Below are 144179 nucleotides of genomic sequence, written 5' to 3'. Positions count from 1 at the left end.
TTGCGAAAACTCAACGTGCGTATAAAAAATTAAATAATGTGAAAAGTGCGCCTTCTAAGAACACCATTAAAGATTTTCTACTGGTGATGCGACCAAGGCGATCGGATGAGAATATTGCTCTTCTACGGGCCAGTGTTGAGACGTCGCCAAGGACATCCCAAAATCGCCGTTCTCAGCAGTTGGGCATTGCTCGGACCACTTCACAACGAATTATCCGCATTGATTTGCATTTATTCCTGTATAAGTTTCAATTGACGCAAACAAAGATTGTTGCCTGCGCACAAGCCTCGTCGATTAGAATAGGCCCAAAAAACACATGGGTCCGTCGAATATGGGCAACCCTGAAGACTAGAACTACGCGTGGAAATTATTAAAACGTATTATGAAAATGATCGATCTTTATACCGCAAAATTAGTAATTTTTTTTTATGGAAATAATTATCCGATTGAGTTGACAATTCAAAGGTTGGGGAAAAAATTGGGGATACCAAATTCAGACATCGGGAAATATAAGCAACTCATTTCGTGCTGTCGAATACTGCTTTAAAATCGGCAAGGCAATGCTTTAAAATCGAGACTTGGCATATGGGAGTATCCAACTGACTGCTTCATTCATAGCGGCCACTTCGGTGGCACAAATATTCCCTAATTTTTATTTATAATTTATTTTCCACAAAAAATGTTTCATTCAGGATATGAGAAAAAATATTCCCCAACTCAATTGCATATTAATCCGTTCTTTTATGAATGAGTTCGCAGTCTCCAGATGATTAGCTTACTTAGAGCGATTGCTGAGGTAGTGTGGCGAGGGAGAAAAGTTCATACAACCCTGTGTTATTATCCTTTTTTATAACGAGATATTTATTTAGAGTTTGATAGTCCACAGTGAATGGGTTAGGAGCTGCTTGACAGCAGTGTGCGGCTGCCTGGTGAGCTAATTAAAGTAAATTTCGGTCCACCACATTCCACCGACCCATCGCACCGTAAGCGCGTTTGTTGCCACATATAAAAAATTGTGTTACTAACTACCATTTAAATAAATAAAAAAATGTTCCGCCCTTCGGCGGCTTAGGGACTCTATGGAAAAGGATTTGCTTTAACGGTAAAGAGGAAATGTTGTAAAAAAATTTACAATGATTGCTTACCATTCACCATTTCACAAGCTATTTGAAAGTTGCAGAGATAAGCGAACAGCACAACTCGTTGCATGTTTACAAGCGCGGAGAATACTAACTCGCTTAAGCCTTCTGGCTCCGCTAGAGCGGTGGCGGCGAAGTACGGCGGAGAGAGAGGGATAGAGGGAGGGAAAGGGAGACGGAGAAAGAGATAAAAGTTTGGATGAACCACAACCCTTTTGTTACGGCATTCGTTATTACATTGGGCGGCTAACTGCCGTTTGTCCCAAAATGTTGAGCCTGCCTGCTTGCGGATGCCATGGGAGGTTTCGTGCACTTTGCCCAAAGTTTAAGTGATGTGGCATACATAGCCTTTGAGTCATGCCAGATGATTCGCTGGTGCACATTCAAGTATTTACTAAGGTTGCTGCATGAGTTTTGAGATGCACATAAAAGTAAAAATAAATATTTATAATCGAAAGTGGCTTTACTTTTTGCAACAATTTTTTTATGAAAATCGTTTTTGAATGCATTTCAATCAAATTTCAAAGCATCTCTTCACACTCGTTTGAGGTAATTCAAAAATTTGCAATTTATGGGATCGACCGCTTCATTAGGAGTCAGAAAAAATAAGCCTCGCTGCGGCTCAACCTCTTTTGTACACAAGGTCACGTCCAAAATAAACAAGACTGGCGTCAGAAAAACGTATTATATGGCGCCATCTCTCTAAGTGCGTTAGAAATTACATCCCTAGATGACTTCCAGTGAAAGCTTGGTGACATTCAGTTCAGTGGAAGCGAAGTTATTGCGTCTAAAGTATCCATGTGTTTGGGTCATCGGTACAAAAATGAGTTTCGAGCAATATCAAATTTTGTTTTAAAATCGGTAAATCGTTTACCGAAACATTTGAATTGATGAAAAAAGTTTGTGCGATAATTGTCTATCTCGTGCCAGAGTTCATGAGTGGTTTACACGTTTCTGAGATGGGTGTGAGGGCATACAAATGTTAATGACAATGAACATACAAGCCACCCAAAATCAGTAATCACCATCGAAATTGTTCATAGATTTATCAAAAATTAACCCAAATCATCATTGCAACTCATGGAATCGGAGTTAAGTGTCTCCAAAACATCGATTTATCGCATTTTAACTGATCATTTAGACTGACGAAAGCTCTGTGCACGTTTCATTCGGCACAACTTAACTGAGGACCAAAAATTGCTCACAATTCAACATTCGAACGACCTCATTAAAGAAGCGAGAAAAAACGAGAACTTTCTTTACAACTTTGTAACTGGTGATGAAATGTGGGGTTTCCAACATGAACCTGAAACTAAACGTCAAAGTGCCGAATGGAAGGCCCCAGCCGAGCCACCACCCAAAAAATTCTGTTTGGAGAAGTCAAAAATCAAGTCGATGCTCATTTGTTTTTACGATTCCAAGGGAATTATCCACAAGGAGTTTGTGCCAACGGGCCAAACCGTGAATGCAATTTTCTATCTTGGCGATTTGAAGCGTTTGTTGCATCGCATTTGTCGAATTTGCCCTGAATACCGCGAAGGAGGAAGCTGGCGCTTATTGCATGTAATGAACCATCTCATCGATCCACTCTTGGGACTGATTTTTTGACTAGAAATCACATTTTAGCCATCAATCACTCACCGTATTCGCCTGATATGGCTCCCTGTGACTTCTACCTATTCGAGAAATTGCATTTGGCCATAAAGGAAAACGTTTTGCGTCCGTAGAGTCCATCCAAAAGGTGTGTACCGACATCCTGAAGGGCAATCCGGACTCCGCTCAATGATCTGAAACACTCTTTCGAAAAGCTCGAAGTTATCAGAACAAAGCTCCTGTCGTTTCTATTTCAGCTTAGTCTTGTTTATTTTGGACTTCACCTTGTAGCAGTCCGAGTCACTGAGGTAAAATTAAACCGACCGATTTGAGAGCAATTTGAGCTAAATCGAAACATAAATAAAATTTTTAGAGACGCCTTTACCCTCGTACAACATACCGGAAAGTTCTGCGATATTCTTCTTATTGATTTGAAGACAAACTTATCCTATAAGTTTAAAGTCAACTACTTTTTTAGTTTACCGGTCACAAGCATAGCAAATATTTTAATGTATACGATTTATTTAAAGATGGAAATTTTTCTTCCATAATAATTTTTTAATAATAATATTTTTTAATAATCAGTTATTATTTTACTTAAAAATTTTAATTTTGAATCCGCTGCAATAAGCAAAAGTCATTGAGTGCCAATCAAGCCTTCTACAGATGAACCGCAAAGCTGATGCTTCGAATGCTCAAGGCTGCAATTGTGTGAGCGGTGTGGGAGAGTTGGCATTAACGGTGTATTGTAACGGAGTATTTTGTCTCTCTGATTCAATACCTGAGTATTTTTTTTTACACCAATCGGTTTTTCAACGAATTCTGATAGATGAAGTTCGAAGTCAATGCCAAAAAGCAGCTCCAGTCTTTGCTTGCTTACGAGCCGTCATATGGCGAAACCAAGTAAGGATTTATAAAATTTCGTTCGACCACTATCGAAATGCAAACTTTTAGAGCTATAACCGGTCATACTCTACGATCTTATGAGGAATGAAAGCATAAGAAAAATGTGCGAAATACTCGGTATAGTAAAATGGACCCGCAAAAGAAGACGAGCTTGGAAGAAAAATGTCCTCAGAATGACCGACGACCGCTTGGCAAAACTGGTGATGACCGGAAAAGCAAAAACTACACGCCCGCGAGGAAGACCACCACCAAGAGATGGATAGAATGCTGGACATCCGTATCAACATCCGAGCATTAATAACACTTCATAACACTTTTTGTATTGCATATTAATAGGCAGTGTCAGGTTTTGTTAGAAATAGGATAATCATCTTAAACAAAGATGTTGAAGTAGAAAACGATTTTTCAATCAATTTTTTAAACGATTTTAAAATTATACAGCATTTAACGGAAGTAATTTCTTTGCGATTTGTCAATACGAAGGGTGCCTTTTGTATGTCGGGATTAGAGAACAAACACAAATTTTAATCATCGAAAATCACTCTATTCATTGCATTGTTTTTCAAAATATTCTCCATGAAGATCTATACACTTTTGCAGGCGTTTGAACCAATTGTCGAAGCACTTTTGCCACTCTGAATGAGGTACCTCCAAAACATGCACGTACGGGAATAAAAAGAAGTCATTCGGTGCCAAGTCAGGGCTATACGGCGGATGATCCATTAATTCGATGTTTCGGGTGCTCAAAAATTCAGTTGTTTCAGCCGATGTGTGAGAGCTCGCCTTGGAAGAGTGATCCTGGTGAAGAGTGATCCGTCTTTGGCGATTGGTTTTCCTAATTTCTTGGAAGACAACTGGCAAACAAATGGTTGTGTACCACTCAGAATTTACTGTTCTGCGCTGATCTAGTGGTACGGTTGCGACATGTCCAGTTTTTCCGAAAAAACAGGCGACTATTTGCTTGGAAGTGTTTCGTGCGCGAACAACTTTTGTTGGATTTGGCTCATCTTGAAACCCCCATACAGTCGACTGCTGTTTACTTTCGGGCTCATACGCGTAAATCCATGATTCATCACCTGTCACGATGTCATAGACGTGTTTCAAAGCCCCGCGATCGTATTTTTTGAGCATTTCCTTCGACCAATCGACACGAGCCTTTTTTTGAGCGATTGACAAATTGTGTGGGATCCAACGCGAACAAATTTTTTTGACAGTCAAATGTTTATGCAATATTGAATGTATGCTGGTCCCACTAATGCCTAAGAGTGTCTCAATCTCACGATAGGTCATGACGATCTTGCAATATCAGTTCGCGCACAGCATCAATGGTTTTCGGAACAACAACTGATTTTGGACGACCTTCACGAAATTCGTCTTGGAGTGAACTACGACCACCATTGAATTCACCATACCATCGATAAACACTGGTTCTTGATGGAGCTTTATCGCCAAAAAATGAATTAAGTTTATCCATGCAATGTTGCTGAGTTAATCCACGTCTAAAGTTGTAAAAAATAATCGCACGAAAATGTTCACGATTTAATTCCGTTTTTGGACCGAGATGAATCTTTTAAGTTACTGTAAACAACACAAATACCGCTGGTATTTCAAAACGTTCTGAGTACGTAAAAGCCAAAAAATGTCAAACTTTGCGATACAGCTGTCAGTTGCCAGATTGCAACACCAGGGTTGCTAAATCCCGAAATATAAAAGGCACCCCTTGTAATATTAAAGGAAGCAATATAAAAAATAAAATATTCCTTGAACAAGCCAAATTTTTCAACACAAATTTTATGACAAGACATTTTGAGTGATTCAAAAACTCAAACTCAGTTTCAGATTTGAACTTTTCACGCTGCTACCCTCACATCCTAAGACTTAAGTAGCAACTCCCGTATATTATATTTATTAATCATTTAATACAACAATAAAGCTAAGCGCCGAAATATGGCATCGAAGCATTTGGCGTTCTCGTGCGAAAATACCATCTTCTGCGCTTTAAAAAAATGGTTTGTGTCTCGAATAAGTCCACACTTCACTCACACTCATAGCTTCAGCGCTGTGTCTTAGTTTAAAACGCAGCAGAAAAGAAAACAAATTCATATTGCTTTGGCGCCTAAAGGGACATACAAAAGTAAACCTAAAGAAATGGCAGCAAAATTTAATGGTCACAAAATGTTGCACGAAGAAATGCTGCGGCAGCGTATGCCCCTAAAATTATTTTAAACTGCATTGTAAGCCAGCCAAATGCGCGCTAGATACTTTATGACCAGCAACATATGTGCTGAATCGTTTTTTGTTTTTGTTTTTTTTTTCTTTTTGTGTTTTTGTTGTTATTAAAAACCGAGAATAAAAGTATTTACTTAAAAACTCTAAGTCCCTTGCCACAACACGTGCATACTATAGCGTGCGCATGTAAGAGCCAAGCCGAGCAGAGTTGAGGGTCATGTCGAAGTTGACGACTCTCGGCAGTCTTCCGGCTCTTGTACGTATATTTGAATGTATGTACAATATTGTTTCCTCTGCTCAGCAAGGCTCCAACGCAGCTCAGCTCAGGTGTTTATAATAAAACGAATTTGCACTTTTTACTAAGTTGATGCACAAAACGAATTCGGGGAAAAGCAAAACAAAAGCAAATGTTGCAAAATAGGTGAAAAGTGAAAAAAGCGAAGAATTACATAAACTCAAATATAATGGGAAGTAAGGTTATGTGAGCTGTAAAATTCAAATGCTACCATCCGAAAATTTACAGCACCAAACTTTATGTTGGCTATTTTCAAGTTGAGCTCATAACTCGGACGCTGTTTTGCTGCAGCACATAAATCCAAATTTTCACATGCGCGTGCATATAAATGTGAGTGTTGTGCGAAAAGTGCATCATAAGAAGAATTTTATGGCTTCTAATAATGGATTGGGAAATTATTTCTCAAAATGTATCAGAATTAATAGAAAAAAAATTAACAGGATTTTTGTGAAGGGATAATAAGATGTGATGGATCGTGGTTTTCTGCAGCCTGCGGTCTTGAAATGAAGCAAGAATCCATGTATAGGAAAAGCCTAACTTAGATTAGATTAGATTAGATTTGTGGGGGTTTGGACCAGTCCAAGCCCTCAGTCAGTAGACCATTGTACTCCACCCTGATAGATATCAGTAGAAAGCATAGAGATAGGAAATATAAAATGTGGATGGTAAGACGGATAAATTAGTTTGAGGTCCCTCTTCCCCAAATCTTTTGGATTCATTGATGAATTTTAGGAGATCCGGAAGAGGAAGAGTATGAACTTTGTCCATACTCAGTGTATCGCAACCCAATATTCTAACTCTGATTCTGGAAAACCCCGGACCGCTACAGAGTAAATGGTCTGCACTGGCGTCATTCTCAAGACAGGATAGACATATCGGGCTGTCTATAACCCCCATACCATAGCCATACTATATGCTGACCACAGACGTTGTGCCCTATGATTACACCCATCTGTACTCTCAGGTCCTTTCTGCTGAGTTTTTAGAGAAAGGCCGCTATTTTCCTGTTTGGTTCGTTCACAAAGCACTTGGTTACTCAAGTCAGACCAACGTCCTCTATAGGTAGACCTCATGAAGTCGTTAATGCATAGTTGAATCGATACGAAATTGACACCTGGAAAGGGTTCAGGGCCTAGTGGCATACTTGCAGAGCTTCCATTAGCCAGTGTATCAGCTAACTCGTTCCCTGTAATACCACAATGTACAGGCACCCAAATAAGACTAACTTTGTTGTGTTTTGCAACACTGTTCAGTTTTTCGAAGAGCAGCGAGGGTTGGCAAGGATTTTCAGTGCAGCTTGACTGTCACTACAAATTCCAATACTGTTGCCCCGCCACTTTTTCTCAATTAGCCAGTACGCCCCATTCAAGATGGCATAGACTTCCGTAAGGAATACCGTGGACATCTGTCCTGTGGTATAGGAGTACTTAGTGTATTCGTCTAAGTACCATCCAAAACCGCTTCCATCACTGGTTTTGGATCCGTCTGTGTAGAAAGTTTGCTAATATCCCGTTAATAAGCTCTCTGGACTTAACCATTAAGCCTAACTACAGTAAGAGCAAAAATATAGAATGAAAAAATTAAAATTCAAATCATTGATGGTTGTATTTCTTTGATTAATCCGGGGATTTTCAAAGTAATAGTTGACCTTACTCCCTATTTAAATATAACTCAACAATTTAATGACCCTACTCCATGATAATTTCAGAGATTACTGAACATAGTCTCTAAAGGATCGAATTTTACAAGAATGTTGTAAAAAAAATTTTCACCAAAAATTTTTTACAAAAAGAGTAAACCAAAAGATGTTAGAATTTGCCCAACATATAATTCTTTAAAAATAAAAAAAAAGTTTATTTTAAAAGTATATACAATTTTTAGGATACATTTAAAAACAAAAATTTATAAAAATGTTAAAAAAATAAAACGAAGATATTTCGTTTCGGCGGCCTCGGTAGTCTAGCAAAAGTGCACTAGCCTGCCATCCGAGAGGTTGTGGGCTCGAATCCCACGTAAAGCACGGTCCTCGCACTTTTCCAAATTTACCTAAATTAAAAAAAAAATTCTCATTCCTCAAACCCATAAACTTATCCTTTCCATCCACAATGATCAGCGTATTATTTGCATTGTGGCTGCTAAAACAAGCTACAAACAAAAAGAAAAAGACACAGCCAGCAATAGGAAGCGGGCACTCGCGGTAATAGCGCAGACACATGAAACTTGGCGAAGTCCTCAACCATTTGTGCAATCCTTCAGCCAGAAAAATGTTAAACACAGATGGCGCTCCAAGCAGTAAGAAGACGTTGTTCCTAAGCAACGACAAGTGGGAATTTCCACAACTTAGAACGGATGGCGGCAGGCTAATCACCTACCCTGTGAGGAATCAAATAGTTTAACGAAACCAACGCAAGACTAAGTCTTGTCGAGGACCTATGCTCCCGAAAGAAGTGAACACGGAAAAAGAAATATTTCGTTTCACTTCAAAAAACTCTACCAAAAAATCTATTTCAACAAAACTGTATCAATTTTCGGGAAAAAATGTTTCTCAAAATCATAAAACATCCTTTGAAGTAAAAAAAACTGAAAAAAATAATGAAAAAAATTAACATACAAAAACCTGAGAGTGGGTGTTTTCTATTTGCGAATACCGCCACTGTTCCGGTATCAATTGCAAAGGGTTAAAACATATTTATCCTAAAAAAACTGTATACAAATGTTGAAAAAAGGAAAATAGTTTATTTCAATTTAAAAGACTCCACCTTCAGCAATTAATGAAAAAAATTAGAAAAGGGGTATTTTTCAGAAATTGTATATTAGAATCAGAAAAAAAAAATACCTTTCGGTAAATGGACTGCATAAATTTTTCTAATATAATTTCCTAAGAAAAAAATTTATAAAAATGTTGGACTGAAAATATTATTTTTTTAATTCATATTCAAATGAAACAAAAATATTCACATTAAAAAATATGACCAAAGACAAAATCGAATTCAGTAATAAATAAAAAAACTAAAACTTCGAACGTGTGGTTATCCATAAATGACAAAAAAAAAATACTCAAAAAAATTTGGTGTAAAAATAGTTTTTTCTTGCATTTATTTTTATTATAAAAAAAATAAACAAATGTTCAAATGAAAAAAAAAATTTAAATATATTTATCCTAAAAAAAAGTTTATGAAAATGTTGAAAAAAAAAATCTATTTTATTTGGCTTTAAAAGACTCTACCAAAAGATCAATTAGTGAAAAAATATGACAATATCTTGAGAGGAGGTGTTTTTCAGAAATGGTATAATCAAAAAAAATATCTTTGTGTATTCAACAAATGTTTGAATTTTTTTTAATAACATTAAAGCAAATTTATGCTAAGAAAAAAATGTATAACAATATTGAGATGAAACGAAAATATTCACCAAAGGAAAAGTTCTACCAAAGGAAAAACCTAATTCCCCAATTAATGAAAACATTAAAAGTTCGTAAATAACAGAAAAAAAATACCCAAAAAACTTTGAATCTAAAAAAAGTTTTTTTTGCATTTATATTTATTGACAAGCAAGCAAATAGAACAAATACAGCAGCAACTGACATTTCTATCAAGAAGCAAATTACTGAGAAACTAACAAAAGAAAACTGAACTTAGCCACAAAAATTCTAAAGGATACTTTAAACAAAAGAAATAACAAAGAAATCGAAAACTCTTCGAAGAACCTGACTCCCAATAAAGATACAAACTACTCTCTATGGAAATGTACTAAAACATTAAAAACCCAAATAAAACATCAACACCCACTAAAGAAAGATGACAATTCATGGGCCGTTACAAAAGAGAAAAAGGCGAAAACTTTAGCAAAATACTTTGAAGAGGTTCTATCAAATGACGAAGAAAAGAAAATTGACAACCAAAATAACTACCATTATGATTTAACAAAAATGAAAAGGACGAATACACCCGAAATAATTGCTTGCTTCAAAAAAGGAATAAAACATAAAAAGCTCCCGGTTATGGCATGGTAACAGGAAAAACATTAGCGGAGCTACCAACCAAGACATATATATTTTTGCGAAACGTTTTTAATGCAATGTTTCGCTTACAATATTTTCCGAAATTCTAGAAAGTGACAGAGATTATTGCATTGCCAAAACCGGGTAAAAATCCAACTAGCGTATCATCTTATAGACCAATAAGCTTACTACCGGTAATATCTAAAATTGCTGAAAAATTACCGTATGATCGACTAAGCCAATTTCTGGAAAATACTCCGAACGGCAGATATTTTTATGAGGAGTTTTTTCATGGCAGAAATACGCTCAGAGGTTTGCCATTACCTGCCGAGATGTTATATATAATACTATACTCAAGTTATATATGATACTTCAGCGATATTGTCCAAAATACTTGGGTCACTTCTCACGGAAACGCTCAAATACAACATGCCTATATTTCACCATGAAACTTTCAGGGATTCCTGATTAAAGCCCCTGAAATGAATCTCAAGAGGAGTGGTTTCGAAAAATGGTATACACAAGTTTTAACAAAAAGAGGTTGTCTGTAAAGTCGGTTTACTGACTATAGTTTAACGTGATAACGTCATAAGAAAATACTGATTGAATGGTTGCATTTTTCAAAAGAAAATTTTAATTTCATTTGTTTGATAGATATTTTGTATGGATATAGAGAATGAGTTAACATTAACATAACATAATATAACATAACATAACACAACACAACACAACACAACACAACACAACACAACACAACACAACACAACACAACACAACACAACACAACACAACACAACACAACACAACACAACACAACACAACACAACACAACACAACACAACACAACACAACACAACACAACACAACACAACACAACACAACACAACACAACACAACACAACACAACACAACACAACACAACACAACACAACACAACACAACACAACACAACACAACACAACATAACATAACATAACATAACATAACATAACATAACATAACATAACATAACATAACATAACATAACATAACATAACATAACATAACATAACATAACATAACATAACATAACATAACATAACATAACATAACATAACATAACATAACATAACATAACATAACATAACATAACATAACATAACATAACATAACATAACATAACATAACATAACATAACATAACATAACATAACATAACATAACATAACATAACATAACATAACATAACATAACATAACATAACATAACATAACATAACATAACATAACATAACATAACATAACATAACATAACATAACATAACATAACATAACATAACATAACATAACATAACATAACATAACATAACATAACATAACATAACATAACATAACATAACATAACATAACATAACATAACATAACATAACATAACATAACATAACATAACATAACATAACATAACATAACATAACATAACATAACATAACATAACATAACATAACATAACATAACATAACATAACATAACATAACATAACATAACATAACATAACATAACATAACATAACATAACATAACATAACATAACATAACATAACATAACATAACATAACATAACATAACATAACATAACATATCATAACATAACATAACATAACATATCATAACATAACATAACATAACATAACATAACATAACATAACATAACATAACATAACATAACATAACATAAAGCATTCACCAACAGCTTCCATTTGATACCCATATTGTACATACACATCCGAAGGTTGCCCGGGTCCACGTTTTGACCTATATCTCGAGCCCTATTTCCAAAATAAAATATAATCCATGTTACTCGTGGATGATGTAGCTTTCGAATGGTGAAAGAATTTTTAAAATCGGTCCAGTAGTTTTGAGCCTATTCATTACAAACAAACAAAGTTTTCCTCTTTATAATATTAGTATAGACAACATATCTTATAAGGTATATGGTAAATATTAAAATACATTTTTTCCTTCATATATAATAAAAAAATTAATAATTATAACATTAAAACAACAGGTATTATTAACAAACTTGGTTTTATTTTAAATTCTTCAAGTGAATCAAATTAATAATAATCAATAAGAAGGCATATACAAATACGTGAATTTATATATGTACATATGCGCAATGAGCAAGGTAACTACATATGAGCAAGGTAACACTAATGAGCAAGGTAACACTAAAGAGCAAGGTAACACTAATGAGCAAGGTAACTACATATGAGCAAGGTAACACTAAAGAGCAAGGTAACACTAATGAGCAAGGTAACGACACATTTTTTCGTGCGTGCAGCCTGTTAAATGGAATTATAAGACGTTATCACGTCAAAAATTTATAAATTTTCCCAAAAAAATTTTTTTGTAATACAAAATACTTTTAAAATTTAAAAACAAATTATAGAAGAAAGAAACGAAGAAATTTCATTAATTAATTTTGCCAAACCCTCAAACCTTCTCTTAATAATCAATGATGTAATATTGTATGGTTATATTATATCAAAAAATAAATTCATAAGATAAGAGCGCTGGTAGAATTTAACAACGTGCATAGTCGCCAATATTTCATGCATTCTGTTTTCATTTCTCTCCAGTTGTTGAAATTATTACTGTTATAATTGTGATTATTTTTTTCAAATTAGCTATACTTAGCTTTTATTTTCTAAACATTTTATTCTATAAAAATAATGGGAAAATAAAATTATAATATAGTTTAAAAATATACCTTTTCAATTTTTTTGCGACATTATTTTAAAAAAATATTGTATTATAATGTACTTAGCCGTCTTTTGCTTATCCGAGAAATGAAAGCTATAAAAAACAAATGACGGCTATAAAATTTTAAATTGTAAGCATGAAATCTTCATTAAACTCCCCAAGAGCTAACTAGTTGGTAAAAAAAAGTGCGTTTTTAGAAGCACCCACTGATTTTCAACTGAGCGTCAACGTGTTAACCAAAAAAATTTAATTCTTTAAAAAAAATGTTTTTATAGTATATTTATTCCAAAACATATTTAAAAAATTTTGAAAACAGCGCATTATATCATATTTGACCTTAAAAACTTCACATCACATTTTCAAAATTAAATAATTCCGAAAATTATTACATTTTTTTCCGAATTTTTCCAGTTAACTACTAAATATACTAAAGTACACAAATACAGCAATTTTTAGAAAACAATTACGATAATTTCCAAAACTTCAAGTACAACCTTCCATTATTACACTACGGTCTTATTGGCGGAATCTTCTGATGGATAAGTACAGGGTGACCCGTATATTGCTTGTCTTTAATCATGTGCTATTTTGACCGGGGTAGCTCTATCCCGCAGGACATCTTTACAGACAGTCAGTACCTTACAGCCGCGGTTTATGGTACTGAATAAAAAAAGATAAACACTATATGTATTAGTGTTTATTAATACTCAAATAAAGAAAATACGAGTAAAAAAATGTCACTTGTCTACTCACAATCTCCTACAAAATTCAGGCAACCCCAACCGCATTCTATCCATGTAGCTGCAACCGTATGTTTCCACACGTTTTTTCTTTCTTTTTTGCATTTCAAAAAATTCATTTTAATTGCTTTCGACAAGCCGCAAGCACGTAGAAATGAGGCACAAAATGAAAACCGAAGTGAGACCGCAAAAATGTGAAAATGCTGGCGCAATGCATTTTGATGTGTATCCCAGGTGCAAAGGAGTGCAAAAACGAAAATAAACAAACAAAATGCGCTGAAATAAAACAAAACATAAACATTTCAGAGTTTCTCCTAGTCAAAAGAGGTAAAAACAGAATAACAAGTAAACTAAAATTTTTGTTTGAATTTGAGGTTTTTTTTGTATTTTTCTTCTTGTTCACTCCTCTCGGAAGCATAGGGCGTCGACAAGACTGTTTCATCGTACACGGTTTTGTGCTGTTGTTTTTGCATCGTTCCATGTGATATTGGCATCTGCTAGTTCGCGCAACATAGACCTTCTCCTAGTGTTTTTTGATCGACCGCGACCTCTGCTCCCTTGCGGGTTCCAGTCCAGTGCCATTCTGGTGATGCTATCTGGCGCCTTTCTAAGCATTTTACCTATGTCACTTTCGGCGTTTGATTTGCCCAAAGATCGGTTCCTCGTTCGTTAATCTCCACAGTGCTGGAGATGATGCGGAGGCATTTTCTGACGAAAGATTGTAGCCTCTGTGTGACGGTGTAAGAGACCAGCCATGTTTCGCTTCCGTACAACAAGACGCACTTTTCCCGGAGATTTGCGAGCTCCTCCATACTGTACACATTCGCCCGAATGTTATCTTCGCTTTGTTGTTGACATCTTCATCTGCTCTACCTTCTGCCGAGGTAGCAGAAGCTTTCGACATATTTCACCGGGCATTCGTCAACCAATATCTTCCTTGCATTTTATGTAGTTAACTCTCATAGACTTGGTCTTGGCGACGTTGACCTCCAGTCCGACAGTGCGTACCAGCCCGACTAGTTCGTCCGAACTCGCTTGCATGTCAGAGAGTTTGTAAGAGAGAAGGCAAATGTCATAGGCGAAGTTCAGGTCCTCAAGATGTTTGGTGGAATTTGTTTCACCAGACAAATTTGAGATTTAGTCAATGCTAAAAATTTTTTTACAGAGTTTCTTGAAAGAAATGTCTTCGGTTTTTTTAAATTTTTGCATATATTTTTTTCTATTTTTTTAATTTTTTTAATTTCCTTGAAAGTTTTTTTAAATTGCGTTTGTTAAGTTTGAAAAGGAATGTAACTGGGCGCGTTTTCCAAAATAACAAAAAACAAAATTCCCAAAAATTTTGTACAAAGAAAAAGGGAGATTTGTCAACAATTATACTTATTTACATCTGCTGTATCTACACACTATCATTTTTTTCTTCTTGGTGTAGAGGACGTACTTTGTTGAATATCTTTCATCGACCGGGGTATTTTCGGCAATGAGCCAGCTAAGTTATTATGGACGGTAGTAAGCATTACGAACCCATTATAAGTCGGCCAAGCTTATAAATATTCATTGGTGTTTTTCAGACGGATTAAGATCAGTTGATTCGCTCGCTAGCGATCGCTCCAATACATTAAAATTGTTGACCTCAATTCAACTTTAAATGCTTTGCCGTATGCTTATGTTCTTCTACGCTCCGTATCACCGTTGCCCATTTGAATTGAAAACGAAATCTGAGAAGAGTATCGACATAAGGCCATTCTTTATAGGATTGGATATTATTGCCTAAACCCATTCTCTGGAGAAATAGTTCTATCAACTTTTTCGGATATTATTAACATTAAAAACATTTTTTTTATTTCTTTATGGTAAAATTAAAACTAAATTTTATTTAAACTATTCAATACCGAAAATTTTATATAGATTTGTTTCAAGTAAAATATTTTGGGTTATTTTAGGCACATGAAAAATGTGTTCTTTTCAATTTTAAAAAATTTAATTTGAAAAAAATAAGATTTAAAAAAAAAAGAAAAAAAAATCTTAAAAAATTTTGGAGATTTTGATTTTTACACATTCAAAAACACTTTTCCTTAGATTTATTTCTCATCATCTTATCGTAGTTAGGACTATACTGCGAGCTTCACAATCTCATAGCGCTACGCAAACCAGTGAAAAATCAGTGTAAAATTCTGCTGTACTGAAGCGGTAGCATACGTAGGTTAGATGGCAAGAGGTACACTTCAAGTAGCGTTTACGTGCCGTTTTGATACAATAATGGGGATCACTACCTGCGATAAACTTTAGGGAAGAGAAAACCATCTACTGCCATTCAGTGCTGTTGATGTAGTGAAGGAGAGAAAAGGGAGCGTTAAGCGTTCTGCTTCTGTCGTATTAAGGCCATAGTGTTTTCGAAATAGCACACGATGAGACAGACCTCCATCTTGCGCTTTTTTTTAGAAAGAAATTGTGCAGTTTCCCTTAAACAATGGTCAAGGGGACCCCAATGTCTGAGAGGGGGACAACTGAAAACGGTTTTGTCGACCCCTTCCTGGCGAGCTCGTCGGCAATTTCATATGCCTCTTTATTCCTGTGCCCAGGAACCCAGATAAGGGAAATGTTTCCTGCACGTTCGAATTTCTCTTACATGAGTTAACCACAACACACGTACTTTCGTACATTAAGTCCGTTAGCAACTCGACAATAGCGCCGCTCCGTACATTAGCTTTACAAGAATTTAGCTTTATTATAAAGATAAGGGTTTGCCATTATGTTTTAAAAATGATTTCGGGCAAGTGGCCGCCGCGGCTGGCTCGAATAAATTCCAGCCGAGAGGCCCAATTTTCGACCACTTTTTGCAGCAATTGGGGCCGTATGTCAGCAATAACGCGCCGAATATTCTCTTCCAAGACGTCAATCGTCTCGGGCTTATCTGCGTAGACAAGCGACTTCACATAGCCCCACAAGAAATAGTCCAGCGGTGTTATATCGCACGATCTTGGAGGCCACGCCACAGGTCCACGGCGCGAGATAATGCGCTCACCAAAAGTTTCCTTCAATAAATCGATTGTTGCGTTGGCTGTATGGCATGTAGCGCCGTCTTGTTGGAACCAAAGGTCGTCCACATCAACATCGTCCAATTCAGGCACGAAAAAGTCATTAATCATGGCTCTATAGCGCTCTCCATTGACTGTAACATTTTGGCCGGCTTCATTTTTAAAGAAATATGGACCAATGATTCCCTCTGCTCATAGAGCACACCAAACAGTGACTTTTTGAGGATGTAACGGCGTCTCAGCAATGGCTTGTGGATTATGTTCACTCCAAATGCAACAATTTTGCTTATTCAACCAAAAGCGAGCTTCATCGCTGAACAAAATTTTCTTGTGAAAATCGGGATCGGTGGCCATCTCGTTTGGGTAATAAATTTGCACGATTTGCAAACGTTGTTCAGGTGTAAGTCTATTCATTATGAAATGGCAAACCAAACTGAGCATAAATCAACTGACAGCTGTCAAAAAGGCCATCTACGAAAAAAGTAGTGCCAACTTGAAAACCTAACCTCTAAAAAACACCCTTTATAACATGGAAAAATTATAGAAATCTTCTTTTTGAAACTCTCAGGGATTACTCAGCATAGTTTCGGTTACGAATACTAATAAAACAAAGAAAAGAAAAGAAATTAATCTTAAAGAAAGTGTTTTTCAAATATCAAAAAAAAATTCTTAAAAATTCTGAAAAAAAAAAATTTCTTAAAGATGTATTTATCATAAACAATTGAAAATAAATTTTTTATGGTGTCCCTGTAAAAGATTCTGTACCAAATTTGAAAATTATCGCTCTTTGGTACAACCTCTTAAACTAATTTTTGACAAATCCTTGGCTGAAGAAATATTTATCGATGATTGGATGTCGACTTCAGTCACTCCTATTTTCAAAAGCGGTAATGAAAGCGATTTCGCGAATTACAGGCCAATTTCCAAATTATCTGCTTTATCAAAACTTGTTGAATCTGTTGTCAAAGACAAGTTATATTTTAGCGTTAAACGTCCAATTAGTCCTACACAGCATGATTTTGTAGTTGCCAGATCTATATTATCTAACTGAACATTTCTGAAGACGCGATATACACGGATTCCTCCAAAGTCTTTGATAAAATCTCCCATACGATTTTAGTAACTTTATTTAAGTTCTGTAGTTATCGATGGAGTTTTTTTCGAAACAGTACATCGCCACCTCTGGTGTACCTCAGGGTAGTATTTTAGGACCTTTATTATTTGTCTTGTTTATTATTGATATTTGTTCGTGTTTTTCCTTTGCTAATTTTCTTCTCTATGCTGATGATCTACAATTGTACGCTGAAATAAGAAACTCTAGTGATTCAGCCGCCCTTCAGTCCAAGTTGAATAATTTGTTTTCCTGTTGTCTTATGAATTGTCTATTTCTTAATATTGCAAAATGTTATAAAATCACATTTTCTAAACTTCAAATCCCCTTAATACCTCTTATCATATCCCGCATCATCCGATGGGATAAACGATTTAAGGGTTTTCTTTGATACAAAGCTTAATTTGTTCACGAATTCCAATTCACTTGCTATGCACACTTTTGTTAGATGCCACTCATCGCACTTCACTGACCCATATACTCTTAAGATATTATACTCTGCTTTTGTTCGGCCTAAATTAGATTACTATATGCTGCTTTTATTTGGGGGCCTTATCATGCAGTCCATATAAATCGAGTGGAGAAGATTCAACAAATTTTTGTGCGTTTCGCACTACATTCACTCAATTTATCACACCCGAAATCATCGTACGAATCCCACTGTCGTTTGATTAGTTTCTTTCCATTAAGTGACAGAGGTACTTTTCAGGCAGCATCATTTATCTTTGATCTCATTAATGGCAAAATTGACTGCCCGGTTCTTCTAGAAAGAATACCGGTTAATATTCCGTTCAGAAATTTTCGCCGTTGCACGATTTTTCGCGTTCGTTTTAGTAGGGCATTATATGGTGCTAATACGCCACTCGTTAAAAGGTTGTCTGACCTTAATGATCTCTTAACATTTTTGGCTTTGGACCTTTCTAGGGTGTCGTTGACGTTTAGGTGTGGTTCACATTCAACATCGGCCTTTGTAATTTAACCACCCTTTATTTAAGAAAACCTATGTTAAAGTTTCAAAATTATTACATTTTTTCACATTGCAGAACATATTTTTGCAATGTCCAAAAAACTGAGATCACTCCATATTCATATATAATGCTCAGTCGCAGAACTTGGGCTATCAAATATTTAGATTGCATTAAAAATGCTTTAGTTAAAATTGAGCAGCTAACTTTATGGGCAAAATTTTACACGTGCATTGGGTTTATTCTTTATGTACTACTTATGCACGTAGGAGCATTATTATAAACACCCTCGCTTGTGTACGTATTTTTTGTTGTTCTTTATTCGGTTGCTTAAGAAAGCGTGAAAGTGTGCGGCAACAATAACACACCAACAACACGAAGCGCTGCCATCATCAGCAACTTGGTCGTATCGAAATGATTACAGCAGACAGGTTTCTACAGCAGAAGCAGCGGTAAAGCTAAGTGTAAAGGAAGTGGTAGCAATAATTTTTACTAAAAACCGCGCTTGCAACACAACACGACACAAAGACAACAGAGGCAACCGAGGCAAGCAAGCAATTTTAAGAGCAAACAAAATGTTGGTGAAATATCAACGCCCACATGGTGAAATTGCCAAACTAACTATTTATTTGGATAAGTACGTGCCCGTGTATGGGTGTACCCTGGGCATGTGGGTAGCTCGGGCGCCAACGGAAGTGGCAGGAAACCAAAAGACAGGTGCAGACAGATTTTGGGAGTAAATTTATTTCTTCATACTCACATACCTAAGAGCTGTTGCACACTACTGGAAGGAATGGCAGTTGGAGCAGAAGGCAACCAATTTTGAGGCATGACTTCATATGCTTGAGCTTTTGAATGTAAGCCACATTTGCATATGTGTGCCGATATGTTTCCCTGTATGTGTGAGATCATCATATATGCACCCTGAATTATTTTATAGTCCCCTTACCGACAACTAAGTCAAATTTTATGTAAATAGTTGCAGTTTGCATGCTAATGCAAAGATATAAAAAGAGGGGAATAAATTTAGGGCAAGCGAGAACTTTGCAAATTTTCTAAGAGAATAAAAATTGTGCTAGTATCTCGAGCCAGAGCAATACAAATATTTTGTTTTTTTAATTTACAAGAAAAGTGAAGCGCCTGGGTGGGAAATTCCCTTCTTATTATACTAAATTAATTCTGAATTCCCAAAATCGGGGCGATTGCACACTACATTAAATAACTGCAGCCCTAGGGCTTATTGATAAGTTCTGATCAATTATTTATGTCTTTATTCAATTTTATTAATTTTTTATGGAAGTATAGCTCATGTTTTTGCAAAAAACAGTATAAATTCAATTTAAAACTGGGTGGAAATTACAAAAAAAAAAACAATAGTAAAACAAAAATTTTCGTCAAAATTTCTAACTTCAGAAAAATTCCGAGTACGCTTTAGGCGTTTTCGTTCGCGAGAGAGAAAAAAGATATAACGTAGAAGAAAACGAGAGAGAGAGAAAGCTATACCTTCTATATATATCTCAGGTACACTTTAGGTATATTTCTCCTGAGTGTTTCCTTGTCTATTTGTATTATCTGCAAATGTTGTGAATTTATTTAGATATATATTATTTCTCTCTCTCTCTCTCTCATTCAGAAGTTTCACTTCTGTTATATGTACTACGCACGACGCACTTTTTATATTGAAGGAAACTCCCTTAGCAAAACAAAATTGTAAAATATGCTAAATTTTTTAACTACTTCAAATAACACTTTTTTAAAACAAAACTGTATGGGAAAAGAACTGCATACTCGAAATTTTCCTCAACAAGTGCGAAATTTTTTAAAAAATTTGCTGATTTTATATTTCTCGAAGTTCCAAAATTTAATTTATATGGTTTTTTGTATAAGAATGAAATATATTTATTATAAAAATATTATTAAAGCTAAAAAAAAACCACCAACTACAATATTATCGCAAAGAAAACTTTCCGAGCCGGAGTGTTTGCATCTATTCCAGCCAGCGGCGCCACTGGATCTTTATTCGCCCCATTGAGTATATATTGCCATAAAGCTTATACTGCTCATTGTTCCATCGCCTAAAATACGTGACGTCGCCAACTTGCTAAGGTCCAAAAATTTGCACAGAATCTTTCTCTCAAAGACTCCAAGTGAAGCCTCATTGGATAGCCACCATCAAATTTGAAAAATCTTTAATCATTTTGAGGGCTTTTATATGTTTAAACTTATGGTCTGGAGTTATTTTAAAGTGAAATACCTTGGAATATTTTCAAAATAGTTGAAAAAATATTTCAGAAAAACCTTTCACTTGTTTGTAAAATTTTCTGGGCCAAATTTTTTTGTGATTTTTGTAAATCAGCTCAGTCCACGAAATAGCAAAATGGTAGAAAAAGTTTTTTTAAATAGTGGTCACCCCTCGTGAGGCAATGGAGAGCCTCCGAGTATGTTTCTGCCATGGATAAGCTCCTCATAAAAAACACACACCACAAATAGGAGGTGGGGCTCGGCCAAACATCTAAGAGAAGTTTTAAGTTATATTCAAATACGTGCAACGAAACAATAAAAAATCAATGAAAAATACTACTACAGCGAATTTTATGATTATTTTCTATTCTATTCTATTCTATTCTATTCTATTCTATTCTATTCTATTCTATTCTATTCTATTCTATTCTATTCTATTCTATTCTATTCTATTCTATTCTATTCTATTCTATTCTATTCTATTCTATTCTATTCTATTCTATTCTATTCTATTCTATTCTATTCTATTCTATTCTATTCTATTCTATTCTATTCTATTCTATTCTATTCTATTCTATTCTATTCTATTCTATTCTATTCTATTCTATTCTATTCTATTCTATTCTATTCTATTCTATTCTATTCTATTCTATTCTATTCTATTCTATTCTATTCTATTCTATTCTATTCTATTCTATTCTATTCTAATTCGATCGAAAAAAAACAGCTACAGTGTCCGAGCAAAAAACTCTTAAAGCATCAAAAATCCTACTTACGATCAGCTGTTAGTTTCACTTACCCTAGCCACGCATGCCTTCAAAGAACTACAGATTTTCCTAATATTTCAAGTTGCCCAAATTGTACGCTTGTCTGTCATACCAATCCCACACAAGCAATTACCACTTTTTACAAATAAAAACAACATAGAATTTCCGAAAATTGTGACCCCAATTTCAAAGAGCCGTGTTTAGCATTAAATTTGAGTGGAATGTCTCTTCCACCTTTTTTCAAATAGGTTTACATACACAAGCGCACACTTTTCTGCAAATATTTTACTTTTTTATGTTAAAGCATTGTTTCCTACACAGGTGGCGGCGCTCACGCGACTTACCAAAGGTGCATCCAAATAATTGCCGGCTGCGCGCTGCAGCTCTCAACTTACAATGAAAATATGGCCTCGGGCGCAATCTGTAATGATAACTGCAACAGCAGTGGGAACAGGGGGGGACTTGCAGACAAAAATGTTTACATGCACACATATACATATGTACATACATAGTGATATATGATCGTTCACGCGGGGAGGGAATACTTTGAAGGAAGGAATTTATATTGTGAAAGCTGATGTGGAAAGACTAAACAGTTCCGACGTTTTTATAAGAAAAACCAAACTAAATTTGCTATCAGAGTTTTTATTAATTTATTTTATATTTGTTTTAAATTTGTTTATTTTGACGATTTTTGTATGTTCGTTAAGTAGATAGCTGGTGTAAATAAAATAAAATTCTACAGCTGAATGATATTTAAGCTTTAGCAGACAAATATTTAAAAAAGGTTTATTATATAAAAAATGGGGGAAAAAACAAATTTTTCGAGTAGTTCCTAGTACAGTTAGCATTTTGAATGGAATTTCAGCAAGCACAAGGAAACCCCTTAGAGTTCATAGGAGGTGGCTTAAAATTTTACAATACTTTTATTAATAATAATTTTTGTATGACACTTTTTTCGCATGTGGGGCATTGGCTATACACATGGGCATGGGCACCTGTGGAAAGCTAACTAGGAACTCGGTATTTGTGACCAGATTTAACTATTTTCTTGACTGCATTTTAATTTTCATAATTTTTTTATAAAAATAGAGTTCACTCTATAGCAAATATCTTATAAAGGGTGGTCAAGTTTTAAGGGCCGGTGTTGATTTTGAATAAAATACAATTCTTTTAGGAAATTATTGTTATTTCTCTTTATTATGATAATATTGGTATGGCTCAATTGCGTACGGAACAAAATATCGGTCAAATGGCACACCTCCATAGTATTTGTACCAAGAATAGAGGGGACTTGATGTCGAGAACAAGTTATGTTATAACAAATACTAAATTGTTATTTTTTTTATTAACGTATTTTACAATTTTTTCTAATTAAAATTTGTGCAATTTTACCACTACTAGTTGAGCCCGCAATGGACCTACGTGAAGAGGAGATTGCATACAAGAATACAACTTAGCTCAAGAGATATGCAGTTATTATCGCTGCAGGGGCACATCCCACCGATTTAGAAATCTTTAGTTTTCTTAAGTTCGTCAGGTCACTGGTTCATAAGGTGCACCGTGAATTGAAAGCGTCAGATGGCGATACAAAAATTTTTGCAAATCGTAAAAAAATACGAGGAACGTTCAATGAGAGCCCTTGCGGAGGAGTTTAAAGCTTTTGAGGGTCTTACCGGTCGAGTTGTCCACGAAGATCTCCGGTATAAATCCTACGTTATGGGCAGATAACAGCTTATGTCAGAGCAAGCACGTAGAGGTCTCCAATCAAAGTACGTGCTAAGCAAAATTAGACATCCTAAGCGTTTGAGATGTTATGACCAAAACCAAAAGACCAACGGCAGAAATGACCAGAATGACAGATTAGCAATGTTCCAGTCCAACAGAAGTTACTGTTGGCACAAACGCGAAGTTTCTAGCCACTGCTATGGTTTTAGGTTTCTGAGCAAAGAAGGACATGCCATGTGACCACACTTTTTTACTCAAGGATTTCAGGGAATTTTGCTACATATATCGAGATTCTAGAGACCGCAGGGAAACCTTTGATTGATAGTGTACGCGGTGGCAGCCCATATGTGTATACTTATATGTACATCTCCAGCGAAACTCTGCTCCTTCACACAAAGTGAAGGATTGCTGCAAATTTCCATAACCACAAACACCGAATTTATGGCCGAGTAACTTCTCAGACCATAATACCCCGTACTACTACGTATAGGGCGTAGGTGAGCATGACATTACAAAACATAACATAACGTAATATAACATAACATAACATAACATAACATAACATAACATAACATAACATAACATAACATAACATAACATAACATAACATAACATAACATAACATAACATAACATAACATAACATAACATAACATAACATAACATAACATAACATAACATAACATAACATAACATAACATAACATAACATAACATAACATAACATAACATAACATAACATAACATAACATAACATAACATAACATAACATAACATAACATAACATAACATAACATAACATAACATAACATAACATAACATAACATAACATAACATAACATAACATAACATAACATAACATAACATAACATAACATAACATAACATAACATAACATAACATAACATAACATAACATAACATAACATAACATAACATAACATAACATAACATAACATAACATAACATAACATAACATAACATAACATAACATAACATAACATAACATACGTACGCACCCTGTATATATATTATATATATATATGTGTGTATATAATAGGATTATAAAGGGTATTTTAAAAGACGCCCCTAGATGTTTTAAAATAAAACTTATGTGAAAAATTACATCATTTACAACAACATTGACAACACACAGCTGCAATATTCTCAACAGGACGTCAAATTTTTGGTTTGCCATTCCTTTTTCTATCCTCAACAGAATCAGCTTCTTGGCATTTTTTCATCAAATTTTGAAGGTCGACTCATGCAGACGATTATTTCAAAGATCGATCATTTTCAAACAAAGATGACTTAAAATAAGGTACAGTCAAGGAGTTATTCACTACTGACATCTAGGCATCACTTTTGAGAGACCCTTTACATATATTTATTGGCTGCTTGGCGGAGTTCCTCCTCCTATTTGTGGTGTGTGTCTTTATGTCTTCCACAAATGTAAGGGCCTACAGTTTATGCCCCTCCGAACGGCGGGCGGCTATTTATGAGGACTTTTCTCATACCAGAATTGCACTCGAGGGCTTGTCATTTTCTACCTAGTGGCGACTATTCTACCACTGCCGAGCGTCAATTTTTGTTTTTATGAAAAGCTTCTTCTTTTTAAAAATACTAGTGTTTCCCATGAGAATCCGAAATACACTCACAGCTTGGACATCATCTAGCAAGTGGCGGCTACTACTAGAGAACTCGTTTTTGTACAATTTTGCTGCTTTGATAAATTGAAGCCAAGCATATATTTCCTTTAATATCCAGTTGCAAGAGGCACACATCTAATTGAATTAAATCATGTGGCAAAAAATTGCAACCTGAAAATTTTAATATGCGCAAACTTCGTCTTCTGAAAATGTCATCATGAGTAATGAATTATTTGCACGGCAGTAAAGTGAATAATGAAATCTGAGGAGGTGCTTGTAGCCTACGTAAAAAGTTAGCAACCCCATATTAAATTTACACAGTGTAAGAGCGCACCAGTGGCTGACACGTGAAGTGGGTGGAATGGCTGAATGCTGCCACAAACTTTCATAGTAACAACCTTTTAATTAATTTCCATCACAAGCATTCTTAGCACCTAAACCGTCTCGAATTTATAGTGAAAGTTGTTAGCTCTTTTATTTTCGCTTTGGATTTCAAACAATATTAATTAAAATTTAAAGCTTCCGCACACACACACACACACATACATTTATAGCTACAGCACGAACATATTCTGATCGGAAATGGTATTGTAGGTGCAAAAATGTTGAAATATGAGCAAATGAAAAAGGTCCAGGTTAGAGGCCAAAAGTTGTATGCGGCATACTGCGAATACCACACACAAACCAGAAGGTGGGCATGCAGACTCCGTCACTTACACGAATAATAGCCAAATGTGGTAGCACGTCCCAACGTCGCTGGCCAACTGTGGCGCGCCAAATGCCAAGGTACAATGGAAGGCTGAAGACCAATATTTAGTAAGTGTGAGCTAAATTGCTTGGCAATGTGCTCATATGAGTTGCCTCGGCATGACTCAATGAAAATGGCGTTAATTAGTGTGAGTTTGCAATGAACTCCAGCGCTGCTCATTTGTTGTGCGAATTCATTTTGAAATTAGTGCGAAAATGAGATGGTTCACGGGCGCCGAAATCTGACTGCGGTGGTGTACAATTTCACAGCTAAGTTTCTATAATACAATACAGTTGATGTTTGAAGTGACTGTGCCACTCAGAGGGATCTGGTTACCGTAGGAGTAGATGTTTGTAATTGTATGTATAAATAAATTTTGGCAAATGCCTCGTCTACACAACGGAGGTGTTGCAGGTTGTACCACTATGAACAAAAAGTTCCCGGAACAACCGCCAGCTGACGCTCTAAGTGAACTGATTTGAGCTCTGATTTTTTTGTTTTTTGTTAGCTCGTCACATCTGTGACTAACATTCCAATTTTTATCGCCATTGCTTGACATTCGTAAAAGTTATGCGGCCCTGAGTAGATCCATTTCTGCGCGTGTTTTCGATATTTTATATTGTTTAGTTTTAGAAATAGATTTAAATTTACAACTACGAGTTCGTATTAAATGTTGCATTTTAAATGGCTATAATTGTGCTAAAACCATTGAAATGTTGCGAACGTGTTTCGGTAAGGATACTGAGCCCATTACAAGAGGCTTTAGAAGAGATCGTGAGTTCTTCAAGGCTGACGCTCGTAGTGGCAGGCAGTCGACATCGAAAAAGGATGAAAGCATCAATAAAGTGTAAGAAAAGTTGATCAATAACCGCAAACCTCAGAGAGCTGGAGAGTTCACAGAGGTTTGAACATTGCTAAGGAGACGTGCAGGATATTGTAGTTAATGATTTGCTAAACGACCTGAGCCCATGTAAAATAGGGGCGGCGTTGATATCACCAAAAACATGATTTCCAAGGCTGAATCTGACCAAAGATTCATCAAACGTATCATTACTGGAGACGAAATTAGTGCTAATAAGTACGACACGCAATCAAGACATCAAGTGAGATGAGCGACTTGGCTATCTGAAAAAAATGTTGATATCTCCCTCACTCCCGCGTTTACTAGGCATTCTGCCTGCTCGCAAAATCGCAAAGACTTTTGCCTGAAAATCATTAGCAGTATTCGCCAGTTTAAAGGAAATAGACAAGTTAGCTGATTTAGAGAAAATCCCTGCTCCGACTTCCGATTCCATCTTTGAGCTGTCAGTGAAGGCAGCGGTAGAAGCTTCTTTGCACATTTTTCCGTCGTTTGAATTCTGCCTACTTGGAAAGATTACCCCGGCTTGACTCTCAAACTCCAGTTTGCGGATAGAGAGATCTGTACGACGCTCAGAGAAATACGGTGTTAACTGCCCCAAAAATGCTACCATGTGCCTTGAGAGATTACCCCCAGAGTCCAACCTCCTTTAATCTGATTGCACTTTGTGCAGCGATGGAAATAACGTAAAAGTCGATGGGAATTAAGTGCAAAACGACATTTAGATCAGCACTGGGGCAAGTTCTACATGCTTCTGTGATGTCAATACTGACAGTTATTTGCCCCTTCCCTGCTTAGTGATATTATAGTCGTTCCGAAGACCTATGTTACTGCATATAAAAAATGAGTTTGAGTGATGAAAATCTTGTTCCATTGCTAGTCTGCTCTATACTACTGTAGTAATACAGATACTTAAAAAAAAAAAAAAATTGATGATTAATTTTGCGCCATCTTGTATAAACGTGAAATATCATAGATTAAGTTAGATTAGATAGTGTTACTTTTCCCAGAAATATAAGAAAAAATATTAGCCAGAAAGCATTACATGTGCGGTCTCTGTCCCAGCTGTCGTTGAGCTGGTCTAAGTTCGATTTGTCCAAGAGTAGCTCAAGTATGGCTCCTATATCGGCAATATCGCTATAATCTAGTTGCTATGGTTACTAGGTTAAGTTATACTGGCTGACCGAAACCACGCAGAGGCCATTTTGGCCCATAGCAATACCAGAGCAGAGTCCTATTTCAGCAAAAATATGCATGACTCAAGATGCGCGTACTGTTCGTTCCAGTGCAGGAATACATTCTAGTCTTTCAAAGCTGAGAGCACACAGGTAGCATAGTCTAGTTTTCGAGAGAGCCGGACAGTAGCATAGATGATGTTCCAGCGCTGCTCTCGTACTCAGCTCATTACATCTCCTATGGTTACTTGTTTGAAACAAAAATATCATATTTAGTAGCGATCGAAAGTGAAATCAAGCATTACGAACTAACTTCACGTAAGAGTACCAGGAGAAAACTGTTGTCTACTTTAAATGATATCGCGCTAGTGTATAGGAGTTCACTGCTGTTTTAATGACCTAGTTCTGCCTGGAACGTATTACCACAGAGGTCTGCATTAATAAAAGTTAAGAGGAAATTTTCATCACAAAACTCCACCTCCATAGCAACCAATCATGAACAAATTCCAATGGTTCTTGCTACCAAGTGTTTGTCCTCTACTGAGGCGATAAAGAGGTTAAGAGATCCGCTTGAAACCTTAAAAACGCGCTGCTCCATTCTATCCAGAATATGTTCGAAGTTTGCAATAACTTTAGAGTGTTCTCAAGTAAAAGCCTACCTAACTCTTGTGCCACTTGAAATAGTCACACCATGGGAAATAACAATTTTAGTGGATATGTCTACGAGTGCATTATTTATCATTATAACCAGAGCAGAATTAGTCTCACCACCTTGAGCGTTAACCTTAAAGTTACCTTAATCTGGGTCTTGGGAAGGCAATATCAAACCCCCAAGCGAGTTTCTGTCATAAAAAACCTTCTGATAATAACCAACTATCAGGCGGAGTGCGCACTTAAGTGCGTCAAATACTCCTCAAGACACACTCCATAAAAATTGGGCACAGTCAAACAGCTGAAACAACTAAAACAGAATTAATGCCCCAATTACCAAACTGCATACATACACACTACATACACATGAAAGTATAGCCAGGAGCAGGGCATTGGTATGCTGCTAAGTGGGAAGAATGGGGAAGTAAATTTTGTAGTACTGATATTTGTATGAGAGTATATATACAGATACGTATGCGCTTAGTTTACACATTCGGGTTTGTGTCGTTCAAAAAGTGGCACATAAAAAGGATAATCTGAATTTAAAGGATAATAAAAGCAAACAAACTGTAAACTGTAATTGCTCTAGTCTTCTTAAAAGTCTTGCTTTGGAACAAAAAAAACGCTCTTTGCACTCCTCTACTTGCTTTCTGTGAACATGTAAATAAGCTTATATGTGGATATGTACAGTGGCGAGCCAATCTGAGTGCATTAAACTTTTTCGTATTAATTTTTATATATTTTTATAATTTTTGTTTTTAAATATTGTTGATTCTTTAACCAAAACTATATAAATCAAGTATTCAAACTTCATTCCAAATTTGATACCTGGTAGTATAGTATGGACCAGCGAGGGACTGAAGGAGATGCAGAAAATCATCTGCGTAAAGCAAGGCCAGCTTTTGAACGATTACAGCCAATTTGGAAAAGTAGTTACATTTCCAGAAAACTAAAACAACTAAAATACTTAACCGCATGTGTTAAGTCTACACTCTTATATGACAGTAAAAGGTGGCTGGTGTCGAAAAGCATTACGCAGAAATTACAATGCCTTCGGATAATATGTAAAGTTTTTTGGCCTAACACAATCCGAAATGCGGACTTGTGGCAGATCACTGAGTAAGAACTAATCCACAAGATGATAAGAGGCCGTAAATGGCGATGGATCGGGCACACTCTCAGAAAGGACAGGGAAAGCAGAACAGTGTTGGAATCGAACCCTCAAGGACACAGATGACCCGGTTGTGTCCTTAAAATACCTGGCGGTGTTCTAACCGTGGGACGTCGCAAAAAAAAATAGAATATAAATGAGCAAATGGAAGGATCAACCAAGGATCGGGGCAAATGGACACATACAAAACGACAAAATCTGTCACAAAAAAAAAAAAAAAAAAAAAAATTAAGAATCGACACAATGATAAACGCTTACAACTTGCTCTTCCTTGTACCAAAATTCAGTGTGCAATAAAACTGCATACTATGAATTTGCTTAGGGACTCTGATTAAAAAGGGGTTAGGGGGTTTAGAGTTTGCCCGCGGTAACGGATGCCTTGTCGTAAGAGGCGACTAAAAACCACGCCTCAGCCTGTTGTTTATGAGTCAACTCAACAATAGGCGGCTGAGCGAAACAGAAACGGTTCGGTGACGATGGGAACACTGTCGTCATTGGAGCGTTCAACCACCTAGCAGTGCATGGTATTACATTTGCTTCTCGTGCTTGTGTGTCATTCCGCAATTAGGGTTGGCCCCAAGTGTAAGTAAGTGTAACATTGCACACACTCAATCTGCTCTTAGGCAGAGCCTCAATCTGCTCTTTTGGAGCCTAACCAAAACAACGCTCTGTTTACCGAGTCAAGGCGGTATAACCTTGGCAGCACTTTAAGCTAAGGAGTTGAGGTACCCGTGCCGAGAGCTGCATGACTGGCAGTGCTTAAATAACCAGTCGTTAACGGTCCCCTCTGATGCCCATGCAAGGTCAATTGTAACAAGTACCTTACCGCGGTACGCGGAGTACGAAACCATGGCCGCTAGGAAAACTTCTGACCTTCAATCACATAAAAATCCTCAGAAGCAACCAGCGCCTAAGCGTAATCGATCACAAGATGTGAGCGGGCAAGCTGCCAAGAAAATAAAAAATTTCCCGACTCAGGGAGTTGAGGGCCCTGCAACAAGAGCGGTGGTTGCGCCTGCGAGGGTTGCTTATAGCGAGGTGGCCAGAAATCACCTCCAAGTTGCCCACGTAGACGCAAAATTCCATAGTGGTAGGGAGGTGCTTGCCAATGGGGGTGCCATTGAGGGGCGGCTGCCAGAAATGATCGTCGAATACCTCATGGAAAACCGAGAACAGGTACCTCTTGTCGACTCGGGAGACATCTGCCGTGGCTGTAGGGTGATAAAGTGTGCCGATGAGTTCTCCATGAGATTTTTGGAGAAATGCGTTGCTGAGGTCAGCAATGCCTGGGAGGGGCTCTCACTTAAGCTCATCCCAGCTTCGGAGATCCCAAAAAGACCCAGAGCCCGCATTTGGCTACCGAAGGTCAATCTGGGGGGTCCGAAGATCCTCCAAGGCCTCAAGCTTCAAAACCCTGAGGTTCCCATGGACAACTGGTCTATGATCAACCTAAGAAAACAGCTCCACGGCCATTGCAGAAGCTGTGGGCACCTTTCAGAGAAGGAGACTGTAGAGCATTTTCTTTGTAAATGTTCGGGTTTCGCAGCTATAAGACTAAGGTCACTGGAAGCTCCTTTCTTCGACAGCCTGGCGCAGTGCGCCAAGTTAAGTCCCATCAATATTCTGCATTATACCAGCAGCTCTGGCTGACTGTAGATATCTGCCTGTTGCAGGTCTCACAATGGTATCAAAACGGCGCTTCAGTGCAACTTGAGGAGTGCCAGACTGGTACTTCAACCATTTCACCTACCTACCTGCCTAGGCCTCAGCTTGGAAGACACTGCAGTGGTCCGTAATAATAGCCTAATTCCGAGTAGACTAGTGCAGCTCCAACACCCTCATCCATTTTGGAACCGTCTGTGTATATGTTAAATGTGTGGCGCTTAGAAAGTTGTCCCTTCCACCATACGTTCTTTTCTAAAACTAGCTTTTCCCTGTTCGCTGTTGAAATTAATGTGTGGAATACTGTAGTCCGAGTTAGCGTTTAAAAGTCTGTATATCCACCTGGGGCCATAAGGCGTTTGAACTAAATTTTTTGAAATTTGAGTAGGTGAAGTCAAGGAGCATCAAGAGATTATTTAGAGCTCTGAAACGAGGGCAGATAGTCAAGGAGGAAAGGAGAAAAGTATCAGAGAAAAAGATAGGAAAGAATAGAGACAGAGACAAAGGTTGTAAGACCTATGAGAGTTTTAGATATTCTTTGGCAAATATGTAAATATCCTCCAGTTTTTGAGACCGAATGTTACTCATTATCACGACATCGTAACCCAAAATTCTTAGACTTGCTTTAGCGAAGGCAGGACACTCTCAGACCTTTGGACTATATAGGTGTACTGTTGTCTAAAGCCTAAGGCTTCTTTGCAGAACTTTTTGCTACTAAGCCTACTGGGTGAAGGTCAAGTATCTTGTCCAATGTAGCTGTAGGAGTGGTGCGCATTCCACCCCTTGAACACAGATCTGCAGCTCTTTGTACTTTCTCCTATTTGATAGCGAACGTCTTTTTTTCAAACTTGTTCACCATACTAGAATGCCATACAGCATTTTAGGTTTTACTACAATTGTGTAAGTCCAATGTGAAAGTCGTGGAGATAAGCTCAATGTCTTACCAACCATTTTTCTGTGGGCGCATAAGGTCTTGATTGCTTTATTCGTTCGTTCTTCTACTTTGAACTTCCGCGATAATTTGCTATCCAACATTACTGCTAGATACTTAAAGTATGTCTGAAAGTGTACAGGGATGTTATCTAGCCCAGGTGGGGTCCTGTTCGGAATCTTGTACTTCCTGGTGAACAGTACTAAGTCCATCTGCTCAGGATTTACTTTCAGTCTTGACTTGACTCATAGTGTTTAGGCATCTTCCTGAGATGATGCCACCCTGGTCATCTACATAAACAGTTGTCTTTGGCCCTTCGTTTCTCATTTTAAGTAAGATCCTGCTTTCTACCAGATCCACAGTAGAGGAGAGAGTACGCCTGCGTGTAGTGTTTAAAAGGTTCAAAATTTAGGTGAAAATTTGTGGAAAGCTTCTAAAATTAGTACATAATTTCATAGTTTGATTTTTATGGCTTTGTTTGAAGAATGAAAAAATATTTAAAAAAATCATAATAATAATAAAATCCTTTAACCAAAAAAAAATGTAGATATTACAAGAAAACAGTCATCATGCACTCAGTTGTGCTCGCCACTGTGCATGCACCCAATCTAAGCGTACATGTAAATGTGAGTTGTGAACCAGTAATTCTTTCGTAACCTGCATTTTCTGCTTTTCCACTGGTGTTTTACACTAGAAGACTAGGCAAAATGAATGAACAATGGCATGCATTTTGTGTAATTCGTGTTTATCTTCTTCCCAAAGTTGGTTGCTTTTTATACATCCTTCTCGAATGCTTGTGTTTGTATTTATTATGCAATTTAAATTTCGTTTTGTGGGCGGTCGACGAATGTGGAAGCCTTTGTACCGGAAGTGTGTGAAAAAGCTGGTAGTTAACAGCGAAAGACTTTCAAATGAAACAGAGCACCAAAAACTATGCTACTCAAACAAGTCAAGCTATGTATGTATGTATAGGTAGAGTGTAGTAGGAATAGGGGAAGTAAAAGGTGTTTGTGGAGCTCGCAAGGATACAATCAAGTAATTTCGAGCATAATTTTTCGCTATTCTTGCTCTCTGCTAGTTTAGATTTACGCCTTCAGGTGGTGCTACAAACTGAGGGCTCGCCGAAAGGCGGAGGAATTTTTTATTTTTTATTTATTATTTACTTATTTATTTGAGTCTATGGTTGGAATGGTAGCCTTACAGGTTAGAGGCACAATCAAGAATACGAATATGCAAGCTACTGGTAATCAGCCATAAGCTTTGAGAAAGAAATGGATATGCGAAGTGTGAGGTCTAGATCAATGCCTCTAGAGATGTTGTTTAGCTCATTAAGACTTTTTGTAATGGGGGCAAAATTGGAATTAGTTGTTTCAGCAATTTTGCATGCAAAGTTAAAGCTTATCTTCTCTAGAAGATCTGAATGATGCCAGAAGGGACTTCCAAAGTGGAGATTTAATATTTATTATCTAATTGTAGGGTGGCTGCCGTGGCAGAAAGAGTTGGCATGGTACTCCCATTCGAAGGTGTACGGGTTCGAAATCTCGGGCACGAAACACCAGTTGATAGAAAAAGCGGACGACTCTCGATGGCTACGCGTGTAATTTGTTAGGAATAGTGGCATAAGAATATCAACACGCAAACCATAAATAGGAGAAAGAGCTCAGACAAATAACCAAAAAGAGTGTAAGTTCCAATTATGCCAATTATATATGTATATATTGGGTGTTTTTTAAGAGTTTGAGAACTTAAGATGATAATACACGAATATTGTTGAACTGAATTTTAAACTTTTCAATCATATATAAAGGGTGGTTAAGTTTTAAGGGCCGGTGTTGATTTTGAATCAAATACAATTTTTTTAGGACATTATTGTCATTTCTCTTTATTATGATAATATTGGGAAGGTTCAACTACGTATGGAACAAAATATTGGCCAAACGGCAGCTGTGGCCTCGGCGGCACACCTCCATCCGATGGTCCAAATTTTCGATGACGCTGAGGTTCTATGCCGTTAATGTAGTCACTCTGTTTGGTGCGGTTTTTAGGGCCGGCGGCATCATTGGGCCGTATTTTTTACAAAATGAATCCGGTCAGTCAGTTACTGTGAATACGTAGTGTTCGCTATAGTGAGTTGATAACGAACTTTTTATGACCCGAATTGGAAGATATGGATGTGGACGATATGTGGTTTCAACAGGGCGGTGCCATTTGGCACACAGCTAACGAAACAATGGCTCTTTTGCGCGAAAAATTTGATGGCCGAATAATCTCACGTCACGGCGATGTTAATTGGCCGCCAAGATCATGTGATTTGGATTTTTTCTTTGGGGTTATTTAAAAAAAAAAGATGTACGTCGATAAGCCAGCAACAATTCAAGAGCTAAAGGATGAGATAATTCGGCGCATTAACGGCATAGAACCTCAATTATGCCTCAGCGGCATTGAAAATTTGGACCATCGGATGGAGGTGTGCCGCCGAGGCCGCGGCTGCAGTTTGGCTAATATTTTTTTGTATACGTAATTTAGCCATACCAATATTATCATAAAATAGAAAAATGACAATTATTTCTTAAAAACATTGTATTTTATTCAAAATCAATACCGGCCCTTCAAACTTAACCACCCTTTATAATCGCTTACATTCGATTACGAATAGCAAATAAAGAAGAAAAAGAGATTTTTTTGATATTTCGAAAGAACAGACTTTTAACATGATGGCAAGAATAAGGAAATAACGCCTATCGTGGTTCTCGTTACTTTGCGCCCAGTGAATTTGACAATCAGTTTCGTGGTTTTAGCTCCAGTATGGCCAGATTACCATTTTCGTAACTTGATTTATCATTTTTTTTGTTCTTTAGTCTCCAAGTTTTAGTTTTTTCTTCATGACATTATTCTAGCCTGTTCTAATTAAAATGTACAATATTATTTATAATTTTGTAAAATAGACATTTTTTGCTTTACTTTGTTTTAACATCTGGTGGCATTGCCCGCGATTGCAGGTGTTGTTGGTGTTCTTCTGCTTTCGGCAATCAAATCTCTCTCTCGCTACTGCAGTGCTGCCTAGCTTTGGATATAAAAACGCTTTAAAATGCCCATTTAAAGAAAATAAAACACCAAATTTGTATTGAAATACTCGAAAACCTTTGTATGCGTGTCAAATTGTCTTTAAAATGTGCGTTTTTTTTTAATTAATGTGTTATGTTTATGTACAATTTAATTTATGAGGTTTTTTTGTTAAGCGAGACTCTTTTGTTAAGGGAACGACTTTTTTGCTATATTTGAGGTTATGTAACTAGATAAGGTCCTCTTTTTGTAAAAATGTCAGTATGGTTTCTTTAGTATTTTCTGGTATTTTGTGGTTTATTTTTACAATGAATACACCTCTTGATGCCCTATGTCCCAATAAGAATTGATGGCCGGAAGAAACGATTACACCTCTATGGTTTTAATTCGCATTCAGTAAGTTCAAACGCTTTTTAAAATGTTTAAAAAGGTTTTCAATCTTAAGAAGAGTTGAGAGAGGGACATTTATTATTCTTGCATTTACTTAAAAGGAGAAAAAAATTAAATTTACACTCTCAAAATATCAAATTTTATAATAACCAACTAATTTTCATTAGCACTACAACCTTCTCAGAGTGGCCTTTTTTAACCTTCTTTTATATAATAATACAGTGTTTTTTAACATAAAGTTTCGGTCGCTTTAAATTAAAAAAAAAAAGAAACAAACACGAAGCTTCTTAATTTTCGCATTTGGGGTATAAAAAAGCACTAAATTTATTGCGAAGACCAAATGGTTGGCAATATTGCACAACTCGGAAAAACGTGACGTCACGCACTCTCTGATGGGCCAAATCTTCGTTCTATCATTCTTGGGCTCCCAGTAGTTTTTATTCTACAGCCGTTTTAGCAGGTAGAGTCAGATTCGTCACGGGGCGGCATCAAAACTTTAATTTAATTATATCAAAACGATTCTTTTCAGCCTGATGTTGTCAAAACAAAAAAAAAAAAAAACCTATTCAACATCAATGTCTAACGCTGGCTCTTATTATTATTTCAATAATAATTATTTCGAATTTTTTTTGTTTTTTATCAACTGATTTTTAGAGTGCCAAATTCAAAAAGGCGCCATTTTGTCAATTTTATTTTTTATTCTAGTAGCAGGACATAGCTACAGTCATACTGATTAATAATTTTTTTTTATTTTCGTGTTTCAGATAAATATAGGGGTTTTCAATAGGTGCGCTTCAACTTTTTTCCGATAGGGAGGGCAAACGACGCAATATTTTTTATTTTTCGCTTGTCATTTGTAAACTTCATTAGTACACATTTCATCATGGAACGCTACACACTTGAGCAACGATTGCAAATTGTGCAAATTTTTTATGAAAATAATCGTTCTGTTGCTGCTACTTTAAGAGCATTACGGCCATTTTACGGTCCATTTAACAAGCCGTCCCGTTTTGGGGTTATGTGAAGTCATTGGCCTACAGTAACAAGCCGGCGACGATTTGTGAGCTCAGAGCCAATATTGAACGCGAAATTGCTGCAATTTCGGCCGATTTATGCAAAAGAGAGGTCGAAAATTGGGTTCAACGATTGGACTTCGTAAAACGTGCACGCGGTGGTCATGCAAAAGAAATCGAATTTCATACTTAAATGTATATGTTCGAACTCGATAATAAAAAAAATTAGTTAAAAAAGTCAAACCGTTTGTGTTTTATTCAAAAAAGTTCAAAAGTTGAAGCGCTCTTACTGAAAAACCCTGTATTTATCTTCTTCAAAGGTATTACACTGGTAGAAAACTGATTGAATTCTTATTTGATGACAGTGATTTTGATGGTAGTATAAACTTCAGTTTAACTCGGAGTTTCTGGCAGCAGAATCCATCTATCGTACCTTCCTTAATAAGGGATCGTATACAGGAGACCATAGCTCATAGAATTTAATTAATTTTCATGTAGACAACAAATTGGAAACTGTGGATTCAAATAGGGAGGAGACTGCCAGCAGCAGAAAATGAAGCAAAAAACTATTTTTGGAGATTTGTTAGATGGAATAATTCACAAATTTTTCCATAAATTACGCAGGCCAACAACCAAAAAACTTTTCCGATAATTTTAACTAATTACTTTGTAATTTGGTGTCCTGATTACGAAAAAAATTATTGAAAAGTTATATCACCCATCAATTTTTCACATTTTACAATTAAGTAAAAATAAAGTTTATGTACCAAAATGTATCGGATATATTTCACAGTCCTGCGAGGTACAGTTTCTAAAACGGCTATGGGTGTTTCTTGAAGGTTTTTTTATGCTGAAAACGAATATGACCTTGAAAATGCTCCAGCACGTCAGGAATTTCGGCAATTTGAGGTTAAATAATCGGATTTTGGCAATTTTTTTAGTTTTTTTTTGAGCAAGGTAAATTTGTTTTTTAATTTTCCACAACGGTATCGCAAAGTACTACTCTTTAGCTTAAAAATCCATTTTTAAAAATATTTTTGTGATTAATATAAAAAAAGTTATACTATTTTGAATTCGCCCTTTACAGGGGCGTTAGAGAGTTAGAAAGGTTGAATTTGCATATCTATGCATATTTTGCCGTTGTGGAAAATTAAAAAAGAAAATTTACCTTGCTCAAAAAAAATTAAAAAAATGGCCAAAATCTGCATTTTTTGACTATTTAACCTCAAATTGCCAAAAGCATTTTCAAGGTCATATTCGTTTTCAGCTTAAAAAAACCTTCAGGAAACACCCATAGCGGTTTTAGAAGCTGTAAAAAAGCGAGATTTTGCAGGCCTGTGTTATTACTACAGGTATTACTTTTTTTTGAAGTGGGATAGAAATTAAATGTAAAACTTTTGGCTTGCCCAACAGAAAAGACTTCCCGGAATTCCCTTCACTTAGTTGAGCATAGCTGGTTGCACCCAATTATATACCCATATATATTATATATATATATGTGTGTGTGAAATAATAATACTACGAAAGTTGTGCTTAATTAAGTTGCTGAGAATTTTTCGTTTCGTTAAACTATATTAATTTTCGACATTTTTATAGCAACCGCAAATAAAAACTTTACTCTGCACTGTAAACTCTTCAACTTTGAAATACTATTTGGGGTTCATAAAAATATTGCCGTATTGTGTGTGGCAGAAATTTAATTCGAACGAGAAGAATGTAAAAGTATAATTGCTGAAATATTCGTACAGACAGCAGCATATTTGCAATTAGTAATTTTATGTTGCAAGCCAACAAACTGAAAATGTGGGAAAATATGTTCATATCTGTACATATTCGTATGTGAGCAAAAGTATTCCTTGCCGCAGGGGGTTGTGTTAAGTTGAAGTTAAATGCTGCATTTTCTTGCTTTGATTTATTTGCACGAGGAGCAATGAAAAGTACAAAAAGGAAAAAAAATAATGTTGCTATACCACCAACATTCAACCATCTTAGACTCCTACACGGATATACCCAGTGACTGTGATGGAGGGTGCTCCCATTCTTTGCCTCGAAAGGAATTTCCTAATGAAAATCGCTTCTAGACTGGAATGGTTTGAGGAAGATCCAACACCCGTTAAGATCTACAAGGACGAATCGAAAATTGGCACCGCTGTAGGATCAGGGTTATATTGTGAAGAGCTTTCTATTAGTGAATTCTTTAAACTGCCGGATCACTGTAGTGTTTTTCAAGCGGAAATAAACTCTATTCATGTAGCCGTAAAATGGTTAAAGATAAACAGGATATCATCAACAGATATCTGCATTCTATCAGACAGCCAAGCTGCCATACGGGCCCTGAATGCATTCCGAATAACATTAAGGAGTGTCTTACATTGTCGCCAATCTCTTAATGAGATGACCAAACAATATCATCTTATGCTGGGTCCAGGCCACAGAGATATACCAGAGAACTGTAGGGCTGACTAACTTACAAGAGAAGGTACCTGTATGGCAGACATAGGTAATTTTATGGAAATACCTCTCGCAACTTGTAAGCTTCTCATTAAGGACGCACTAATCAATTCTGCAAATTAAAGATGGATTGGCGTTAACACCTGTGAAATTGGTAGGCAAACATGGCCAAGGCTAAATTTATGTTTGTCCAAGAGTATTATAAAACTGAGTAGACTTCAAATAAGGGCCTTAATAGGGGCCCTCACAGGACATTGTCTGATAGGAAATCATGCAAAGAGATTAGGCGTTGAGGAGGAGTTGGAAACCATTCAACCTTTTTTGCACATGCCCAGCTCTAGACAGAAGCAAGAACTGATTTTTTTAATCCGTCTTCTTAACGAATATAGAGTGTATAGGCTTTAGGTATCGACAACCTTTTACGCTTTGCCAAAACCTCAGGATGGTTTAATATGGAGAAGGAAATGTAACCCAACCCCCGCGGCTAACCTCGGACCCATTTCGTGGTATAAATGGCATTGTTGTTCCTATGTGCGATGCGGCTGCCAAACCTAACAAACCTACAACCAACATATCTTTATTTATGTCTACATCTATACTAATATTATAAAGAGGAAAACTTTGTTTGTTTGTTTGTTTGTTTGTTTGTTTGTTTGTTTGTTTGTTTGTTTGTAATGAATAGGCTCAAAAACTACTGGACCGATTTTAAAAATTCTTTCACCATTCGAAAGCTACATCATCCACGAGTAACATGGATTATATTTTATTTTGGGAATAGGGCTCGAGATATAGGTCAAAACGTGGACCCGGGTAACCTTCGGACGTGTATGTACAGTATGGGTATCAAATGAAAGCTGTTGATAAGTGCTTTAATACGGGGTAATTTTCATACCTATTGATGACTAGGGTCTCGAAATATATGCCAAAACGTAGACCCGCCGTGTCTTTGCACCGAATTAAACCAAACTTACACACATTGTTAAGTAAGTATTGAAAATAGGTTTCGTAAAGTTTGGTTGTAATTCGGAGCACTGGCAACGGGTACAGCGTTCTTTTGAACCAGCCATAATGTCGCTTACTTTTTAAACGCTTGGGGCAGAACTGAACTGTCAAATTGACAGTGTGAGTTACAATGTGTTAATATTTCTTTCTGATTTGGATGCCATAAGGAAAAAACGTAAGTGCAACATGTAAAAATTGTTTGTGAATTTTTTTGGAGTGGATTTTGGAACAGTGAATAATTTCTTACGAAATTTGAGAATTTAATGTGAAATCCGAATGAAATTATGTGTTCGTGGAAAAAACAATTTTTTTCGTTTTTTTTTTTTTGAAAAATATAAATGGATAATAGTTAGAAAAGCTCCAATGCCTAATAAAACATATAAATTGAAACGAAAAATTCATGGATGATCAGGAAAAAAGACGATTGTTTATTCATATGCGTTGATTTGAAATTTCAAAGCAATCTTCTTTTTCCCTGATTTTCAATTTATATTTTATATTTACTCAAAAACAAATAGAAAAACAGAAAATATTGTTTATGCCAAAGCGCTTGAATAAAGAATAAAGAAATAAATAATATGAAAATCATATATTTTCTGTTCTACACTATATCTATTCTATTTTAGTGTGCCCAGCGAAGGGGGCCGGGTTTGCTAGTCGGAGTATAATTTTATATATAGTTTTCGCAAAGAGTTAAAATTTTAATTTAGTTAGTTTAATAAATTTACAAATTAAGTTTATGCTATTGTCATCTGTGTTGTTGAGTAGATTCGAAAGCTCAAGATTAGGATGAATTGCATTTCTAGTGCATTCCAATCCTGGGCAGGTATCAAGGAGGTGTGTAGTCGTGAAGTCGTCTGAGTTGCAAAAAGGGCAGTCTGGTTTGCCTGTGCCATTTAGGATGTGAACATGGGTGGGTGGCTATAGAGTGACCGATTCGATGTAAATATCTTGAGTTTCTTGGACAACATGTGTGTAGGATAAATGGGCTTGATGCCAGTAGGATTATACTTTTTGTAGTGGTGTTGATAATTAATCCATTGACTATTGTATGTATCCTGAAGAGATTTTAGTATAGTTTTCCGAATATCTTTGATAGTAAAAGGTGCACTGAAGTGTAGGAGTTCTAGGGCAGCTTCTTTGGCTCTACTATCTGCGCACTCGTTGCCCACATGATCCTTGTGGAATTTTTATTTGATACGATATTATTTCGGATTTCGGTGATTATTGGGGTTGCGTCAGAATGATTCATTATAGCGTACATTACGGATTTACTATCGCTACAAATAATGAATTTTCCGACTTTGTTGAAGGCATAAACTACCACTTCAAGCAATGCAACTGCTTCCGCTGTGAATACTGAGCAGTAGGAAGGTAAAGTACTGACTGAGATTGTGACACCAAGCTAGTTTGTAACAGCAAACGATGTACTGGTGTCTGTTTTAGATCCATCGGTATAAACTAGCTCCCATCCGTTTCTTAAAGGAGCAACGATTTCATTGAAATGTTGGACGTTTCCATTAGAGGAGGTGGACTCTTTGGGAAATTTCGGCAAATCCAAATTGTTTTTGGATTCAAGCCTGGTGGGAAAGCTGGAATTAGTTCAACACAACGTTGTATGGTGGACGGTTCGCGGCTATTTTTATATTGTTGCTTCGCTGAGTTTACCAGTTCAAGTAATATTTTATTTCTGCAGTCAAGAAGCTTGGGTAGGAGCAATATTGTGTAACGGTTGACTCGGTGGGATATATCCGGTAATCCGGCTTCTGCAAGAACAGCTTCTGTTTTGTTGCCTCGATAACATTGTTCATCATTTTCTTGACTGAGAGTCTGCTTCCGTTGTTTTTATTTTCCGTTTATTTTTCGAAGAAGAATGATGGGTACTCCAATTTTCAATGTAAGAACGTGCGGCGGCATGCCTGGCAATCAATGCAGGGATTACATGCAAAAAAAAAAATAAAATATTTTTTCTATTCAGTTTTACACAATGAATATATTGTATTATATATTATATGAATATATTATTACAGATACATTATATTTTGCAATGGAAAGTAACTTCCCCGAATCTTTCTGATGCTCGCACACCTTCAAGAAGTGGTTTAGGTCAATATATTTTAATTTCAATCTTATTAAAAACATTATAACATGGTTTCATTCCGCGTTGCACCAGTGCCTTGTAACGATTGTCAAACACATGCCTTTAATATGCAATGTCCCAATGTGCATCATTCTCAAGAAGATTTAGTTCTTGACAAGCTTGGCGATAAGTGGCGCAAAGCTGACCGTCGGGATTAGATGGAAGCAGGTTGTCAATATTATGGCAAATAGCGTGCGTAATTGCTGTAGTCGAGCAGTACTCGATGTCATATTCGTTTCCTCTGTGTAAAAATACAGTGTTATACTGATTTTTATGACAATCGGTTGAACGGGGCAGAAATTGCTACTCTGCAGCGCCACCTGGTGGCGAGTAGTATCAATGAGCATATTCTACAAACCTTCTCCGTGGAAAAATACATACATATACGAATTTTTATAATAATCGGTCCAGTAGTTTTTGAGTTCATCGATGACATACCGACAAACATTCATTTTTATATACAATTTATAGATATTGCTACTTACACCCTTTTTGGATATTAGGTCGAGCTCCTCGTCGTATTTCTGGCATGCGTCTTGATGTTGTTCCACAAATGGAGTAACCTACAGTTTCAAGCCGACTCGGAACGGCAGATATTTTTTATGAGTAGATTTTTTATGAAACAAATACACTCGGAAGTCCGCCATTGCCTGCCGAGGGGCTAACGCTATTAGAAAAAACGTTTTCTTCGTTTTAGTGTTTCACGGAGATTCAGAAAATTTTTTTTTTTGGAAAATTATTCCCATTATTAGAATAAAAGTTATTACAGTGGAAAAACATTGTGGCCCAATTTTTTGTTCCTAAAAAATATACAAATTTTGTCATGCAATTTTTTGCTTTTTCAAAATATTGTTCGCATGTAGAGTTTTCCAATTCCTCCTATGCAGTATCGCCTTCTACTGCTTGATGCTGGCCCGCAGAAAATATATTTTTGTACTTAATTGAAAAGTGATATACACGCGGCAGTTGCAGGCCCACACATTTCTCCAGTGAAAAGCCGAACTATTCACTAAAGATACTAATTAATGGAGCGCTAATGGAACTATGTAGTTTGAGAGTGGTTAGAATTATACTAGTTGCAAAGTGCCGAATTGGGGGTGTATGAAAAATTTATATTCTTCTATTACCAAAAGTAGGATACTATAAACGTTAAGGGTATACCAAATGAGAGATTAGCATGATCAAAATGTTGATGAAGGCAATAATCTGATTGTTTTTTCCATTAGGAACTGGTCGCAGTAGTTAATTAACTGGTGTAAGTAGCTCATTAACTATAACACTATTGGATTGGCTCGTTAGTTCTTTAAATGTTAAAATGCTTTTTTTGTGATGTAGAGGCTGAAAATTAACATTTCGTATAGCATCGCCCATTAAAAATAAAATGGATAGCATTAAAGAGAGATAGAAGACGTGCCGCAGTAGCTGCAAAGCAAACTGATACGAATTTAGTTTAGCGCTGGTAGGTTTGTTTGTGAGATTATTCAACTATTGAATACAATAACGAACACACACACACATAATTACGCGCTCTAAGATGCAAATTTATACAGCCATTGGTGGATAAGCAAGTAAAGGCGCTTTGAAAAAAAAATATACCAACTGTAGTAGGAGTTCAAAGTATTTATGTGCGTGCCATATTTAGTGGCAACATGCCACGATCTACTAGCAAAATTCTCTTGCAGTAGTTCACTGATACAAGCAGGTACTTTAATATGAAAAACGTGTCTTGATTTTATTGCTACTGGTAAATTTCATTTGGTTGCAAAACACAAATAGACATACAAAGTTTTCCTATGCTTATCGCGCTTCCCACCACATCCTCCCGAACATTTTGCTAGAGCCATAATTTCTCGGGCACACTACGTATTGCTAAAACTTTTATTAGCAGCACCCGCTACCATTTGCATAGCTCGGCACTTACCTTACCTAATCAGCAATAAAAGTTGCCGGCATTTTTATCGCTTTCTTCTTTTAATTTTTGAGTTTTTATTTCACCTGCTTTCGTGTTTCTTACAATTCACCGTGTTTGTTGGCACGTTTATATATATGTGTGTGTATGTAAGTACATTTATTGCTGTGTTGCTTTTTAATATGAAATACCTTCGGGGACCCTGTCGGCTGATTTGGGAATGTACTTAGAGTCAAAAACCGCAGCACACTTAGGAATACGCCAAGGGCTGCAAATGTTAAAATGTGAATACAAAGTTGTATTGTCGCAAAATTTGGCAAAGCAACAGCAAAAACAAAAATAGCAATTGTGTTTGTGCTCGAAAAGGGTGCCATATGAAACACTTAATTTTGTTATTACTCATACAATGTAGAGAAAATCTGAATTAGTGCCTCAAATTACGGTTTTGCGAAACGCGAACTATTTCGCTACTTTAACAGCGGCTATGGACATCGGTTTCAAATTGTTGCTCTTGGGCGATTCCATGCCATGTAATACAACAAGTATTTTAGACCTTTTCGTACATTTTTGCGAAAGTTGGTTTATTTATAGGCTTGAGTATAATACGAAATCAACTGAGAAAGAAATTTGGCGTAGAGTTCTGTAAAATGGAATATTTTCGGTTTCATTTTAATTCTTTTTTAATTTTTTTTTAATATAATTTTTAAAAATTCTTTTTTTTTTTTGGAAAAATTTATTTTTTTATAAAATTTTTTTAGAGAAATGAACTAAGAAATACACTTTTTTTTGTTAATTAAATTTTTTTTTAGGTTTTAATAATTTTGAGATTTATTCAATGTTGAAAATTTTGGCTGGAGTTCTTTAAAGTGAAATATTTTCGGTTTCATTTTAAATCTTTTTTAATATAATTCTTACAAATCCTTTTTTGGAAAAAAATAATTAAACACATTTTTTTGTTATTTCAATTTTTTATTTTTTTTATTTTTAATAATTTTGAGATATATTCACCCATAAAAATTTTGGCATGGAGTTTTTTAAAGTGAAATACTTTTGGTTTCATCTTCATTTTTTTTAAATAATTTTTAAAAAGTTTTTTTTGGAAAAAAGTAAATTTTTTTTGAAAAATATTTTTGAAGATGTAAACTAAAAAGAAAATTTTTGTTAATTAAATTTTTTTTTGTTAATTAATTTTATTTATTACTTTAAATAATTATGAGATTTATTCAACGATGAAAATTTTGGCATGGAGTTCTTTAAAGTGAAATACTTTTGGTTTCCTCTTAATTTTTTTTTTAAATAATTTTAAAAAAGGTTTTTTTTTGGAAAAAAGTTAAATTTTTTTGTAAAATATTTTTGAAGAAGTAAACTAAAAAAAAATTGTTAATTAAATTTTTTTTGTTAATTAATTTAATTTTTTAATTTTAATAAATTTGAAATTTATTCGCCGATGAAAATTTTGGCATGGAGCTTTTTAAAGTGAAAACTTTTGGTTTCATCTTAATTTTTTTTAAATAATTTTAAAAAGTGTTTTTTTTGGAAAAAAGTAAAAAATTTTTTTACAATATTTTTGAAGATGTAAACAAAAAATTTTTTGTTATATTAATTAAATTTTTTTTGTTAATTAATTTTTTTTTTTAATTTTAATAATTTTGAGATTTATTCAATGTTGAAAATTTTGGCATGGAGTTCTTTAAAGTGAACTTTTTTGGTTTGATTTTAATTTTCACTAATGTTTAACATAATTAATTTTTAAAAAGTTTTTTTTTTGGACAAAAGTTTAATTTTTTTATAAAAGATTTTTGGAGAAGTAAACTAAAAAAAATTTTTTTTCTTAATTAAATTTTTGTTGTTACTGAAATTTTTTTTTTAATTTTTAATAATTTTGAGATTTATTTAATGATGAAAATTCTGGCATAGAGTTTTTTAAAGAGAAATATTTTAGGTTTCATTTTAACATTTTTTTAATGCTTTTTAATATCATTTTTGAAAAGTTTTTTTTTTTATGTAAAAAAATTAAAGTTTTTCATAAAAAATTTTTGGCAATATTTTTTTCAACTTTTTCAGAAACAACCATCATAAGATTCTATTCTTATTTTTTCTACGATACATTAGCTGAGCCCTACTTATTGGCCATAACAACCCGTTACTGCTGTGGAGGCAAAGTAGTTCGTGGCAAATACTTTATATTTCAACTATGCGTAGTTGAAACCCTGTAAACCATTTCGTATTTTCCTTTTAATCGTTTTCAAAAAAATAAGTCGTTAAGTAGCATTTGAAATCCTCGGTACTTCAGTTACCGAGTTACAGCCTGCTGAAAAACATCTCGCCAGGTGTCTCTGTTTCTCGCAAACCTTTTCCAGTTTTTTAAGCCAAGAGAAGCCAGGTCATCTTCAATTTGATCGTTCCACCGGACATGAGGACGCTCTCTTCGCCGTCGACCGCCAATTACCGTTTCAAGCACCTTCTTCGCCAGAGCAGTTCCTTCCATGCGGACGACATGACCCAGCCACCTTAGTCGCTGCAGGGTGACTCATTCGACTATGTCAATATCTCCGTAAAGCCCGTGCAGCTTGTGGTTCATTCGAATGCAGTAACCTTCATCTATGCAAGCAGGGCCAAAAATGTGGCAAAGTACTTTCCTCTCTAATACTGAGCATATTGTGAAGTGTTGTTTTCGTTCGTCGAGAGAGGGTTTTACTACTCAATTGCGCACTTAGCCCACCTGCTACACCTGTTGCCAAGAGTTATTCTTGACTAAATTATAAAGCTGTCATCGTTGTTTCTGGTAATAGCGGCACCAAGATATATGAAGTCCTTGGCCACATCGAATTTATAGTTATAAACTTCGATCTGTGGTTCAAAACAGCGCGACTGCTTGCAGGACGCCAGCATATACGTGGTTTTGTCCTCGTTTACCCCCAGACCCAATCATGCGTACTCTTTTTCAATAGCCGTTTAAGCGGCGCCGACATTCCGCTTGGTATGTGCGCCCTGCGAACCACACTCTCCACCACAAAGTTGAAGAGATCGCATGACAATGGGTCACCTTGTCTGAAATCTCGAACCGTATGAAAAGGTTCCGAGAAGTCCTTTTCTATCGTGACGAAGCTTTGTGTGCTAGTCAACGTTATTCTGCATAGCCGTGTCAGCTTAGCAGGAATACCGAAAACAGGCATTACGCGATATTGTTTCCGCGATTGGGGCTATCAGAGGCTGCCTTGTAGTCGATGAATAGGTGGTGCGTGTTGACTTGGTGCTCATGGTTCTTCTCCAGGGCCCACAAAAGTGTGAATATTTGGTCGACCATTTTGATAATAAATTGAAGCTTAGTCGCCTGATGTCTCGATTAAGAAATGAGAAATTCAGAAATGAAGTGTTTTATAAATGTTGGGTCATCTAATTAATGTTCAGCCTTGGAAATCATATATTTGGTGATATATTATTTTTTCATGAAATTCGGGTCCTTTAGGCCGATTTTGCCGCAACCCGGAGCAAATGCTAATCATTAACTGCAATTTCCTAAAGGGATCAGTAAGCAAAGTTCAAGTTCTTTGCCAGCTCTCTGATGGTTACTGATTGATTGATTTGCGATTATTAATCAACTTTTCTTTGACTTTATTGGTTTTTCCTTCAGTTTTCCATATCCATGGCCTGCCACTAGGCTCGTCATTCTTCGTCATCCTTGATGGCCTCCCTTTCTCTTTTTGAACGTTTATGTACAGTGGCATATGGCTGTTTTCTTTAGAGTGTCATTACCGACGCAGTTTTCCAAATTTTTTAATGTTTTTACACCATTCAAACCAAATTATTAAATTAGTTGATGTAGAGCAACGCCTGGCGGTTTTTGCGGGAATTTTTTGAACGCTAATGATTTGATGCTTAAATCTCTTTCATTTTACACGGTTCTTAAATCCGGGTAATACTGCAAGAACAATTTGAGCTTGTTTCTTACTAAAAGCATTAGAGTTCTCAAAAACCCAGTATCTACATAGTTTCATTACCGGTCTATCAAAAAACCTTGAAAAATTACAGTGTCTAATTGAATTTGTACTCATCAACCCTCCTCAAAAGTCATAGTAATCAATTATTCCAGTAGCAAAGATGAAGGCAGTTTATTATGAAGAGACGCATCATTTAATTTATTTACCTTGACTTACTACCCAAATGTGATTATTTCCAACAGACGCTGCTATTAGTAAAAACAATCGTGACTAATTCCATTGCATGAAAGTATTAAAAATTTGAGCGCATAGGACTTGTCCTAAAACACGGATGATGATTGAAAATGCCATCACGATTGTGAGAAAATTAAATTTCCTCCTGCTTATTTGCGCGCCTGTTTATCTACTCATCTGACCATTCATCCATCACCTCAACTGCTCACCCGCTCCCCTTCTCACCTGCTCACCTTCTCTCCTGCTCCCCTTCTCACTTACCCACCTACCCACCTATCCACCCAACCCAATTTGCTTACTCTACTCTACCTTTAACACAGCTGCGTACCCAGCCACGGTCTTCCAATTATTTGCTACGAAAAAATTCAATTTAATTACACTTTTATTTAATACTGCACGATTTGCAAAATGAGCGTCAAATTAAATCAAAGCCATTCATTGAGAAAAACTCCATTGAGAAAAGTTCACACAAAGGCACCGGCAAGGAGCGGCGACGTACAAGGCGACTCATTTTGGTAGCCATTGTCAAGGTCATTAGATGTGACTAAAAATGGAATATTTTGTTACTACCGAATACCGTAGCGCCTTAACTTTCGTACACGCAGCTTTGCTATTCAACGGCACACAGGTCCTTTTGTTTCTGCTGCTCAATACAAAGCGTTGTGATGGCACTGATGATGGCATTGGCGCTTAATGGGCTTTTGATGAAGCAATTCGGGCAGCGCATTTGTAGGCTTTGTTTTCCAATCACTGCGAATGAATATGAAAATATACAGAGATGAATAAAAATGTTTGTTTATAAAGTCGAAGACGTTGAGCGAAGAAGCAGCAAGAACATTCGAAATTATGAAGGCGAAATGCTTTCGGTTATTTCCTTGGAGATGTTAGTGAAATAAAATGTGATTAATAAATTTGTGGTAGCTGTTGGCTATGGACGCAGGGTATGGAATAATAATGATAATGTCTGTGTATGCATACATTTATCTTATTGGAAGATAGCATTAAGTTACTAAGCATAAATATTTGTTGATAGCTTAAAGCAAAGCAATGTAAATATGTTGGTACATTAATGAAATGCTCAAAAGAAAGTGCGAATGGTAGGGTGATGATTGTGACGGTTCATAAAAGGGCGAAAAAAATGTGTAGGTATGTAAGTATATTTGCTGGGTTGGTTTATTTAAACATTTGCCAGTAATTTTGGTGATAAAGTTCGGCATAAATTTTAGCTAATTAATGTTTATGTTTTCATCCATGACAGCTTCAAAAGCAATAAAAGGTTCGAAATGCTTTAAGGGTGAATGAACTGCGCAGTAAATAAGAAATATGGGAAGTGGAAATAACAAATATATTGTACATAGATAACGCGAGAGGACAAGTGAAGATTAGGCGGGCATTTAGGCAGCAGTCACCAGTTGCTATTAATGACTATTAGATATGATCAAGAATAATGGCTGTTCTCCGAAATTTTTTGTGAATAATTCTAAGCCATAAATATTTGTGAAAAGGATTATTCAACATTTGAAGCTAAGGAACCGATTTAAGAATTAGCAGTTAGAGTGTTAAAATAAGTACTTTATGAATGATTAATATTTAATATCATTGATTCATAGCTTTTTGTTGTATAAAAAAATTGCTAAAATTAAGACGAACGTAAGCAAAACTGATACAAGTGCATTTATTGTATGAATGACAAATATATATGATTTTATTTGCATATACATATTTTGTAAAATATTTCAATAAAAAGTAAATGGCAATTACACTCAGGAATATATTTGACTTATTGTATATGATATGACTTACGATACATACATGACATATATGTATATACATATGCACATAAAAAATTAAGTGGCAACTACATTCAGGAATATTTTTTATTAAAGTATTTTTAAGCACTTTTGGATTGGTACTTTTGACTTAGGATATATACATGAAATATATATACATACGCACATAAAAAAAATAAAGTGGCTACTACATTCAGGAATATTTGTTTCTTAAAGTATTTTTAAGCACTTTTCGATTCATACTTATAACTTCGTATTTAACTTAACAAATTAAGTGGCAACTCTACTCAGGAACATTTTTTTATTAAAGTATTTTTAAGCACTTTTCAATTAATACTTCTGACTTACGATACATACATGAAGTATATTCACATAAGCACATAAAAAAAATTAAGTGGCAACTACATTCAGGAATATTTATTTCTTAAAGTATTTTTAAGCACTTTTCGATTCATACTTATAACTTCGTATTTAACTTAACAAATTAAGTGGCAACTCTACTCAGGAACATTTTTTTATTAAAGTATTTTTAAGCACTTTTCAATTAATACTTCTGACTTACGATACATACATGAAGTATATTCACATAAGCACATAAAAAAAATTAAGTGGCAACTATATTACATTCAGGAATATTTATTTCTTAAAGTATTTTTAAGCACTTTTCGATTCATACTTATAACTTCGTATTTAACTTAACAAATTAAGTGGCAACTCTACTCAGGAACATTTTTTTATTAAAGTATTTTTAAGCACTTTTCAATTAATACTTCTGACTTACGATACATACATGAAGTATATTCACATAAGCACATAAAAAAAATTAAGTGGCAACTACATTCAGGAATATTTATTTCTTAAAGTATTTTTAAGCACTTTTCGATTCATACTTATAACTTCGTATTTAACTTAACAAATTAAGTGGCAACTCTACTCAGGAACATTTTTTTATTAAAGTATTTTTAAGCACTTTTCAATTAATACTTCTGACTTACGATACATACATGAAGTATATTCACATAAGCACATAAAAAAAATTAAGTGGCAACTACATTCAGGAATATTTGTTTCTTAAAGTATTTTTAAGTACTTTTCTATTCATACTTATAACTTCGTATTTAACTTAAAAAAATTAAGTGGCAACTCTACTCAGGAACATTTTTTTATTAAAGCATTTTTGAGCACTTTTCGATTGATAATTTTGACTAAGGACACATACATGAAATATATATACATACGCACATAAAAAAAATTAAGTGGCAACTACATTCAGGAATATTTGTTTCTTAAAGTATTTTTAAGCACTTTTCTATTCATACTTATAACTTCGTATTTAACTTAAAAAAATTAAGTGGCAACTCTACTCAGGAACATTTTTTTATTAAAGTATTTGTAAGCACTTTTCGATTGATACTTATGACTAAGTATTTAACTTAACTCTGTCATATGCTTTTAGATACACATGCACGTAAAAAATATGTGGTAACGCTTAAGAAATAATTTTTTTTTTTCAACTATCTTTACTTTCATATGCATCGCATACGAGTGATTCGGGAGTCGAAAATAGATTATTTCTAAGCCTCAATTTGATTTTACCATGAAACTTGCTTTCCAAGCTGCAAATGGTTTAGCGGCACTTTCCAGAAAAAAGAAAAGTTCTAGGTGTAAAAATGTCAAATTGAAAGTATCTTTTTAACAGATCATAATTGGATTGACTTTTACGATTGCAGTCATACTAAGTAGCTTCACTTTTCCAAATTGATTGCTTGAAGCTTCAAAGGTGCTTCCCCTAAGCACTTTTGTGTATTGTCAGGTGAAAGTTAACATATTTGGTAACCAAATGAATCCAAAAAGTACTTACTTTTTCTTGCCTGACAGCACCTTAGAGTATGCGTAATGCGAATGTAAATTTAAATATAAAAGAGACATAAAAAAGCAACAGACTTTGAGCGCACCAAAATGATAACTTCATCAATCTCCGCGAGGCGATAATTGTGCAGGAATGCAAAGGCGTTGTGGCATTTGTTTTTGGTTATTTACTCAATTATTAAGAGTTACGCACTATTAAGAGTTTCACCTTTTCCGCGCACTTTTTTCTTACACATAAATAAGCCACCAAGAATTTTTAAAGATTACGGAAATGCAGTTGCGCTCTTCCGAGAAGTTGAACAATACGGCCGCAATTATAACAGAAGCGACGGCGGTGCTTCGGAGACAAGCACATCAGGGGAAAAAGGCAAATACCTCTTCTGGTTTCGGGGTCACTAACATCACGCAGCAATGCACGAACACATTCATTCCTATTATGTATATAAGTACATATGTGTATGGGTTGTATGGGCTAACAAAAATAGCAGCGTAAACTTTGTGAGAAAGCTAAAAACTTTCATCAAAATTTCAAAAAAATTTTAAAAATTATCTGTGTATGTAATTTTGTGCTAGTTGAAAGCACCCCAAAATTCGCGTTGATTATTTTTTTGCGATGATTGGGTGTTTTTTCCATGTATCGAATGCTTAAATTATAGGGTGGGCCATGTAAAATTTGCTTTTTGAATCGGCTATAAAAAAACAAACTAATCAATATTTTTTCAAACTTTTTTTTTCTATTTTGAAGATTGAACATTGTCATTTATGAGTGCAAAATAATATCGTTCAAATGACTGCCACGACTGGCTTTACAGTAGGCCATTCGATCAACCCAATTTTTAAGCACATTTTCGATTGTTTGGGCTCCAATTTCATGAATGGCAACTTCGATTTCGTGTTTTAAAGCATCAATCGTCTCTGGATGGTTCGCATAGTATTTGTCCTTAACGGCTCCCCACACAAAATAGTCCAACGGGCTTAAATCATAGCTCCGAGGCGGCCAATTGATATCGGAATTCGGCTGATTATTCGGTTTTCAAAAACGGTAGCCAAAAGTTTGAGTGTAACTTTGGCAGTGTGACAAGTTGCACCGTCCTATTCAAACCAAATGTCGTTCATGTCATTCTCTTCAATTTTTGGAAACAACTCGTTGGGCATGTCACGGTAACGCTCACCATTTACTGTAACCGCGGCTCCTCGCTCATTTTCGAAAAAAAATGGGCCGATTATACCGCCAGACCAAAAACCGCACCAAACAGTGTCTCGTTGTGGATGCATTTGCTTCTCTACAGAAACGTGTGGATTTTCTGTACCCTAAATCCGACAATTTTGGTTATTGGCGTAGCCAATGATGTGAAAATCAGAAAAGAAGAAGAAGACTCTGCACTTTGCAAATAGGTTTTCAACATTTCCCAATTTTGTTCAAGCGTATAGCGTCCCATTTCGTAAATGTCAAACCTTTAATTTTCTGAATAGCGTTGCCACCTATTTTTTTTAATCGGAAAAGTTGATAACATCTCTGAGTTAAATTTAACGACATGGGTATAACACGAAATATCTTAAGATTTTTATTAGAAAAATTTACCACCTAGTTTTTAATGGAAAAAGTTGATACAAAAATTGACTTAAATTTAACGATATCGGTATAACACCAAATACTACTGCATCCGCAAGGCAACGACTTGAGTTTTCCATTATTTTCTTTTATTTCTCCTGAAAACCGCACGGAACATAAATTTCATTTACAAATATTTATACGCTAATAACAAGATCACGTAAAACTTACGTACAAAAATTTATACGTTAATGCTAAGACCACGTAAAATTTACGTGCACACTTTTTTTAAAGAACGATTAAAGCTAAACGCGAAGTAACAACTGATTTATGATTCACTTGTTAATGCAACAATAAAATAAAGGAAGCACTGCCAAGAGGTCATAGCGATAGCGCCGAACGATAAAGTGTAATTGACTTTTTTTTGCGACATACACGTAAAATTTACGTATATTACGATTCTAGGGATAAAAAAATATTTTTAAAGGTGTTCAAGCAATGGAAAATATAGGCAATTGTAAAACCGCTGGATTCAAAACGTAAATGAAAGTTCGAAAGCAAAATTCTGTCAATTCACCAATAAACTCTCGCAAGGAAAACGTGTAATAATTTCAATACTTCGCTCATTTCCTGCGATTATGCATACATAGATGTGTAAACTTTTAATCAGAATCTCACTTCCTGAGTCTTCCAAAATATAAAAATAAATGTTTAGATATTCTTACCCTCACTATCTTCTGAAGAGCTGGGTTTCGTGTTAACCCCGCGAGCGCTGGGCAAGTACACAAACTTGTAAGGTCCCGAAAAGTTTCTGGCAACGACTGGACTGGATGCGTTCGAGGGATCTCTTGTGGTTAACAAAATCTCAGCTTTCGAATTTCGTGGGGACCCTTACAGGACATTGGCCTTAAGGTATGCATGCTATGAAACTCGGCATTACTTTAAGTTCTTTTTACGTAAGTTGTATGTAGAATTGACGTGGAATCATCTCAGCACCCTTCTCATAGCTGCTCTGCTTTCGCGGGGTTAAAGTTTAAGTATCTTAGCTCTCATGTCTTTGCTATGCTTGCTGATAAAGCTGACCTTGATATTAAAAACTTGATGAATTTCACCAGCAGTACTAAGCGGCTTGCACCACCATAACTCAGTCATCATTCGGCAGTCATCAATAAACTGGCTTTCGTCCAAGGGTGCCCCCTCTCTGGGCAACCATTTTAACCTAATCAAGGGCATGTAGAAACATATCTGGGGACATCTTTTGCCGCTCACCAAATTTATCTCTGAATACCGAGTTAAATAACAATGCATCTACCTTAACCTTGTGGCTGGCGAAAATCCTCCACTGAAACCTCTGCGAGAGTACCGTTTGGTAATAGGTACCACCTTTGTCCTGAATAAGGAGGTAATTAGCTAAGTTAACAATGCAAGCTATGCAAGCTGGCTACTCTTCAATAGTATAGCATCATTCAGAGTATCTGTAATATGGTCGGGGGTAAAAGGCCGGATCAAGGTTTAGTGCGACCCGTGTCGAGCACCAGTCAGGCTAAGGGCCCTTTTCAAAAATAACTCAGTCGCAAACGGAGCTGTCCGATATCTCGATGTAGACCGGTTGCTCCGCTAAAGGACGGGATGGAGCTTCCAGCTCTATAAAAGGGACAGCGTCTTTGATGAGACCCTCTTCAGTCCCTATTGCGATTGAGGTCACGTCAACTGGAAACTGTTAAACACCTTCGCTATCAGTAGACAAACATGACCCGAATGGAACATGTGTCGCACTAAGAGTCTACTCGAATTAAGTGGGAAAGAGTTAAGAATCGTAGTAGGGATCCTATCTGGGTACTATCTAATATGAAGACACGCCAGGAGATTAGGCGCACTATCCCATGACTATTTCAGGTATAAAAGCAGTAGAGACAGTCGAACACCTTCTATGAGGGTGTATGTGCAGAAGACAGTTGAGACTGCTTGGTCTCGCTTTTTGCAGCTTTCCAGCATTGCGGATGTTGCGAGTTTCAAATTAGCGAGTATAGTCAGTTTTTAAAGGCCACATAATGGTTTAAAGACCACCAAGTCGAGGAAGGATAGCTAGTTCCGGTGGTATCACAAGGGGCCTCCATTTGTCCTAGAAGCGGCGAAGGACAGCCATTTCACCTAACTTAACCTACTCTAACCTAAAATAACTCAAAGTAAAAACAGAAATAAATAGTGATAGCTGCGCATGTCAGAGAGAATGTGATGATCCCGATACACGAATCGTTGACGACGCAAGAACAACAAAGCCGCGGGTGCCGGCGGACTGCCGGTTGAGCTATTCAAACATGGCGGCGAGGAGCTGGTAAGGTGCATACATCGGCTTCTATGTAAAATACGCCTTAAGATTAAACGGTATATCTGAACTTAGAAGTGGGGATATGAAAGGATATTTAAAGATATTAGAAGACTTCCTTCATAGTCCCATTCTTCATAGGGATGATATACTATCACCCAAACCAATACTCTTCAGGAACTTCCAAGTTATAATTAATGAACGCACAGACTGGAGAACTAATTCTATCACTTTCAAACCTGGCTCTCAGCTATGGTTTACTGATGGGTCCAAATTGGAAAATGGTTGAACAGGGGCAGGAATCAATGGGCCTAAATTAAAAAAATCGATTCCGATGGGACTCTACCCAACAATATTCCGGGCAGAAATAAATGAAATGGCTGATGACCTTGCAAAACAAGGAGCAAATATGCAACTTACTGGTCCTGAGCCTTTCTGTGGACTTACAAAAAGCCACATTAATAAATTCCTTAGGAAATGGGAAGAAAGGAAATTTGCTGTACACTGGCTAAACTGTGCCGGTCAGCGTCAAGCCAAACTATTCCTAAGTCCCAACAAAGGAATATCTGACAAACTTCTCTCACTAAACAGAGTAGATCTACGTCTTTTAACAGGATACCTTACAGGTCACCGTGGCCTGAGGTATCATCTAAATAATATTGGTCTATGTGCTTTGTGAATGTCCTGCGTTGGGCAGACAGAGACTTCATCACCTTGGTGGTATCGTAGTATCTCTTGTGCTAAAATTTTTAAAAGCGTGAAACTCTAGGGTTCCAAAAATAGGCCTTTCACAATAGATCAGCTCTGGCCGCAGTGCGTAATGGCCTTCTAATAATAATAATAATAACATGCCTGCCGATTGGAATTTAAGTGTGCTCTGCCCAGTCCATAAGAAGGGCGATCCTGCAATCTGTGCCAATTACCGTTGGATTAGTCTTCTAAATATCGCCTATAAGGTTTTAGCGAGCGTATTGTGTGAAAGGCTGAAGCTTACCGTCAACCAACTGATTGAACCTTATCAGTGTGGCTTTAGACCTGGACAGTCTACCATCGACCAAATATTTAGAATACGCCAAATCTTGGAAAAGACCCATGAAAGGAGAATCGACACACATCATCTTTTCGTCGATTTCAAAGCTGAATTCGACAGTACGAAAAGCAGTTCCCGGTATGCCGCGATGTCTGAATTTGGTATCCCCGCAAAACTAATCCGGCTATGCAAGACGACGTTGCTCAACACCAGCAGCGCCGTCAGAATTGGGAAGGATCTCTCCTTATTTTTTAGTGTTTAACGCAACTTAAAAACTTCTTTCGCTAAAGTAGAAGTTAACCTGTAGGCCTCTTTTCGGCACTAGAAAGTTACCAACAAAAAGAGTTTACAAGCCAAGGCTACAAAGACTTTCCGAAATTCTTCACTTTAACAAAGTGGCTGCTAAATACTTTATTTTCAACGTCTGTCGACTGCTTTAGCAGTTTCTTCATTCACTTTCAACTGAGACAAAAAAAAATCCAAGCAAGTTTAATATGAAGAAAAGGGCACATTAAGTAATGGAAGCAGCCGCAAACTTCATTTCTGCTTAATTTGCACTGCATCGACGGAAGTGTAGCTGCTTCACTTCACTTTCCTTTTGGTGAAATAATTTTTCCTGAATTTTTGCTTATTTATGCTTTACTAAAGATTTTCGTGCACCCTTCGTTCGTAATGCCACAAAATGTAGGAATGCTTTATGTTCACACAAATGTGTACATCTGGGTGTGCGAGCAAAGTTTATCATGTGAAGAACGCACGTAGGATGCTGCCCGACCTTTGTTTGCTTCTGGTGCGGAAGTGGAGTCGACAACACGAACCCACTGCGGAACGTCAAAAGCCGCAATTTTCAATGTCACAGACTTCTGCTTCGTTTTGTACTGTTCTCAATGTGGCACAACCACACATACTCGGACCATCATGCAATGCATATAATTCTGCAATACATTTGAAGTTGACTTCTGCCAAATAGTAAACTGCGAATTTTCGGTTCTTTCTTTTCTTTCCTGTATCAAACTTTATGTGCCTTTTCCTTTTTGCTTTTTTCTGTCTTTGATTTTTACTGTTACAAACCGGTTTTAGTGCCCGCTTTAGCATACTTTGCCAATGAAAAGATTTTCTTGAAAAATTGTGCTCTCTAAATGCTGAATTGCCGCCCCCGCAGACACTAACCTTTATCCACATTTTGACCGCTACGCTCAAGGACTCTGTGAAGGAACCTTCGAAAATGCTTCAAAAGGCACTTGATTCTTTAAATTCCGCAATGCAGTAAGAGTGCGTAAGTGCGTGTGCACGTGCACTTGCATGAGCTCAAGTATTCACCCACCCACTAGCGTATACGGTTTTCAAGCTGGTGAAGCATCGCGTGGGAAAATGTGGGCAGTGCCAGACTTGGTAGTACTTGGCATAGCTTTTCGTATGAGCTAAGCTACTTTCACTTTCTTTTAATAAGTTACTTATGTAACTTAAATATTATCACCACAATCCCTCCGATTTGCTTTACCTCAAAAGTTCGCACTCATGCGCTTATCCTACTCTCTTTCAATCGCTTCCTTCTACCTACTTCTGGTTTTTCTTTGGTTTTGCTTTTGCTTTAGCATTGCACAAATGGCAAGTGATTTGAATTTCAAAGTAGATTCTACACAATATTTATGATGTTCGAAGCACAAACAGTTACAAGAACAATAACAACAATAACAATAAAATTATTTTGCTAAGGATACGCATCACAGGTGTTGAAGTTTTCTCAGGTGCTAGGTGAGGAACTCGTGGGCTGTCGTGTATTCAAACACTGAAGGGCATGAATAAACTTTGGTGAGGGTTATTCAGTGTAGGTGCCCTGCAGGGAAATTTATTAATACAGAGCTACCCGGGTACACTTCAAGTAGCACTTACGTGCCGTTTTGATACCATAATGTGGACCACTACCTGTGAAAAGATTCAGGGAAGAGAAAACCCGTCTACAGCCATCCAGTGCTGATGATGTAGTGGAGGAGAGAAAAGGGATCTAGGCTGGAGAATTTCTTCAAGTCATCCCCAAAGGGCACGCTAAGGAATCTCAAGCGCCTAGCCGCCAGAACCTGACATTTGCAGAAAAGGTGTTCCACTGTCTCTTTCTCTGCAGGATCCCCACAGCTTCTGCAATAAGGGTTGTACGGAATTCCAAGCTTCTCCGCATGAGTACCGATCCCCCAGTGACCAGTGAATACCGCAATGAGTTTGGAAATTGAATAGCGGTGCATTCCCATCACCTTAAGCGTTCTGTTTCTATCGTATTGAGGTCAGAGTGTTTTCGAAACCTCCATCTGCTTTTCTTAGAAAGAAATTGTGTAGCTTCCCTTTAACGACGTCCAAGGGGGCACCGATATCTGAGAAGGGGACAGCTGAAACCAGTTCTGCCGACCCCTCCCTGGCAAGCACTTCGGCTATTTCATTTCCCTCTATATTCCAGTGCCCAGGAACCCAGATAAGGGAAATGTGTCCTGCACGTTCGAGACGTTTGAGTTCCGTCTTACAGGAGTCCACCAGAAGAGAGCTGCAATACGGCGAAAACAGGGCCTTGATCACAGCTTGACTATATACAAAAATATTAATGTCTCCCTCCCAACAGCGATCCCAAAGCATTTCGCGTGCCTGCAGGATCGCACAGACCTCTGCGTGAAAAACGCTGCTTGTTTCCGGCAGTTTAAAGGAGACCGAAATGATGGCTGATTCAGAGTAAGCCTCCGCTTCCACTCCAGACTCCATTTTGGATCCGTCAGTGAAACCAGAAGTATCTATATCCGTACCGACTCTCCCCTCTTTCCAATCTTGTATGTTTGAAAAGATAGCCCTAGCACAACCCTCAACCCCAGTTTGCGGATGGAGTGATCAGTGCGAATAACAGAGAAGGAAAAGGAGATCTGCTTCAAGATACTACTATGTCCTAGAGGAAATTGTCTCCAAAGGCCAATCTCCTTCAACTTAATAGCACTCTGAGCAGCAATGCATTTAACCTGCAGATCCACAGGAAGTAAGTGCAGAATAACGTTGAGCGCAGCAGTGGGACATATTCTACAAGCACTAATGATACCCACACATGCAGTTCACTGCACTCTCTCCAGTTTAGTGGTACTGTATCCCTTCTGAAGAGCTACCCACCAAACTAGGCAACCGTATGTCAAAATTGGCAGAACCACCAGAGCGAGCGATGTACACTTTTCACAGAGCATCGATTTTCGTAATACAATTTAAAGATTTGTAAACGTTATTGAGGCGTAAGTTTTTCCGTGATGAAATGTCAATGAATACTGAAAAAAATTATGTATTTACAATAGTTTAACGGTAGTCATGCGAGATCTTTCAAAGAAACCCTATTGGAAAAAGTACCACCAATTTGATCACCTTTTATGTATATATATAGGGTGGGCCATATAAAATTTGCTTTTTGAATCGGCTATAAAAAAAAAAACTAATCAATATTTTTTCAAATTTTTTTTTATTTTGAAGATTGAACATTGTCATTTATGAACGAAAAATAATATTGTTCAAATGACTACCACGACTAGCTTTACAGTAGGCCATTCGATCAACCCAATTTTTAAGCACATTTTCGATTGTTTCGGCTCCAATTTCATGAATGGCAACTTCGATTTCGTGCTTTAAAGCATCAATCGTCTCTAGATGGTTCGCATAGCATTTGTCCTTAACGGCTCCCCACACAAAACAGTCCAACGGGCTTAAATCACAGCTCCGAGGCGGCCAATTGATATCGGAATTTCGGCTGATTATTCGGTTTTTAAAAACGGTAGCCAAAAGTTTGAGTGTAACTTTGGCAGTGCGACAAGTTGCACCGTCCTGTTGAAACCAAATGTCGTCCATGTCATCCTCTTCAATTTTTGGAAACAACTCGTTGAGGATGTCACGGTAACGCTCGCCATTTACTGTAACCGCGGCTCCTCGCTCATTTTCGAAAAAAAAATGGCCCGATGATGCCGCCAGACCAAAAACCGCACCAAACAGGGACTCGTTGTGGATGCATTTGCTTCTCTACAGTATCGTGTGGATTTTCTGAGCCCCAAATCCGACAATTTTGCTTATTGACGTAGTCACCGATGTGAAAATCAGAAAAGAAGAAGAAGACTCACCACTTTGGAAATAATATAGGTTTTCAATATTTCCCAATTTTGTTCAAGCGTATAGCGTCCCATTTCGTAAATGTCAAACCTTTAAGTAAATTATGAACACATTTGACATGTCGTTTATGTTACCATTCTCAAAAAAATAGGTGGTTCCAATAGCAAACGCTATATGGCACACCCTGTATATATGTCGCTTAAATCCCTATGTTAAACATTGAGCCGATCTCATTTTTAATGTGCATCTTGCTGTTTTCCCATACATGGAGGGACTTGCATTTTTATGCCGCATCCAAATTGCAGATGGTTTTTTATGAAGAACTTTTTTGTGGCAAAAATACACTCAGAGATTTGCCATTATCTGCTGAGGTAGAACTTCTATTAGAAAAAAACTTTTGTATCATTTGGTGTCTCCTGCCCTAAGCTGTAAATCCAGATATAACCAAATCTTAGTCAAACACCTACTCATCCGGCTGTGACAGCTGCCGTCGAGAATCATAAAGAATTAACACAATTTATTCAATTTTTAACGAAGTTCAACTCATAAATACTTAGTTTCACTCAGCTTTTGATTCAAAAGATTAAAATTTCCACTTCATTTAAAATAATCGATGGATTTTGAAAGCTTATGATGCTGCGGCACTAAATGGTATGCAATAAATTTTCCTAGCAAGGACTTCCCTTACAACGGTTCGATTGGAAAAATGCCATGCCACATACACACAAATAAATCGACTTTACAATTCTTTAAATCGCGATATAAATATTTCCAATAAATGCAGCTGTTGCATTTCCACTCAACTACAATCGCATACGCCCGCGAATATTCAATTTAAATTCAAAACCGAAACCGTAACCGAAAGATGAGGATTGCAATGCATAAACCATAGCTTCAATCAACGTTTATCGCTCTGCGGCTGAAGCTGAAAATTGTTTGTGAAATTCTTTTTTTTCCCCCCTTAACACTTGTCCGCGTTCTTTCCTGGAATATTTCTATTTTTATCTGTTGGTTGTTGGTCTTACTTATTTATTATTATTTTTGTGGAAATTTCATAAAGTTTGTGTTGATGTTGCATTCAATTGGATAGCCAGAAGCGTGTCAATAAACGTTTTGTGGCTGCGCATACGAGTTTTAGTGGCGAGCAAAAAAAAAAAACTATCGACGAGCTTGTGAAATGTCCGGACACTTGTGGCAGATATATAAATGTAGGAGGCGATGCAACAGATGAGACCTAAGATACTTGCGAACAGCAGCGAACATGGCGTTGAAAATATTATAAATATTTACACTCACATACACGCACACGCTCACACCCATACAAGTGTAGGCGAAGCTCATAACCAATGTAAAAAGTTACTGAGTAATGTTGTGTGGGAAGTTGCTGGTGCTTCAATTTGAATTGTACTTCTGTATTTGTTTCTGTCGCCATTGCCGTTGTTGACAGCGCTGCAAATATGCATGAACGCGTTTCCGCTTCCGGTTGTTGAATTTGTATGCAATTTATTCACATATGCAACGCCAGATGTGTGCACAAGTGCGTGTTTTTGTATAGCTGGCTATGTAAGCATGTATGTGCGTGTGTGTGATACTGCAAATGCTCGCATTTGTTGATGTTCGGGATTTGCATCGACTTATGAGATCACAAATTCAAAACATCCACAAACAGGAAGTTTACAAACACTCACACACACACACACGCACGCTCATTGAAGCATCCACTTCCATGCAAACATAAATAATATTTACTGGTTAAGCAACTGCAACTTTGTGCGCTAACTGACGAAGCCAACGGAAGTTAACTGAACAAAATGAAATTGTAAAATTTTAATCCGAATGACATCTATTTTATGTAGCCAAGCATTTAAAGAGCGTAATAATAATTATGCTGTAGAATAATTATACAAGGTGGCGCAAAATTAATCAATCATATTTGAGACCTTTGAACTAAGCAGCTGCAGGAAACAAACAGACAAGCAATGGAGCGCGTAAAGGTGGGAATACAGATTTTTTTATTTAGTGAAAAAATTACTCAAAACCATATTGAATGATTCATTTTGCGCCACCTTATATGCATATAAAGGGTGATCAGATTGGAGATACTTTTCCCAACAGCATTTTTTGTATTGCGAAAATCGACGCTCTGTGAAAGGTGTTCATCGGACGCTCAAGCCTCAGATGTACACCGATGAGGCCCATTTTTGGCTTAAGAGGGCAGCCTGCTATAGAGGCTTCAAAAAATCGATTTTTTGTTTTGCATAAATGTCATTCCACACTTTTCAGAAGCAAATTCAAAATATTTTCGGAGTTACAGAAGAAATTGTGAGCAAGCGTCGGCCAGATCGCTCGAAGTGCGATTTCTCGGTTTTTTATTTCTACGATTTTTCGTAATTGGCGGGAAAGATAGGGGAAAAGTTAAACGTCCTATCGAAACGAGATAACATTGATTGTATTCGGAATTAAATTATCTTCTAGTTGAACCTAAAAAACCTTAAGAAAGTTATGATTAACCCACTTTTTAAACAATCTAAAGGGAATTTGTTTTTCCAAAAAAATGATTTTTTTTTTAAAAAGCGAAAAATTGTTGAATTCCTCACTTTTTGTTTAATTTCCTTGGTTTAACTAGAAGCTATACTATATTAAAATAAACAATTTTTTGGGTTTTTGGTTTCAGATGAAAATTGCGACCTGCACCTTTCCCGCCGCCCAACACATGCTCACTCGAGGCGCCTCGGAAAAATGCTTGTACCAGGCATAATATGACATATATTTTAATGAAAAAATTTGAGAAGACTGTTGAAATATATAACAATAAAACCTGAAAGTTTCGTTTCAATCGAATATTTCTTTCCTTCCAAAAAAAAAAATCCACGAAAGAATCGATTTTTTGAAGCCTCTAAAGCAGGCTCCCCCCTTAATGGCTACGTCAATAAACAAAATTGCCGCATTTGGGCTCAAGAGCAATCTGCAGCCATGCAAGAAGAGCCATTAGATCCATTGAACACAACCGTTTGGTAGGGCCTATGGGAAGGAGAAATCATCGGCCCATATTTCTTCAAAGACGAGGCTGGTGTTAATATAGCAGTGAATGACGAACGCTATCGCGCCACGATAAACCACGTTTTGATAACGCAAATTCAAGTACGTGGTCTGCACTACATTTGGTTCCAACAAGACGGCGCTATTTGGCATGTAGCCCGTAAAAACTGGATTTACTGCGCCGTCGTTTCGATGCTCAGTTTATTTCTCGTCTCAGACCAGTGGATTGGCTAAGATCGTGCAACTTATATACAACTTATTATATAGCGCCTCGACAAAACTCTTCCATTGTACACGGTACTGTGCTGTTGTTTTTGCATCGTTCCATGTGATGTCGGCATCTGCTAGTTCGCGCAAAATCAACCTTCTCCAAGTGGTTTTTGGTGGACCGAAACCTCTGCTCCTTTGCGGGTTCCAGTCAAGTTCCATTCTCGTGATACTATCTGGTGGTTTCCTCAATGTCTGACCTATCCATCACCACTGTCTGAGTTTGAGTTGCCTATGAATGCGTTCCTCATTCGTTAATCTCCACAGCGCGTCGTTACTGATGGTATTTGGCCAAAATATTCTGCAGATGATGCGGAGGCATTTGTTGATGAAGGATTGTAGCCTCTGTGTGATGGTGTTAGAGACCAGCCATGTTTCGCTTCCGCTTTTACGCATGTACCGAATATTCGTAGTTTAGTGTGACTGGGTAACCAACGCAAGACAAAGCCTCGGATATACGATCTGCTCTTTGAAGACGACAGTTGGCACACGTACCAGGAGACGAATAGCACAATGGAACGTTAGAACTCTCAGGGAAGTATCCACACAATCCCAACTCGAAGTGCAGCTGGGGATCTACAACATCGACATACTCCGCGTAAGCGAAATGAGATGGAACGGCAGCGATGAAAGCACGTCAGCGTATGGCAACACAATACTGCACAGCGGAAAAGAGGACAGAGGTGAAAGCGGCGTTGACCTTATAATTTCTAGGAGAATGCGTAGCACTTTGCATTCTTGGAAGCCAATCTCAGACCGCATAATCCTAGCACACTTCTACAGTAACGCTCATCGACACGTTAGTATCGTACAATGCCACGCGCCGACAGAGGACGCTGTCTGTGCTGCCAAAGATGAGTTCCATGCACGTTAACGGGCACACTTAGCTGCACCCGCAGAGGCGATATAACTTTCCTTATAGGTGACTTTAATGCGAAAATAGGCAACAACAACTCTGGCCTAAAACAAATCATGGGCGCGCATAGCTGCGAATCACGTAACAACAACGACAACAGACTAATTGATGTGTGCCAGACGTTTCAGCTTGTCATTGGCGAGTCAATCTTCCCCCACAAGGAAATCTATAAATACACTTGGACCTCATCCAGGGGGACGACTCGTAACCAGATAGACCATATTTGCGTGACTCGTAAGTGGAGAGGATCGTTACTTGATGTCAGGAACAGATGGGGGCAATAAATCTGCCTATCCAATTTTTGCTTTGAGTTCTAATAAAGCATTTTCGATAAAAATTTTTTAAATTTTTATAAAACTTTTAAAAAGTTTGAAATTTGGATTTATTTGTTTTATAGGGGTAACTATTTTCATATTACTTTTTTACTTAATTCAAACATAAACGAATGAATCGTCAGAACTCGTCAAAATGTTGAGGTGCTGAATTTTCGCGGATCGCGGTTGGGGACCACCATTTTCTGGAATAAATCATTATGAGCGACGAAGCAAAGTATCAACTTGAATGGGGTTATTCATAAATAGAATAGCTAGCCGCTGTTGGTGGATTGAAAGCCATTAACGAATGCAGCAAATAAACTTCCATAGACCAGACTTATGGATCCAATATTTCTTTCAGAATTTTAGCTGTAATGTTGAAAATTTCTAAAGTCTTCTCTCGAGACAACTTATGCCCTACTTGAGTCAAACAATAAGACGTAATAAGAAAGCAAGAATGGTTTTCCACTCGAGCCAATCGCTTTTAATAGATTGAATAAAGCATTTATGACGTCATATTCGTTAAGCAGTCTTTATGGACCTTCCCAATTACTTTAGCAATACGAACAGGTAAGAAATCGAAAATTTTTGGAATGTTAAGGTGTTGAATAATTTGCTTATGTGCAGTTTTTTGCAGCTATTTAATTTGGCGCCTCCTGTTTGCAAATTCAGAAACCCATCCAGACATGATGGCATTCACAAAATATGCCTTCGCGTTTGGTGCGTAACTAAAATTCGAAAGAAGAAATGTTAATATCTCCCTCCCTCCCACGCTCCCTAAGCATTTTGCACGCCTGCAGGATCGCAAATATTTCCGCCTGGAAAACACTAGCAGTATTCGTAAATTTTAAGAAAATAGGTAATTTAGAGAAAACCCCTGCTCCGACTCCCAATTCTATCTTTGAGCCGTCAGTGAAGGCAGAGATAACAGCCTCGGTGCAGGTTTTCACCTCGTTCAAATCCAAAAAACGGCCTATGGCTTGAGTCCACATTTTTTTAAGTACATTGACTTGCAGTATTAGAAATCATTAGTAAACTGGCCTTCTTTACCTGATTTTCAATGTGCAGCTTCCAATGGTGTTTGGAGCCAAGTATCACTCCAAGACTTATAGGGGTCCAGACTTATAGGGATCTCTGAAATCAGTCCACATATCGAATTTGAATGATTTCTCAATTACTGAAGGATATTTTAATTTGTGGCTTAAAAAAATTATAGTGTATGAGAAATAGCTGTGGCTCTTACCTGATTTGGGGCGTCGATGCTTTTCATAAGAGGAATTTATGTAGCGAATTTCGTTAAGGGAATTTTAAGAATTTTAAAACAAATCGATTTTTTGTGTTTCGCTTTTCGCATTGAAGTATAATACTTTAAAAATATTGTTTAAAAATTTTAGGTGAGTCCGACAAATACTTTTCGAGTTATTCAACAATTAACAAAGGGCACTAGGGCGCTCCGGAGCCGATAGCAAAACTTTAATGGTGTTTTTCGCAGAACTATGTTTTTTGAACTAGTGATCACTGTAACTGAAAAACCGCTTGGTACGAGGGGTGCCTTTTATATGTCGGGATTAGAGAATAAAAACAAATTTTATTCATCGAAAATCACTTTATTGTTTTTCAAAATATTCTCCATGAAGATCTATACACTTTTGCATGCGATTGAACCAATTGTCGAAGCACTTTTGCCACTCTGAATGAGATAACTCCAAAACATGTATTCTGAATGCCGCAACCGCTTCTTCAGGTGTCGAAAAACGTGGACCTCTCAGTTTGCTTTTTACGTACGGGAATAAAAAGAAGTCATTCGGTGCCAAGTCAGGACTGTAGGGCGGATGACCCATTAATTCGATGTTTTGGGTGCTCAAAAATGCAGTTGTTTGAGCCGATGTGTGAGAGCTCGCATTGTCCTGGTGAAGAGTGATCCGTCTTTGGCGATTGGTTTTCCTAATTTTTTGGAAGAGAACTGGCAAACAAGTGGTTGTGTACCACTCAGAATTTACTGTTCTGCGTTGTTCTAGTGGTACGGTTGCGACATGTCCAGTTTTTCCGAAAAAACAGGCGACCATTTGCTTGGAAGTGCTTCGTGCGCGAACAACTTTTGTTGGATTTGGCTCATCTTCAAACACCCATATAGTCGACTGCTGTTTACTTTCGGGCTCATACGCGTTATACGCGTCATAGACGTGTTTCGAAACCCCGCCATCGTATTTTTTGAGCATTTCCTTCGACCAATCGACACGAGCCTTTTTTTGAGCGATTGACAAATTGTGTGGGATCCAACGCGAACAAATTTTTTTGGTAGTCAAATGTTTATGCAATATTGAATGTATGCTGGTCCCACTAATGCCTAAGATTGTCTCAATCTCACGATAGGTCACATGACGATCTTACAATATCAGTTCGCGCACAGCATCAATGGTTTTCGGAACAACAACTGATTTTGGACGACCTTCACGAAATTCGTCTTGGAGTGAACTACGACCACGACTGAATTCACCATACCATCGATAAACACTGGTCCTTGATGGAACTTCATCGCCAAAAAATGAATTAAGTTGCTGAGTTAATCCACGTCGAAAGTTGTAAAAAATAATCGCACGAAAATGTTCACGATTTAATTCCATTTTTGGACCGAGATGAATCTTTTAAGTTATTGTAAACAACACAAATAGCGCTGGTATTTCAAAACGTTCTGAGTACGTAAAAGCCAAAAAATGTCAAACTTTGGGATATAGCTGTAAGTTGCCAGATTGCAACACCAGGGTTGCCAAATCCCGAAATATAAAGATTTTAATAAAATTTCTGCTGCTTTTGAAAAACATAAAAAACTCATGCCTCACTCACGATCGATTTTTTTTTTTATTGAATTGTCAGTTTTTTCTCGAAAATCTGAAAAATATTTCCTGAGGCCGCCATATTATTAATTTTGAAAAAAAAAAAGCCTCGATCAGACACAAGATTATCTATTAGGGAAACTAGTTGCTCTCGTCCGATTGATTTTAGATGAATCTTCAAGGACTTGTGATGGCCACCGCAAGGGACTTCTGGAAAAATGGGCTTCACACAAACAGTGATAACTTTTAAAATTATATTATATTATAATTTTTTTTTTTTTGAAATTTTGCTAAAGTCAAGCCGAAATATGATGAATATAAAGTAATTGACTATCCAAAAAAAAATTATTGAAAATCATAATTTTTTCGGGCCTCTGACTGCCCCTAACCCCTTAAATTAAAAAGTGTATTTCAAAATTTTTACTATAGGTCTAAGTGAGGTACCCCTAGTCAGTGACCATTTTCAAACATTTTTGGTATTTTTCTTAACTGGCTAGCAACTAAACTGCATACGAAATTTCATTAACCCTGAACCACTACTTCTATGTTTTTCCCCTAAAAAATGTGGAAGGACGTACCACTATGCGGTGCACCCTGTATATTTTTGTACATATTCGTGTAGACAAATACTTAGATATCAGCTCGGCGTTGCATATTTGTAATTATTTTTATGTTTATAGCTAATAAAATAATGATTTCGGAGCAAAGCTAAAACCATAAGCAGAGGCTTAGCGCCGCATTACGCCTACTTAGGCTGCACGCATTAAAAGTAAGTATATATACATATATTTAAATGTACTTTTATGTATTTATATTGCAATATGACCATGGTAAATTAGCGTAAGTTTTTACGAGCAGCCCATTACTGGCCACCCGAAGTTTTATGGCGCTATACGCGCCGGAGCCGCAGGTGAAATTTTCAAATACATATTCGACATGGTAAATTTACTTGTGGGTATAGAACTAAACTCATTATCGCATAATTATGGTTTGCACATAAAGATTTATATATTTGCCTTAGCTGCCTGAAACAATTAACGCGGCGCTGCTGGTGCTCCTGACGCTGCAGGCTATTTTTGGCTCACCACAAATCACTTGGCCGAATATTAAAGTAAGTGTATAAATATATAATACTCGTATAATGAAATCTGGTGTCTTCGTTTGCGTTTATGCTGTCTATTATTAAGACTTTTTTCACCACTCCCCCCTTGCCCAGCCAGCAAACATCAATCTCTCGCACGGCTGGCTAAATATTTTTGGCAATTAGTCTGCATTTTGCCCTTGCAAGGGTCGTTCTTATGATATGTTACTAAAGCTTTATTCTTTGCTGTTGTTGTTATTGTTTCTATGCTAGTTATTTCTGCGCTTGAAATGTTGTGCGTATGGAAAATTCAATTAATATTTAAATAAATTAGAAAATAGTGCTACGAGCGGCCAACCACTGCGATTTGATTTGCCAAATTCCAAGCGGATATCAGACAAGCTGCTTTGGCTTAACGCTTCATAGCGTGCGCTCATATCCGTTTGCACATTACACTGTGCATACATCAGCCATTAACATATCATACATATATGCATACATTACATTCATATATCAATACCTTGCAGGGAGAAATCGTACTAGAGGCACAAAGTTTGTGGTCTGTGCTGGTGCTAGTTCTGCGGACTAGTTTGAGAGTGAACAGATGTAGCCTATTTCTGAGAGTACCAAAATGGAGTAGGTTAAGCCCTTTATTTTGAAGATGAAATTCCTTTCTCTGCCCTTGAACTAAAATTAAGCCAGCTTAATACAAAAAATCAAAATTTAGCCTTTTCTCCCGATTCCAGTACTTTTGGCTTGCGTAAACAAATCAGTATAGTCATAGGTTCACTTCAAGTTACTGTTAAGAAGAATTTCAAGTGTACAGGGTCCGACACTCGAAGTGTAACCAACTTCAGACAGCTACGCGCACCTGATGCACGGACATCAGCTGACTGTGAGTTGGCTAAATGATAGTCCAGAGTATTGTTTAGAAGCGCGCGGAAGCATTTTGCCGAGAGTAAACGCGAAAATAGAACACCAGTAATGGATTTCAAACTTATTACGGTGATAACATTATATGTGGCTGTAAAATTACAACCAACTCGAGCTGTTTAAAGTACATAAAGTTTTTGTTTATTGTACCATTACTCGTTACAACGATATTGGTAGCATCGCGAAACGTCATGGAGATGGTCATCAAAAGACTGCAACGTCATGTAAAATGGTTCAAAAAGTAAAGAAGCGACCTGAGCCAAATCCCCGAAGAAGTGCCAATCAAATGGCGAAAGAACTGAAAATATCTGACCGTAGCATTCACCGCATACTGAAAAATGATCTTAAAGTCAAGCCTTACAAGCTTCAAAAGGTGCATGATCTCACACCAAAGCAGCAACAAGTCAGACTTCAGAGAGCGAAGGAGTTACTTCGCTTGATCGAAAGCGGTCAATTTCCGAACATTGTGTTTTTTTTTTTTACAGGAAAATTTTTCAAATTGGGCAATTCGTAAACTCCCAAAGCGATTCGGTTTATTTGACCGACCGTTCCTACGAGAATTTTAGTCATCGATTGACCACCAGGAGGCAACACCCGCCACAGGTATTTATTTGGGCCGCTGTAACCGCAGATGGGCGCGCTCCAATCGTTTTCATCGAGCCTGGTGTCAAGGAAAATGCGAAATATTATCGGAAAAGTATTCTGGAGATTGCTTTGAAGCCGTGGGCAGACAGACCATGGACGTTTCAACAGGACTCTGCGCAGTCTCACAAAGCCAGAGTGAACCAAGAATAGGTAAAAAACAACATTCCGAAACGTCCACACAATGGCTCTCAAATTCACCAGACGCGAATCCCATGGATTATTCTCATTTCGTCCGAACTAAAAGATTCACCAGTCTCGAGGCGCTGAAAAAAGCCATTGTCCGCGAGTAGACCAAAATACCTACAAGTCACATTCGGACAGCTTGCGATTCGTTTCTGGACCGTCTCAAGGCCACAGTCAAGGCAAAAGGTGATGATATCGAGCAGAAGTAAATTTAGAATTGTAATAAAAAGGAATTTTCCCCACTAAATTTATGGCCTTTTTAATTGGCTACACTTCGAGTGTCCGAATCTGCAATAAATCAAACTACAAACTAATTCACGTACTTGCTGACTCTTTACAGAGTAAAAAATAAGTATTCAAATTATAAAAACAGAAAAACTAGTTTATTTTCCCACAGGGTTGTTATTCATACATAAGTAAGAACGAGCACATTTACCTGCCTGCTTATGGAGTTGCTAAGTCATGTAGATACAGATGCTCTGCATAAATTGAGTAGGATTTGTCGAGGAAGCAACTTACATAGTACATATCCCCCAGGAGTCCTTCGCTAGCCCCATCACTCTATGTTTCTGACAGGCCTTGAGTAAATAAATGACGAGTATGCAAAGCAGACAGGATTGCAACGCAAAGTGGAAAGAAGACGATGAGTTGGCTGTGAGCGCAAGAAATATAAAGTACAACAAAGTTTAACTGAGTTTAAAATGCATTGAACGGAAGCTTAGGTTGATCTTTTAAAAATTCTATATTATTAAAATTTGTTTGAAAAATCTTTTAAAAATTGTATTAATTTGAATTTGAAAAATGTATTGAAAAATATTAAAATATATGCTCATGGTAACGAATTATTTGCTACTAGCCATAAAGTCGTACCGATAAATATATGAAACCTATCATGTGATTCATCCAAGCAGTTGTGCCCGAGGTGGTAGTGCAATAATAACAAAAAGCTGCATCAAGCACTTCGAAGAAGAAAAAGTTTCTGATGATGACTTCCAAGTTACAGCAGTAACCATTAATGAAGATCAAAACCCCCTTTCGCTTATCGCACTATACAACCCCCCAAGATACCAGATCAAATGTGAACAATATTATAAACTATTAAAAAGATATAAAAATAGATTCATCATGGGTGGAGACTTTAACGTTAAAAACGTATACTGGGGTTCAAGACTAACTACAACGAAAGGAAGATAATTACGTAAGGCAATGCAACTTGCTGGATGTGATGAAGTCACAACATGCAAACCAATGGACTGGCCAACTGATTCCAAAAAAATGCCTGAGCTTATCGATTTCTTCATAGTTAACAAAATATGTCGAAACTTTCTAGAAATTGAAGATAGTGATTATCTAAACTCGGATCACCCACTAATATTTTTGTCTCTCTGCGAGCATATCATTTTTAAAGAACATATGGACAAATTGACTAACCGATTCACAGATTTGCATTACTTCAAGAAAATTCTACAAAATTGCAAAAATAATGCAGTACAAATAGTTAATGAGGAACAATTAGATAGTGAAGATCAAAATTGTACGTCCAACTGCAGCTTGCCGCATGGAAAAGTACTGCAACTATTAAAAAAACCACAGTCATTACTCAATACCGAAAGGACATCAGAGATCTTATTTCACTAAAGAGAAAACTTCGCAGTAAGTGGCATCAAACACGAGCATCAATAGATAAAACTAGGCTAAACAAAATGACCAAAGACCTTAGTCGGAAAATAAAGGAATTTAAAAATGATGGTTTTTCTCGTTACTTGCATTCATTGTCCAACGATCGTCTTATGGATTAATCTTTATGGAAATGCACAAAGTACTTAAAAAGGAAACAAATGCACTGTCCTCCTCTCAAGATAAAAGAAGGAAAATGGGCTAATAACAATTCCCAGAAAGTAGAACTATATGCAGATTATCTAGTTGATATTTTTACACCTCATGAGGCAACATCCGAAAGCCTGTCAATATCCGTGCTCCAAGAGTTTGAAGAAATTCCACGAGTCACGAGCGCCGAACTAAAAAGAGAAATTAAAATGCTAAAAAATAAAAAATACCCTGGTTTCGATATAATCACTGCAGAAATACTCAAGCCCCTTCCACCTAAAAGCATTCTCACTAGCATAACAAATGCATATTTTAAGTTTCATTACGTTCCTATTCTCTGGAAAACTGCGGATGTTATTATGCTCGAAAAACCAGGCAAACCTGGACAAGAAGTTTCATCGTATAGACCTATATCACTCCTACCAGTGATCTCAAAGCTGTTTGAAAAGCTGTTGATTAAAAGACTCGAAAAAATAATAGAAAAAAAATAATTCCAACACATCAGTTTAGTTTTCGAAGTAAACATTCTACAATCGACCAGGTGCACAGCATCACGCACGAAATAGAAAAAGCACTCGAAAATACAAAAGTATGTTCTGGCGTATTCCTCGATGTGGCAAAGACATTCGATAAAGTTTGTCACACAGGTTTGCTTTTTAAACTAAAATTAATAATTCCTAAGCAATACTACGAAATCTTGGAGTCGTACTTATCAGATCGCTATTTTTGAGTCAAGCAAGATGATGCCTATTCAAGTCTACGACAAATTAATGCAGAAGTACCTCAAGGGGCCTCTGCTGTACCTTATCTTTACACATGACCTACCGTCTGATCCTAATTACGTCACAGCAACGTTTGCAGATGACACCGCCTTGATTGCAGTTGGTGAAACTGAAAACGAATCGACAGCCACATTACAAACCGCGTTAAATAAGATCTGCCAGTGGACTAATACATGGAAAATTAAACTTAACCAAACAAAATCTGTACACGTTGTTTTCACAAATAGTAAAATACAACATATACCACTATACATAGATGATCAACAGGTCCCATACTCAAACTATGCGAAGTACCGAGGTATGACACTTCACTGCAAACTTCGATGGAAAGAGCATGTCAAGAAAAAGAGGCAAGAATTGGACATCAAACTCAAAAACATGCAATGGCTCATTGGTAGCAGATCAGAAGCAGATACTAAGGCCAGTATGGAGTTATGATGCGCAGCTATGGGGGTGCGCCAGTCAAAGTACGAAAAACCAAATCCAATACTACCAAAATAAGGTCCTTAGGTGCATTTTCAAATCACCATGGTACTGCAGAAGTTCCGACATTGAGCGCGACCTTAAAATAAACTCCGCAAAGATTGCAGTTGCCCATAAAGAAAGACTACTAAGCCTCGTCAATGAAGAAGCACTTAATTTAATTGAAACCAACGGATTAATACGAAGGCTAAGATGCACTAAACCTAGCGATCTCATACCTCCATAGAAATGCTAGTAGAGTGAAAATTGTGTAATGTTATCATAATTAAGTTACTTGTTAGTCATGTGTAAATATTTATGAACTAGTTGCAATAGCAAAAAAAAAAAAAAAAAATGGTTTTTCCCAAAATCAAGACGTGCTGGCCTCTCAGAGGCATCTACAACTTTTATGTCAAGATGCTGAGAACATAAGACATGTACTCGATCAACGAGTATTCTTAGCTTAGCTTAATGCTAAGTACTCACCATCCTATTCACTACTCACGCCAGGTAGGCTGGTAACTGGCAGCCAAAGCCCAGTCAGTCACAGTTTTGTAGTCGGTCGCCATTCTCCCTCTTCAACAAACAGTAGTAATATGAGTCCCAGTATGAACTTCATACGCCGCTACAAAAAAAAAATACAAAATCCTGCACTTATTTGAATCAACTTAAAATGAACCTAAACTATTTTTCCATTTTGAAATGTAAATAAAGAAAAATAAACTAATTTTAAACTTAGAAGTTGACCGTCCATTCGGTGAAATAGTTAAATGGCACTAAAATGATGAACCCTTTAGGTGATTAGTTCTTATTGAGAGAGAAGAAGGACGCTTCATTCGCTATACTATATCTTGGCCTTTTATTGGCTCTTAAGTCAGTTTAAAGAGCGCTGGATGAGATCTCTGGGTTGAAAATTACTTTTGACCATGGTTAAACCGGAAGCGGTAGTTTGTACAATATTTTCAAGCCTCAGAAAGTCGGAACTCAGAAAGTCGGAACTCTGGTTAGCCATAGGAACCGCAGTTACATATTGATTATCCAATATTGAGCTCCTATGCGGTTGCTATGTGAGGAAGTGGAGCCCTCTCAACACTTCTCCATAGCTGCGATGTTATATGAAGCTTCAGGCTCCCAACTCTAATCAACGTACGTCCGCGATGCCTAAATATATGCTTTTGATGAAGTTCATCAGATTTCTAATATCCAGTCCTGCTATATCAGCAGGCATAACAAAGAAGTAAGGGCCACGATACCTAAATTTGAGCGGGAGCCGGACAGGTAAGGAGAAGGTGCTAAGATGGTGCCCCCTCATCCTCCATAAAGCTGATGCAAAAAGGCTTCGAAGTAATTTTAAATCTCTCAGCATGCATACCTCACCAATAGCACCCTATGAGAACATCCACAAAGTTTGAGAGCTAAGATTTTATCAACCTCGTAAAATCGCTAGAACGCCTCCGATCCACTAGTGGGCAGACGGATTTCGAGACCTTACAAGTTTGTATACTTTCCCAATGCTCGCGGCCTTTCCAATTGCAAAGCACACCTTTCCAGGAGCCGATCGCAGGTGGTCAAAGGGATACCAAAGCTCTCCCTTTACGAGTAAATTACCTGACAGGTCTCTTGTGCGACCAGCTCAAGCACCTCACAGTTCACCGCCATGTCGTTATGACCAGGAACCCAGCTGCGTCGTATGTCAAAGAATTCGTAAGCAATCGAAAGTGAAGTCAAGCATTCTCTACCTAGGTTCGAGTGCACCATCATTGCTGCTATGGCTATTTACTTTCTGGACACAAGTGAGTGGCCAATCAGCTGCTTCTTTGACCGCGCCTACCTCTGCTAGGAACACACTGCAGTTGTTCAGTAATCTGAGTCGGAGTCGGAGTCTAATAGGGAGCTACTCGCAGAATACTGCTAAGCCAACCTTTCCTTCCAACTTCGCTCCATCCGTGAACAGATTCACCCGGCCCTGTTCTCAAGTGTAGTCTCTACGTCCACTCATCCCTTGCTGAAATGTGAATGGAGAATGTTCCGCTTGGACTAAGCGAGGGTGTCCACCGATCTGTCAACGCGGGATGAACCCAAAGTTTCTAAGCATACTTGAGTTTTCATAAATGAAGTCGAGCCCATAGCTCGAACCTCGCAGTCTGATAGCAATGTGTGCAGCAGCACTTTTGCCTGCGATGTTTACAGGTGCCACATTTAGCTTTGCGTTAATCGGAGGAGTAGTAGGAGTAGTTCAAAGTGCCCCACTGATTTCGTTTGGTGTAGTCCCTTGAGCTCTCTCCCGCTTCTTCACCGAAGTCATCCCCTCCAAAGATGTTCCACCAGACTATGACTTCATATAACAAAATTGACTTTATAATGGTATAATAGAGCCAAAATACAACTCTAGGCAAACGGCTCCATCTTTGTCTCGGCCAGAAGGTTTTCCACTATATGTCTTTAGTAAGCCAAAGCTCACGGTATAAGGGTTTTCCAATAAGAGGTGTTATTTTGATGTTCAAAGAAACTTTTCTCGTGAAAGATCAATGGTTTCCTCGCTTGTGTGGCACGTAGCTTCGTCTTATTGAAAATACACGTTGTCCAGATCAATGCCATCCAATTCCGGCCGTAAAAAGTTGTTAATAATCTCTCGATAGCGCAATCTATTCACCGTAACTGTTGCTTCAGCTTTATTTTCGTAAAAGTAAGGTCCAATGACTCCGCCGGACCATAAACCTCACCAAGCAGTCACACGTTGTAGATAGAGAGGCTTTTCAACAATAACCCTTGGATTTTCTGAGCCCCAGATCCGACAATTTTGCTTGTTGACGAAGCCACCGAAGTGGAAATGGGCCTCATCACTCAAGATGATTTTTGAATGGAATTCCGGATCATTTTCATGCATTTCAACGACCCAATTAGCAACGACGTGACGTTGTTGATGATCGGTTGGCTTGAGTTCTTGTGTTAACTGGACTTTAGAAGCCTTAAGACCCAGATCTTTATGCAAAATAGGGGGTAATGACGTTTGTGGAACGCCCAATTCCACATAACGGCGAGTAATGGACAAACCTGGATTTTCTTCAAAACTTTCGGCTACAACAGCAATATTTTCAGCTGTTCTTGAGCGACGTGCAAGGATTTTATTCTTCACATCTCTAGCTGGTCCCAACAGCTCGATTTTTTCACCAATTTCTGTATTGCGGTCCGAGAAGGTGCTTCACGATGACCCAAAAATGTGCGAGTCTGCCAGATTTTCACCATTTTTATAGTGAATTTTAATAATTTCAATGCATCGTTTAAGTGTGTATCGTTCCATTTTTTTAATGGCGTAGTTTCCACTTGTCAAATATCAAAAAATGACAGCTTCAAAAGTGACATCTACCGAAATAGCGGGCTATTCAAAATAACATCTGTTATTGGAAAATCCTCTATATTGTTTAATATCGTCACACCAAATGGCGATTTAAAAATGGCATTACAAGGACGTTCAATATTCACTGAAGGTTACACCCACTATTCATATGCTTTATTAGCTCCTATATTTCCAATGAGACTTTCTGTTCTTGAAATTGAGAGTTGAGAACACTAAGTCCTAAGCTTTCATTGCCACATTCGGAGTACCATAAAATTTACATCTCAAGTTACTTTTACTACTTGGCTTTTATAATTTACACCACTTCACTTAACCTCGACTAAAACGAAACGGGCCAAACTATTTTATTAGTTCGCGCTCTCATTTCTCATAAATACAAAAGTGTCCGGCTTATCAAGTTAGTACTGTATTTTATTTTTACATTGCCTTAGCTTTACAATCTAATAGTTTTGATAAACTTTTTACTTTTTCTATTCCCTTATTTGCCTCTTTGACCTAACCCCAGTAACTTAAATTGACTGCATTTAACCTTTTGAAAATGTTTATTTATTTTAGATTCGTTTATTTACTTTGACGGGTATATTTACACATTTTTGGCTTTGTGTGTATTTGTCGACGTTTTTTACACCTTGCATGAATAAAATATTTTAAAATACAACATTTTGGCTTAGATAGTGATATAAGTTAGAAGTGCTCTCGACTTGAATGGTGTCTGAAAAGTTCAACACTTGTTGGTTAAGGGCAACCTATTTGAGTTCAACTTTCATACATTCGTATTTTTTTCGGTGCATAAATTTTATCTGTATTCGCAGTTTTTCAATGAGAATTCAAAGTTTAAATTGTGCTTACTTATATGCAGACAAAGGTGTATGTGGTCTGTGTTATTGGATAAATATTTCAAATTTCTAGGCAAAATTTTAAATTTCACTTTACCCAAATGCATGTCAGCTAAGGGACCTTTAAATCATTACTAATATAAATGTCATCACATCACTTTACGGGAAAATGTACTACTTAAAAATCTTTCAGCTCATTGTTAATAATATTATTAGCATAAAAATATGTTTTGGCCTAGAAATACTCTAAAGAAATCATACCCGGTGTGTTGGTGCGTATGAGTAACTTTTCGTTCACCCTTGCGGGCACACGCATTAGGCCGTCGGGATAGACTTGGAAAATATTTAGTGAGACCTGAGCTATGAACCAAAAACGTTGATAAAGGGTGATAATTTTAATGTATTGTTTTCTGTTTGACAATAAAATATGGTAATGGATGCTAGTGTAACGATGATTCAAGGGTAGTACAGAATGGTGATGGGAAGGGCCGGTAGTTAATTTGTATTAGTATTCCGGACAGTTCTTAAACGCTGAATGGATCTCATGGGAGCTGATAGTGTAAGTTGATCTGCAGTCAAAGGGTAGACGACATAACGATGCTACTAAAGCATTGAAGCATGCCCATTGTGAAGTTGCTCCTATTCAGTCCAGTTTTCAGAAGTTCAGGAATCAACTTCCACAACCTTCCACGCTGACGAGAAACAGTTGGATGGAAGTAAACGATTTGCTTTCAATTGTGCCTTGATTGGTTGAAGCTTGTATTACAATTAGCAATAAAAACATGAGTATACAGTTTTTTTCAGTAGTCATTCGGCTATGGCGATAAAAGCTGAAAGACTATTTTCTTCTGCTCTTCTTTCTGGCGATCGCCTCTGAAACTAATTGGAAGATTGAGCTCTTCTGCACATCTGGTAATGGTTTTATGAAGGCTCATTTTCACGTTTTTGTATATTGATTTTTATTTCTTGTACATTAACCAATGACTCTTTGAGAGCTTAAGGGGTTGCATACGTCCACCAGCGCCAAAAATTCGCTAACAGCGAAACTGTTTCTAGAAGGGATAACAATAGAAATAAACATAACAAAAATGTATGCATTGTTTATAGGTAGTTACACTTTATACAAAAATTTATTTTAATTTTTCTTTCCAAAAATTAGTATTTAAAAATCACGTGACTCTGCATCATTTCTCTTCGAAATGTTGATGGATCTGTAAAAAGTAAAAAAAATCTTGTAAAATAAATTGGTAGTTATAGTCCATCGAGTCCGGTTTTTGAATTTCGAAAAAGTTTGCAATCTACGGCTTTTAAAAAAAATATGCGTTTTACGTCATAAATGGAACACTTTAATTATTAGAGATTTACACTTTTTATTATTTAATTATGTTTTATTATTTTAATTATGTTTATAAATTTTTTTAATAAAAATATCAAAAATTCGGCTCGATAGATTATAGAGAAAACACTTTCGAATATTAAAAAAAAACCGCATCAAAAAATATTAAAAACTGTATGAGCTGAATGAGCGGTCTGCATGAGACCGTGCCGAAAAAAATTGTTTCGAGAAAAACGAGTTTAAAATTTTAGGTACAGGAGCGCGCGGATCGCTCTATACCTAGTCAATGGGCTGTAGAAGCCGTAATTTTGGGAATTTCCATATGAAAATTTCACAATAAATTTCAAAATATCGAGAAAAATCGATTTTTTGAAAATTCTGGACGTATGTAACCCCTTAATTATTTTTACATTTCATTAAAAATTTCAGTTGAAGGTCTTAGACTTTTTCTTCATCTGTTTATTAATATCTCTTAGAGAATGGTCTCGAATACGGGTCTGACTGAAATCAATATACTTAGTTGATGCCAAAACTTGCAAAACACAAAGCGACCTAGCAGCTTTCGGTAAACCTCCTCCAATGCATCATTAAGTTTTTCCGAACTTTGGTTACATTTCGAAAAGCAAAAAAGTATATTCTATAGTGCAATAAATGTCTACAGCGTAGGGATTTATTGATAAGTTTCCACAATTAATTTGTTTCTTATTTAATTTTAATAATTTTTTCTAAAAGCATAGTTTATTCTTTTAAAGGATCCCATTGGTAACTCGTCTCTCCCACGTATTTTCAAAAAGAAGGGAAGAAGATTTGAGTGCTTAAAGGGGTATTCTAGTCTAGAAATTTGAAAAAATGAAAATTTTTTTTTCAAAATTCGATGGCTTAAGTATTCAAAAATATCTCCCTTAAACGATCTTTCAAAATTCGAATTATTTTCGAAGTTAAAACCTATTTTAGACTGGTTTGAGCGGACGGTGAACTTCAAACGTGTTTTTCTCGAAACTACTTCTTTCGATACGGTCGGCACGATATCTCAAGTTCTAATAAACCGATTTGCTTGAAGTTTATCATAAATATTCTTTAAATATATCTTTATCAGCTGACTTACGAAAAACTGGAAATTTCAATTTTTTAATATGTGTAAACAATTCGAGAAAGCTTAGAAATGAGGGAAAAATCTACAATAAATTTTGAGTAGCCGCCATTTTATAAAAAAAAAAATGTTTTCCCTTTTTTCTGCGTCATATGATAATGACATTAATTAAGAATTTGTCATCTTTTTTTTTTGAAATGACCACAAGGGTAGAAATCGTGATGACGAGGACACTGCCTTTTGCTTTCGCCTTTTACTTCAAGGACGCATAATTAAATGAAATTTTTTTTTTTTTTTTTTAATTCATTTTGCGTGCTCTTAATATATAAATAAATAAATAAATGATAAAAAAATTGATGGTAAAAAATCAATAGTTTTTTTTTATTCACCATCACCAAATGCTCGAAGTTCGGGTCCCTAGACTAGAATACCCCCCTAATTAAATTTCAAAATGAGCTTTTCCAGGCACATAGCCTCTGTAGTCGCCAAATCTAGGTCGATACTAGGATTTTTAATAAGAAATTCAATTGATTTTTTTCAGGAGCTGTTCACGTTTAAAGTGTATACAATTCCTTTGTCAGGACTAACCTGAAATATTGGAAGCGGGGAAAACGCAGAATAGAAAGCGCAGGCAGAAGCTATATACCAGATACGCTACCCTTCGCCTGCGCTGGACAAGTCTACCGCTTACTTGTAAAAGTATACTTTAGAAATGGGTAGACAATTTTGTTCCGTATTGTTTACAGGGGACAAAATCACTCACCATATTAACTGATTAGAGCAATTTCATTCTAATCACCCCACACGCGTTCTACGGCCTTGTAATATATTTCGTATTCCTCTTTTTGGACTAACTACTTCTCAAATAAACTACTCAACCGATATTTGGGGCAAGGTAATGAGTTAGATGGCCAGCAAAAAATATTCGCGGATCGCAGTTACTATTTTAAGGCTATTTATTTTTTTGCCTATAATTCATTAGTCCAGCAATACATACGCGAAGTAAATAAATAAAATTATCGATCATATAAACCTAAGTGTCCTTGAAAAAAATTCAATAAATTTCTTTTAGAATCTCCAACCCTTTATATATATATAATTGGCACGTACACCCTTCTTGTGTTTGGCACGGCTCCTCCTCCTAATTGTGGCATGCGTCGTGATTTTGTTCCACAAATGGAAGGACCTACAGCTTCAAGCCGACTCCGAACGACAGATATTTTTTATGAAGAGCTTCTTTCATGGTAGAAAGACACAGCCGAAGGGCGACCGCTATTAGAAACAACTTTTTCTTCTTTTTGATCTTTCACTGAGATACTCTCTGTGAATTCCGAATGGAAGTCACGCACCAACCCATTCGGCTACGGCGGCCGCCAACCCTTTAATCAAAGATTCAAAAATCCGATCATGCAGTTTTTTAACGTATTGAATTCTGATTCAATAATATGCAAATATTAGCAAGTAGTTCAAAAGTATCGTTGAATTTTGATAATTTTTTGTCTCTGAAATTTCTCCACATATCGTATGCTCGAAATTTTTTTATGCTGTGCATATGCGCATGACTTAGGTTAGGTTAAGTTAGCTATGTTGCTAATCTAAGACAAGACACTTGATTGCCGTAAAATCCATTGTGATAACTGCATTTGATTTCTATCCCTTAACTAATTTGCTTAAACCACTTAGATCTTTGTAAGGAATTGCAAATTTTTCAGGTCTTCAAAGAAACAATCACCGAAATATTTGGCACGGCTTCTTCGAAGTGCAGGACATTCACAGAGGAGATGTTGTACCGAGTCAATTTTTTCTTCATCTCCACAACTGCTGCAGAAGTCATTGCGAGGTACGCCCATTCTACTGGTTAGGGTGCCAATAGTGCAGTAACCCGTTATAACACCTATGGGGATGCGGGTAGTTGATCTGTTGAGTCCAAGCAGACATTTTGTCTTTTTAAGATTCAGTTTTGTATAAAGCGCTTTGCAGACTCGCAGATAGTAGTCAGAGGCCAACTTGTATTGGTTTCCACGATGACGCTCAAGTCAATTAGGCAGTATACAGTTCGTTAAGCGGAATGCTTATGTCCTCTACAACTCGCTGAAGGTCAAGCTCAAAGCCTTTCGTTGCACACTCATCCACTCTTTCATTTCCCTTCACTCCAGATTGACCGGGGACCCAACAACTTGTGGTGTTGTGTCGTTGCATAAGCGAGAGCGACCTCCTACATTCTTTAAGGGGTTATATACCTTGTGGTCCGGTGAAATTAGCGAAAGTTGGGTTTTTTTAAAGATATGTAGCAATAATTTTATTGTATAAAAGTTTTTATTATTGGATATTACAATGTTTAAAGAAAAAAAAAAAGGCTTTGTTTGTGTAAAAATATTTAAAAATGGCGGAGTTATGGCGTTTTCCCCCAAGACCCTTTTTTTGGAAGAGGCTTGCGGTGGACGCGATTCAAGTCCACCAAGTCAACTGAAATCAAAAAATCGAAAAGATTTCATTAGTATAGGGTTATATCTTCTTAGTGAACGATCAATATATTAAATATTTTGATTTTTGTGAAAATAGGAACATGTTTTTAAAAAACTCCACTTCTACAGTCCTAAAATTGGCATTAAAAAATTCATATCTGCAAAATAAAAATTTATACATAAAAAGTTGATCGTTCACTAAGAGGCGACATCAATTACGAACAATTTAAAAAAAAAGTTATAAAAATCGGTTGAATACTTTTTTTGCAACCGCAAAAGCATTTTTGGAAAAACACGTTTTTGAGTTAATCGCGTTTAAAGTTTCAAGCGCCGCATGAGGCCGTACGCTCAGGACGTGACGACGCACAATTTAAAACGCTGTAACTTTCGATCTATTGCTCAGATCTCTATGAAATTTTTGGAAAATGTTCTCAAGGGATTGTACTTTACGATAAAGAAATAAAATTTATTTTGATTTTTTTGAAAAACACAAGGTATATAACCCCTTAAGGCCGGCGGGCCAATTAGATGTCCTAAATTCAGTAGTTTTCGCGAAGCGTTGTAGGATGAGAAAAAAAACAATAGTTTAATATATATTTGAACTAAAAAAAAAAAATTTGTACAATCTCCAACAATATATTGTAAGCCGAGTTATCAATAGATTCCCAGAGCGCCTTGCCACTGAAGTATCCAACTTCTGTACAAGATACAACTTGCAATTTTCATCTGAAAACAAAAAAAAAAAGATTATTAATTTTGATGTAATTATCTTCGATGTGAACTAAGAAAATTGGGAGAAACACGTAAAATTCGAATTTTTGGGGAAGGTAGAAAAAAAAGTGGTTTTTCAAGGAAAAAAAAAACTCTTCAACTGGGTAAAAAAGTCGCTTAAAAAAAGTTTTTGGATGTTTTTTTTAGTTCACATAGAAGAGAAAACAATACTGAAGATAACGCATTTTGAATGAAATGGATAGCTCGTTTAGTTTTTTTGCAATCGTGTACATAAATTATGTAAAATCGTGAAAATGAAAAGCCGAGAAAACGCGCTTCAAACTACAACAATAAGCGCCCGGTTGCTCGACGCCGCACTACGCTCGGCTCTGTAGCTCTGCAAATACTTGGAATTTAACTCTGAAAATTTGTGTCTCATGTTCTTGAATATCTAAGCTATTGATTTCAGGAAAAAAAAAATCGATTTTTTTGACCTTTTAATTGGCCCGCCGGTCTTAACACATTTTGAACTGATGCGCTTTGAAAACCATGCCTTTATCGCTGCTTGACTATCAATAAAAATAGTAGGGTTTGTCTTTTCGGCTTATCGTTTTTGCTGCTTTGTCTAAAGCGTAGACCTCAGCTTGGAAGGCGCTCCGCCGGTGTGGGAGTCTAAAGAAGCAATTTAAGGATAATTGTTCCGAGTAAACTCCTCATCTTAGCTGTGGTGGCCACAACCATCTGATTTGACTCTGGTTTGCCAATCCTTTCTGTTCGGTATTCGTATTTTATAGTCTCTGTACAAATCTATCTTGGGAACCAGATAGTCTATTTTCGATACATTTTGCAAGAAGTAGAACTGAGGCATAAATACTAAAACATACAAAAAACTAGTGAACCATAAAACGTCCTATCCGAAATTTTTCTAAATATTCTGATTAAAAAGTGGCATTTTTCGTATTTTTTTTCATAAAAGTGATAAAAATGCAACAATTGCTGCTGCAGAAATAAATACTGCTCTCGGAGAGGATACCGTGAGTGTAAGGACTGCACAAAAGTGGTTTTCAAAATCCCGAAGTGGCAACTATGATGTGGAGGACGTACCGCGCGCTGGTCGTCCTGAAAGCTTTAACTCCGACACCTTGCTCGAATTCGTGGAAGCTAAACGAAACTTGACAGTCGATATGACAGCTCAGAGGTTAAATTCATCGCATGGAACAGTTCACAGGCACCTGGTTTATTTAGGAAAGGTTTCAAAGCTGGAAAAATCGGTTCCGCGTAGAGTTTCCGTCGCCAACCTCCAGCAGAGAGTGAATGTGACTTCTCAGCTTTTTGAACCGTATCGTTATTGGTGATGAAAAATGGGTCCTTCAGAACCGACCCCTAGAGATGGCCTTCACCCCAAGAAGATTCTCCTATCTATTTGGCGGGATATTGCCGGTATTGCTTATTATGAACTTCTGGAACCAAACCAAACGATAACTCCTTATTATTATTCCCATCAGCTATCAAATCTGAAAGAGGCACTTAAAAAAAATCGACCGTCTTTAGTGAAAAGACGCAAAGTTTTGTTTCACCACGACAACGCTAGACCTCAAGCCGTAAGGCAAACATTAGGCAAGCTGAACGAGCTCGGATGGGAGCTAATGCCGCATCCTCCATACTTTCTGGATATTGCACCTTGTGATTAACACCTTTTCCGTGGACTTCAATCCCATATGAGTAACAAGAACTACTCCTCAAAAGAAGCTATAACAAGGAATATCGAAGCGTATTTTGGCTCCAAGGACAACAAATTTTTTGAGCAGAGAACTAAAAATTTGCCTAAACGTTGAGAAGACATTGTAAATAATGAAAGGAAATACATTATTGATTAATAAATACTTTAAACATCTTTTTTATTAATTTTAAAACCACCTTTAAAAAACGCACGAACTAAAGGTAGTTTGAATGTTGTTGTTTTTGTTATGGTTTTCATGCTTCTGAATTAAATTAGAATTAAACATTCAATTACAACAAAAACTTATGTAGATATGTTGGTCTGGTACAACCAGACTTTCATATTTGATAAGCTTCGTTTTAAACCCAAATTGGGGACAGTAAACAAATACAAATTTTGTTTGGCCGCTGGACTACGCGAAGAAAAATTTAAAATCGTACGCATTATAGGTCTCTCCAAACTAGTGCATGTATGGACTACAGAAAACCATAAGAAAACGTGCACAGTTACCGACTTAAAACTACACTGGGGCTACACTGCGCGGAAAGTAAGAAATAATGAATGTCTTCTCTGTAAAGTAAGTAAAATAGAAGAAATTTTCCTTAATAGAAGCGAACTTAAATTGTGCTCGAACATACGAATAAAGTAGGAGCATAAGCACAAGAAATTTTCGAAATATTTACACACACGCCTACAAATACATATAAATAACACAACACTTCTGGCAGCGCCTACGCATACCCACGCCCCACCTCCCAAGCGCCACGCGCCAAGTGCACTTAGCACACACGAGTTTGGTTTTGGTCATCCGCACATCGTGCACGTGAGTTGCAGCCTGTGTGAAATGGCACTTGGCGGCTTGTGCTCTTCAACCATCAGTTTCCATCAGCTGCCCCTATCGACTCTACACACTGCCTCAAGGGCCTGCCAAATGCCTCGGCATGTGTACGTGGCCGCCTTTTTGTGCTCATCGTGCTTGTGGATCTTGTTTACATTTTCGTCCTTTTCACATTCACGCTTGTGATGGGTTTGCCATGTTGTCTTTTTTCCTTTTTCATCCTTTTCCTTTTTTTGTCTTTCTTTTACTTTGCTCTTTAATCTTCTTGCTTTCTTGCTTTAGCGTGACGTCAGTCAGTGCCCTACAGCACTGTGATTTCCCGTAGCCATCGGTGTCGTGTTCCATTGGCTCGAATTTTCGCTGCTCTTTGACACATTTATACACGTGATGTATGTATGTGCGTACATATTTATGTCTTAAAAAATCTTGGAGACATCATTTCCTCGAAAGTCCTCGAAGCTTTTCTGCATATTTCACCAGCACGTGTCTATGTCTATGTATCTTAGCTGTGTACGCCCTGTCGTCTTGGCTGTTGTCATCCGACATTTAAGTTTTGACTATGACAAATTAGGGTCAACGTCTGACACTGCGCCATAAGTGTGCGATTTTACATACTTACGAAGGCAAAGAAACAGCTTTTTCTTCTGGTATCCTTTGTCCTTAGGCTGTTGCGGTTATTTTTGCGTTTCGGTGGCAGCGGCAGTGTCAGCACCAATGCTTCGTTTATTTATGTACCGCAAGAGGCTGTGTTAACTTTTTTTGCGCTGCATTTAAAATTTATTTTTATTGCCCACACATTTTAATAGGAAAATGAGCTTTTTTGCTTTTTTCCTGGGCATAAAGAACGCGAAAAACGAATAAATATTTTCTATACTTTTTACAAATTTTTTTAGACTCTTCAGTGTTTTTTTATGCACGAATTTTCATTATTTTTTTATATAAAAGCATAGCTCTTTCTCTTCCCGAAACCGTACAAACCCAAGTCTCAAACTTTATACAGAAATAAAACAAAAATACCCCAAATATAAAAAAAAATAGAAAACGCCCCCGATTTATTCGCCCCCATTAAAGGGTATTAATTTGAATTTCTAGAAAAAAAAGTGTTGGCGTGCGGTTTTATAGCTTATGAAATTTTAGTATCATAAGGAGCAAGTTTGAAGCTGCTAAAAAATCCTTTCTTTGCCAATGCTGCGTATTTTTTTCCGCTTAAAAAAAAACAAAGTGCCGTGCATTTGTGCATTAGAGGCTAAAGAAAAACGGATCCAATCATTTTCACTCTATACAAATATGGAGACGTGCAAAGCGGATGAATTCTGTTTTGCCATTGAAATCTACTGCTGATTTGAAAACGTCCAGAGAAACCAAGCTCCAACTCTTTTCCACGAAAAGAGCTCTGCTGTGCTGAACAGCTTTGCTTGCGGGCTCTGACTATAAGTCATTGGCTGTAGTATTCAATGACACTGCCAGTTGGGGCCGCAATGATGTTAACTCAAATCATATTTTTTGCATGGTCTCATCATCATTGTTTCCAAGAATCCCTAGCTAGGCATAGGGCGCCAACAACACCTATGCGCCATCTCGTCCGATTACGGACAACACCTTCAACTGCTTTCAGCTTAACCTGAGCTGACCCGTCTCGCGACGCACAATTCTTTTCCAAATTTTATTTGGCCAGCCAGGCGCTCTGTCAATCGCTGTGAGCAGGTTCCATTCCATATTATGGTCAAATTTTATTGTATGGTCTAATGAATATTTATTACGTGAGGCCTATTTCATTAAATGGGGAAACCAGTTGAAATACTTATTTTAGCGAAATACATAACTTGGTAGAACTTTAAGGGAAAATTCTTGTATAAGATTTTAACACAAACTACTTCGCAGTATTGACGCGACTCCCTACTCCATCTGCAGTGAAAGTTCTGTTACTAATGTAAAAGGTTGTGCATGTGGTGGGATTAGAAAGGTGTCATCTATTATAAACTCCTCAAACCATCTGAAGCACCCACTGACCATCGTTATCGACTGCAGCTATTCCATTTCATATGAGCTCTCAAAGCTCTCAAAGAAAAGCGGCCGGAATGGGACGGTCGACATGACAAACTGATTTTGCTGCATGAAAACGCTAAATTGCTAAATTGGTTCAGAAATATCTATTAGGGCTGAATTGGGAAACGTTGCCCCAACCGCCAGACATTGCACCTCTGTTCTGGTCAAAGCAGTCACCCCTTATTGGATAGAGGTTCACTTCTTACGAGAGCATTGCACACTGGCTCAATGAATGGGTCAAGTCAAAAGAACTCGAATTTTTCGTCCGAGGAACCCATATGCTGCCTGAAAGATGCAGCAAAGTTGTAGCTTCCAATGGCACGTACTTCACAGAATTCATTTATTATTTAGTTGTTTAAATAATTCGTAACTTTAGCTAAGGAAGGACGGAAACTTATTCCCGTACCCAATATTAAAAACAATTATAACTAATCAAATCGTATGGAAATAAATTCTCTTTTTTGGCGGTCCGCATAAAAGATTCATCTCGGTCCAAAAATGGAATTAAATCGTGAACATTTTCGTGCGATTATTTTTTACAACTTTCGACGTGGATTAACTCAGCAACTTAATTCATTTTTTGGCGATGAAGCTCCATCAAGGACCAGTGTTTATCGATGGTATGGTGAATCCAATCGTGGTCGTAGTTCCCTCCAAGACGAATTTCGTGAAGGTCGTCCAAAATCAGTTGTTGTTCCAAAAACCATTGATGCTGTGCGCGAACTGATATTGCAAGGTCGTCATGTGACCTATCGTGAGATTGAGACAATCTTAGGCATTAGTGGGCCCAGCATATGTACATTCAATATTGCATAAACATTTGACTGCCAAAAAAATTTGTTCGCGTTAGATCCCACGCAATTTGTCAATCGCTCAAAAAAAGGCTCGTGTCGATTGGTCGAAGGAAATGCTCAGAAAATACGATGGCGGGGCTTCGAAACACGTCTATGACATCGTGACAGGTGATGAATCATGGATTTACGCGTAAGAGCCCGAAAGTAAACAGGAGTCGACTGTATTGGTGTTTCAAGATGAGCCAAATCCAACAAAAGTTGTTCGCGCACGAAGCACTTCCAAGCAAATGGTCGCCTGTTTTTTCGGAAAAACTGGACATGTCGCAACCGTACCACTAGAACAACGCAGAACAGTAAATTCTGAGTGGTACACAACCATTTGTTTGCCAGTTGTCTTCCAAGAAATTAGGAAAACCAATCGCTAATTCACCAGGACAATGCGAGCACTCACACATCGGCTCAAACAACTGCATTTTTGAGCACCCAAAACATCGAATTAATGGGTCATCCGCCGTATAGTCCTGACTTGGCACCGAATGACTTCTTTTTATTCCCGTACGTAAAAAACAAACTGAGAGGTCAAAGTTTTTCGTCACCTGAAGAAGCGGTTGCGGCATTCAGAATGCATGTTTTGGAGGTACCTCATTCAGAGTGGCAAAAGTGCTTCGACAATTGGTTCAAACGCATGCAAAAGTGTATAGATCTTCATGGAGAATATTTTGAAAAACAATAAAGTGATTTTCGATGATTAAAATTTGTTTTTGTTCTCTAATGCCGACATATAAAAGACACCCCTCGTAGTAACCCCTCTTGCGGAGGACCTCTGCAGTACTTATATCGTTCCATTCCGCTCTTATCTTCCTGCGGGCTAGTAGCTGTTTTATCCATGGACAAATAGTAGGTTCAATATTAAATGTCTCAATACTGTCTAAAATAGCATATTTCGTCACATTGTTAAAAGCTCCTGAAATATCTAAAACTACCCCTAGAGCCTCACTCTTTATATTCTGAAGCCTTTTCTATATTCAGTACGGGCGAGTGAAGTGCAGTCTCAGTAGATCTGCCTTTAGTGTACGAGTCCTGGGCATTGCACAATTTGTTCGACGCAATTGTGCCTCTATTGTAAGCGTCTAGAATTTTCTCTAACGTTTTCAGGAGAAATGAAGTTAGACTAATGAGCGGGTATAGAGGGTTGCTTTTTCCTGCTTTCGGTATGAACACAACCCGCGCTTCTCTCCACGAACAGGAACATAGTTCAACTCCAAACATTCTATGAATATTGTTCTTAACTATGCAACGAGAAGATGGCTTACCTTCTGGAGCATAGCTGTGAAAATTCCATCAAGTTCTGGATATTTAAATGGGTCAAATTTTTGTATTGCCCATTCTATATTATTATGTGTCGTAATTAAATCTTCCGGGTCATCATACTCAATATCTCTTGTTGGTTCGAGGTCTCTAGTGTCTCTACACCTTGGAAAATGTGTATTGACTAGGTTTTCTAGAGAATCTTCACTACAATCAATCCATTCCCCGTGGCTTCGATGTCAACTAACTCACGCAACTTCACTATTCGATCTTTCAAAACGTTTTTTTTTTAGATTTTTTTGATGTGCCTGGTGTTACCTCCTCATTTGGACGTCCCCTGCGTTGTGCACCTGTGGTGTCTCTACCCCCATGCTTGAAGTCAGCAAACCCAATTTTAAGAAATTCGCGATTTATTATTTTTCCATTAGATTTTGGAACTGCCACACTATGCAGACAGTTGCCGGTACTCGCGGCATATTTTATTAGTGAAGTGGTTTTTCACCCTCTTAAAATTACTAGCAACATACAAATAATTTATTTCACTCTATCATTTTTACCTTGCAGGGTAGAACTTTTGCTCTTAACCGAAGGCAACAACACTGTCGATTAAATCATATTGTGTCAGTAGAGGACGAACTACTTGCACACATACATATGCCTGTACATATACACTCACACACTAGTAGAAGCAGACTAAGTCATAAATTATTTAAAGAGAATCCATAGAATTGATGTAGTCGGATTAGTTTTCACCAGCAGCTTCACTTGACAGCCTGAGGGGCTGAACGAAAATGTCCACAGGAAGTGCCGAGACGATGAGCCTCATAATGAAGATGTGAAATAAAGACTTAAGAGGCGGGCAGAAGCATAATAAATAACTCAAATTAGGCACCACAATGTAGGCGTGTATCAAGATTTACTACATATGCTTGGACAAATAACTTTTTGTAGGTATGACACATTTACCTTACAGTTTTCTTGAAAGATTCGATAATTCTGAGCTTTTGTCAACCTAATAAATATAAAACCCCAAATGTGTATATGAAGGGCATATAAATGAACAAATGTACGCTACCAAAAAAAAATTGAATAACTTTTTTTCTTTTTAAGTTATCTGTTCCATTTTTGTTTTAATTTGCAGATTGATCTTTTTAATTTATTAAAATGGATAACTGGGACACGCAAACAAGAATTTGGATAGTCCGCCGCTATCACGCACTGGAGTCCGTAGTTTTGGTACAGAGAGAGTACAGGCGGATGTTTGGCGGCGATCCCCCGAGCAGATGGACCATAATGAGACTGGTGAATAATTTTGCTGAGCAAGGAACAGTCGCAAGAAGGCCTTATCATCGAAACCCACCAGTTCGGACGCAGGAAACGATCGCCGCTGTAGCTGCAGCTATACAAAGCAATCCAAGGGTTTCAACAAGAAGCTTATCTGCTCAACTTGGTGTCAGCCGACAGTCTTTGCAAACAATAATGCACAAAGATTTAGACTTATTTCCCTACAAAATTCAAATGGTTAACAAACTGAATGCAGCAGACTTGCCGATTCGCTTGGAATTTTGCCAGAAGATCCTGCAAATGGTGGAAGAAGACCAAAACATGTTAAACTGCCTTTTCATGTCTGATGAGGCCCATTTCGATTTAAACGGCAATGTGAACAAACAAAATTGTCGAATATGGAGTACTTCTAACCCACAGATACTCCACGAGACGGAATTGCATCCTCTTCGCGTGACAGTGTGGTGTGCGGTTTCTTCACGCTTTATTGTCGGGCCTTATTTTTTTGAAGAAAATGGTCACACCGTTACGGTTACTGGAGACCGTTATTTGAAAATGCTGAAAGAATTTTTCTATCCAGAACTACGCCGAAAGAGAATTCCTTTCAACTCTGTGTGGTTTCAACAAGATGGGGCAACGTCTCACATAGCCCAGACTGTTATGACAGAGTTGCGACGAAAATTTCCCAATAAACTGATTTCAAGAAACTCCGAATTTCGTTGGCCCCCCAGGTCGCCTGACCTTACTGCACCTGACTTTTTCTTGTGGGGTTTATGTAAACAAGAAGTTTATAAAACAAAGCCAACAAATTTGGATGAACTAAAACAATCCATTCGGGCAACAATTGCGGCTATTCCTGTCGCAACTCTCAAAGCAGCAATGAACAACTTTTTACTAAGATGCCGCACTTGTGTCTACGAGCATGGGGGGCATTTAAATTCAATTATTTTTAAAACTAGTTAAGCTACATTTAATAAAATTTAATGACCTTCAACTTGAAAAAAAAATAAATGAATTCCATACACTAAAAAAAAAGTTATTTGAGTTTCTTAATGAAGCCAAATTCATCAGCCACCCTGTATGTGGTAAAATATCTGAATTTATTGTATGTGATGATCCTTTTGTGCATGTACATTTTTGTATTCCCTGCAGGAAAAATACCAGTTCTCTTTTCAGCTCAACCTGTCTGTGTTCTAGTTTCTTTTTTTTATGCTAGCAAAAATGTCGACAGCGATGCCTCACGAAATGCCGTAGTATCTACCACAAATGAAAGATACGCCGCCTCCGAATGGCAGATGGCTTTTTTTTTCATGGCAGAAATAACACACGGGGTCAAAAACCTCCAGCCTAACACGTAGATGGCAATAATTTTTTAACATTCACCTGTTTTTCAGTTGGCACTAACCTTAAAAGGACAGCTGCTCAAACTTCATGATATTATATTTATTAGTTCTTGAGCTATTGTGCTTAGAGTGACGCTACTTTTGTTATTTTCTAACCAATGGATGAAAAATAGTTTCGTGTTTAATTTTACACTGCTTATTGGTAAGGAAAAATGCCTTTTAATTGAAGCAATGGCTTGAAAAGTGTTATGGGGACTCCGATGCATCAGAAACAATAGCAAAACGATGGATTGCTGGCTTCAAATGTGGTCGTGAATATTGATGATGCACAACGCAGTGGACGTCTACATGAAGCGGCAACAGCAGAAAACATGAAAAAATATCAAAACAATCCACAAAATCGTTTTGAAAGGTCGAAACGTGAAGTAGCGTTACTTAGCTGGCATCGTAAAAATATCAAAAGATGGTTTTAGCTTCATATTGCATGAGAATTTTGCTATGAGAAAGCCCTGTTCAAAGTGGGTGCCACGTTTGTTCACTGCTGACCAAAATCAAGACAACTTACCGTGTCACAAGTCAATCAAAAATAATGGCGAAACTACATGAATGCGACTTCGAATAGCTCCCACATCCACCAGAATTTTATTCACCAGATTTGCCTCCCAGCGACTACTGGCTGTTCGCAGACCTAAAAAAAATGCTCGCCGGTAAGAAATTTCGCTCAAATGAAGAGGTTATCGCTGAAGCTGAGGCCTACTTTCGAGGCAAAAGATAAATCGTTCTACAAAAGTGATATTGAAATGTTAGAGCGACGCTGGAATGATTACGTTGTTCTTGATGGAAATTACATTCATGAAGAAAACTAATTTTGAACAAAAAAACATTGTTTTATTTGTTAGACCCCAGACTTTTCAGCCCATGAGTTATATTTTCTAAATAATATGTAAAAAAAAAATTTCATCTGCTCAAAGTTTTTAGGAATTTTGTTTTTGGGAATTTAGAAAAAGACTCCCACTCCAATTTTTTTCTTATTTTCTTTACATATTTACAGCTCAGACTATGCGTAATCCCTGCCAGTTTGATAATGAGATTTCCGAAACCTTTTGAGTTATATTCAAATACGTAGCTTAAACCGTATCGGAAAAAGTTCATCATACACCAATGATCGGAATTTTTTCGGCAACTCTCACTTCAACATGATCGATTGGACCAAATGCGAATTGGCTGAACTGCCATGCTTCTTCGGTAGGAAGTAAGATGTTTTGACCCCAGATAGAGATCAATGGTTAAGTCCAGAGGACCTATTAACGGGAATTGAGCACACTTTCTACACCGATGGATCCAAAACCAGAGATATTAGAAGCTCTAAGTGATACATCGACGAAGACACTGACTACTTCTACGCTACAGGACAGATGGCTACGGTATTCTTAACGGAAGTCTATGCCATCTTGAATGTATCCTACTGGGTAACTGAGCAAAAGTGGCGAGGTAGTAGTATTGGAATTTGTGACAGTCAAGCTGCATAGAAACCCCTTGCTAACCCACGTTGCTCTTCGAGATTAGTCGATGAAAGTAAGACAAAACTGAACAGTGTTGCAAAATACAACAAAGTTCGTCAGGATGCCTGGATATTGGGGTATTACAGGGAACTAGTTGATTGATAAACTGGCTTTGAAGGTTCTGCAAGTATACCACTAAGCCTTGAACCCTTCTAGGTGTCAATTCTGCATCGATTCAACTATGGATTGACGCATTCATGAGGTCTACCCATAGAAGACGTTGGTCTGAGTTGAGTTCTTGCAAAGTAGTCAAGCGCTTTATGAAAGAACGAAACAGGAAACTAGCGATCTATCTCCCAAAACTTAGTAGGAAAGACCTGATAGTACTGGTGGGTGTACTCACAGGACACAAGCCCGGTGGTCAACATTTGGCTACCATGGGAATCTTTGACGACACAACATGCCTCTTCCTGCTCGAAGATTACTTTCTCTGTAGCTGTTCGGCGTTTTCTAGAATCAGACTTACGCTGTTGGGTTGCGATGTACTGAGTATAAAGTTCCTACTCTTCCTCTTCCGATCTCTTAAAATTCATCAGTGAACCCAAAAGATTCGCAAAAGAGTGACCGTCTAACCATCCCTACTGTATCTATCCTGTGCCTCTATTGTTTCTACCGTAATCTATACCCCCCGGCAGGCAATGGCAAACCTCCGAGTGTATTTCTCCCATGAAAAAGCTCCTCATAAAAATATCTGCCGTTCGGAGTCGGCTTGAAACTGTAGGTCCCTCCATTTATGGAACAACATCAAGACGCACTCCACAAATAAGAGGAGGAGCTCGACCAAACACCTAGCAGAAGTGTACGCGTCAATTATTTATTTATTTTATTTTATAGTGCAATGGTCTTCCAGACTGAGTGGGGTATTTCCCAACCTCCCACAAATTTAATCTATCCTACCGCCATGCCTGTAATTCTTCACACAAGATATAATCGGGTTGGTGCCTATACATCAATATGAAGCATAGAAAGGAGTGGGTGGCTTTAGGAAGTACGCCTAAGCCGAGAGTCAAGCCAGATCTTCCTTCAAAGAAGATCATGAAATGTGCTTGGAGGGACTGGGGGGATGGTGTACTGTGAAATGCTTAAAAAGAAAGCCACGGCTATGCGATTGAAAAGACTTGATCGACCTGGTCAAACCATACTCTTTCACGACAACGCCAGGCCCCATGTTACACAAGTCGTTAAAGCCGCACTCCAAGAGCTTGAATGGGAGGTACTTCAGCATTCCGCCGAATTCTCCGGACATTACACCGACCAATAATCATCTTTTTCGCTCCCTGTCAAGCCATATGAAGGGCGTGGCCTTCGATAACAAAGAAGCCCTTAAAACTGTTTCAACAACTTTTTTCACACCAGACTAGGCGATTTTTGCGGGAACGGCTTCAACAAATTGGTTGAGAGGTCGAAAGAGGTTGTAAAAAGCAACGGCGAATATATAAGTCGATTAACTTATTGATATAACTGTTGTTTTTTGTTTAAATAAAAGTCTTCGGTAAAAACGCAACGAACCTGTTCCCCAACCTAATACTTCATACTTTTCCCAGTATGATACCAATCGTATGACGTACAGCACCCTAAGCCATAGAATTTGCCAGCTGCTTATTTAAAAAATAGCGGAAAGTTCGCAAGCAAGGTGAACTGCTCACATTTCTAAATTTGCTTCAAGCGCAGCACATTTTCGGTAGCGGTAGATTTTCCTACAGGGCGCCAGAAGTCATGCTGGTGTGTGCATATTTATGTTTGAATGCTTCAACAATTTGCTACTGTGTGCTTACTTAATGGAAGATGTTAGCTCGAAAGCCATTAATGCAACAAATTTCTTCGAAATGAATATATCTTTAATAAATTAATAGTGTAATAAGTTGAATTATCTATAACAATTGCAATAAATTTCGGAAGTTGTTAAGAGATACGAAAAATGAAATATTTATTACCATACGCTGTGGTATCTGCTAGTTAAGGTCTAATTAACATTCAATTAATTTGAAAACTGTTTTGTCTGAATGATTTGAAAAAGGTATTGACAGACTTGAGCGCAATCAGTGTCCTGTGGATTTGTTGAGTAGATCATATCCGGTGAATAAATGTAAATGCTAAAGAGCTGAAACTGTCACAGAAACTTCTGTTAGCGACAGTGGAATGACAAGGCTGACTTTGACTCTCATTTCATTCCATTTCAAACTCAAATATTAAGGTGTGATATTAGCCATCGGTAAAACATAAATAATAATATTTTGGATACAATAAATCATTAGGAATTTGCTAATTTATATGAAGCTAATGTTACTCGGATGTACAGAGGCTAAATAGTAAGACAGAGTGAGGTGATTCCATTTCAATTTTGAGATGCTACAAGTAGCGTCAACCGTTGAGCAATGCTAGTAATAATACATTCTACAGGTGCACACAATTACATTAGAGAGCTTAAGTACAAGGCTTTTTATAAAAAAAATAATTCTTAAAGCAATTCGATTTTGTAAGAGTATGGAAGAAGTTTACTAAACTCCTGCACAGGCTCATACAAGGTAATTCAGTGCGATTGCCGATGTTACCTTTGATTCGGTTTGGCAGACGACTAACATTCAGTCGACACCAACTATTATCAAGAGTTGAGAGGCAATGAAGTTCACAGTTCTTCTCTATTAAAGCATGAATAACTGGTCTCATAACTAACTTCGTTGCATTTTGAGTATAGAGTGGCAACAAATATTAGTAAGAGTTGAGAGGCGATGAAGTTCATGGTTCTTCTCTTTAAAGCATGAATGGCTGGCCTTACGAAGTTAGTTTCGTTGCATTTTTAGTATAGAGCAAGGTATCGGTTACTACATGAAAATTGCCATATGCAAGCGATTCATCGATTGAACCGTTGCTTGCATTTGTTTTTGTTTTTCTTTTTGATTTTTTTGACGTGATAACGTCTTATAATTCGATTTAGCCGGCTGCACGCACGAAAAAATGTGTCGTTACCTTGCTTAACCGTCGTTACCTTGCTTAATCGTCGTTACCTTGCTCATTCGTCGTTAGCTTGCTCATTCGTCGTTAACTTGCTCATGGTCGTTACCTTGAATGAACTGCAAGCGAAACCGCGAAACGAACGACAAAGAAAACAAAGCAAATGAAAGGCAACGTTCGACATCTTGCTCTCTCCTACTTAAGTGAGCGTATATATGTATGTATATGCGCATTTGTGTATAAATTCACATATTTGTATTTGCATATGCCTTCTTCCTGTGTGCATAGTAATGAACCATTTCTCTGTTGAGAATAGGACGATGATAGAAAAAGTAGGAATTGAAAGGGAGTGTTTCGAGTGTAAAGTGTCTTGAAAAAGGCAAATCGATGATGGTGCCTCTTAGTGTTGTTGACTTATTAACGTCTGATGCACAATCGAAATTGAAGATATCTTTCAAGAATTTGATAAATGTTTCGTCATTTTTCACGTTTGTGTAAATGTAACTTGACCTATTCCATTGCAATTCCATTTACCTCCTCTTCTATATCCATACAAAATATCTATCAAACAAATAAAATTAAAATTTTGTTTTGAAAATTGCAACCATTCCATCAATATTTTCTGATGACGTTGCCACGTTAAACTAACGTCAGTAAACCGACATTACAGACAACCTCTTTTTTTTTTTGCTTTTGAAATAATAGAAAATTAAACCGCATTACAACGGAATATTTGTTTTTAAGTAATATTTTATTTTTAATAATTTAATTTTTACTTTTGAAGTAAAACTTCTTAGGCGTCGATGTACGAGCAAGAATGGAGAGTAAGATTTCAAGGGCATGCAAGATTTTGGGCATTTTCGTTCCGCGAGAGAGAAAAAAGATATAACGTAGAGGAAAAGGAGAGAGAGAGAGCTATACCTTGTATATATCTTAGATACACTTTAGGCTACTTTTCCTGAGTTTTTCCTTGTGGTTGCTAATTTGTAGTGAACTGCCTACTTTTTGGCGCTTGTTTGTTGCTGCAAATTTGTAGGAAATATATATTTGGTGCCTACTTTTTGGCGTTATATTTCCTTGGAGCCTCCTGTGGTGCCTACTTTTTAGCGCTTGTTTGTTGGTGCAAATTAGTAGGAAATATATATTTGGTGCCTACTTTTTGGCGTTATATTTCCTTGGTGCCTACTGTTTGGGGCGTTTTTTGGTCCCAATTTTTTTGGCGTTTTTTTTTCTGGTACCCACGTTTTGGCGCTTATTTCCGCTTCCTGGCTAGTGCTTGTACGTTCTATAAAGTGCTATCTATTCCGGCGTCGGATTTATTGGTATTGCTTTGTGGTAATTTGTGCCGTTGCTGCGGTCCTGGAATCGCTGCGTTTGTGCGGGTGATAAACGCTTGTTACCACGGGTTGTGTCCGGCTTTTACCTACACCGGTCGACCCTACTCCGTTTTATGTAAATTTTGTGTATTTGTATTCCTTGCAAATGTTGTGAATTTATTTAGGTATATAATCTTTATCTCTCTCTCTCTCTCTCTCTCTCTCTCTCTCATTCTCTCAGGTCTTTCCCTCTTTCTTTGTTTGCCTTGAAAGTTTCACTTTTGTTATGTGTACTACGCTACACGCACCTTTTTTGTTTTTTTTTTTTTTGTTTTTTTTTGGTTTTTGCTTTTGAAGTAATAGAAAATTAAACGGCGCTACAATGGAACATTTTTAAGTAATTTTTTTTTAAATAATTTAATTTTTATTTTCTATTTTACAAGATTTATGTATATGTAGTTCATATGAGGCATATTCATTAAATGCGATGGCATTACACCAACAACAATGTTTTGTACATCGGAATGTCACGACTGGAGGCAATAGAAAATAGAAAAATAAAAAAACGAACTACGTTGAACCGACATGCAGTTGAAGTTAAAGTTTTGGCGATCGGAAAAGCATCCAAATATAAATTGTAAAATATTTATTTCTTAACAAAAGAATTTACCATAATTTGTAAGCTTAGTAAAGTAGCAATCGTAGTCATCTCCGACCTGGCCCATTTGAAAAGAATCCCATAACCAATTCTAACCGGATGAAGGTGAACTTCACACTTTATTGCTCTTTCCTGTTAACTGCTATGTTCCCTCTCCCAGAAGTCGACTCACACTTGCATAGCAACTGCGCGCGATGCGTATGATGTTCGCTGTTAACTACACTTGCTCTCACAGCGGCCGGCTCACACTTGCATTGCAATTGCAACTGCATGGGATGCTTTAGAGTCGTATGTGTATGATGTTCGCTAGTTGAACAGCAGAGAGCATGTTCGTTTACATAGGTGACTAGCAGTTATTTCTGCTTAACTTATACACGGCAAAATTCAAAAAAACACTCAGCTGGTCTACTATCTTTGCCAGATTCGCCTTGATTCATATAAAATAGGAAATACTGGAATATTAATCACTAAAATCCAAAAATTTTAAAACTAGCAAAGTAAGAATGAACAAAGTACAATAAAAGTAATAAAAATTATAAAAACTGCAGTCGCATTCATTAGATAGATAAAAAAAAATAAAATAAATGTTTGGCCGAGCTCCTCCTCCTATTTGTGGTGTGCGTCTTGATGTTGTTCCACAAATGGAGGGACCCACAGTTTCAAGCCGACTCCGAACGGCAGATATTTTTATGAGGAGCTTTTTCATGGCAGAAATACACTCGGAGGTATACACGCGAAGCCATTCATTTCATTAAAATCAAAATGGAAGCTGTTCCAAGCGGTATGCAGAGCGATCCAAACCTACGCAGCGCAAGTTTGGGGATATGCCTTATTCGATGAGGTAAATAAACTTCAACGCTACTTTATTAAAAGAATCCTCAAACTACCCGAGTTCACTCCAAATTATGCAATAACATTAGAAACTAATATAGAAGATAGCCACATGTATTCTTTAGAATTACACATGAAGTATATCTGGAAAACTATTTACAAATATAATTGCAACAGACTCCCACACAAACTAACACAAGGCATCTTAAATAAAAATGTATTTTGGCTTAAACATCTGAACGACATGGGAATGGAGTTCGGTCTGAGGTTTGAAGAAAACATCACTTCTATAGACTGGCAAGATCGCTGTGTGCAACTTCTTACCGAAATGAGAGTAAAAGATATCAACATGGCAAGGCAAAAAGCACAGTCAAGCGAGAAGCGAATTTATAAACATTTAGACTACTCAAAAGGGGAATCATATATTAAAGAAGATATGTGGCTAGCTGATATTACGACAATTTTCAAAGCAAGATGTGGTTTGCTGAAGCTAAATGCAACTACGTATGGAAATGCTCAGAAAATATGCACCCTCTGCAATTTAAACGAGGAAGAAAATATGCAGCACTTCTTAGGAAGATGTCCGGTACTGAAGGAGATCAGAATAAAATACCTAAACGCAGCGAAGCTAAATGAAGCAGAAGTAATAGATATACTTAATGGCCACAATTGGAAAATACTAACTTGCTTTATATACTCAGCCTTACGCTATAGAAATTTTCCTATTGCAGAGTTCAATTTTTGATTAATTTTTGAGTTGTGACAGACAACATTGTTATTGCCACAAATTTATTATTTCTTTCTTTATGTATTTATATGCATATTTAAACGAATTATTGTAAAAATTATTGTAATGTAAGATGAAATATTTATAAATAAATAAAGAAGAATTACTACTACTACTTACCCTCGGAGGTTTGCCATTGCCTGCCGAGGGGCGACCGCTATTAGAAAAATGTTTTTATTAATTTTGCTTTCACCGAGATTCGAACCAACGACCTCTCTGTGAATTCCGAATGGTAATCACGCACCAACCAATTCGGCTACGGCGGCCGTAGATTTAGATAGATACAAAGTAGAAATTTGCAGAGCCCTGTAATTTATACACTTAACATTACTTATGCACCCAACTCTCTTTTCGCATAGTAGGTACTTTTTACACGGTTTTGAAAAAATACACGATATTTTCGTTCTTGCACGCATCTCAAAACAAAAAATGTCTTTATAAATAAAACATAATTCGTAAAGGGGGAAAAACGTTTCGTGTAAGAGCAAGAAGTACATTTTAAAACTTAAGAAGTCCCACTGTGCATTAAAATTTCAACATACTCTCTAGGTCGCGCCTAGTTGCATAAAAAAGCGGCTTTGAATTGTAAGAAGTGGCGCCAAATTAATAATTCAATTTTGTTTTTGCATCATTTTTTCACTGAGTAAAAAAAAGATTTTTGAATGATGGAAATCTTTATTTGACCTTTACACGCCCCATTGCTCGTCTCTTTGTATTATGAAGCTGTCTAGTTCAAAATATAAATGACGTGCAACGCCATTTGCAAAAATTATAAATTTTCCCATAGGATGATTAATTTTGTGCCACCTTGTATAAAAGAAACTCGAGAAAGCAAAAACCAGTCGCTAAGAACAGACATTCAAATGAAAGAACTATAGACCCGCTAATAATTTGAATAAAACCCAATAGATTGGTTGGACATATCTGATATCTGATATATCTGATACGATTTTCGGAGCAGTTCGTAATAAACATCCGCCGTAGCCGAATGGTTTGGTGTGTGACTACCAATTGGGAATGCGTAGGTTCGAATTTCCGTGCATGAAATAGCAAAAGGATAGAAAGTTTTCGCCCCTCGGCAGGCAATGTCAAGCCTCCGAGTGTGTTTCTGCCATGAAAAAGCGCCTCATCTCCTCATAAAAATATCTGGCGTTCGGAGTCGGCTTAAAGATGAAGGTCTCTCCTTTTGTGGGACAACATAAAGACGCACGCCACAAATAGCAGGAGGAGCTCAGCCAAACTCCTAACAGAAGTATACGTGCCAATCATTAATTTTTATTTTTCATAGTAAAGGTGCACGCTTGTTGTTAAGTAGCGATGAATAGCTGCAAAATTGACTTTTTTTCCTAACTCCGATTTGAATTTTTATATATACTAATTTCAACCTACATTAATTTCTATGTTTTTTGTGTTTTTGTAAAATGAATGGTTTTTGTTTTATAAATTATGTAATATAAATTTCATGTCCTATGTGGAAGACTTAAGCCGTTTGCCAACACACTGATCGGGCCTTATCAGTGCGGCTTCCGACGTGGTAAGCCCACCATCGACCAGGTTTTCCCATTACGCCAAATCCTGGAAAAGACCTATGAAAAGCAAGTCTACACCCATCATCTCTTTGTTGACTATAAAGCTGCGTTCGATAGCCCGATAAGGGATTGCCTGTACGCCACCATGTCTGAGTTCGGTATACCAGGAAGCTCATACGGCTTTGCAGAATGACGTTGAGCAACACAACCAGCTCCGCCAAGGTAGAAAATAACCTCTCCGAGCCATTCAAAACCGTTCGAGGTTTCAACGACAAGGCGATCCATTGTCATGCAACCTCTTCAACTTCGAGATGGAGGGGTGCTCCGAAAAACAGGTGCTCATCGTAATGGCACTACTTTCTACAAATATGCCCAGCTCCTTGCGTACGCCGATGACATTGACATTATCGGCCATTGTAAGCGAGATGTCACCGCTGCGTTTTCTGTTTTTGAAAAGGAATCATCACGAGTGGGCCTGGCGGTGAACGAGGGTAAAACAAAGTATTTTCTGTCTACAACGCGGAACACACGGCGTGTAGGAACGCACGTCATTGCGGACAACTATACCTTCGAAATTGTGCCAGAACTTATTTATCTTGGCCCCGCCGTTAACAGCAACAACGATATTAACCTGGAGATCAAACGGGGAATCACTTTTGCTAATAGGTGTTAGTATGGGTTAAATAAGCAATTGAGTAGTTGAGACCTCTCTCGCATGACCAAACTGACACTTTACAAGACGCTCAACATACCCGTGTTGCTTTATGGCGCAGAGGCATGGGTAGTAACACAAAGCGATACAGGGCATGTCATGCGTATGGATGAAGAAGCTCCAGCAAAGAAGGTGTTCGAGGGCAAAGTCCAAGGGGGCCGACGCAGAGGAAGACCATTGCTCCGGTGGAAAGACCAGGGTGAGGAAACCCTATGCTCGCTTGGTGTACAGAATTGGAGAAGGCGCACGCGGAGCAGAGGCGTCTGGAGAGAGCTAGTGAGGTCGGCCGTAACTCGGTAACGGGTTGTTATAGCCACCTAAGTAAGTAAGTAATATAAATTTCATTAATACTTCTTTTCCATGGTGTTTTGGGCAAATATTTCCAATACTTTTCCTCTTACACGATTTTTCAAAGCTGTAGAACCTATCCTGAAATTTTCTTTATGTCACGTAGCATATTTTTTATTTATTACTTCATTACACGCTTTTTTCACGCATTTCTAAGGAACGTATAAAAACAGAGCTGGGTGTGTGAATAATAAATACTTTTATTCTACAGAAAATAAAACAAATCTGTAAAAAAGTAAACTCTGCTTCTTTCAGTTACATAGATTATATTTTTAAGTTGTTGTACTCTTCGAATATAAAATTATTGTTGTAATTGATACGATTGCCTTTCACGTTATGAGTGCAATGAACTAGAAAAGCAAACATCTCTCTCTCCTTAGTGCAGTGTAGTGTAGTGCGGTGCGCTCTCGCTCTTTATTTACAAGTATTTTCGCTGAGATGTTGAGTTGCAGTTGTTGTGCAGATTATCTCGTAGAGATGTATGTGAGTGGCTGTATACGCCAAATGAATGAAGTGTTGCCGGAAATGAATGCTTACGCAAAATTCGATCGCTACAATGAACTGAGAAGTTCACAACTACTGTGAATAGTGTGAAATCATGTAACAGGATTATTTTGAAGGGAAGTGTACATTTCAAATTGTTTTTTTTTTCTTTTTGTTACGTTGAAATGTTAACTGAGGTGATTTGTATAGTGTTTTTTTTTTTAGTGGGTGTAAGCACGTACTCTATCTAACATAGCTTCCTCAGAAAAGAGAGCAAATACTCTCCAAAGGTAATTTTATTATGTTAACTATGATAAGTAGTCAATAAAATTGTTGCATACTACAAAGCTATCGAGAAACGCATAAAGTACCTGATTTGTAAATACGAAAATTGTCACAAGAAAGTAGGTGTGCACTACGAAAATGATCCATTTTATTTACTTTTATTTTTTATTTTTTACCTAACGAGCTGAAGAGTCATTGCAAATACAGAGGTTAACATTCAACAGTCGTTGGCGTTTAAAAAAAACAACCAAGAGTAACAATAACAATGCGCACATCCGCAGCTATCAACTCTTTAGTGGCCAGGTGCTGAGGACGCGTTATTGCGGAGCAATCAAAATGGGTAAATTGAATTACGTGCATGAGCTGCATATGGAGGAAGGTACGCGACAAATGCAAAGGGGTTTTTTGCTTCAAGCGAAAAAACAAAAACAAAAAAAAAACGGTAAACAAATAAACGAGAGCAAACAAACAACAAGTGACAGTTGCAAAGGCGTAAATTCAAACAACAACATAAAACACGTTTCACGATATACTCGTATGTATGTATGTATGTATGTGTGATAACAGTGAAGAGATGACAGTGAAAAGTGGGTAGACAGAGCGTATGCGGACTATGTATGAGATGTTCTTTCAAATCGGCAAAGAGTTGACATATGCGCACGTTCAACGACTCATCATCATGGCGGCCTGGCTGGCTGAATGCGGTGTTCGTACTTCCTGCTCAAACGCACAGACGTTTCCCTTCTATTTTTCACGTCCACCCCACATGACTTGCCTTCAAGCAGCTGTCATCACCGTGACTGTCGCCAAAGGCACCACTACCACTTAGCAACAATAACATTTTCTAAATACAAAGTAAATATTGTTGAAATCGTAGGCACACAAAAATAAACAACGCAAAGAAATACATTCTTGTAAGGGCGAATTTACCTTGAAAATGAGGGGAATATACTCGCATATAAAAAGGGGGGTAAATAAAACGAAAGGAGCAGTGGTAACAAGTGAAATAAGTTAAGTAAAGGTAGCAAGTGAAAATAAAAACGAAGACCAAAGCAAAAACGAAAACAAGAACAAAAACAAAAACAAGAACAAAAACAAAAAAAAACAAAAACAAAAACAATTCTTAGAAAAACAAATCGCTAGCGACACAAGCACTGAGGTTGAATAATAAAAAACATCGCGCAGAATTGTACGCCCTGAGCTGTCACGTTGATAGTTGTGGAGGCGCCAAGAACGAAACGCAGCATATATTTAGCTACTAAAATGCTAAATGAGAAAGCTCAACAAACAAACAAAACCTAGAATCGCCCCTTTTAGCATTTTGCTAAATCAGAATTCAGGTGTAACATAAAAATTTGAGCTTGAATGCCGACGAAAAAAGCGCAGCGTTGAGCGGAGGGTTAAAAATAGATATTTTACTGCTCAACATTGAAAGACAATGTCGTGGGAGGGTAGGTTTATGTTACACAGACGGATTTAATTACACAGAAGTTTACTTAGTTGACGCAGGAATAAAATTTTGAGGCAGGTATAAAATTTGTATGAAAAATCAAAATTTTTAATTTATGCAAAAAAAAAAAATAAATATCATAATGGTGATGTGAGCAGAATTTTTTCAACTTTGTGATATTGACTTAAAGTAAAAATTTTCTAATTGCGCGACTATTATTCAAAATTAGTAAATATAAAAAAAAATACTAAACTAGAAATTAGAAACTGCCTTGAAATTGATATTTGAAAAGGTCGAGCCAAGGAGCACCAGGAGATTTGGTGGCTCTTAAAATACTCAGGCTAACAAGCCCATTGTAGTTGAAGCTCTGGAATGGGGGTGGATAGTCAAGTAGGGAAGGAGAAAATTATCAGGGAAAGAGAGAAACTGCCTTACTTGTAACCAAAATATTAACTGGCCAAAAATGACATTTTGATTTTTTCACATTATATTACTAAAAACTCTATTTCTAGATCATTGGTATCATCAAAAATCAAAAATTATGTTTTTTAAAGGAGAAAAAGGACCTACGAGTTCTCTATTTTATTTTCTTTCTTTTTAGAATTATAAACATTCTCTAAAATTACTGTTATAATTATCAAGAACCCAATATGGATAAGAAAAGGTCACTGAATCAAAGTGAAATTGAGTACAACGCAAATCTAAGTGATTCAGAAGATGATTTCAGCTATGGTAGTAACGACATTTATGAGCCTTCTGAGAATACAAGTGATAGTGAAGATGAAGTCATCTCCGAACCTGAAGACGTCTCAGAATCTGATAATAATGACGATGATTTTCAAGCAGCAACGTCAAATGAGAATGATGGTTTGTGGACAGAAGTTCAACACAATCCTGAATTATTTCTTTTCGAAGAAAATGTTGGTATGAAATTAGATACATCAAATTTTACAGTACAAACACTGGTGGGTTTATTTTTTTCGGATGAGTTTCTTGCATTACTGGTAGAACAAACTAATTTATATGCTGCGCAAGAAATTGCAACATTGGAAAATGGGAATCAAAATGCTATAAAAAAATCTAAAAGGATATCAAGGTGGCAGAACGTTAATACTACAGAGATGAAAGTTTTTATTGCACTTTTATTGCAAATGGACCTTGTACTTTTCCAACAATAGAACATTACTGGAACACAAACAAGCTATATAATGTAAACTTTTGGCGCACATATATGAGCCGCAATCGATTCCAGTTGAACTGCGTTATTTTCATTTGGTTGATAACTCACAACCATCTACCGACAGATTATACAAGGTGAGACCAATCCTAAATCATTTCAACGATGTTATGCGTGAAAACTATGTACCAAGTAAAAATATTTCTATTGACGAATTCATGATGCTCTGGCGGGGAAGATTGCTTTTCCGCCAATACATAAAAAATAAAAAACACAAATATGGTGTCAAACTATATGAACTATGTGAGACCGACGGTCTTGTAATAAAAATAAAAAATTACAGCGGAAAATCTGAGGAAACTACCCATAATGTAGGTCACACTGCTGACGTTGTTTTACATTTACTTGAGGACTATCTCGATAAAGGCTACGCGCTTTACATGGATAATTTTTATAATTCAGTTAGTCTTACAAAACTGTTATATACACGAAAAACTTATGTGTGTGGAACCCTACGAAGTAACAGAAAAGGAAACCCCAAAGATGTGGTAAATCGTAATCTAAAAAGAGGGGAGTGTTTTTGGCAGACAAATGGTCCTGTTACTGTATGCAAATGGAAAGACAAACGCGAAGTCCTTTCCATTTCAAACATGCACGCTATTGAAATGGTAGAGGTGCCCAATCGCAATGGAAGAATTTCTATGAAACCGAATATAATTCGAGATTACAATAATGGAATGTCTGGCATTGACCGATCACATCAAATAATTTCGTACTACTCATCTCTAAGATAGGCTATTAGATGGCACAAAAAGGTTTCACTTCATATTATAGAGATATATATACAAAATGCTCACAGAATTTACCAAAAAGTAACTTCATCTAAAATAAAACTGATAAAGTTCAGAGAAGAATTCGTCTGGGCGTTGATTGGAGATTTTCAACCAGTTTAAAAAAAAATAGATCTAAAGAGCTGAATTATTTAGAGTGTTTACCACCAACGAAAAAAAACAGCGTCCGACAAAGCCATGTCGTGTATGTACCCAAGAAAAAAAACGCCGAGAAACGCGTTACTTCTGTCCAGCCTGTCCAGAGAAGCCAGCCCTTTGTGTGGAAAATTGTTTTAAAAACTTCCACAAACACTAATATATTACTTTATTTCTCGTATTTGAGTTAATTTTTCCATTATATTAAATGAATTTTTGCATTATATTGAATGAATTTTTTTTTAATAAAAAAAAAGCTCACGGAAGCCAAACCCAAAATTTTTTCCTTTTCCCAGAAGCCATTTATCTACCAACACTATTATAATACGGTTTTACTCGTAGCTACACAAAAAGTGGTAGTAGTTTTAGGTAGCTCGAGATAACTCGTAGTTGGTTTCCTGGAAGGGAAATCATACTATGAGTTATCCCGTAGTTGACAGTCAACGTGTTAAAAAATTCCCTTAATACAGTCAAGCAACGATATAACGCAGTTGAAGTGGGTGAACAAATACTTCTTTATGACTATACCTTTGTTATACTTATTGAATAGAGCCTGAGCCTACGCTTTAAACGTAGTTAAAACAAATTATATTGTATATCTAACAACCAGATACAATGAAAAAATCTGTATATGCATAAAATATGGCGCAAAATTAGTCATCCATTTTTGCTGTTGAGCTACTTTTTTTTTAATAAAAAATTAAAACATTTTTTTTAATATTTTAATAAAAAAAATTTTTCTTTTAATATTTTAATAAAAAAATATTTTTTTTAATAAAATAAAATAAAAAAATTTAATAAAAAAAATTGTAATGAAAAAGTTATTTTTAATAAAAAATTGCTTATTCCATTTACAAAAATTATAAATCTTCCGATAGGGTGATTAATTTTGAGCCACCTTTTAAAAATTTATCAGATTTAAGTAATTTTTCGAATAAGATTTTTTTGACAGATCACGCGTGACCACTGTCAAACTAAATACATAATTTTTTCCAGTATTCCTTAGCATTTCATCATGGAAAGACTTACGACTCAACAACGTTTACAAATCGTACGAAACTTACGAAAATCGACGCTCTGTGAAAAGTGTTTATCGCGCGCTCAGGTGAAACATTTTGTTCAGCATTGTGGCCCATTTTTGGCTCAATGACTAGGTCAACAAACAAAATTGCCGTATTTGGATTGGTAAAGTCGTCACCTTTCAAAAACAGTTATTGCATCCATACCAAAACAATCGTTTGGTGGGGCCTATGGGATGAAGATATCATCGGCCCATATTTCTTCAAAGACGGGGCTAGTGCCAATGTAACAGTCAATGGCGAATGCTATCGCGCCATCGTCGTCTCAACTACTCCCCTTTAAACTATAATGAACGTCATCAAATTATCATCCCAGATAATTCAAAACTCTGTTCTCTACTCCTTTACTTCCTACACACGACTTTACTTCACGTCGAAAAGCAGTTGAATAAAGCAGAAAATAAAGACGAACATATTTCGATACAAAACGTGTTAAACAAAAAATGAAGTCGCAAATGATAACTGATCTGCCCCCTGAACGTTCTACTTACTATATTTACTCCCTTTCCAAACGACCGGCACTAACTACGCTGCTCCATTCTTGGTAAAGCGCTCAACACTCCGCCAAGCATCTTACTCCAGAGCATACATTTCCGTTTTCGTATGTTTCTCCACAAATACAATTCACCTGGGAGTCTGCTCGGACCTAACTACGGAGGCCTTTAAAGCCACCTTCGCACGATTTGTCCCCCCAAAATTATGTCCGACAATGGGAAAACCTTCGTCGGCGCCCAAAGAAGTCTCAAAAGAGAATTTGTTACCTTTATCCAGGAAATCTCCACGGATATTGCTAACAAATACATTGTCCACGGCTTCTCTTGGCAATTCATCCCTCCTTACGCTCCTCACATGGAAGGACTTTGGAAAGCAGCAGTGAACATCTTCAAAATTCACTTCACCAAAATGGCTGGAAGTCACAAATTCCCTTATGAGGAGTTCAACACTCTCCTCATTCGTATTGAAGCGATTCCGAACTTAAGACCGCTTTCTCCGATATCCCAAGATCCGGATGACCTACAAGCCTTAACACCCGATCGTTTTCAGCGCGGTGCCCTACTTCTCTCCATCCTTGAAACAAGATCCGACCCTCTCTGTCTCACAAATAAATGGCAAAATTTAAGAACTCTCCATCATCAGTTCAGCAGAAGGTGGAAAAATGAGTAGCTTAGAGATATCCACAAACGCTTTAAATGGAGTAACCTGCTCGAAGGAGACCTAATCATTATCAAGAACGACCTTTTATCTCCCAATGAATGGCGACTAGGACGAATCGTGAAGCTACACCCCGCTGCTGATCAAATTGTTCGCCTAGTAGACATCCGCACCCAAGGAGGAACCATAACCCGCAATATAACAAAACTCTGTCCCTTACCACTCGCGTAACGTAAGATTCCATCTCTCTTCCGCTTACTATAATCTCTAACTCCAATTTATAATCTCGCATAAACATGTCTATTACACTCTCCATTAGGCCGGGTCGATTTGTGGGGAGGCAAAAAAATCGCCCATTGCTCTGTGAAAATCATATTCTAGGGATCAAAATAAGAAACTTTGCCGAAGGAACCATACCTCTAAAACGAATTCTGATGTCCCCCAATTTGGGTCGAACTTTTTAGTTTCTTTTCTCATGTAAAGGCCAAAAATGGTGATATTTTGAATTGATTGTATGGGGAACCCCCCAGGGGAGTTCCAGGGGGTGTGCCACTGGCACGGGTGGATCGGCCGTCCAGAGTTAGTGGGGGTCGGTCATACATTTGGACTCGATTGGAGCACTCTAAATAGGTCAAAGTGGGATTTTTCGTTCGACCCAAATTGGGGGACATCAGAATTCGTTTTAGAGGTATGGTTTCTTCGGCAAAGTTTCTTATTTTGATCCCTAGAATACGATTTTCACAGAGCAATGAGCGATTTTTAAATCGAGCTGCCCTACTCTCCATAATATTATATGCCACCATACTTTTAATTTCTTTCGAAATTTAATTTAATTGCAGATCTCACAATTTCAGAAAGTGTCGATTGTGCTGCAAAACGCATTCCTTGCGATATAGTCTTGCCTTTCTTGCAATGACCCCGAACGAGCGTGATGAATCGGCCAAGATACATCGTTACTGCATCAACGGTTTGGCTACATCACATACTGCTGGCGCCTGTGACTCGCGAGATAAGTGTCGACGCTGCGGCCGAGCTCATCATACACTCCTACACATGTTACTATCCACACCTTCAGAACGCCGACAAAAAAGAGCTACCAAACCTCGCCCGAGCAGGCATAGACTACAACAATTTACTCGAACCCAATCTAACCGGTCCGTCCGCCAGCGGTGCATCCGTGGGTTGTTTGACCAAGCTATGGTTATTATGGAGAAGTTGCAAGAGCTGCTGGAACTCACATAGCCGCAGGCTCGCAGGCATGTTGAGAACATGATCCAAAATTTAATCGACCTAAACGTCGATTCAATTTATTTGTCTTCACCACCCTACTCACCACGCTAAATACAACCGTACCTGGTAACCAAAATCAACTAAGAAACGAAAACGAGTTGTGATCAAACAACAAGCAGCCTAACATCGTCGGCTCTTTTTGGTATTGCTATGAATTTGAACAGTTATTAATTTGAAATCTAACAACATTGAATGAAATTGAATTAATTGATTTTGAACAGACATTTTGATGCCCGAAATGGAAGCCCGTGATCTCGACAACTTTTAGTTCCAATAGGACGACGCTACTTGCCATGCAGCCTGTGAAACAATGGATTTACTGCTACGCCATCGTCTCGGACCAGTGGATTGTCCACCAATTTATTTATTTGCGGAAGTGTGTGCGTTGAAAGTCAACATTCAGCCAACTAAAGTTATTCACGAGATAGCAGAAACCGACCGAAGTCTTCCAACGAGTCATTCAAAATTGGTGTTTCGGTGGCCGAATTACGGCGCACTTGCGATCAACATTTCAAAGAGATTATCTTTCAAAAATAAATGCCATGAATTGTTCTACACAAAAATAACTAAGATTTCCCAATCGATTTAAATTTTCGTGGTTTTATTTGAATTTAAAATTTGATACCTTTTAATGGATCACCCCTTAATAGGGCCACAAAAGAAGCGAGTGTGCATAGATGCTGAAATATTTATCTATCAGCTTTCCGATCGCTTTATTTATATCAAAATTCGTCTTTTTTCTTGTTTTTTTGATATTTTGGAGAAAAGAGAGGATCAAAACTGTGCCTGCTCCATGGTAATGGTAATGGTTGTACGGGTTAGGCTTAGGCCTTTATGCACTGTGATCAGATTGATCTATTGCGCACCCCTAATTACGTAATTACGAGAGATCGAAGCAGGTCCTTAGGAGGGAGCAATTGTAGGTATTCTTCCTCTAGTAGGTACGAGCCCAGGATGGTGTGTCTCCTGTGGCCTAATGTTTCACAGCTGGATATTAAGTGTTCCATAGACTCCTCTTCATCACAGCAGAACCTGCATAATCTTGTACTAGACAATCATATTGTGCTAAAGTGTTTATTACAGATCAAGTGACCTGTAAGTGCTCCGCATAGTAATCTGAGGCCCTTTTTATCCAGGGTTAGAGCAGATTTTGCTCTGCTGGCATTGAAGTTCAAGAACTTTTTGGAGTGACTAAGGCCGCTTGTGCCGTTCCAGTGTTCCCTGATTGTAGTTTAGATTCATTTTTTGTTTCCTATTTTATATTAGTTTAGTTAAAGCCGAAAAATGCGGTTGGCCCAATAAATAGCCCTTCTGCCCTTTATTTGGCATAAAAGTCTACCTTCTCGTTTACTTCGTGTCTCTCATGTCCTGGTTCCCAAATCAGTGAGACCTGATTATGAGTGGCCAGTTTCTTGAGTGCATTGTTACACTCTATTAGGACTTTAGACTGGAATGTGAAACTATTCAAGGCTTGAGAATCAATTGGCTGTCCGAAAGTATTTTGATTTTTACTTTCTCGAATCCTCTTTTGGATATGATTTCCACTGCTTCCATTGTGGCGAACAGCTCCGCATGGAAAATTATGGTATCTGTACTTAAAAAAAAATAAATAAATAATTGGCGCGTACACTTCTGTTAGGTGTTTGGCCGAGCTCCTCCTCCTATTTGTGGTGTGCGTTTTGATGTTGTTCCACAAATGGAGGGACCTACAGTTTCAAGCCGAACGGCAGATATTTTTATGAGAAGCTTTTTCATGGCAGGAATACACTCGGAGGTTTGCCATTGCCTGCCGAGGGGCGAGCGCTATTAGAAAAATGTTTTTATAAATTTTGCTTTCACCGAGATTCGAACCACCGACCTCTCTGTGAATTCCGAATGGTAATCACGCACCAACCCAGTCGGCTACGGCGGCCGCCTGTACTTAGTGTTAGGGATTTGTGTACTCCGGGCCCCACTATTCCTGCTCCTACGCCTTGGAGCGTTTTGGAACCAACTGTGTACCATTTTTGTGAGTCATCATTTAGCCATGTTGAGTTAGTGTTCCACTTTTCCCTAGACGGGAAGATAACCTTGTCTCTCTTTATAAAATTCAGTACGGGTTACGTGCGGTCATTCGCCGGGGTTATGCATACTGCATGAACGAACCCTGTTCAATGTATTGAGGTGTCTAGTAAGATCTCCTGGTATAAGTTTTTCTTTCATATGAAAAGAGAGAGCTTGCATAGTAGCTGCCTCTTATATTGCTAAAGGTAGCGGTGATAAATTTAAAAGCGGTGCCTGCTCCATATGAGCTAGAAGCTTTTTTTACGTTTAAATTTTCAAGCTGAAGAAAATTGTCAAAAAAATTTCCTGATAGAAATTATTAAAAAATTCTCGTTGCTATAAATAATTTAATTTTCTTAAATCGAAATCCTAAATATTTTTAAAATTTATAATTGAAAATATAAAAACTTTCTGTAAATACCAAGTGTACGTATAAATACCTGCATTATGCTTAGATTAACGACGAATTTATGTTTTTTTATTTTTTATATAAAACTCTAAATCAAACAATTTTAAAGTTGGTGCACGATTTCGAGGAAAACTTTTAATTAATTTTTAATTTCTAATTTGCATTTAAGGTAGTTTTCACTTTCATTTCATGCGACACTTCGTCAACAAGTTGGACATCAGGATTTGTAAATTAGGGAAAATACCATTAGAATACAAAAGTGCTTTCCACCTAAATTTCAACTAGTATGGGTTTTAAACATCTGACTTACAAACACACACAAATGCATGCGAAAAGGTATATAAACTTTTACGCACTTGAAAAGTCAGTCAAATTGAAAATATATCGTTTCCAAGCTTGTGGCCTGTCGCATACATTAACCCACTTATTTCGGCTGTGTTACGGCACACCTGCATATGTATGTGTGTAGGTATTTTTATGCTTTTATGTATACAAAATGTTATGCCATTACACCGGAATGGCAAGAAAATTGCCAACAGATGACCAGCGCATGCCGCGAGGCAAACGCGGCCACAAAAATTATGGCTATACCCCAGAGAGTAACTGAAATGTGAGTGAGAAAATGTGTGGTTTAGAAGTCCTCCTATTGAGCCTATTTTGAAAGATATGTAGTGACCGTGTTGTAAGTAGCTAGCGAAGTCTGTCTTTGTGGCGTAAAGCGGAAAAAATGTTAACCAGCATTTGCCCTTCTCACATAATGCGTGTCTGTGGTGACGTTGGATAATGATTACGAATTTGTACGCACTAAGTTGCTGACTCCAGTTAGGCTGCTGGTAGTTAATGTTATTTTTTAAATATAATAAGAAATGCATAATGTGAACAAAGTAGAATAAAAAAGTCACTGAAAGCCCAAATAATTATCATACAAGTAATTGCAAGGGCCTCAGAGTACAGGGTGAACAATATGAAGTGTTGCCTATTCAAAACACCATAACTTTTTAGTGTGAAATTAGTTTTTATTGATTTCAAAGATAAAATTGTTCAAAAATGATTACAAAATTATTTTCAGAATTCAATTTACCTCGATATGACCAACTTTTGCCTTGACTGTAGCCTTCAAACGGTCAAAAAATGAGTTGCATGCTGCACGAAAGTGATCTTGAGGTATTTTGGCCCATTCTCGTATAATCGCTTTTTTCAGCGCATCCATACTGGCATATTTTTTAGTCCTCACCTCTTTCTCCAAAATGGAGCAGATGGAATAGTCCATCGGATTTGCGCCTGGTGAATTCGAAAGCCATTGTGTGGACGAAATGAAGTGTGGAACATGATTTTTTAACCATTCTTGATTCACACGAGCTTTATGAGATGGTGCCGAACGTCCATGGTCTACGACCAAAATGTTTGCGTGTCCACGGCTCTAAAGCAGCTTCTAAAAATTTCCCCAATAATAAGTCGCATTCACTTTGACACCAGGCTCGAATAAAAACGATTGGAGAGCGTCCATCAGCGGTCACTGCGGCCCAAACCATTACTTGCGATGGGAAATTGCTTCGAGTGGCCATACGTAGGCTCAAATTCTCGTATGAAAACACAAAACAGAAAACACAATGTTAGGAAATTCGCCACGTTCGTGTAAGCGCAACAACTTCTTTGCTCTTTCGCACCGAACTTCTTTTTTGCTGTGGTGAAAGATCGTGTGCTTTTTGGAACTTGTAAGCCTTGGCCTTGAGCTCATTTTTCAATATGCGTCGAATGCTGTCTTGCGATATTTTCAGTTCTTTGGTCATTTTTATTCCACTTCGGCGTGGATTTCGTTCAAGTCGAGCCTTCACTTTCCGAACCATTTCTGGCGTTGTTGCGGTTTTTTTGGTCCACCTCCATAGCGTTTTGCTTGCTACCAGTATCATTGTAACGTTTTATAGTGCGATACACAAACATTTTATTTACTCTGAGGTGACCAAGCTCACGAACAATGGCTGGTTGTGATTTTCCAGCCAAATATAACGCAATCACACTTTTACGTTTAAATTCCATCACAGAAAAACAAATTCAACAAGACTGAGACGCAAATGCTTTTGATGGCTTATAAACAATATATTGAACTGCCATTAGAACAATTTTGACGTTGACGTCATGAGCTGTTTTATACATACAATCCCTATATATCCCTATCGATACAAAAGTCTAATGACAGCAGCCTTCTATGAGACATTTGAGCGATTTCATGTTGTGGCCTCAGTATTGTGGACATGGTTTTAATCTTTCTTTTTTTTATTTAGTTTATTGTTAGGCTTGGGTGTAAAAAGAGCTCAAGTTTTGTTTTTTTCGATATTTCGAAAGTATAGTATCTTAAGAATATACTGCGAAACTTTCATTCGGAAATTCCCAATATTTTAGCTTCTACAGTCCATCACCTAGGTAGAGAGCCCCCTGCGCGCTGTGAACTTCAAACTCATTTAACTCGAAACGACTTTTTTCGACCTGGTGCGGTAAAAAAAAAAAAACAAAAACTATTCAGCCGAATCAGCTGAAATTTTAATGTGTTGTTCGCAACATCAATGGCTATCGCCCATACTAGAATCATATTATTATTTCAATTATTTATTAGTATTTTTTGATTAAAAAACTGATTTTTAGAGTGTCAAATTAAAAACCGCGCCATTTTGTCATTTTTTTTTTACTTATTCTAGTCCGGAGCATACTAGAGTACTAATACTAATTAATAATTTTTTTAGGTTTTTGTATTTCAATTAAATAAGAGAGCCAAAATGTGCCACTTTTAAAATTATTAAAATTAAAAAAAAAAAAAAATTTCATTTTTGTGTGTAAAGGAAGTTAAATAAAAAGGCTAAAAAATTTAAATATGGTGTTTCATTTTTTTATTGTAAAAAAAATCCTAAAAATACCCAACATTTTCGAGCTCTAGACCACCGAGACCCCTTAATTTACAAAATTACAGAAAAAAATTGTAATTTTAAAATTTCTTCATTACTTAAAATTTTAGAATGCAGTCAACATTTTTCAAATTATTTTTAATTTATTTAAGATTTTTAGAAAAAAGTTGTATTTTCTTCTGGAAAAAAACCTTGTTTGCTTATTAAAACTTATTGATAAATTTTTACTTTGTTTTATTATTTTTGAAAACCACCCTCCCTCTTTGTGGAAAAATTTTTATTTTCTTATTCAAAATTTTTGGGAGACTTTTTTTCCCCCATTTTTTATTAGTAGTAAAACCCGAGAATTTTTTTTTGTGATACCATTAGCCTTTCGAGATATATATCAATTGGACTAGAGAAACTAGTTTCCGTAATAGATAATTATGTGCCCGATCGAAGCTTTTTTTGTTCTTCAAAATTAACAATATGGCGGCCTCAGGAAATATTTTTCAGATTTTCTAGAAAAGAAGCGACAATTAATTCTTAAAAAAAAATCGAAATTTGGGAGGAGGAAAATCCTTCGATCAGGCATGAGTTTTTTAAATTTTTTCAAAAGCAGTATACATTTTATTGAAATCTTACAAGCGGTTTTTAAGTTACAGTGATCACCAGTTCGAAAAACATAGTTTTGAGGAAAACGCGTTTAAAGTTTTGCTATCGGCTCCAGAGCTCCCGAGCGCCCTTTGTTAATTGTTGCATAACTCAAAAAGTATGTGTTGGATTCACTTTAAATTTTCACATGATATTTTAAAGATATTACACTTTAAGAAAATCCAGAAAAAAATTAAATTTCTTAAAAATTCTGATTACCCCTAACCCACTAAAAAGCCGCATTTCCCGCAATCGACTCTAGACTCTCCTCTCTTTTATGCCTTCTAACGACTGAAAACGAGTTTTCACGAAGTGGCTTTTTGAGTTTTGAAAAGATAGAAAAGTCAACCGAAGCCATAGCAAGTGAACACGATGACGCTCCCCATGATGTTTGTTGAGTTCTCGACCAGAAATTCGTTCGCAATGTTGGGTTTGTGGTTTAGTGCGCCTTCAAGGTGCAGAGTTCAGCAGTTTCTTTTTCCACAAATTCAGAATTTGAGGAATTTTCGCTCGCAAATGTTAAATACATTTTTTTTTGTCCTTTTTCCTTCCTTTCGGGAGCATAGGGCCTCGACAAGACTCGTCTTGCGTTGGTTTTGTTAATCTATTTGACTTCTGACAGGGTAGGTGATTAGCCTGCCGCTACCAGTTCTAAGTGGTGCAAATGCCCACCTGTCGCTGCTTAGTAACAACGCCTTCTTACTGCTTGGAGCGCCATCTGTGTGTCACATTTTTCTGCCAGAAGGACCGCACATATGATTGAGGACTTTGCCTACGCTATTACCAAGATATCCAGCTTCTTCTTGCTGGTGGCACTGATGCAATATATAACTGTGTTTTTTTCTTTTTGTTTGTTGCTTGTTTTAGCAGCCACAATGCAAGTAATGCGGTAACTATTGTGCGGGAGTAAGGATGGAAAGGATAAGTTTTTGGGTTTGAGAAATGATATTTTTTTTTTAGAAACGGAGAAAGTAGGTGTATTTGGAATGGCTAGTGCACTTACACTAGACTACCGAGGCCGCAGAGATGTTGCATAATGCCCAGATAATATTTTGATTTATAGTCTGGACTTCTATTTTTTTGAATTTTGTGAATCCGTTTCGCACACCTTACAATTTTGCTTGAGGATATGTCCGAGCTCCTTCTCATATTTTTCCACAAATGGAGAAACCTACCATTTTATAGCACTTCCGAATGGCAGATGATTTTTTATGAGAAGCTTTTTCATGCCAAAAATACTATCGAAAATTTGTATTGCCTGTCGAGGAGTTACCGTTATTAGAAAAAACTATCATTCTATGATTTGGTGTTTCTTGACCGAGGTTTCGAACCCGGAACTTGTATTATATTGGGTTATTCGGAAAGTAAATGCCTTTTTCCCCAACAGAGGATTTAATTATATTTTTTCACAACTAACTTCAGACTTAAGTCGCATTGTCATTATATATTTTGATAGCTGATGTAGCAAGGCTTGTGTGTGAATAAGTTCAATTGATTTCACGCAGTACTATTTGATCGGTGCCCTTTTATATATGGAAAGCAGTAAGCAGCTTTTTCGTCATATTTTATTTTTTACTATAGGAAAGTTAAAAATGCTGTTCAAGCCAGAAAGCAATTAACCGATGTGTATGGAGAAGATGTGTTGACAATACACCAGTGCCCGAACTGGTTTGCAAAATTTCGAACCGGCAATTTTGATGTCGCAGATGCACCACGTTCTGGAAGGCCGGTTGAAGCTGATAAAGAGGCAATAAGGCATTAGTTGAGGCAAACCGGCGAATAACAACACGTGAGATAGGCGGGAGGTTAAATTTCTCGAATTCAACTGTTCATGACCACCTGAAAGGCCTGGGTTTAACCTTGTCTTTCATTTTCTTCCTACAAATAATTGAAATTACTTTCCGAATAACCCAATGTATTTCTTAGTTATTAATATTAATTATTATTATTTTTTTTTTAATTTTAAAGGTGTCAAAATGAGTCGGAGTCAATTTGAAAAGCACGCAAATTTGGATGCTGTCCCAGCTTACCGACATGGCCAATTACTAGCTCACTATGGAAATCATAGTAAATATTCGATCAAATACATAGCTTAGCCTCAAAATTCCGGCTTCAGCTGTGTAGCGGAACATTGTACTTGGTTTTTCCAGTGAAATATGTAGCAACAACAAAAATAGTAAAACTGAACTTAGCACTTTTCAGTTTTCTCTTTTCACTTTTATGCAGGCTAGCCGGTAATTTGATCTAATCTGCAGTGGTAGAAATGCCAATCTAAGCGGAGTCTAATTTTTCATGCACAGAAATCATCAGAAACTACCGCAAAGGGGAAATAGCGGAGGGTGATTAACATTTCCTAGTTTAATAGTTTGAAAAACTCACCAGTTGCTTATAAGAAAAACGAGAACGAGAGCGAACTAGTCTTGATTGCAGTTTCACTAGAAGTGACTGGTACTTTACTTGTAGGGTAAAGAAGGCTTACCTATACAAATGCACGTACATAAATCTATACGTTATATACAATGTATGTATGTATGTATGTATGTAAGTACAAACACGAATATGTATGCACGTGCAGCCCGGAGTGTCGATGCTGTTTTCTGCACTTATCACGCAGTGGTGCGCAACTATGAAACTGCGACACAGCTTGCAGCATAAATTAAAAATGGAGGTGCCTCCAGTTACAAGCTGACTTGGTGCCTCCGGTTACTAGCTAACTTGGCCATCGATGTTTCTAACAGCAACAACTACACTGGCACGATGAAATACTGCATTCATACGAAATTCGTCGTCGCAGCATCAGAGTATTAAGTGCTTTCAAGTGTGCAATGCTCAAGGGTAGTGGCAATTTCAACGGCTGCCAAAACTCAACCAATATGTGTAGTATTTAACCATGCATGTGTGTGTGTATGCGTGGGTGTGTGTAGTGAACTAATGCCGCAAAAGAAGCGAGTGTGCATAGGTGCTGAAATATTTATTGATTTCGAAAGCAGAATTTGTTGCTCCATTGAGTTTCGGTTTCTATTGAAAATGAAATTTGAATATTTGGGGGACAATGACTTTGAGAAACCTTTCGTGTCGCTTTCATAGTTTATGTGCGAGTATAGTTTTACCAGTGGTTAGCTAAGAAATTTCTATTGAATAAGAAAATATTGGTTTTGGGAATAAGTTTCGGTCCGCTCTTAGCCAAAGTTACGACTTATTGAAACAATGAAATAATACCTGATATTATATGACGAATGTGCCATTAGAAGCTACAACCTTACTCCATTTTTGAGGCGGCATACGGATTCTTGTGTCGAAAAATTCGAGTTCTTTTGATTTGCTCCATTCATTGAGCCAGTTTGCGATGCTCTCGTAAGTAGTAAACTACTCTCCAATAAGAGCTGGCTGCATTGATCGGAACAGATGGTAATCCGAAGGTGCAATGTCTGGAGAATACGGCGTGTGGGGGGAAGATTTTCCAATTCAGTCCCTCTAAATATTTCTGGACCGATTTAGCAACGTGTGGACTGGCGTTGTCGTGCAGAAAAATCAGTTTATCATGTCTACTGTCCCACCGGCAGCAAACCTAACAACTTGGCCTATCTTTTATGGTACTACTTGGGCAACTTTACGCAAAGATCTTGGTTTGAAAGTACAGGGTGAGCAATATGAAGTGTTACCTATTCAAAACACCATAACTTTTTTGTGTGAAATTAGGTTTTATTGATTTCAAAGACAAAATTGTTCAAAAATGATTACAATTTTAACATATATTCACTTTAGCTCGATATGACCAACTTTTGTCTTGACTATAGCCTTGAAACGGTCAAAAAATGAGTTGTATGCTGCACGAATTTGATCTTGAGGTATTTTGGCCCATTCTCGTATAATCGCTTTTTTCAGCGCATCCATACTGGCGTATTTTTTAGTCCTCACCTTACTCTTCAAAATGGACCAGATGGAATAGTCCATCGGATTTGCGTCTGGCGAATTCGAAAGCCATTGTGTGGACGAAATGAAGTGTGGAACATGATTTTTGAACCATTCTTGGTTCACACGAGCTTTATGAGACGTTGCCGAGTCCTGTTGGAACGTCCATGGTCTACGACCGAAATGTTTGCGTGTCCACGGCTCTAAAGCATCTTCTTAAACTTTTTCCCGATAATAAGTCGCATTCACTTTGATACCAAGCTCCCAAACCATTACTTGCGATTTGTCGGCTCAAATTCTCGTATGAGCGTTCGGTCAAGTAAACACGATCGTTTTGAGTGTTTATGAACTGCTCAATCGGGAAATTTTTTTCATCCGAAAACACAGTTTTAGGAAACTCGCCACGTTCGTGCGCACCGAACTTTTTTTTTGCTGGGGTGAAAGATCGTGTGCTTTTTGGAACTTGTAAGCCTTGTCCTTGAGCTCATTTTTCAATATGCGTCGAATGCTGTCTTGCGATATTTTCAGTTTTTTGGCCATTTTCCTCCACTTCGGCGTGGATTTCGTTCAAGTCGAGCCTTCACTTTCCGCATTTTGCATACCGGAAATTTAAGTCGGTAAACTCCACAATATGAGGTTCGAACAAGATGGCCATTACAGCTTCTTCCCATACAGATCGTTAAAGATTCGACTTACTGCGTTATCGTTTCGGTGAGCAAGATCGTTTGATATCTCAACTTTGGACTTTTATTTGTGGGATTTGTAAAATCTAAATGCTTTGTGGATAAGCCAACTTCGATTGAGGCATTGGAAGCCAACATTCAGTCAACTAACGTTATTCACGAGATACCGACTGAAGTCCTCTAGCGAGTCAATCAAAAGTGCGAATTACGACACAGTTGCGGCCACCATTTGAAAGGGATGATCTTTAAAAAATAAAGGTCATGAATTGTTCTATACAAAAATAATAAAGATTACCCAATCGGTTTGAATTTTTGTTGTTTTATTTGAATTTTAAGTCCGATCTCCCTAAATTGATCACCCTTTACAAAGTTATAGAAGCATGCCTTTGGGCAGGATCAAGGAATATTTGCTCACCAGCATTTGCGTGGCGAGAATTCGCTCAATAGGCTTTGGGTAAGCAGTGCGCGCTTTCACTTAATTATTTCATAAACCAGCTGAGAAATACAGACATATTGATTAAGCGAACGAAATAATAGGTAAATAGCGTGACCTACTAAAACAGCCTCTGACTGACTGTGCATACCTATTAAGGCGTTTAAAAATGTGTATTTATGCATATGAAATTAAAAATTTTCGAGCTTATTTACTATTTATGATTATTCGTATGCAGCCTGTCACAGAATAGCCATTAATATAACATTTCGTGCATTTTTTAATCCAGTCCATTAAGCACATAACAAATAAATGTGTGTGTGTGTGTGTAAATACGTTTAAGTAAGGTTAATAAAATGCGATATTTTTACTTTATTCCATAATGAAATTGTTCGTCCACCTTTGTTTACTATAAATAATAGGGTTTTTAATGCGGCTATTTGTCATTGTTGCCTTTTTCCGCAAATTTATTGAAATGAAAGCAAATTTGTATATATAAAAAGATAATTCGACCTAAGAGAGAATTTTAAAAATTTCAATCAATTTGCTATTCACTGGCAGGCTTATTTGATAGCAAAGGATTTATGCTTTTTTTATAATATGGGACACAGGCATAAATTGCAGAGCCTAAGAAAAACGTTAAGCTGACCTTTTGGGTTGCAAAAGCGCCTGTGCTGCCATGCAACTTAAACACTTCAGCTACAAAGTAACACACAGCACTTTTTTCGTATTTAGCATGGCCACCTCAATAGGACGAAAATGTTGATGCTCACATTGATAACTCATATCATATTTTTAAAAATTTATAGGTCAATGTTATATTATTTAAAGTAAAGAAGCCCACAGGCATAGCTTTAATGTAGGCAGATTTGGTAAATTGGAAGCGCTGAAAGCTATGAGCCAAACAGATGTTAGAATCCGCAAGGATTGCTCAGTTTGCTTTCAGCATTTCAAATGATTGTTGTTGTTGCTGTAGCAGCATAAACATTTCGCACGCACAGTCGGAGAACGCTACTAGAGCGGCAGTCCTTGGTCGGATATAAATCCGGGTAACTTAGAATCAACTGTCGGTGAACGATTTAGAATGCGGGCAACAATTTAAAATATGTGGGTGACTAGACGCGGCTATGTTGACTGTTTGCTTTGATGAAAGCTACTACGTTTTGCTCTCAATTCACCACCAAGCCCATTTGCTTTGCTTCCTTCTCCCATTCACAAAAAGCACGAATACACCTAAGGCTGTCAGCCGCCGGTTGCTAAGTGGGAAAAAGGCCACCAAGATCGTGTGATATCACACTTTTGGACTTTTATTGGTGGGGGTGTGTAAAATATGAATGATTTGATAATAAATCAGCTTCAATTGAGGCTTTGGAAGCCAACTTTAGGCCAACTAAAGTTATTTACTAGATACCGACCTAAGACCTCCAGCGAGTCATTACAAATTGATGTTTACAGATAGCTGAATTACGGTGCACTTGCGATCAAATTTTGAAAAGAATTATCTTTTAAAAGATTGCCCAATCGATTTGAATTTTCGTTGCTTTATTTGAATTTAAAATCTTTTACCTCTAAATTCGTTGCTCTTTACAGTATCGACCTGGAAGCCTTTCTGTAAAGCTGATTACAATTTGCTTAGAAAACAGTCAACCAGTCAAATTTAAAATACTCGATCAGCCACGGATGAATCCCTGCTGGTTTGCGCAAATTAAGCTTTGGACTACAAAAAACATTTTATCTTTTAAAATGCATTCTAATAACTTAGAAGTATTCGAAAGTTTGGAAATAAGTCTAGAGGTTGCTCACATCACTCATGTTTCCGCTTTTAAAAATTTATGTAATAAGAGCCAATTTCAACTCGTCAATAAAATTATTCTTCTTAATTGGCGCGATAACCGCTTACGCGTTTAACAAAGCGCCCCAGTCATTTCTTTCTCGTGCTAACCGGCGCCAGTTGGACCCACCAAGTAACCAAGTAAGCCAAGTCCTTCTCCACCTGATATTTCCCAAGCAGAGGAGGCCTTCTTCCTCTTCGACTACCACCTGCTGGTACCGCATCGAATACTTTCAGAGCCGGAGCGCTTGTATCCATTCGGACGATATGACCCAGCCAATGTAGCCACTGGATTTTTATGTCTGTGTCGTCGTAAAGCTGATATACAGGGTTTGATTAAAAAGTAATGAGCCTTCTCGCGCGGAGCGTCTGCCGAGCGATCAACCGAATCGGCTGGTGGGGTAAAATGCTTGTTGGACCTTCCCCTTCCACAAGAAATCGGTCCCACTTCGCTGGCAACAGCGGTGCAGTCAACATCGCTCCGCGCGTGAAAGCTGTTTTAAAAGTGTGTTAGGATTTTGCAGTGGCGAAAATGCAGCGATCGTTGGAGCCACGTTACTTGATCAAATTTCGCAAAAAGCTAAACAAAACGAGTACCGAAACCATTGGGCTACTCAAGGAGGCTTACGGGGACCAATCTCTGTCCAGTGCTCAGGTAAAACGGTGGCAAAAGTCGTTCAACGAAGGCCGGGAGGACGTCGAAGACGAACAGCGATCTGGAAGGCCTTCGACGACGCAAATAGACGAAGATACACACCGCCTTGCTTTGCACCTCTGCATTGGCCAAGATGGGGGTGCCGGTGCTTCCCCACCCTCTCTACAGCCCAGACCTGTCCCCTGCGGACTTCTTCTTGTATCCGCGCCCGAAAAGAAAGCTGAAGGGGAGGCGTTTCGACTCCATCGAGGCGATCCAAAAAACTCTGACAGGCGAATTAAACTCGATTCCGGCGGATGAGTTTAAAAAATGTTTCCTGCAATGGCAGGACCGCTACCAGCGTTGTATTGACGCTCAAGGGTCCTATTTTGAAGAATATTAGTTGTACTATAAGCCAAAAGGTTTAATAAAACTGCTTAAAAAACATAAGGCTCATTACTTTCCAATCAAACCCTGTAGCTCATCGTTCCATCGTTTGCGATACTCGCCGTCGCTACGTGCAAAGGTCCAAAAATCTTACGCAGAATCTTTCTCTAACACACACCAAGCGACGCTTCATCGGAAATTGTCATCGTCCACGCTTCTGCGCTTCTTCATACGTTAGGACGGGCATGGTGAGAGCCTTGTGGAGTATTAGTTTTATTCGTCGAGAGAGGACTTTACTACTCAGTTGCCTACTTAGTCCAAAGTTGGCAAGAGAGATCCTACGTCAATAAAACTACCTCTAGATAATGATCAGTTGAAGATCAACAGGAGAGGAAAAACAAATCGAAAAACAAATTTTAAGCAAACAGCTGAAATAGCACCATTTCGGCAATACTTTCGACAACAATACTTACAACATCATCCGAAGAAAACGGGAAAGAGCCAAAGTCAACAGAGGATCTCGCATTCCTACTCAAACTCAAAGTCACAAACAGACGGAGCGGAGGAATAAAATTTGATTTAAAAATATTGGCGAAAAGGTTAGCCGCTTCATTAGCAGAATTAACACTTTTATCATTGAAAAATATGACAGATACAATGTTAGAGCACTTTTTTAGATTTTTTAAAACTCCAGAAGTATTTTGGGTTAGTTTTTATATTTGTTCCATAATTCAAAAACTATTTATTATGTAAAAACTTCAATAGGCAGTTGTATTTTTTATTTCAAAAAGGTATTTTTGTTTGTTTTTGAAATGTTCTTCTGTGGGTAAGTAGGTGAAGTAGTTAAATTACCACCCTGGCGCTCCCCAAGTAGCACTAAAACGCCGTTGCGATACCATCAAGAGACCTCCAATAGGAAGATATCTACATTCAGCCAGAACTGTGGCTATAATAGAGAAGGTTGATGGGATTTAGGCTGGTACACTGTACCACACTGTCGAAGAAAGGAGCGCCCAGTGACCTTAGTCGTCTAGACACAAAACCCGAGCATTCACAGGGAAGTGCTCAACAGTCTCATTCTCTGAAACATTCCACAGCTTTTTCAGCACAGCTTAATTTAAATTAAATGGTAAACCCAGCTTTTCTGTGTCAGCACCCATCATTTATTGACCAATAAACACAGCTAAGAGTTTGAAAATTGAATGGCGTGGGGCCCCAGAACTTTGTGAGTGCTCCGTCTCTAGTACTGGCGCTAAAGGGCTTTCGAAATAGCACATGAAGAAATGGAGCTCCATCTCTTCTGCACCTTCATGATAAATACATTCTGTGTCAGAAGAAAAGAGACGGTATTTTTCTTGTAACTTCAAGATATCTTTCGTTCTGCTTTTTGCTGCGTAATAGTCCCACTCAACGGCTACGACGCTTGTGCTAACTCAGGTTAGTGTCGTTCGAAACTTTCCCGTAAATGCAACCAAACAAACAAAACACACTGAGTGAGAAGTATTCGAAGTGTTTCGAGGCGGTATTTTTATGCACGCATTCGAAAGGGCCGAAATTATCTTACGCCGCGGCTGCAAAAGTGATTAAAAAATCAAATTTGTTGTGATGTGGAATCAGCGGTAAAATACAAAAATGTTGATGACTTTCCGAGTGCGACTTGAAGCGAGTGACGACAAAAAAGCTGTACAAAATGATCGTCCAACATTTTAAGCGGGACCTTTTTTTGTGACTACACCAAGCACAATCAGTGCTTTCTAAAAAAGGAATGGATGTGAATAACAACACCATCGAACGTCGAATGAAGGAGGCGCACATATCCCACCTTCCCACATCATCTAAACCACTGCTCTCAGAAAAACACATTGAGAAACAACAAAACAAGAAAATGGCGTCACAGTATTGGAATGACCTTCCCAGTTCCCAGACGCCAACCGCTTTGAAAATGTGTGGGGAACTATGAAAACGCATCTTGCCGGAAGGCCAGTCCATGATTTAAAGCAACTGGTGCATCAAGTTCGCAAAATCTAGTCCTGTTTGTCGACGAGCTACACAGAAAAGCTGGTTCAAAGCACGAAAAAGATGCCAGGCTATACACGACAACGATGAAGACTACACGGCGTATTGAGTAATTGCGACTCGTAGTTCTGTACATACTTTCATGAAAAAAAGTTTTAAATATATATCTTTTATACCTCATGAATAATCGTGCTTCCGTTTTTCTGACACAGACTATAAATTGTGCAATCCCCCTTTAAAAACAGTCAGGGGGATGCTGATGATCGAAGAGGTCTCTGAAACCAATTCAGTCCCCTTACTGGCGAGCTGATCAGCATTTTTATTTCAGAAAAGTGTTACCTGCACACCCAAGTGAGTTGATCTTCTTCTTACAGGGTTTGACTAGTTTGTATCCACACCATCGCGTCGTCAAAGCCTTGATCACGGCTTGACTATTGGAAAAGATGCTAATATCTCCCCTCCAAAAACATCTGCGTGCAAAACACTAGCAGTACTTGACAATTTTAAGGAAATAAATCCTGTCTACTTGGAATAATTCAACAGTCAGGACTCTCAAACTCCAGTTTGCGGATAGAGAGATATGTAAAAAGTTGAGAAAAATACGGTGTTAACTTCCTGAAAATGGTACCATGCCCCTTGGAAGATTGCCTTCAGAAGCCAACCTTCTTTAACCTGATTCATTTTGAGCGGCGTTGGAAATAACAAATAAAACTCGATCGGAAGTAAGTGCAAAACGACATTCAGAGAGGCATTGGGGCAAGTTCTACATGATCCAATGATGTCAATACGTGCAGTCCTTTGCACTCTCCCCAGTTTATGCCCTTCCGAAGAGCGTCTCATCAAACCAAGCATCCCTACATTAAAATTGGCAGAACTACTCGGTTGTATACCCAACGCACGGCCTGTTACTTCAGTTCCCATTTATTACCGCACAAAGATTTGCAGGAATAGAAAGCGGGTGGCAGTCAACCGGTCATCATAGCCGGTAACTTTAATGCGTGGCCAGTAGAATGGGGTAGTATTAGAACGAACGCCAGGGGTGCTGCCTTTTCGGAGGCTTTCGCTCCGATTGATTTGGTCGTACCCAACGATGGAAGAACAGTCACCTTTCATCGTGACAATAAAGAATCCATTATCGATATCACTCTTACGAGTAGCTCCTTGGCAGGATGAGTGAAATGGAAAGTAGGTATAGTGTTGTAGGTATAGTGCTCGCTGACTATACCTACAGCGATCATCAGGCGATTGTTATAGACTTGACATCAAGAAAACAAGTCCAGGATTACATTTCCGCTAGTAAACTGATGCACCAAGAATGGAGACAGACAAACCTCAAGAAACCTCTATTCCAATTTGTTTTAGATGAGGTCGTAGAGCTCAAATAAGAGGAGGAATCAGCAACAAAGGCAACAAACAGTCTTGTTTATAGTCTGGTAATAGTCTGTGAAGCGTCGATGGCTCGTAAAATAAAAGGCAGTCATCGGAAGCCAGTTTACTGGTGGAATGATCAAGGAGCTAAGGGCGAAAGGCGTACAAACGCGCAGGAATACTGCGGATCACGATATCAGGCTAACAAATTTAAAGTATCTTAGAAAGCAGCTAAAAGTGGAGATCCGGCGAAGTAAAACAGCCTCATTTAATCAACTCTCCGACGAGACAGACAAAAATATATGGGATAACGCCTACAATTGCTAAGGTTCCGCAAGTAAAATGCCCAAGCTTGCTAAATGGACTCTGTTTGGACTCTGTTTCCTCACCGCAACACAAACAACATATCACGCATGCAAGCATCTACAAACGACATCGAAGAGCTAACAATTGAAGAAGTTGTTTAGTTTGAGTTAAAGTTCTACACTGACGGGGTACAGGCTTTCGATGCTTCCTCCTCGTAAAACAAAAAGGAATTGAAAGCTGTACTGGCCTTCTTTACCCGATTTTCAAGGTGTAGCTTTGAATAGAGTTTGGAGTGAAGTATCACTCCAAGTTACCTAACTTCCGATTAAAGCGGGAGAACGCCTTTATTTATTATAATTTGGAAAGCCCAAAGTGTGGAGGTTTATATTTTCTGCTAGGTAGCACCAGCTCCATTTCATCAGAGTTGATTTTAAGACGCCGCAACTGGCAACCCAGCGACTGAGTACAGCCATGACTGAGGGAAACGCTCACCTTCTTTCGTATTTTCTAAAAAAAATATATTGCGCTCGATAATTATTTTAACTTTTCTATTAAGTTAAACTTACATGAGGAAATGAAAGATTAATATCTACTCGCTCATATGCACAGTTTATTATAAAGGGTGGTTAAATTTCAAGGGCCGATGTTGAATGTGAACCACACCTAAACGTCAACGACACCGTTGGACTTCTTTCTTTGGGGTTATTTGAAAGAAAAGGAGTACGTCGATAAGCCAGCAACAATTCAAGAGCTAAAGGATGACATAATTCGGCACATTAAAGTCATAGAACCTCAATTATGCCTCAGCGTCATAGAAAATTTGGACCATCGGATGGAGTTGTGCCGCCGAGACCATTTGACCGATATTTTGTTCCATACGTAATTGAGCCATACCAGTTTTATCATAGCAAAAAAAAATAACAATAGTTTCTTAAAATGATTGTATCTTATTCAAAATCAACACCGGCCCTTAAAACTTAACCACCCTTTATATTTGCCGCCACAGCAACCAATGGTAAGTTACCCACGCAGGCAAGCAGCAGAAAATAATTTATTTATATTACTTTTTTTTTTTACAAAGAATTTTACGCATCAGTGGAGCAAACAAAAAGCAAATGTGCGCCACTTATGAGTGTAGCTCATATAAAATATGCGATCCTGATGCGAGCGCTGGTACATACACACACACGCGCATGCACACACGCATACCCTAACAAAATCAACCGTAGTGGTAAAAGTTGATTGAAGGTTGATTGTGGATCTTCTTTATCAAGCAACCTCAGCAAGTAAAATGATTTCCATAAAAAATAGGGAGACGTTGATGAGGCAAAACAACAGCAACAGCAATAAATGGAATAACAACAACAACACCAAATAGCGTTAGGCAATGGAAAATAGGGATTCACATGAGCTATCAAATAAAATGCAAATGAAATTGGGTGAACGCAGATGAAAACATTTCAAAAGAGAGCGAAGGAGAGCGAGGGAGAGTGCGAGAAAGGGGATGTGCATCTATTTAAATAGTGGCAACGGTGAGTGCGAACACTTACGCGCTCCCCTGCTAGCTAACATTAGCACACGTGATGCTTCTATGTGTGTGTGTGTGTGTGTGTGTGTGAGTGAATGCCATCAAATCAGAATTAAGTAATGCCTTATGGCAAGGGCTGAGAGAAAACAAAATATGTATAAATAAAAACGGCACAATATTCGTGCACATTTAGTGGTGCGGCAGTGCGTATGATTGTTATCGGCATTATTGCTTTATCGAAATTGAATCAATGCGCTTACGGTGTTTTAACCGGCTTCCGGTATGGCGTGCTGCATATTGATTTCATATTGGCGTTTCATAAATGTTGCTGTATTTATAATTAAAAACTTTTTTTTTTCGTTTTGACCACAGGACATTTTCCGCTTAATGGAATGACAATTACGTGGTTGTCGGTTGTGTTTTGTTTTTTTTTTCTTTTTTGAGAAATTTTGCATAAAAATAGGTCCCAATTTAGCGCAATTTCTACGTCGGTAGTTTTCCAGCTCAGCGGATGTGTGTTGGGCGGATTATTTATTCTACTGACGTGGAAAGCTTTGCGTGAATATTTGCATTTTTAATAAAAATAAATGGAATATTTTATTAAATGCGTTAAATGCTGTACAGGAAGTGGTTGCATGCGGTCTAATTGCACGAATTGAAACTCATTTTTGTGCTACTTTTTTATATTTTTGTATTTTTTATAGGGTATAAGGTAATAGGTAATAGGGTAGTAGGTAATGCGTCCTCGGTAGTCTAGCGTAAGTGCACTAGCCTGCCATCCCAATCGTTGTGGGTTCGACACGGTCCTCGCACTTTTCCAAATTTACCTACTTTCCCTGTTTCAAAAAAAAAAAAAATTAAAATAAAATAAAATCTTATTCCTTGAAACCCAAAACCTTATCCATTCTATCCTTACTTCTGCACAATAGTCCGCACATTATTAGCAATGCGGCTGCTAAAACAAGCAAAAACAAACAGTTACACATTGCATCAGTGGTGCCAGCAAGAGGGCAACCGCGGTAATAGCGGAGACACACCAAATTTAGCGAAGTCCTCAACCATTTGTGCGATCCTTCTGCCAGAAAAATGTAACACACAGATGGCGCTCCAAGCAGTAAAGAAGGCGTTGTTCTTAAGCAACGACAGGTCGGCATTCCCACCACTTTGGACCTGTAGCGGCAGCCTACCCTGTCAGAAATCAAATAGATTAACGAAACCAAAGCAAGGCAAGTCTTGTCGAGTCCCTATGCTCTCGAGAGGAGTGAACAAGAAAAAAACAAATAATAGGGTAATTGGTATACAAACACTCTGACAGAATTTCGCATTGCATTCAAGCGCAGACCTCTGCACTAATTTATTGAAATCGCTCACATTTCACGGCGTAGTAAAGACTCATAGCAGTCCGGGAAGCCAAAAAACAATAATTGCTTCGATCCAAATGCTTTCAATGACTTCTTTGGCTTCATTAGCGTAATCTGCACCGAATTCTTTTAACCAGAACAAATAGTGAACAGAAAGTTTTTGCGAGTTTATATAATTGAGGCAGTATGAGTGATAATTCCCATCACAAATGACCGAAAATTCGGAACACCCACTCTTGATTTCTTCATCACGACAAGGCACTGGCTCGCACATCCCATCTTGTAAGCTTCTATTTCACCAGATTAGCCATAATATCATGCGACATACTTCAAAACACTCGGCGTGGTGACATAAAATTGTTTTCTGTTTCCAGGAACAGCACAAAGTCAATTTAACCCTACGTGGCAGGTATTTTCTTATAATTGAGATGGTAAAAAATATTTTCAAATAGAGCCGAGAGCTATTCCAAACTCAGTCTATAGCAAGTTTTTCGAATAATCTGAGAATTATTGATAAATGTGCATTACTTATCCTAGATCGCATCCGAAGTCTTTGACATAATGCACATCTGGCTCATCATTGCGATTAGCTGCGAAGCGGATGAGCTGATCAGACAAGGGACCTGTGAGGCAATTTCCCCGCGAAAGGAGAGGATTGGGATTTGCTTGACAACCTGCGCTCTTCTCCCAAAACAATGGGCTCCACATCAACTCGGCAAGCGCTGGACAAGTATAAACACTCGTAAGGTCGCGAAAACTTTCTGGCCCCGTGGGGCTTGGAGGCGTTCGAGGAATCTTCTGAAGTTGACAAAATATCAGTACTCGAACTTTGTGGGAGTGCTCACTGGATACTATCTGCGAGGTATACATTCTGTGAGACTTGAAATCGCCTTAAGTCCTTTTCGCGTAAGCTGTATTGAGGATGAGGTGGAATCATCCTAACACCTTCTCCTTAACTGCCCTGCTCTTGCGGGTCCAAGATTTAGGCATCTCGGTTCATACTTTTTTTTCACGCCTGCTAATGTAGGATGAACTTCTGATGAACTTCACAACTTAAGACAACCGCAAGTCAGTCACCGTTCGTAATCCACAAATGCTCTTCTTAATTGGCGCGATAACCGCTTAAGTGATTTTGGCCGAGATTAACAGAAGATTAAAGAGATTAACAACAACAAGATCAACGCCAATCGTTTCTTTCTCGTGCTAACCAGCGCCAGTTGGAAATACCAAGTAAAACTAAGTCCTTCTCTACCTGATATTTCCAATGCAGGGGACGACTTCCTCTTCCTCTGTTACTACCAGCTGGGACCGAATCGAATACTTTCATAACCGGGGTGTTTATATGCATTCAGACGGCATGACTCACCAACCAAGTCGTTATAAGTCGTTGTAAAGCTCATAAAGCTCATTGTTAAATCGCCTGCGATACTTGCCGTCACTAACGTGCAAAGGTTCTAAAACCCTCCGCAGTGCTTTCTCTCAAAATACTCAACGCCTCATCGGTTGTCGTCATCGTCCACGCTTCTGCGCCATACGTTAGGACGGGCATGATGAGCGCCTTTTTGAGTCTTAGTTTTGTTCGTCGAGAGAGAACTTTACTACTCAATTGCCTGCTTAGTCCAAAGTAGCACTTGTTGGAAAGGGATATTCTCGGTTGCATTTCAAGGCTGACATTGTTGTCGGTGTGCATGCTGGTTCCTAGATAAACGGAGACTCTTACAATCTCGAAATCATAACTGTCATAACCAGTGACGTGAGAACCGATATACGAGTGAACCGACTGTTGGTTGATGACAGGAGGTACTTCGTTTTCGAAGTTTTTTATAGCAAATGGATTTTTGATGTGCCAAAGTGCACATTTTAAGTGGCTCGAAATTTGGGTTGATTATTCTAATGATTGTTGGTGGACGGTGTTGGCTGATTGAAGGAGTAAATAAAAACAAAAAACGCACTCCCATGCGACAGTCCTTTGTGTTCTCTACTCATTACAGTAACTCTTTCAAACCGAGGTGTCTCTCAATAAAAATGTAGCTGAATTAAGCTAAGCAAAAGTACTCATTACAGTAACTCTTTCAAACCGAGTGGTCTCTCAATAACCCTAAAATGTAGTTGAATTAAGCTAAGGAAAAGTACTTTTCTTCCGGCCGAGATATCAAATTCCTCTTCTCGTGATAGCTTCACATTTGAGAAGAAGATGTGTTGGAGTTTCCAGAGCTTGGTCACAGAAAGGGCCTGTGTCAGGGGAGCGTATCACAAGTCTATGAGCAATCTGCAGTGACTTGAGATAATGTCCATGAGTATTTGCAGGTCGTCCTTAGAGAGAGTTATGAACCTCCCCTCGCCGCTCTCCCTCCTCCCTGAAAGATATTCTCCTGGCGTAGCTCTATAATTTGGTGTCAGCTCACACCTCTGAATTTTACCTCTTCACTTCTAAGCTTCTCATTGATGGATGTGTTGTTCCATAGCAAAGAAGAGCTAGCGTACTCTTAGTAACCTGACCGCTGCCTCTGTAGACAGTGTATCCGCTACTTCGCTCCCAAATACACACCTTTATTTTGAGACTCATATAAGCAGGATGCGATTGTGTATTCCTAGTAAATTAAGTTTCTCGAAGCACTGAAGGACTAATGAGGACTTAACCTCAAAGGATTACAATGCCTTGAGTGCCGCCTAACTGTCGCTCAGAATGGCGACTCTCATCAGTACAGACTGCTTTGTTTTGGGGCCATATAATCTAGCGCCTATGCCGTCAGGTGTATTCGAGGTATGGGATGTTGTCTTCCTTATAAAAAAATGTCGAGCCCGCCTTAAAAGACAGGAAGAAAATACTGAAACCCTACACGATTTTTGAGTCATTGAATTTTTTTTTTTAATCCACGCGTGTTTTGAGTCATTGAACATAATTAAATTTTTTTTTTTTTTTTGTTTTTAAATCCACACGCAATGAGTCATTAGCTTAATTTTTTTTCATTTTTTTTAATTTCTTTTTAATTTTTTTTTTTGATACTGAAAAAATATAAAATTTAGTATTGTACTTTTCTCTTAAGCATCTCTAAAACGGCTGTCACAACTAAAACATTTGGCAGATCTATCAGAAAATTAAGAGACTTTGTTTTAAAAGCTGCATCTTGATAAGCGAAATATTGGAATTCAGGTCGCCATACCATCTCTTTTAACTTGTTGACTTATTCTAGCGGGTCTTAGGTCTTTTCAATTTGCAGTCAGCTCAAAATAAGACATTTCATGTTGTATGATTAAGAGATATTAACGATTTCTATTTTTTTTTTTGTCTTCTATGAACAACAGATACGAAGGAAGAAAATAGAATGTAAATAATTTTACATCAGATTACCTTCTTGTCCATACAAGAGACATAAAAAAATACTTTAAAAGATTATAGTACAACGTCATTCACAACCCGCCATATTCTGCAAACATTGACCATCAGACCACCACTCATCCAAATCCACAGAACTCGGCCTGCCTATAAAGCACTTTATTTTTTTTTAGATAAATCTAAAATTTCACAACCTCACGGATTATTAATTTTCACTTTATTTTCGTGCACACATTTCTGGTTGAACATCCATCTAAATTGTCACTGCTTACCATATCCATATAAATAAATATTTTTAAATCTTTCTTCTGAAGTTTAAACTCATTCGGTAAAACTGAAAAACATTCATACCGCATAAATAATCCCATTTGCTTAACCTGAATAGAAATATTTCTGTACCTTCTTTCCTAACTTAAACCTCAAACTTAATGAAATCCAAACAAGGTGCAAAAAGGTATGCGCTTGGAAAGAACTTTGCTCGAATGGCAGTACATAAAACAAAAAAATATAAGGATTAACACGCAACACGCACGACTTTCACTCTTTTAATGAATGGAAGAAAGTAAGAAGATAATAAACTACCCTTGAAAATAAAAGTGCAAAGTCAAGAAATTCGTAGGAAATAAATAGTTTTAAAGTTGGAAATAGCTGGTGCTACAATTGAAGGCACGAGCAGAATGTGAAAGTAACACATACGAGGAACTTGCAGGTGCAGAGAGAGAATTTCCGTGGTAGGCAAAGGAACAAAATGACTCACATCTAAGATATTCACTTGCAAGTAAATGTACAGTTACAAAAGTTCTTCTGCACTCAAGCCACTATGCGAGGTGATTCAATAAAACCACTTGGCTGGTTGGTTAGTTGTAGTGGTGATTCACTAAGAATCCAATTAGTGATTGCGTACCATTTTGTTGTCACATCCTCGCTAGCAACGTCCGCATTCAATTCCAAAAGGCTACCATATCCTCGCTGTACGATTATCGTTTCACGACAATTTCCAGTCTATGCGATTGATAAAAGGTTTTTACGTCTATGCAGGTCAGCTCTTCGAGGTTTTCAAGGGTTAACATCCACGCCTTCTATACGGAAGCGCATTCAGAAGGGAAGTGGAAGATAGTTTCCTTTTCCAACCGGTTGATTACAACTATTACAGTTTATATTAAAGTAGAATGGATGCCCATTGTCGCTGCCTGCTCTCCTATGGACCAGAAGGCAGTTATCACTGCCGTGAATCTGCAGCCGTTTCTTCGTTTCACATATCAATTTTGACGTTTGCTTGTGGTTGTCATCATCATCATTGTTTTCGTGAATACCTATCGGGACATAGGGCACCAACAAGACCTAAGCGCCTCTCGTCCCATTACTGGATAACACCTTCATCCAGCTTCCAGCTTAACCCAAGTTGACCGGTCTCGCGATCCACAGCTCTCGGTTTCTCCTGGCCTGCCAAGCGCTCTTCCTCTCACTGTGAGGGGGTTCCATTCCATTTTTTCGTATGTTAACGTCGTCTTTGCGTAAAGTGTAACCAATCCTCTTCTAATCAAAATGTCTAGCGACTTCATGTTTGCTTTTTCGAGCAGTTCCTTATTTGGCATTATTTTTGGCCAGAAGTTTCGGAATATAATCCTAAGACCAGGGTTGACAAACAGCTCTACTGTACATCAGTACCGACAGCACATTCGACTGGAAGCGCCTAACCTTTAAACTAGAACTCAAGCTGTTGTTTCGACATATAGGGCACAACATCCCGAATACCCGTCAGGCTTTTTCAATTCGGAAGTGTATGTCTACATCCGTGCCACCGCCAGGGACAACTTTGCTGCCAAGGTATGTCAATTCCTCTACTGTTTCGATGGGATTTGTGGTTGTAAGTGAGCCATAATGCTCTACTGACTTTGTATGTTGTCTGATCCCTCCATCTACGATCCGCGATTCGTAGATATTTTGAGAAAAATGCATTCTTGATTGCACCAAGTGGTGTGAATACCGATTTTGCAAGAATGTTATTCATAGCAGATTCCACATTTGCCAGTTCATCTGCTTCTTCATTTCCTTCAATGCATCGATGTTCCAGGACCCAGATTAAGATAATTTTGTGTTATACGCCTTGACTTGCTGCTTGTCTATCCGAAAGAATAACGATATTGCACTTAAAAGAGAAGTGTGCGATTAGAAATCTCCAAGTTTCCCTAATTGACAATACTTCCAGACGAAAAACACTGCAAGCATTAGGAAAAGGTCCCGATTTTTCAATTCTAATGCCACAGTCCATTTTGGAACCCTCTGTGTAGACTGGAGTGTCGAAGTTGTTTAGTGAGAATCCCTTATTCCATTCCTCTTGCGATGGAGAAAGAGTGGCAATAAGACTAAATGCCACCTTTGGGACGATGTCGCCCGTCCTCACCGTGTACTGAGATTTTCGAAAAGTAGACTGGTATGACCATCATTTTTTTCCTTCCAGAGATCTGTTTGATTTAACCTGAGTGCATTCCCAGTTGTCATCTTCTTTATATGCAGTTATATGCAGATCTTTCAGAAATATGCGTAAGATATGATTTGATTCCACTGGTCGTTATTGCGCAGGCTTATATTTGTATTGTACCAAGTAATTTGATATTGTAATCTCTTTCAAGAGCTTTCCACCAAACTACCGATCCGTATGATAGAATTAGGTATATAACTCTTTTACAAAACCATAAAGTATACCAAATATGGAGGCCCAAGCATACGTTTCTTCAACGTTGAGCTGCCAAATAAGTTTGGAGTCGAAGATTTGCTTGGTCTTTTTTTTTTGGCGGTGAGGTTGGGTTTAAAATGCCTCCGCGCCATAGTAACCGTCGTTACTACGTGCATGGTAACTCCATTGAAAAAAATCTCTCCTTTTCTCTTGAATTTTTTCCTGAATTCTGGGACTGCTTCCGCATTGCTCCGAGGTAGAGGTCCAAGACGGTTCAGTATCTCCATAAATATAATTCGGTAGTCTAAGATTACTTCAAAATACTTTGCACTGGGTGAAATAAAACTGCTTATTTTCTTCAGTCTTATTGGCATAGACAATACTTTTCACATAGTAACAGAGGAAGGAAGTGTAATGATGTTAAATAGCAAGATTTCAAAGGTTATTTGACCTCGTTCTTTCGTGATAATACTTCCTCGAAACTTCATTTACAATAGGTCCATTGTTTCATATGCTGTGTAGCAGGTGAAATTCTTCCGTTGAAAGCAGAAGTATATTCCGTGTAATTCAAACCATAAAGAGTTTGTTATGATGTCATGAAAACTTTAATTGTTCACCCTTCACCGTAATAGCTTTACCGACATCGGTTTCGAAGAAGAACGGTCCGATGTCTCCGTGAGCTCAAAAGCCACACAAAACAGCAACTCTTTGGGAGTACATTGTGTAAAATAAGTACCCGGAATTTATAATTTAAACTCTCCCGGGAATACCTGACACTTCAAATTTGGTTTTTTCATGTTGGTACACATGTCCTTGAATGCACAAGCCTTATTAGAACGGGATCTATTACTTAGTGTAGTTCTGCAGTCAAAGTGAGTTGATCTTTTGTTTACTTGGCGAATTTTACTATGGATTTTTGCAAAAAGAGCATCGGAAGGAGGTTTCTGAAGACATGGTTTCCCGAGCTAATACGGACCCTACGTTCATGAAACGCATAATAACTGGTGATGAGACATGGGTCTACGAGTACGATATGCAAACCAGTCAGCAATCGTCTGAATGGCGCTTCGAGAACGAGCCGTATCCAAAAAAACCACGCCAAAGCCGGTCAAAAGTGAAGGTTATGCTCACGGTTTTCTTTGATTACCAAGGCGTGGTGCACTCTGAGTTCCTTCCAGAGGGCCAAACGGTTAATAAGGAATATTATTTATCCGTTTTAAGGCGTTTACGTGAAGCCATTTGCCGTAAGCGGCCCGAATTGTGGAAGGACAATTCGTGGATTCTGCACGACGACAACGCGCCATCGCACCGAGCCTTGATTGTACGCGAATACAAGACCAAAAACTTAATAAATACTATCGAACAGCCACCGTGTTCGCCAGATCTCGCACCCTGTGACTTTTTTCTCTTCCCAAAACTAAAATTCCCACTTCGGGGAAGGCGTTTTGAGTCGATTGAAGACATTAAAAAAAATTCGCTAAAGGAGCTGAAGGCCATCCCGGCGCCGGCCTACCAGCGGGCCATGGATGACTGGGTTGTTCGTTGGAATATTTGTATTGGCTCAAAAGGAGCCTATTTTGAAGGCGATCCAACAAATAATGATGAATAATATGAAAAAATGTGTTTTTTTTTAAATTCCGGGTGCTTATTTTACACAATGTACATCATTTTTTCTTGAATGGCAAGCGGACTTTCAGTAGCTCAAGTGCGGCAGTTTTGTTGATTGCTGACTTAGATGGCGGATTATGTTGATCGAGAAAATTACGCAATGCGCGAAATGCACTTCTAATGGAACGCTCATTCTCATAAAACATTAGGATTTCTTTAACACTATTAATAATAAATTTTCTACATTTATATTTACATTACTTTGAGCTTCAAGCATGCACGTATCTACAAGGCCCAGCCCATTAGTAAAAGTTACATGTGTAAAGTTGCCATTCCATACCACTCACAACTACAGTCACACAAAGCTCTATATGGGAAAGTATTTACCTCCCTTCATTAGTCAATTTTCTTAAATAAATTCAATTTATATAAATTTATACGTATAATTTATTGTCACTGTATGCACAAATATCCAGCAATCTGTACTCGTATAAAGCATGAACTTAAGCTGGAATTTTAGTAACTAAGGTATGTGCAGAAAATAGTTGTACAGAAGTTACTTACAGCTAAGATGTTTTGAAATTATTTACTCGCACTAATAATCTCATTGAAAGTTTGACCATTCATTTTGTTTATTCTAATGTAAGAGTTTATTTAGCCGAATGTCGCAAATTCGTTAGCACTTATCCATAAAATGAAATTAAAGTTAGTTTTTGGTGCCACAGTTTTTCCATTTCACGCGCATGAATTGTATTTCTTCTTTTCCTAATAAATGAAAAAGTTTGATTTCTAATGACATTCGCAGACAAAAACAAATCTTCTGCTTCACTCTTGCTATGAAAAAGTTTTCTGCGTCCTATGCAGCTCGAAACAAAATGCGAACGCATATCACAAATTGAAGGAGTAGTTCAGCCCAAAACTTACACAGATAAATTTTTAGATTTTTGGCATTTGTGTGATAAAATTTGTAAGCTCATTTAGCTAACTTATCTAACAAATGAGATGTACTGTGTGTCACCTTATTCATCCATTTTTGTATCAAAGAAATCGAAAAGTCTAAAAGCCATCGCTTGGCGAGCAGAGGAGACATGAGTCGAAAGCGGCAAATTAAATGGCCAGGTTCTAACTTGATGTCATGGAAAGTACTTTTCCTAAAGGCAAGCCCAAAAATACCCTTGGAGAGGCGAAGTTCGAATGATGTATGCACCCTCTTTTTTGTGGTCCAGAGTACTGAAAGACCGACATTTTACACCAAACTAAGGCAAACTCCTACTGAATCTTATCAGTTATTGAAAAGCAATGAATTTGTATCGATTGCGGGCGTTTTGAGTGATTTAAGAGTTTTCAAGGCATAATAAAGAAATGGATGGAGATAGAGATAGAGATACAGATAGAGATAGAGATAAAGACAGAGATAGAGATAGAGATAGAGATAGAGATAGAGATAGAGATAGAGACAGAGATAGAGATAGAGATAGAGATAGAGATAGAGATAGAGATAGAGATAGAGATAGAGATAGAGATAGAGATAGAGATAGAGATAGAGATAGAGATAGAGATAGAGATAGAGATAGAGATAAAGATAGAGATAGAGATAGAGATAGAGATAGAGATAGAGATAGAGATAGAGATAGAGATGGAGATAGAGATAGAGACAGAGACAGAGATAGAGATAGAGATAGAGATAGAGATAGAGATAGAGATAGAGATAGAGATAGAGATAGAGATAGAGATAGAGATAGAGATAGAGATAGAGATAGAGATAGAGATAGAGATAGAGATAGAGATAGAGATAGAGATAGAGATAGAGATAGAGATAGAGATAGAGATAGAGATAGAGATAGAGATAGAGATAGAGATAGAGATAGAGATAGAGATAGAGATAGAGATAGATATAGATATAGATATAGAGATAGAGATAGAGATAGAGATAGAGATAGAGATAGAGATAGAGATAGAGATAGAGATAGAGATAGAGATAGAGATAGAGATAGAGATAGAGATAGAGATAGAGATAGAGATAGAGATAGAGATAGAGTCAGAGATAGAGATAGAGATAGAGATAGAGATAGAGATAGAGATAGAGATAGAGATAGAGATAGAGATAGAGATAGAGATAGAGATAGAGATAGAGGTAGAGATAGAGATAGAGATAGAGATAGATATAGAGATAGAGATAGAGATAGAGTCAGAGATAGAGATAGAGATAGAGTCAGAGATAGAGATAGAGATAGAGATAGAGATAGAGATAGCTCGAGATAAAACAACACTCGCGGGGCAAAACAGATCTGCTTGGAGGTGTATTTTAATCAAGCAAAATGTGTAAGTACTTAGCTTCGAAATCCCATCAGCAACTGTGTTATAGTAAGTGTCTGCAGGGTCACCGTCTGCCTTAGAATGAGCGGTTGCAAGTGGTTGCATTTGGTGAACTACACAAAACTCCTGGCACGACGGACTCATAATGGAAAATTTCCTGGTCAGTGTCTGTTTCCCATGTAAGAGGCGGCTATGTCCGTGTTAATAGATTACAATGACGACAAAGGTGTTTTGGATTTTGATGATCGCGGGCTGACTACTGCGGTATACGGCTGGCTATTCCAGTAAGCAAGAGTGATATCTCGCCAAAATGGCTAGTCGGCTAAGGCCCGTCCTGATAAATGCTTTGCATAGATAAGAAGATAGCGTTGTGAGAGGAGACCCAAAAGAAGAGCAACATGATGACAACAACACTAATATAAACAGGAGCAACAACAACAAAAAACAGAAGAAGGAAAACAGAATGGATTGCAATCCATTCGCAAGAAACGCGCTCCTACGATAACACGACAAAACACCAAATGCCACGATGGCATTAGCAACGCAGTAACGCAGCGCAGAGCTTCATTGAAGGCAGCAGCGCTGGTAAGCTTTCTGGGCAGAGGCGACATTGCGAAGACCCCTACGTCCCATCTATGAAAACCAACGTCCTAACAGATTAAAGATCTAGGTGTTAAGATTGACACGCTATTGTAGCTCTGGAAGGACAGACTGAATGTGCATCACACAATTAAAAATATGCGCTTTTACATAAAGCATAAGCACACGGAGGTGATGATAATACTCGAGCAAAATAGTAGTGAGACAGCTGTAGGCGACCACAAGGCTACCCAGACCATCAGCAATAAACAAGTGAAATCACACCACTCCGGACAAGACAAGTCAGAAACATGGTGGGCGGCAAAGGGACCACTCCATAGCCGACAAAAGACCAATGAAAAGTACTGACAAGGAGAGACAATATCCAGCACTAAGCCTACCAGCGGCCAAGAAAAGTTGTCCTTCGTTAGCAAAAGATATCCCGATCCCTCACAGACGAGATGAGTTAATGCAAGCGAAAGACGACCATAAGTCCCAAGTCAGATGCGATTGTTATTACCGCAAGCGAAAGGGGTGAATTGTACGCAGAAATCCTGCGTTCCAATAGCTCCAGTGAAGCGCTCAAGGCGTTGGGGGAGACGGTAAAAAAGATCCACAGAGCATGCACGGATGAGCTACTCTTTGAGGTAGAAAACCAAATGGGGAACAGCATTTGTGAACTCCAGGCAGCAGTGGCAAGAGTGCTGAGGGAAGCGGCAACTGTGGCAGAAAAACGGCTTATGATAACCATTCAATGCAAAGCTCTAGACGAGGTAACCACCAAAGCTGAGGTACACAACGCGCAACATGCATAGTGTGGAATAACCAAGCCCTATGAGTGTGTAATTCGCAGCATAAGGGTGGTCTTCAATGACCCACAAACAGCATTCATCAGTTTCATTCAGATATATTAATTTTTCCCTCAACTAAGCGGCAGGCAGATATAACTAATTCGACAGCTCGCTTCATTATGAAAATTTTACTATATAATTGCCGATATTTATCACGATTCCATTATGCTTTTGCAAAAAACTGTTATGTGTGCACCCAAGTATAAAT

This window comes from Anastrepha ludens, chromosome 2 (assembly GCF_028408465.1).
Source record: "Anastrepha ludens isolate Willacy chromosome 2, idAnaLude1.1, whole genome shotgun sequence".
Taxonomy (NCBI): Eukaryota; Metazoa; Arthropoda; class Insecta; order Diptera; family Tephritidae; genus Anastrepha; species Anastrepha ludens.
This window is presented reverse-complemented; position numbering follows the sequence as displayed.